At 36.4% G+C, this 142142-nt stretch overlaps 14 protein-coding genes across 34 annotated transcripts in view; 8 read left to right on the top strand and 6 right to left on the bottom strand.

The window, feature by feature from the left end:
- Nucleotides 1-2359: 2359 nt before the first annotated feature.
- On the top strand, nucleotides 2360-7203 carry LOC108984851 (glutathione reductase, chloroplastic-like). 2 transcript variants are annotated; one of them, XM_018956926.2, is made up of 11 exons: nucleotides 2360-2835; nucleotides 3547-3772; nucleotides 3922-4200; nucleotides 4301-4477; nucleotides 4768-4821; nucleotides 4949-5097; nucleotides 5398-5461; nucleotides 5552-5722; nucleotides 5847-5978; nucleotides 6335-6381; nucleotides 6899-7203. In XM_018956926.2, the coding sequence occupies exons 1-10, from the start codon at nucleotides 2435-2437 to the stop codon at nucleotides 6374-6376; spliced, it is 1695 nt and encodes a 564-aa protein (XP_018812471.2). In that variant the 5' UTR covers nucleotides 2360-2434; the 3' UTR covers nucleotides 6377-6381; nucleotides 6899-7203. The 2 variants fall into 2 exon arrangements, 1 of the variants encoding a protein (XP_018812471.2); XR_001995087.2 differs by having other exon boundaries at nucleotides 2407-2835; nucleotides 6335-6435.
- Nucleotides 7204-14181: 6978 nt separating this feature from the next.
- On the bottom strand, nucleotides 14182-16353 carry LOC108984852 (phospholipase A1-Igamma2, chloroplastic-like). The gene is made up of 2 exons (XM_035694387.1): nucleotides 14947-16353; nucleotides 14182-14591 (listed from the first exon to the last, which is right to left on the bottom strand). Exons 1-2 carry the CDS (start codon nucleotides 16302-16304, stop codon nucleotides 14342-14344), a joined length of 1608 nt encoding a protein of 535 aa, XP_035550280.1. The 5' UTR covers nucleotides 16305-16353; the 3' UTR covers nucleotides 14182-14341.
- Nucleotides 16354-31585: 15232 nt separating this feature from the next.
- Nucleotides 31586-33070, top strand: LOC108984849 (uncharacterized mitochondrial protein AtMg00810-like). Its single transcript, XM_018956925.1, has 2 exons — nucleotides 31586-31864; nucleotides 32051-33070. Exons 1-2 carry the CDS (start codon nucleotides 31586-31588, stop codon nucleotides 33068-33070), a joined length of 1299 nt encoding a protein of 432 aa, XP_018812470.1.
- An 11155-nt stretch (nucleotides 33071-44225) lies between these two features.
- LOC108984847 (F-box/LRR-repeat protein 17-like) lies at nucleotides 44226-49058 on the top strand. The gene is made up of 11 exons (XM_018956922.2): nucleotides 44226-44961; nucleotides 45331-45432; nucleotides 45900-46044; nucleotides 46169-46353; nucleotides 46439-46543; nucleotides 46944-47041; nucleotides 47165-47385; nucleotides 47468-47534; nucleotides 47651-47736; nucleotides 48319-48417; nucleotides 48697-49058. The coding sequence occupies exons 1-11, from the start codon at nucleotides 44354-44356 to the stop codon at nucleotides 48757-48759; spliced, it is 1779 nt and encodes a 592-aa protein (XP_018812467.1). The 5' UTR covers nucleotides 44226-44353; the 3' UTR covers nucleotides 48760-49058.
- A 10908-nt stretch (nucleotides 49059-59966) lies between these two features.
- LOC108984853 (auxin-induced protein AUX28-like) lies at nucleotides 59967-62735 on the bottom strand. Of its 2 annotated transcripts, none has more exons than XM_018956930.2 (5): nucleotides 62316-62735; nucleotides 61003-61235; nucleotides 60736-60853; nucleotides 60514-60575; nucleotides 59967-60420 (listed from the first exon to the last, which is right to left on the bottom strand). In XM_018956930.2, exons 1-5 carry the CDS (start codon nucleotides 62564-62566, stop codon nucleotides 60380-60382), a joined length of 705 nt encoding a protein of 234 aa, XP_018812475.1. In that variant the 5' UTR covers nucleotides 62567-62735; the 3' UTR covers nucleotides 59967-60379. The 2 variants fall into 2 exon arrangements, with proteins under 2 accessions (XP_018812475.1, XP_018812473.1); XM_018956928.2 differs by having other exon boundaries at nucleotides 60009-60420; nucleotides 60736-60910; nucleotides 62316-62713.
- A 15622-nt stretch (nucleotides 62736-78357) lies between these two features.
- On the top strand, nucleotides 78358-79758 carry LOC108984763 (auxin-induced protein 22D-like). The gene is made up of 4 exons (XM_018956816.2): nucleotides 78358-78691; nucleotides 78869-79080; nucleotides 79219-79318; nucleotides 79438-79758. Exons 1-4 carry the CDS (start codon nucleotides 78447-78449, stop codon nucleotides 79508-79510), a joined length of 630 nt encoding a protein of 209 aa, XP_018812361.1. The 5' UTR covers nucleotides 78358-78446; the 3' UTR covers nucleotides 79511-79758.
- Nucleotides 79759-81315: 1557 nt separating this feature from the next.
- On the top strand, nucleotides 81316-83799 carry LOC108984762 (probable carbohydrate esterase At4g34215). Its single transcript, XM_018956815.2, has 2 exons — nucleotides 81316-82018; nucleotides 83184-83799. The coding sequence occupies exons 1-2, from the start codon at nucleotides 81329-81331 to the stop codon at nucleotides 83493-83495; spliced, it is 1002 nt and encodes a 333-aa protein (XP_018812360.1). The 5' UTR covers nucleotides 81316-81328; the 3' UTR covers nucleotides 83496-83799.
- A 901-nt stretch (nucleotides 83800-84700) lies between these two features.
- Nucleotides 84701-87429, bottom strand: LOC108984765 (protein OSB2, chloroplastic-like). Its single transcript, XM_018956818.2, has 5 exons — nucleotides 86853-87429; nucleotides 86038-86176; nucleotides 85856-85940; nucleotides 85671-85777; nucleotides 84701-85157 (listed from the first exon to the last, which is right to left on the bottom strand). The coding sequence occupies exons 1-5, from the start codon at nucleotides 87242-87244 to the stop codon at nucleotides 84969-84971; spliced, it is 912 nt and encodes a 303-aa protein (XP_018812363.1). The 5' UTR covers nucleotides 87245-87429; the 3' UTR covers nucleotides 84701-84968.
- A 4469-nt stretch (nucleotides 87430-91898) lies between these two features.
- Nucleotides 91899-97281, bottom strand: LOC108984764 (transcription factor UNE12-like). Its single transcript, XM_018956817.2, has 6 exons — nucleotides 96737-97281; nucleotides 95711-95830; nucleotides 95488-95553; nucleotides 93772-93837; nucleotides 92817-92894; nucleotides 91899-92724 (listed from the first exon to the last, which is right to left on the bottom strand). The coding sequence occupies exons 1-6, from the start codon at nucleotides 97058-97060 to the stop codon at nucleotides 92494-92496; spliced, it is 885 nt and encodes a 294-aa protein (XP_018812362.1). The 5' UTR covers nucleotides 97061-97281; the 3' UTR covers nucleotides 91899-92493.
- A 5302-nt stretch (nucleotides 97282-102583) lies between these two features.
- Nucleotides 102584-110715, top strand: LOC109008784 (tryptophan synthase alpha chain-like). Its single transcript, XM_018989005.2, has 9 exons — nucleotides 102584-102969; nucleotides 104332-104478; nucleotides 104549-104614; nucleotides 105316-105424; nucleotides 106496-106572; nucleotides 107701-107778; nucleotides 109913-109990; nucleotides 110298-110357; nucleotides 110454-110715. Exons 1-9 carry the CDS (start codon nucleotides 102649-102651, stop codon nucleotides 110586-110588), a joined length of 1071 nt encoding a protein of 356 aa, XP_018844550.2. The 5' UTR covers nucleotides 102584-102648; the 3' UTR covers nucleotides 110589-110715.
- Nucleotides 110716-112569: 1854 nt separating this feature from the next.
- Nucleotides 112570-116826, bottom strand: LOC109008785 (V-type proton ATPase subunit F-like). Of its 15 annotated transcripts, none has more exons than XM_035694534.1 (7): nucleotides 116502-116777; nucleotides 116265-116333; nucleotides 115945-116140; nucleotides 115633-115733; nucleotides 114732-114813; nucleotides 113767-113849; nucleotides 112570-113018 (listed from the first exon to the last, which is right to left on the bottom strand). In XM_035694534.1, exons 4-7 carry the CDS (start codon nucleotides 115693-115695, stop codon nucleotides 112914-112916), a joined length of 333 nt encoding a protein of 110 aa, XP_035550427.1. In that variant the 5' UTR covers nucleotides 115696-115733; nucleotides 115945-116140; nucleotides 116265-116333; nucleotides 116502-116777; the 3' UTR covers nucleotides 112570-112913. The 15 variants fall into 15 exon arrangements, 13 of the variants coding, with proteins under 13 accessions (XP_035550427.1, XP_018844554.1, XP_018844551.1 ...); XM_018989009.2 differs by having other exon boundaries at nucleotides 115945-116122; nucleotides 116502-116725; XM_018989006.2 differs by having other exon boundaries at nucleotides 115823-116122; nucleotides 116502-116548.
- Nucleotides 116827-117476: 650 nt separating this feature from the next.
- On the top strand, nucleotides 117477-121516 carry LOC109008786 (light-inducible protein CPRF2-like). 2 transcript variants are annotated; one of them, XM_035694946.1, is made up of 6 exons: nucleotides 117477-117995; nucleotides 118094-118193; nucleotides 118497-118707; nucleotides 119662-119737; nucleotides 119843-119968; nucleotides 120936-121516. In XM_035694946.1, exons 1-6 carry the CDS (start codon nucleotides 117501-117503, stop codon nucleotides 121350-121352), a joined length of 1425 nt encoding a protein of 474 aa, XP_035550839.1. In that variant the 5' UTR covers nucleotides 117477-117500; the 3' UTR covers nucleotides 121353-121516. The 2 variants fall into 2 exon arrangements, with proteins under 2 accessions (XP_035550839.1, XP_035550840.1); XM_035694947.1 differs by having other exon boundaries at nucleotides 118506-118707; nucleotides 120936-121493.
- Nucleotides 121517-122063: 547 nt separating this feature from the next.
- Nucleotides 122064-138428, bottom strand: LOC109008788 (histone acetyltransferase GCN5). 4 transcript variants are annotated; one of them, XM_035695074.1, is made up of 14 exons: nucleotides 137708-138428; nucleotides 137509-137573; nucleotides 137333-137413; nucleotides 136849-136920; nucleotides 136011-136179; nucleotides 135052-135095; nucleotides 134697-134796; nucleotides 133823-133891; nucleotides 132031-132085; nucleotides 125099-125217; nucleotides 124129-124222; nucleotides 122776-122922; nucleotides 122598-122698; nucleotides 122064-122524 (listed from the first exon to the last, which is right to left on the bottom strand). In XM_035695074.1, exons 1-13 carry the CDS (start codon nucleotides 138299-138301, stop codon nucleotides 122628-122630), a joined length of 1680 nt encoding a protein of 559 aa, XP_035550967.1. In that variant the 5' UTR covers nucleotides 138302-138428; the 3' UTR covers nucleotides 122064-122524; nucleotides 122598-122627. The 4 variants fall into 4 exon arrangements, with proteins under 4 accessions (XP_035550967.1, XP_035550966.1, XP_018844564.1 ...); XM_035695073.1 differs by having other exon boundaries at nucleotides 122064-122503; XM_018989019.2 differs by having other exon boundaries at nucleotides 122781-122922; nucleotides 137708-138427.
- Nucleotides 138429-140040: 1612 nt separating this feature from the next.
- Nucleotides 140041-142142, top strand: part of LOC109008789 (histone H2A variant 1-like) — a 21649-nt gene continuing 19547 nt past the window's right edge. The window contains exons 1-3 of the mRNA XM_035695077.1: nucleotides 140041-140160; nucleotides 140677-140803; nucleotides 140946-141249. Of these exons, the coding sequence (XP_035550970.1) occupies nucleotides 140684-140803; nucleotides 140946-141242 (417 nt within the window). The 5' untranslated portion in view covers nucleotides 140041-140160; nucleotides 140677-140683 and the 3' untranslated portion in view covers nucleotides 141243-141249. The remainder of the gene's footprint in view (nucleotides 140161-140676; nucleotides 140804-140945; nucleotides 141250-142142) is intronic.

Raw genomic sequence — 142142 nt, 5'->3', positions numbered from 1 at the left:
CTCTTCTTGATTCTCTGTATAATTTGCCTCTGTTTCTTTGCTTGGACATTCCCATGCAAAATGTCCTAGCTTGTGACAATTATAGCATTCCATTGTGGCCTTATCAAAAGACCTCCTGTTTCGATCTTTTCCTCTTCCTCTATAGTTGGCACGACCACGACCTCTTCCTCCTGAGTGATCACAATGAGTAATCTTCAAGGCATGTTCTTCCTCAACATGGGAGCTCATGCGTTGTTCATGCACAATTAGGCTACTTTGCAGTTCCAACGGTTAGAGTATCAATATCTTTAGATTCCTCAATGGAACACACAACATAATCAAACTTAGAAGTCATGGATCTTAAAATTTTCTCAACAACAACAATATTACCCTTATCCTCACCATTTGCTTTCATTTTGTTGGCAATGGTAAGAGTGCGAGAAAAATACTCATTCACAGATTCTCCTATCTTCATATGAAGAACTTCGAACTCCTTTCGAAGAGCTTGCAAATTTCCACGCCTTACTCGTGACTTACCTTGATATTTATGCTTCATAGAGTCCCAAATATCATTCGAAGTCTTCTTGTTAAGGATTGTCTCTAGGATGGAATGATCTAATGCTTGAAATAGATAGTTCTTTGCTTTTAAATCTTTCAATTGCTGGTCTTCAATATGCTTCCTCTACGCATCAGTGAGAATAGCACCTTCTGCTACTGCTGGAGCTCCATTTTCCACCAGCCCCCAATACTCCTTTGATCGCAAAAAGTTCTCTATGAGCATTGCCCAATGATCATAATACCCATCAAACTTTGGAACGGCTGGCTGTACAAACGAACTCTCTATCGCCATTTGTAGATCACTCGTAGAAGACTGCTGCTTCTATTTAATCAGGCCCTTGGTATGGGGCTCTGATACCAATTGTTAAGAAATATAGATTGAAGAGATAAAACAGAGGAGATGGAGGAAATCGCACACACTATTGCATTGAATAACTGACTTTGGCTATTAAATAGCCTCACAAAGGAAAATGAAATAAACATAAACATAGCCCACGTTTTACAACTGTTATATCGTGGTAGTAAGACTAAATCAATAATTAACAAATACCAAAATAAAAGGACATCACAGACGTGGTGATAACTAACCATTTGACCACTAAGTTAAACATAAAAACTAACAAAATCAGCAAGTTTAATTGGAATTGATAAATTCTAAAATGAAGAATAGTATTAAGATTATTTAGTTCATATTTATTTAAATTTGTCTATAGTTGACATAAATATGAGCTAAGTTCTAACGATTCCTTATGTAGTGGTGAGAGAGCCATAATACCATAACAATAATAGCATATTAAGATTGATAGAATTAGGCCCAAATATAGAAACAGTTTTATCTCATCTCATCTCATCATTATAATTTTTTTAAATTTCTACACAAAATATAATAAATAATTTAATTTTTTTAAATATCAAAACAATAATAATATTTTATTCAACTCTTAAATTTTATATAAAATCATTTTATCTCATTTTATCTTATTTCATATCACTATACAAATGGAGCCTTAATCAATTGTGAACTATATAGAAGGAAGAAAGAGGTGCTTGCTTTTCATATCCATTGTTTTCAAGTATGACAAAGTTTTCAACATTAAAGAATATAAAGTTAATTGGTTCAAACGAAAACCATGTTTGACCCGGCTCCCGAATCTTATCTCCATTTTTGGCTTATATGATATTTGATTGACTGCCCAATTACTTCAAACAATTTAAATTCGGTCCATTTTGTTAACATGTATGTGAGCCTCATAGTTGAAGTTGAAACAACTAGGAAGGAAACGTACGCCCATTTGAGTTCGTCTACAACCCACTGCATAAATAGTATTGATAAAGATAAATAAATTGAGAAATATTATCCATCATTATTTGAATTATCATTTATTTATTATTCTTTAATGTAATATCAAATAATTGATATCAAAATAACAAATAGTTTTGATAAAAAATAAGAGTAAATTTACGAGCAGACGCAATTTTACGTGATACGTTAGATTTATTTTATAATAAAAATAATTTTATAATTTAATATTTCACATAAAATTATGTCAATTTATAAATTTATTTTAAAATATTTCTCAATTTTTAATAAAGTTATTCTTCATCGTAAATTAATTATTCTTGATTTCGTACCAATTAATTTGAACCATTTGAATAAATTTTTAAATCAACTATTTAAATAATAAACAAGGAGTAATTTAGAACGTGCGACAGAAATTGAGAAAAACTCAGGGAAAACTTGTTACGGTTGGCTTGCTGCCATTCAAAAGGAATCACGCACGTTAAAAGTAGTTGGGACCCACAGCCAATTGTCGGCCTAAAATTCATCTCTACGCAAAGGAAAAGGTATAAGTCCTGGAAACGAAAGGAGCAGAGGGAAAAAACGATACAGAACCCAATGGCCACCTCTCTCAGAGTCGTCGTCTCCGCTCCAAATCTCACAAACACCTTCTCTTCCCCAATCCTCCACGCACTTTATAGAAAGTTCCCATTCTCGATCTCCCTCTCTTCTTCCCACTCTCTCTTTGATCCCAAAACCTTAACTTCTCTTTCTCTCCAACACCGCCGCTCCCTCTCTCCCTACCACTCCCGCCGCCGAGGCTTCGCGGTGGCTTGCGGAGATTCTGAGAATGGAGCCGAGCCTATTCGTCACTACGACTTCGACCTCTTCACCATCGGCGCCGGCAGCGCTGGCGTCCGGGCCTCTCGCTTCGCCGCTAATTTCGGGGCCTCCGTCGCTATCTGTGAGCTCCCTTTCTCCACCATTTCCTCCGAAACCACCGGAGGTGTCGGCGGAACGTAAGTTTTAGAATATGTAGGTTCGCTAAAGGTTCTGGGTATACGGGTTTATGTTCTTAGTGGACTTTAGTTTTGTTTGTGGTAGCAATATTGGGATATGGAAATGTAGTTCAAGGTTCGAAATTTTTGGGATTCGAGTCTTGGGATGGGATTGAATGTTATTAGGCCCTTTTTTCTGTTCTTTTCCGGGTACGTGATATATGAATGAAGTGTTTTGTTTTTTTGTTTTTCCTGATAAATAATCAAGGATTGAAGGAAGTTCATTTGCTATGTGGGGGTTTATAGGGGCTTCAGGTTGCTTATGATAGCAAAAGGAGTGGAGACTTATCATTGGAAATGATTGGAGGAATATGAGGTTGCATTGGTGATTTTGAAAAGTTAAGGAACCAATTATCAAAAAACAGAGTGAGGAATTACCGGACCTTTGACGGGGGTGAAATGTTCTACCCTGGACGTAAAAGCTTATCAAAATTAACCATTTGACCATTCAGCCTGTGCGGAGCAAGTAGTGGCAACGTCAATCTTTCCTTTGCACTTTAGATGCTTGGCTGGCCAAGTCCACTTCATCTTCTCTTTTGGGTTCAGTGTTGCCTTGGATAAATTATCATTTTGTCCTGCCTTTTGACTGAGTGGTTCTCTCTTGCTTAAGAAGATTTACTTACATAAAGAAATGAGCATGTAAATAGTTCTTCACATAATTTTCTAATGTAGATGCGTGCTTCGTGGATGTGTGCCAAAGAAACTTCTAGTGTATGCATCTAAATATTCTCATGAATTTGAAGAGAGTCATGGTTTTGGATGGAAATACGAGGCCGAACCCAAGCATGACTGGAGCACCTTGATTGCTAATAAGAATGCCGAGTTGCAGCGACTAACTGGTATCTATAAGAACACTCTTAAAAGTGCTGGTGTTACATTAATTGAAGGTCGTGGAAAGGTGGGATGACGCTTTCAGTTCATATAGACATTAACATAGTTTTCTTTCTTTCTTGGTTCTTAGTTTTCATTTCTTATTAGTTTGTGGAATATGGATATATACTTTGGTTTTTTGCGAGTGATGCATTAATCACAATGAAATGGCCACAGATTGTGGACCCGCACACAGTTGATGTGGATGGGAAGCTATATTCAGCAAGACACATACTAGTTTCAGTAGGTGGTCGCCCCTTCATCCCTGAAATTCCTGGAAGTGAATATGCAATAGATTCGGATGCTGCCCTTGATTTGCCCTCAAAGCCTACAAAAATAGCAATAATTGGTGGCGGGTATATTGCCGTGGAGTTTGCTGGCATCTTCAATGGCTTAACATCTGAGGTCCACATATTTATACGGCAGAAAAAAGTTTTAAGGGGTTTTGATGAAGAGGTGAGAAACAGTGAATGATTGTGGTATCAGAAATTTAATAACATCTTACCTAGTCAAGATGAAGTTTTCACATCCAAATTTGTGCCTTCTATTCCTGCAGATCAGAGATTTTGTTGGAGAACAAATGTCTCTAAGAGGAATCGAGTTCCACACAGAGGAGTCACCCCAAGCTATCAATAAATCTTCTGATGGGTCGTTATCTTTGAAGACGAACAAAGGAACAGTTGAAGGTTTTTCGCATGTTATGTTTGCAACCGGACGTAGGCCTAATACAAAGGTTCTTAATTTCTTTTTTCTCTACTTTGCTTCTACCTGGTACAGGATTCTTTATGCCCAGTGGATTACCATTAATGGTGTCTCATCAAGGCATACATTTGAGTCTCTGATTTTCATGAACTGTTTTGAAGTGTGTAACTGGGCTTCCTGCCTTGATGTGGTTCTGGGGAAGCAGTAACTTCGTGAACATGAAGATGCCCCACTTCTCACTCTATCAGTTTGAAAGCAACTGTAAATTTCGGATGGGATGAGAAAGGAAAATCACTTATTAAGAGTGTAATTTGATTGCAGGACTTAGGATTGGAGACAGTTGGGGTGAAAATGTCCAAGAATGGAGCAATAGAGGTAGTCTTTGCTGATACTTTTGAGATTTGTTTTTTGGAAATTTTTTTTTTTCGTTTTGTCTAATCTTCTATCTATATTTATTGTGGTGTTTCTTCAAATATAATGTCTCTATTTCTTTTTTCATCAGGTTGATGAATACTCACGGACATCAGTTCCTTCCATTTGGGCAGCTGGAGATGTTACAGATAGATTGAATCTCACACCAGTTGCTTTAATGGAGGGAATGGCACTAGCAAACACTCTGTTTCAGAATGAGCCAACAAAACCTGATCATAGGTTGCTTTCTATATTTTGATGATCAATTAATATGTTGTATGATTTTATAGTTTAGGCAAAGCATTTTGAACAAGAATTACCAAATATTTGTTGCATAGGATCCTACGCTCTGAATTTCATGCCAAGGACTGTGAACTTTAGTTACTTGGTTCTGTTTGCTCAAATTTATGATGCCGTTTTAATAAACGTTAGTGTATAGAAAGCTTCTCCGATTCTTGCTCGTCTCTGACTAAAATGTTTGGATAGGTTTATGATACGGTGATAGTCTGAGCTAACATTTTGCTTTTTTTTTTTGAGCAGAACTGTGCCTTCTGCTGTGTTTTCCCAGCCACCGATTGGACTAGTTGGCCTTACTGAAGAACAGGTGACATGTCTTTGGTAGATCAGAAACTTATAAAATGATCCTTCAGTGCTTGATGTTTATGGATATATATATATATATATATATATGCAGGCAATACAAGAATATGGTGACGTTGATATATTTACAGCAAATTTCAAGCCCTTAAAGGCTACTCTCTCAGGGCTGCCAGACAGGATCTTCATGAAACTTATAGTCTGTGCAAAAACAAGCAAAGTTCTGGGGTTGCACTTGTGTGGAGAAGATTCACCAGAAATTGTGCAGGTTTCTGCTGTTGCCCCAGATAGTATCCCCCTTCCCCCTTTTTTTCTTTTTCTTTTTTAAATTAGATTCAGTTATTTCTATCATCGGTTATTAATGTTGCTGCACAATGCATTAAACTCCCAAGGGATTTGCCGTTGCTTTGAAAGCTGGCTTGACCAAGGTAGACTTCGATGCCACGGTGGGTATTCACCCAACAGCAGCTGAGGAGCTTGTAACAATGAGAACTCCTACTAGGAAGATTCGGAAGACACCTGAGGTTTGTTGAAGACAGATCTTTCTTGATTTTCATTTTATAGTTGATATTGTAATGTATCCCCATCAGACGAGACATTGATTTTATCATCCTTGAGAGGTTAAAATAGGCATGTTGTTGCTACTGTTGGCTAAGAGGATTTTTTGTTTAAATCTAATTAATTCTTAGGTCTTATCTGATCTGGTTGTGTATTGTTGATCCTGAGGTTTTCATCAGTGTCAAATTGGTGAGGAGGCCAAAATTTAGTTCAGTGCTTTGATTATGTATCTTTGGACTTCAGTCTGCTACAGTCTTGTACCATTCTTCAATGCTCATGAATTGTGTTGGTTAGTCACCACTGTTTCTTAAATTTGCTCCAGGGAAAGACAGATCTTGATGCCAAAGCTGCAGCAGGTGTTTAGCAAAGGTCTGGATCAATCTTTTGCGCAGCACAGCTGGATTTGTTTTTGGGTGTGAGCAGGCATGTATAGCAATAACTTAGACAGGAGACTCAGGAATTAATTTGACTTTTCATGTTCCTTTTTCTTTTCAGGCATGTATCACGTTAACGTGTACAAAAGATTTTAACTTACATTTTCATATAGAGGAACTTTTTTCGCAATTAGATATGAGATTTATATAAGATTACCCTGACGATGTATTTGTACACCAACATCCTTTTGTCAACATGGCAATAAGCACAACTTATCAGTATTTTTTAAGGAAAAAATTAAGATAAAGAAAAACAATAAGACAATTTTTTATCTATGTTCTTAATTTACCTGTATAACTAGAATTGTTTATTGTCGATTGGTTTTACTTCCTTAAATGAGAACTTTTCATATGCTGGATGTTTGATTTTGTCAGCTGATATAACCTTTAATTGGTCACCATATTATACTACTGTGCTAAGCCGTTGCTGATTTAGCTTAGCTATTGGGCAGATTGTCATCTGGGAGATTGCAGCTGAAAATCTTATTCTGGAATGGATTGATAGTTTGAAGACTAAGAAGTTGATTCGTGATGGCGATTAGCCTTCTTGGGGAAGCATCATCAGTTTTGTAAGTTTCCCATCAGGAGCCCCAATGAACTGATCGAAGCAAAAGAAGGGAGAAGTTCTCTACAGATGTTTCTATCATTCTGTCCTAAATTTTTGCTCTGTTTCTGCTTGGCGATGATTGGGACTACAAATAAGGGATTATGAATTTCGGGTTATGCCCCTTCAATAATATTTTTCTATTTTCCCTTAGAAGAAGGCCAAATTTCTTGTTTCTCATTCTCTCTTTTTGTGGTTTCCTTCCATCTCATGTTAGTCAATGATGTTTATTTATTTTGTAAGTTCAGGTTTAACATGTTCGTCAAGGATCGATGATTATGTAAAGCTTTAGTTAATGCCTCTCTCTCTGTCTCTCTCTCCAAGTTTATGAAGATTGACAATTTAACAACTAAGGATTAAGGGCTTGGATGTCCAGATTTGCTTGAATCTGAACACTGGTAAGAGAAATGGGATTAATTGCAGATTATTCTGTAAAAAGAAGCCCCGGTTGGGGGGCAAATTCAAGTATGTTAGCCATTTCGAATCAAGCAATCCGAAAACTACACGTCATTCAGCGAGTGTGGCTAGTGATCAGTTGGATTTCAACTTTGATGTACGAGTAATTTTACATATAATTATAAAGTACGTAAATGTCATGTAATCGTTTTGAAAAAGAGTGGAGTCTACTATTAAAAAATTAATTATTTTTCATATGGATCTTATGTTTTATTAATTTTTTTCAAAGCGATTACGCAGTAGTTTCATAATTCACGATTGTAAATATATTTTCTCTTTGATGTATAAGAATGCAGGGTGCAACGTCAAGACGAAAACATGAAGCCATCACATGGCAAAACTACTGCCGAAACCTTTGATCTGCAACCAATACTAGGAGCTAGAATTACAGCAATATCTATCAAGCTGGGATCCAAATATTATTTAACCAAATCTCACCAACGTTGGTTAAAGCATGAGACAACTCATGCTTTAACCAATCAATACGATCAGATCATATAAGGGTGTGGAATATGCATGAGAGAACTCATACAACGCAACACACACTATGCATGGCTCCACCCGCACATGGGAAATGCATTAATTTTCTTTAAATTTTTACAGCTTTTTTGAGTTCTATTAATTTAATGCTTTTTAATTTTAATCTTTCACGTACGTTTCAAAATGTTGTTTTTAAACGATTTAGATTTTTTTTTATCTTTACCTTTTTATATATTTTTTGTAGTTTTTAGGTTTATTTTATAAGTTTATGTATTTTAGTTTAATTTTTTAAAAATACCTTTTATTATTGATTTTACATTGTTCTGAAAAATATGTAACTTTTTGTAATTAGTTTTTTCAAGTTTTTTCTTAGAGCACGTGCCAAGAGACGTGGTAGTTAATTTGTTAAGCTGACTATCGAACTTAGTATATTTGGATTAAAAAAATAACTTTAGAAAAGTGACGACTATTTTTTAACAAAAGTGATGACTAGCTCTACAAAAAGGCAACAGAAAAGAATCCTAACTAATAAGTAGGGGTGGTAAACGGTCCGGTCAGATCGAACGGACTAACTGGACCGGTCTAGACTGAGATTTAGACTGGTCTGATTCACATTTTAAAGGATCGAAAAGTTTCGGTCCGGTCTAAGGTCCAGGATTTTTTCGGATCGGATCGGACCGAACCGAATGAAAAAAAAAATTATATATAATAATTGTACAATTAACAATATAAATTTTTAAATATATTATTAATAATTGTTAATATTCTATAAATTAACAATATTTTATATATATCTTCATCTAACCTATCACTATTAACAATATAAAATTTTAAATATGTTATTAACACTTGTTAATATTCTATGAATTAACTAATATATATATTAGTTAATTATTTTATTATCATTGACCATATAAAATATTTTTTTATTGAGTTTGTTACATAATCCACATTAATAAGTCACTTAATTTAATTTAGTATTTTAAATAATTTTTTTATTAATTATTTAAAAAAATTAAAAAAAATTAGGTTGGACCGATTGGATCGGACAGGACCGGACCGGACCGGACCAGACCGATACGGTCTGGTCCAGTCCGGAAAAATGATGGACCGGACCGGACTGGACCATTTGCAGCCCTACTAATAAGGCTGAGCCGGAAGGAGCAAATTTCCACTCCCTTTGCTGCTTGCATGGTGTGAGATCTCGATGTTGCTTGCCTTTTCTGTATGTAGCCTTGGCCTCTTGCTGATCACATTGATTTGGATTTTGAGACTCCCTCTCAAGATGAGCATATATGTTCAGAATGCCTATCTTGGACAATAAGAAATAAAAGCTTACAGTTGGCAGTGCCTTTGTAAAAATATCTGCTACTTGAAACCTTGACCCCACATGCACTAGAACAACTACACCAGCAACTTCTCTTTCTTGAACAAAATGGCAATCCAACTTTATGTGCTTCGTCCTTTTATGGAAAATGAGATTCTTGGTGAGATAGATTGTAGCTTGGTTGTCACTGTACAGTAGTGCTGGTTGTTTGTGCTATAAATTGAAGTCCTTTAAAAGTGTGATCAATTAAACAACCTCACAACAAGTGTATGAAAATGCTTGATACTCTACCTTAGCAGAAGATCGAGACATTGTAGCTTATTTCTTGAATTTCCAACTCACTAATGAGTTTTCAAGAAAGATGCAAAAACCAGTAATTGACCTTCGAGTCTCAGGGCATGTTGCCCAATCTAAATCACTATAAGCCTTAAAATGCAAAGAAGAGCCAACTAAAAAAAAATCCCTTGAACCCTTCAAGTATCTCAAAATTTTGTGAGCATAATGTAAATGAATCTAAACTGGTTTATCCATGAATTGACTAAGAACACTCACAGCATAGGTAATGTCTAGTCTGCTGGTTGTTAAGTAAATAAGCCTCCCAATTAACCTCCGATAGCTTGTAACATCTGTCAGCACATTAGTAGAAGAGTGAGACAACTTATGGTTTGTTTCAATTGGGGTATTAACAGGTTTACAACCAAGCAGGCCAACATCTTCTAAGATCTCAAGGGTGTACTTCCTCTGGCAAATGTGAATACCAACTATAGTTCTAGCCAGTTCTATACCTAAGAAGAACTTCAAGGGACTGAGATCCTTTATCTTGAATTGGCTGTGTTGGAAGGTTTTGACAATTTCAATGGCAACTAAGTTGTTGCTCTCCAAAATTATATTATCAACATAAACCAAGAGTGTTGTAAAACCATTCACATCAGTCTTAGTAAACAAAGAATAATCATTTTTGAATTGATGAAAACCAATAGAAGTCAGAGCAACAGTACTGGATTTTGAGTTCCATTGCCTAGAGGCTTGCCTCAAGGTATAAAGCGACTTATGTAATCTGCAGACCATATTCTTTTTCTGAGAAGACTCCCCCTGAACCACATAACTCGGTGGTAAATCTATATATATCTCCTCATCGAGATCTCCATTAAGAAATGAATTATGCACATCCAGTTGAGCTAAGTGCCAACCATGAATTGCTGCCAAAGCAAGGAAAAGATGAACTGTAGTCAATTTGGCCATGGGGCTGAAAGTTTTATGTAGTCAAAGCCTTCTCGTTGAGTATAGCCTTTGGCTACCATGCAAGCTTTATGCTTATCTATGATCCCATTCGATTTCAACTTGACCTTGTAAACATATTTACCGCCCACAGTTTATTTTCCAAGAGGTAGGGTGGTGATAGACCAGGTACGATTAGCCTCAAGAGCCTCAATTTCAGACTTCATAGCATCTATCCAATGAGTAGAGTTCACACCCTCATCATATGATTTAGGTTCATGGGTAAGTGAGAGAGATAAGATATATGCTCGGTGAGAGGGAGATAAATGAACATATGTTATGTGATTGGTAAGGGGGTAAGGGGTAGAAGAATGAAGGAAGACAGGATTTGAAAGTTGTGAAGCAAGAGGACAATGATAATCTTGCAAGTAAGAAGGAACATGCCTTACCCGATCTGATCTTCTAGGAACAATAGTAGAATTTGGTTCCAAATTTGGAACAAAAGGAGCATGTTCTGGTTCTGGTTATATAGGGACAAAATCAATTGAAGAAGAAGAACCAGTTGATTGAGAAGGTAGAGGTGAAGAGAAAATATGTGTGGATTGTTCTGAACAGTTAGAGGAGTGTCAGCTGAGGGGGGAGAATCAGTTGTGCTAATAGGAGTTTGTAAATCTGACAATGCTGGTGGAAGAACAAGATCTGAATGAGGAGAAGATTGACTTGAGGATGAGTTTTGAAAGGGAAAAATAATTTCAATGAAAGTGACATCTCGGGAAATGCAAGTGGTATGATTTTTCAAATTATAGACATTGTATCCTTTCACACCAACATGATATCCAATGGAAATGCATTTTGCAGCCCTAGGGTCAAGTTTGGTCCTATTATGCTTAAGGGTTGAGACAGAACACAAACAACCGAAAACCTTCAAATGAGCATAAGAAGGTGGAGAAGAAAACAGAACCTCATAAGGGACTTGTTGTTTAGAAGAGGAGTAGGGGTTCTATTGATCAGGTAAGTACTGGTAGTTAGAATGGCATCTCCCCAAAATTTAGTTGAGAGAGAAGTTTGGAAAAGGAGAGCCCGAGCCACATTGAGAAGATGCTGATGTTTTATCTCCACAACTCCATTTTGTTATGGAGTGTAAATATAAGATTTTTGATGTTGAATTCCATTTGAGTTATAGAAGTCCTGCATATGGAATTCCATTCCATTATCTGTTTGAATTTGTTTTATTTTGGTGTTGAACTGAGTTTACACTATGTGAATCAAATTTTGTAAAAGTTGTTTGGTTCCATATGGTCTGTAGCACCCGTCTCAATAATCCAAGGAATGATGGAAATGTTAGAATGACTTTTAGGCATGATGGACAGACACTCATGTTGGTGAAAAGTAGAAAAAATAGGTGAAGTATGAGTATGAGGCATTTCAGAAGCAAAAAGAATTATAACAGCTATATTGGAGTATGCAGCAGGGGAAGAGGCACTATACACGTGATATAATTTAATTTGTAAGATTTATATTTTAGAATTTATTTTTCAAATCAACGTACGTTACATACTGAATAATGTGTAATGTAAAGACTTTCAAATAAAATTATTCTTAATGTTAATGTTATATACGTCAACATCACATAGATTTTTACCTTCCATTTTATGTACCATTATAGGTACTACTGTGCCCGTGTGTTACGGTGTGTTTATCAATTCTCATTTTTAAATACAGGCTTAAACCTACTGATCATTTATTAATTCCCCCTTCTTTAAAATATAATGAATGCTTTCTTCTTTACTACTATTTTGCTTTTCTCCTTTCTCAATTTTGGTAAAATTAAGAAACTTTTTTATGCATGCATGGTTCTTTACTTAAAAACTAATTTGAAGAAATTTTGTTTACTTGATTTTATGTAACTTCTTATCCGTTCTATATATATATATATATATATATATATATATATTGACATTATATTAAAAAATATAGAAAATATTTATCTACCTTATATTATAAAATGTTTTGTACTTAAAACGATGTAATAACTAATAATACACATATATATAGTTTCTATCATAAAATTATATAAACCTTTATTGTTCGAAGAGGATTTTATCAAAATATGGCTTTCAACAAGTAGCAAGTAGTACTATTTCATGTAATGTCAGATAATTCGTTCGATATTTATTGTCTCGACAAGGGGCTTAATACACGTTGATAAAATAATGGAGATCTATATAATTAGTACAGAAAAGCTACTTACAACCGGCATTGTATAATCTTATGCAACCGGCGCTCCTTTTGAGGAGAAAAGCTACTTACAAACGAGAAGAGCTATCTTCTATCTTTCCTCATTCGTCTTCCTCAAGCATGATTCCCCCCATTTAGCCCCACCTTCCCACTCGAAATCAACACATGAAACCAATGACCCAATTCCTTCGAAGCTGAAAGCTCTTTCTCTCCCTTCGATCCTCTGCCCCTCCTTTCAATTTTCAAAGAATAAGCCCCAAAGTAAAATTCAATATCTGGCGTGCTAACTTTCGATACGCTGCCTTGATTTCCTTGCCAGTAGCAGATTTTGGAACCCCAAGAGTGGCATAGTAGTTTCCGGAAGCATTAACTACCGATCTAAAGCGCCCCGCAGAGACCCTTGTATTGTATTTCGTACAAGAAGAAGAATAAAAAAGAGAGATGAAGTTATTGTGGACCTGGAATTGGGTCCCATTGAAAAAATAAGACGAAGAAGAAGAAGAAAAAAACAGAAGGGAAGCAGAAGAATATGGTTAGAAGAGAGATGGTTGGAGAAGTGAGAGAGACGTGATGGCCATTGAAGTGAGAGAGACGTGATGACCCTTGTATTGTATTTCGTACAAGAAAAAGAATAAAAAAGAGAGATGAAGTTATTGTGGACCTGGAATTGGGTCCCATTGAAAAAATAAGACGAAGAAGAAGAAAAAAATAGAAGGGAAGCAGAAGAATATGGTTAGAAAAGAGATGGTTGGAGAAGTGAGAGAGACGTGATGGCCATTGAAGTGTGGGTGTGTTGTGAGAAGGAGAGAAAGTGTTTGATAAAAGTCTTAAGGGAAACAGAAAAAGAATAAGCGGTATTTTTTTTTCTCCGATTGACGTGGCAGTCGATTCCCCCAAGGTTTCGCAGCTCGGTTGTCTATAGCAGAACTGTAATTAGTATATATGTGATTGAATTTCTTTGGCTATGACTCATTATAATTTCCTAACGAGTTATATATGTTAGATATAGTCATGGTGTGCATAAGCACTGTGCAATCTTTTTCGAAAAGAGTGGGCTTGGCCAGTACTATTAAAAAATTAATTTTTATTCATGTGGGTCTCGTATACGTTCTTTTAAAAGGATTGCACTATGCTTGAGCAACTACAAATATCATTTCTTTTTCCTGATTAGCAACCTTGGTTCTTTTCTTTGCATCATTGCATGCCGCGCGCGTACCTCTGAAATTTTCATCTCCTCTTAAATATTAATTGGACGGTGGAATTGAAAGAGGTTAATTAGTTTTAATTTGGTTTTATAAGTTGATTTCTTTGACATGCAATTAAAGCTGGTTCCTAGTTCAATACTGAAATAGGCTTTCCCGAATTAAAAGGAAAAATAAAATGAAACACAGAAGGCCGTATTTACACCCCATGCACGTCTAAGTTATAATTAATTAAATTTTGTATTAATTTTCATATAAACAAATTAAGTACTAGCTAGTAAGAGGAGCCTAATACTATATATATATATATTATATATATATATATATATATGTAGTACTCTAAGCAGCAGCACGATCATCCCCATGTTGATCATCCGAAGCCGGCCAGGTCTAAATATTGCACATGATCATCATCCAGAGTTCCGTGACAATAGAGATCATGTACTCGGCGTTCGGGCTGCACCCAGTGCCCATCCTTGTTCCTCACCATTCCCTTATTTTCTTCCTGCCACCAGTTAGGTGGGACCAAAAATTCATCTTCCAGGAAATCAGAGGCTTTGTTCACCAATGCAATATCTCTTCCACTTGCTAGCTCAAATTTATGGTTTTTTCCATGGTATCTGCATCACATTAATGTTAACCAAATTAATCATGACATTAACCCCACATGCAAGAATAATGCCATGCCATGCATGCATCTGCATGCATGTACGATATTGAAGAAGAAAAATTCTAAGTATAAGCCTCACACTCTACACATTTATTTAAAAATATGTCATTTTATTTTTTTACCCACGTAATAAAAATGATTCCAGACATGTTTGTAAGTAAAATAAGATAAAAAAAATAAAATGACATATTTTTAAGTGGGTGTATAAAATGAGACTTATGGATAATACTGATATATTGAAAAATATATAGCGACGTTTTTCATGCCGAAAATAGGAGCAAATAATATATTGAGATTCTAGTTACCCATCAAGCAAATGCAGGTGAGCCTCCAGATTATGTGCACGAATCGGATCATCATGAACTGCCTGCTTTAAGAACGGCGAGTTCCTGTGATCCAATGCAAGCTCAACCCCAACGTGCGAGTAACTCCACGGCAACCACTTTGTATACTTCATCATCATCGGCGGCGATCGCTCGTTGAAAAAAAACCCCGGCACCTTCGGCACCACGTCGTGAGCATTCACCACCCTCAACACCTTCAAACCCAACGTCGACTCCAGCCTCTCCCTGAACATCACATTCCCTACTCTCGGACCCGCAAACGAGAACACGCACACCGGCACGGCCGGCCTATCCGCGGCTAAATCTTTCAAGCTCCTTCCAACTATATCGTACGCGCTTAGAATGGCCAACGCAGCCCCGAGACTATGCCCCGTGATGGTAATGCTTACTTCTTCGTCTGCGTACATATCGAGTAACCTTCTGACCTCGGAAAGTATCTGCTCTCTCGCTGAAAGCCTGCAATACTTGCAGTCCTCTTCCTTGTCTGTATAGAGGTCTAAAAACCCTGTTTGGACTTTCACAGTTGGATCCGGGCATGGGATTTTCGAAGAAATTGGCACGAGGAAATCCTTGATATCCTGTATCCACTCCAGCCGTGTCACTGTGCCTCTCCATGCAATAGTTATGTCACGGCGGCCTAAGCGCCGGGAGGTTTCGTCGTTTGAAATGGCGACGTATCCGATCCAATTAGCGTGCTTGCTCCACACTTTAGGCGAAGCTGAATTCCTGAAAAAATTTGGTAGATTGGTGTTTGAGGTCGAAAACAGGTAGCGAGAGACATCGTAGCCGAGCTGTGACATTCCTAGGGAGTCGAAGAATTCACTTGGCATGTACTTACAGGTGCCGCAGTACTTGGAAAAGAGGTTATAATCGAAGGCGTCGTAACATGCTTGTGCCATTTCGCCATACCGGATCAGCTCCGATCGAAGACGCCGGTCCATGGGATTGAGTAGGTCAACCCAGTCGTTTTGGCCGTGGATTTCACGCCAGAAATCAGCTAGTTGGCGCTCAGCTGCCGATAATTGGATGGTTATTTCATGTTCTTCTTCATCTTGTTCTACTTGCTGTATTGATCTCTTTTTCTCGAGCTCGGTGGGAATGGTTGATAAGGATGCGTAGTCGCTAGTTTTGGGGAGTACCTTGAATTGTTTTGGTTTTTTTGTGGCAAAGTTCGAAACTCCATGATGGGATTTTTGTCCTACAAATGGTAGTACTGGAAAATGAGTTATAGATTGGAGGGGGTTCTTGGTACTATTCATGATAATGGTTCTGAAGGCCACCGGAATTAGGACAGTACTAGAGAGAGAAATGGCTAACATTGATTGACTTCGGGTCTATGAAATTATTGTTATCAAGAAAATGGGTCGATCGAGGAGATGCCTAAGGCTGTGTTTGGATAAGAGATACCTCAACACTTTTCAAATATTCTCGTACTTTTGAAAATATTTCATATGCCAAATAACTTAAAATATTCTCAATAGGACCTACAAACCCACTTCAATCTCTACTCATAACTATTCACAAACATTCTATAATACTTATCACTATTATATATACATAAAAAATAAAATCACTATAATATATAAATAAACAATAAAATCACTATAATATATAAATAAAAAATATTTATCACTATTATATATAAATAAAAAATAAAATCAATATAATATATAAATAAAAAATAAAATCACTATAATATATAAATAAAAAATATTTATCACTATTATATATAAATAAAAAATAAAATCACTATAATATATAAATAAAAACTAAAATCATTATAATATATAAATAAAAAATATTTATAACTATTATATATAAATAAAAAATAAAATCGCTATAATATATAAATAAAAAATAAAATCACTATAATATATAAATAAAAAATAAAATCACTATAATATATAAATAAAAAATAAAATCACTATAATATATAAATAAAAAATAAAATCACTATAATATTTATCACTATTATATAAAAAAAAATATATATATAAATAAATAAAATCACTATAATATATAAATAAAAAATATTTATCACTATTATATATAAATAAAAAATAAAATCGCTATAATATATAAATAAAAAATAAAATCTCTATAATATATAAATAAAAAATAAAATCACTATAATATATAAATAAAAAATAACATTACTATAATATTTATAACTATTATATATATAAATAAAATCATTATAATATTTATCACAATTATATATAAATTAAAAATAAAATCATTATACTATTTATCATTATTATATATAAAAGTAAAATAAAATCACTACAACATTTATTAATATTAAAAAATCACTATAATAAAATCATTATAATATTTATTACTAAAAATAAAATCACTATAATATTTATGGGACCCACACATTTTTCAACTACCTATTCAAAAGTTAACAACTCAACATACTTCACACATCCAAACAACTCAAAATACTCTCAATGGGACCCACAAACTCACTCCAATCTCTACTCATAACTATTCATAAATATTCTCAACATTTCTCAACACTTTTTAAAACGTACCCTTAATTCTCTCTTGTAGATGGAGATATTTATAAACGTCTGGTCCCGGAGAGATCATGTACATGTTACTTTCTCACAGTCTAGTTCACATGCATATTAATACAATATTTGAACGTTATTTTATTTTTGTCCAATCGTTGAATTTTCGAACCTAGAAGAAGTCAAATGCAGACTGCATGGCCACGTAGCAGGTTGCAATATTATTGTTTTGGATAATGCTGGAGCTCCCGCTGGGCTCCCGTTGGAGCTCTAGTGTATTTTATCATATGTATTTTTAATTTTTTTTTATATAGATATTTTTAATAATTTTAAATATTTTTAAAAAATAAAAAATTTTATAATATTATTAAATAATACTTGCTTAATCACGAAGTAAAATATAAAATATTTTTTTATGATTTTTTATTTTACTTCGTGATTAAGGAAGTATTTTTTAATAAATTTTTTTTACTTCTTAATTAAGAAAGTGTTTTTAATGATGTTCTAAATTTATTTTAATTTTTAAAAAATATTAAAAAATATTATATAAAAAATAACTTAAAAAAAAACACATACAATATATACTTACAGCCCCCAGGGGGAGCCCCCAGCGGGGGCTGTAGCACAATCCGTTTGTTTTCTTGTACCTACGTAAAAGCGACTGAGAGAGCAAGTCCGACCGCCCGAACCCCGAACAACCCCAACATCGACATTTTTTTGAATAGTCAATGTATTTAGGTGACTATTTTTATCTTAATTTTTATTTTTTATTTAAATTTGATAGAATTCAAGTGAGAAGTTTAGATAGATAATTTTAATAATTTAATTTGTTCCTAAATAACAATTTTATATAGTTAATATTAAATATTAGTGACATATTTTATTATCTTAAATATTTGTTACTGTTTACCTCTATATACGACACACTTTACTAATCACCTCTCACGCACCAAATTCTAGACGTACTGCCCCTGTCTAGAGTCAAATTAGGAAGGCATCATATAAGGGTATATGTAATCAAAGATTATATGCATCAAATCGACATCACAAAAGACGTTTCAATTACATTACCTTTTTGGATCGATTTAACGTAAGCCGGTTTGCGGATAGATCATATTATCAAATGCCAGCAATTAATTTTGGTGAGTGCTTTTTCTTTTAATATATAATTAAAAGTTATATTAAAATAACAGTAAGACTAGTTATTCTATACTTTATTTTTCTAATTATCATCTTTTCATCATCATGTGCATCAAATTACTGGACAATTATTAATTTGTTACTTTTTATGACATAAGCTGTACGTACGTCTTTCGAATCTATGACGATAATTATATATGTAACATTGAAATTTGAAAGACTTGAATGACTGATCATCTGGTACTATTATTGACGTCGTTATTAGTAATTAGGGTTGTAAATGGTCCGGTCTGAGTGATGGATCGAATATTTTTGGTCCATCATTTTTTGGACCGGACCGGACCGATATCGGTCAAGCCTAATTTTTTTTTTATTTTTTTAAATAATTAATAATTTTTTATTTAAAATACGAAATTAAATTAAGTAACTTATTAATGTAGATTATGTAACAAAATCAACAAAAAAATATTTTATATGGTCAATGATAATAAATTAGATAAAAATTATATTATTAATTTATATAATTACTATATAATTAACTAATGGATATTATATATTAGTTAATTCATAGAATATTAACAAGTGTTAATAACATATTTAAAATTTTATATTGTTAATAGTTATAGGTTAGATGAAGATATATATATATATATAAAATATTGTTAATTTATAGAATATTAACAAGTATTAATAATATATTTAAAAATTTATATTGTTAATTGTACAATTATTATATATAAAATATATATTTTTTTAATTTTCATATGGTCCAAAAAAATCCTAGACTGTGGACCGGACCAAAACTTTTCAATCCTCTAAAATGTGGACCGGACCAGACCGGTCTAAGTCTCAATCCGGACCGAAATGGTTGGTTCGATCAGTCCGTTCGGTCCGACCGGACCGTTTATCACCCCTATTAGTAATGGTCGAGTTTCGTCCCTTTTTTTATCATTCAAGACTATATATAGGACCAATATTACATTTTGGATATTGGAACTCGTCTTTTGTACTAGTATTATTTTGCTCTTTCTTTGCCTTCTAATATTAAACCGGCCATTCTTCAATTTGTGATATACTTGTTGGATATGTTGGTCTCATTCTTGGGAGGGGGGACTGGGGCCCTAAATTCAGAAACCCTAGGTTTGAAATCTCAAAACCTGAAAGTGATAATGGCGAGAACGTACGAGACATTTTTTGATAACTCTAGAAAAATATTCTTAGGATTTTGTATAAAAACGTTAATCTTGTGGAAGGGGTTTTTTTATACCCACCTTGTAACACCTCGATCTCGAAGATTCGGAGAGTTAGCTCTTAATACTTAAAATTAACTTAAATAACACAACTATAAAATCCAGAAAATCTCATAAAATATTAATCCATTTAATCAATCCAAAAATTTAAGTTCCTCCATAGCGACAATAAATAAATTCCCAATAAAATAAATTAGAAATTCTCCAAAAACTTGAAAACATATTTAACTCATCAAATCAAATACCCGAAAAATAAATCAGTTTACTAACTACGACTCTCAAATAAGCATTTGTACCCTCAGGCACTTATTCCACTACTATCATCACATCTTGCTAAACTTTTTACTTTTGTTCTCCAGCTGAACTATCAAAATTATCTGAAAAATAATTGGAGATAAGGGGTGAGTTATCAACAACTCAGTAAACAGAGGATATATACTAGTATGTAAACATGAGCATTTACAGAGTTCAGAATGCAGAACAAAAATATTTTATTTCAGAATGCAGAATCAGAATAATGTTTTCAAAATGCAGCGTAGAACATGTTATCAAAAATATCAGAGCGAAAGTTCAAAAATATTCATAATCAAAATCCCTTTGTCATAGCATAAACTGAAACATCACATCTTATCTTATCATATCAGAACAAATACCATATTTAACCCCCGTGGTAGGGTTGTGCAAATCCCGGTAGCTAACCGAGCAGAAATAGAATATTATACCAGATGTTTTCAGAAATCACATCAGATCATATCAGAGTACATAAAATCTTTAGAACAGAACAAAATCATATCACAACATAATTTATGCACAAAATTTCATATTCACTCTCTTTTTAAAATTCAGAAACAGAATGTCAAAAATAAGTTCATATCTACATCAGTCATGACAGAAAATAATTTATTCTTAAACAGAATCTCATGAGTAATGCAGAACAAATAACTGAGGTATTTCAAATTTCTTTTCATAATCAAATATGTATATTTTCCAAAAATAACCTCCGCTCATTTTATTTTAATGCAAAGTCTAGCATAGAAACCCCGCTTACCTGGACTTCTTAGTTTTTTCAGAATTTTCTTAAAAAATGTCGAACAATAATTAATCGTCACCTATAAAATAATCACATAATTCTCGTAAATTTCTAATTAATCTCATATTTCGATATTCAATCGTACGCTTATAAAATAACCTATTAAATTCCTCAAAACCTAAAATTTACAAATCATCACTTTCTAAAATCATCACTATTGATTTAATAACTTGACTAAAACATTTAAAAGTCTGACCTATTTATTAATGAAAACAAACTATAAAGTTTAATAGTAGATAATATAATTATCTCAAAATATTTTAAAATAAACCATAACTATTTTTAAATAGATTAAATCATATCTAAAATGTAAAAATGACATTACACCAATATTGTTTACTCTAAAAATAAAACTTTACTTAATAACATGTTACAATACTTAAGTGATTTTCTATAATCATAATTAAAATGTTCAAAATAAAATTTCACACTTACTATAAAAATAATATGCTACTATCAATACAATTTGAAAACCATATTTATTTTCTGTAAAATTTCTTATACTTCCCACATAAATCATGTACAAACAGATTTAATATAAAAAAATTTCAAATTGGAACCATCTAATAATAAGGGCAAAATCGTAATTCCATATCTAAATAATACGTAGTAAAGGGTATTAATGTAATTTTTCCATTAGTTGAAAACCAACAAAACGGAAAACCTACATAAAACACAAAATGTGCATGGCAGGGCTTACCCAAGGAGAAAACACGCAGCAACGGGGCGATGCAGCGAGGGCTAGGCAGATGACGATGATCACGGTGAAGCACAAGAAGCGAGAGAGGAGATGAGCGAGAGACCTCATGTAGAAAGAGAGAGGGACGGAGAGAGAGCTCGGCATGAAAGAGAAAGGAAAATCACTGTGGGGCAACGAGGCTTGCGACGGTCTAGGGGCTGGGCGTCGACCTGGGCAGTGTCCGAAGGTGGAGGCTTGTCCTCCGGCATCTTTTGATGGCAGTGGCGTCGAAGTTGAGGGGGCTGACGACGTGGCTCACGGTGGGGATGTTTCCCTTGTTTCGGCGTGTAAAAACAGAGTCCTTCACGTCGCAAAGCGTATCAGTGGCTTGGTAGGCAGGTGCAGGGCAGAGCAGTGGCAATCGCGGTGGTTTTCATGTTTGCCATGGCTGTGGGCAGTTTCCTACTGCAGCGTTGCTTTCGGTGGATGTTTGCAGTGGCGCGGGTCATGCATGATGGTTTAAGGAGCTACGTAGTGGTTGAGCAAGGGGAAGCTACGGTTTCACGTAGGTGGTGCACTGGCAATGGCGTACGGCGGAACAAAGTTTGCTCATGGTGGGACTACTCCAGAGTTGGGTAAGGTTATTGAACGAATTTGGGATGGTTCCTGAAAATTACAATTTTCAGTTGAGAATTCAATTAAATTAAGATTTCCAATTGAAGCAGGTAGATTACCAGAGAAGTTTGTATTGCCAAGTTGTAAATCTTCGAGAGGAGAGTTTGTGTGAAATTCGGGCAAATGACCTGTGAGATCTTCATTGGATCAAACAAGTAGGCTCAATAGGTGTGGTAACTGAAATATTCTGGTTGGGAATTGCCCATACAGTCCGCAGTTATCCAGAGCTAGAAGCTGTAAAGAAGATAAATTTGCCAAGCTTTCCGATACAGTGGAGGATATGTTGATACCAACAAACACAAGCATTGAAGGTTGGTTAAATTTTGCACTAAACTTGTCAGACTTTCAGTATATAAATCATAACCGTCAAAAGAAAACAGCCTAAGAAAAGACAACTTGGATAGGTATTGAATTTCAGAGGGAATTTGTCCTGAAAACTGGGAGTAGGAGAGGTCGAGATGTGTTGGGCTTGAAAGATTACCAATCTCATATGGGATTTGGGAGTAATTGAAGAAGCAAGAGTAAGCTCTTGAAGATGAAGAAGGCGGAAGAGACTACTATTGGAGGGATAGAACCATAGAGACAACTGTTTTCAAGGTTGAGGATGATGACATGACCCGTGTCTTGGTCGCATTCAACCCCATGCACAACAATTGGTATTGTCTCCATCTATTCTCCATGATGCAACCTTAGGAGGGTTCTGAACTGCATATACACAAACATAGTTATTTTTTTTTTTTTTTATAAAACTATCCTTGAGTTGCATCAGAGCTACCCTCTCTTCTTGATGGCAAAGCAGAGACAGATTATAAGACAAAAAGTGAGGGAGTAAGAGAAGGAGGTTTGCGATCAAAGGGAAAAGCAGGTGCATGAATATGAACTGATGATACAAATAGATGTCCATAACTTTTTAAAATGTCTTGCGCTATGTTTAGATAGAGGAAAGAGTGAGGGGCTTAACTTTATAGACCCAATACATGAAGAAGAAGAAGAAGAAGATCAAGAATCCTCTTTAATTTGCCCAAGACGTAAGTGAATGACGAATACCATGATCCTTTCAATTATTGTAGGGAAAAAAAAAACCTTTTAACACAATGCATTAATATATAATGTGGAAATTAAATATATATCTATGGTGACAATTAATTGCGATGTTTGATCAGATTGCAATCCTTGTTGTAAATTGTAAAATAAAAAAAATATGAAAAAGCGAGATAGTGTATGGCTCTAATTTTTATTTTGTTCTTTATTGAAATTCTTGGCATTTCATGTGATCGATGGATGTTTAAGTGACAATGGCCACCAAAATAATGATAGAAGAAGACTGGCTTCTCCCCCTCACCTCCTTTTTGTCCAGTCTTTCACTCAGTTAAAAGCACTTCGATCTTTTCCTCTCTTTTGTCAAGTCTGTGTTTGGTTTTGTTTTGTTGTGTTTTTTTTTTAGGTCTAATAATGGAGGAACTTGGGATTCGGATCCCTGTCTAGTTGGAAACCAGTTGCTGGAGAACACCTATCTGGATCCAACCTACGACATTTCTTTTTGGCCCGAGCAGATTGGAGAAGTGGCATGGGCCGCCTGCGCGTCCTTTGTTTTGGCCTGAGCAGATCGTAGCCGCCCGGAAAGGGTGGGCATGGATAGGGGGTGGGCGAGTGAGGAGTGGTGGAAGGGCAACTCAAAGCTGTGCTCGTGCTCGTGTGAGTGAGACGGTGGTCGTGGTGGAAGCGAGCGAGCCAAATGGTGGAGGGGCAACTCGAAGCCGATGGAGGAAACAAGTGGCGGCTGAGGCGTTAGGGGAAGGGGCCACGGGCGAAAGCAATGCAGGAGAAAGCAGCATATGAAAGAAGGAAAAAAAAAAGTAAGAAGAAGGGGGGCGGCGGGAGAGGAATGGGATGTAGCCCTAAAGGCAGTGCTTTTTCTTTAGTGTTTTATTTTCGGTGTATTTTTAGTTTTGGTGTTTGTTTTCTTAATAATAAAAAGAAATAGGCTATTGGAAATGGTGTCCATAGCAAGAGAGTCACATTCCTCCTTTGGGAGGAGTCGGAGAGATAGTAATCCTTCTCTTGGGGAGGATGAAGATAGTACTTCTTTCTTTTGGAAGAGGAGGCATTTAGTTCTGTTTTACAAAGCGTTCATCTCTGTTAGGAGAGAGTTTTTAGAAGTTAAGATAATGTCCGTCACAAAAAAATTTTTGTGTGTGGGTGCCTCAGAGCAGATGCATTAGTTTGACTTGTATTGATAAGTCACAACTAACTTCGATTAATTGAATGAAATGAAGTCTATTTCCATAAAAAAAAAATGACAGAAGAAGACAACTAGACTTGCAAGCTACATAAGGAATGATCATTCACTAATTGTGTAGAGGGAATAAAACTTGCAATAACTAATTAATTATAATGATGTTTGCGACCACACTTTCTTATATATATATATATATATATATATATATATGTATCATATTTACATCACATTTTTATAAGTTTGACACTTTCTTATATTATCCTCGGATTATCTTCTTCTTCTTTTTTTTTTTTTTTTAAATTGATGAAAATACTACCTTATCATAATAAGATAAAAGTGAAAAATGACGATGTATTTTTTAGAATCTGATGGAGGAGGATCCGAATCAGCGAGTCAGATGATGTTAAGCTGTCAGATTACACGTTGATGGTTCTGAACTATCTTGAGAGGGCAAATCAACTCAAGTACAGCAAGAAACTATTAGATTTCCTTGATTTAGGGAATTAAGTTTTGAGCACGTGTCGATATTTTGATCATAACTTTGGTTACAGGTATCCGAATCGCGCATATGACCCAAATTCATAAAGCTCTTTTTGGCGCACACGTCGTGGTCACCCAACTAAGTTTGGTGTGCATTATTTTCAAGGCCAAAATCAGTTGATTTCCCCTTCGAATCACCATTTTTAGATATTTTTGCCTTTTATGATAATTTACTGTTTATGAAGTGATTTTGAACTCATTTTTGGTCAGATTTTTGGTAGATTGCTTATTTATTTCCGTATTTATTTTTGGTGTGTTTATTGGGATTTTACTATTTTTGGTAAAATTCTAATATTTTCGAATTACAACTATTACAGTCCAGCTTGTGGGTTGATTTCGACATTCTTGAGTTTTGATAATTTTGAATAGAACATCAGAGTCATTTTCTCTGTGTTTATTAGAAAACCTTCCTTGAACTGCATCAAAACTACCCTCTCGTCTTGATGGCAAAGTGGGTATTGCAGATTATAAGACTGAGCGAGCAAGAGAAGAAGCCATGCGATCATAGGGAAAAGCAAGCGCTTGAATATGAACATCAGAGTCATTTTCTCTGTGTTTATTAGAAAACCTTCCTTGAACTGCATCAAAGCTACCCTCTCGTCTTGATGGCAAAGTGGGTATTGCAGATTATAAGACTGAGCGAGCAAGAGAAGAAGCCATGCGATCATAGGGAAAAGCAAGCGCTTGAATATGAACTCATGATACGAATAGGTGTCCATAACTTTTTAAATTGTCTTGCACCATGTTTAGACAGATGAAAGAGTGAAGGGCTTAACTTTATAGACCCAATGCAAGAAGAAGAAGATCAAGAATCCTCCTTCACCTGAGATCTATGTACATGATGAGCACCATGATCCTTTCAATTATTGTGGAAAATAAAGGAAAATTGCTTCACTAACTAGTTATCCCACATGCTACTAAAGGGGTAGGCCAAATTGTCAAAGATGCAATAATATAATGAAATACAATTTGCCGATCAAATGGTTGTCCTTCCTCCTTTGATTGTGAAAATCATTAGGAAAGAAGAGGAAACTACTTGGAAATTTCTTGATAGCATCTGTGGTAGAAATGTGCCACTCACGATGATGAGGAAGATCACTTTGAAATCCAACAAATTAATGGCATAGGACTCAAAAATTCGGCTTTGACACATTAGTGGGGAATTAGTTTTTTAGGTTATGTTCTATAGTATTTATAAAAGAACGGTTTAAATTACATTTATATATAATAAAAAGAAAGTGCAAAGCTAGCAGGGATCGCCCAACGAATGGAGAAGCTCTAATAAGGAGAGATATTTTGGAGATAAGAGGGAGGTGAGAACCATATATAGCCTTCATACCCACAAAGGACCACATCATGTACATAATACATTCGGAGGCAGTCTGAAAATCAATGTGTACATATATAGCCTTCATACCCACACAGGACCACATCATGTACATAATACATTCAGAGGCAGTCTGAAAATCAATGTGTACAGCAAATTGGCTACCCCACGTTTTTCCCTTTCTTTCTTGAGAAAAGATATTTGCAACTGTGAAGTGTATAACTACTGCGTAATCGTTTTGAAAAAAGTGAATAAAACATGTGACATACATGAAAATAATTAATTTTTTAATAATGGATCCCACTATTTTTTAAAACAATTATGCGGCATTTATGCACTTCACAATTGTATATAAAATTATTTCACAGTTATATATAAAATTACTCTTATTAAAAAAATCATATTCAAACCAATATCATACGTTCAAACTATCGCTTTAATTTTTTTCTTACGTGGATGACTCTATTATGGTTTACTTAAATATATATTTATATATATATATATATCACGACTATTCTTGATTGAGTGTGATATATAGAAGACTTGAAAATTTAATTAGGTATGTGAATTTATAATTGGTGGGCTCTACCCTATAATATCAATTTATTGCTAGACTTTCTTGATAGCATCTGTGGTAGAAAATTGCCACTCACGATGAGGAAAAAGACTTTGAAAGCCAACAAATAGGCAAGAACCATCAATCTTCATACCCCACATCATGCACATTTAGGAGTGACAATTTGAAAATCAACATGTAAAACAACTAGGCTACCCTACGTCTTCCCCTTTCTTTCTTTCATTTTGAAAATTGAATGCAAACACGTTGTATTCAATTTTGGTATACTGTGTACTAAAATGATATTCAAACTCATATCATACGTTCAAATCAGCGCTCTTCTTTTCTTACATGTATGACTCTATTATAGTAGACTTAAGGGGAGGTTTTGATAGTGAATTGAGATGAGATGAGTTAATAATAAAGTTAAAAGTTGAATAAAATATTGTTAGAATATTAATACCAAGACTATTAATTCTTGATTAATTATGATATATATAGAAGACTTGGAAGATTTATATAGGTAGGTGGTCACTACCATGGATATATATATATATATATATATTAACTTGTTGCTAGACTTCTCTTCCTTAATAAACATCTCTGATCTTTCTCTTTGATGTTTATTCTTGTTTAATATATATGTGTATATATATATATATATATATATATATATAGCTTGTCTTATAGCAAAGAAGAACGGGTATATAAACTTGTGTTCATGTCATCTTCATGAAAGTCATGAACGTTCATTTACTTCATTTCATAAAAATGGGAATAAAAATCCAATCTTTATCTAGGCAAGTAATATTCCTAATTAATGAGAGTAGAGAGAGATCAGTGAGATCGTTCCAAACAAATCGCTATTGGATTTAAAGCTGGGATGAATATTGGTGCTTCTAATTTTTCTTAATTAGCAAGTTTAGCTAATTAAAGGCTCTCTAATAGTTGTTGAATGTTTTGCCAAGACAATAAAGAAAAATGATATTTTCATTTTTGGTTTTTTGAGTACGTACCAATCACTGTCTCTCTAATGGAGACTGACATGCATGTATATCTTTCTTTCAACAAATGAAATTTGGGTAGGCCAGCCGCCTCCTCGCCCTATCACTTGCAATTAGTTTTCATAGATAATGAAAGGACCATGCTACAGTTACCGAGCTACCCTTTGTTATTGGATTTTTTGTTTTTTCGTACATGTATTTTTAACACTTTTAAATATTTTTTAAAAAAAATAAAAAAATTACAATATTATTAAAAAACACTTCCATAATCACTAAGTAAAAAAAATTAAAAATCAAAGCGGTAAAATAGAGTGATAAGAATAGTATTATATGAAAATACAACACTGAGATTAATTAATGAAGATATATAATTTTGGCAAACTCATAGTTTCCCATTAGAGTTGAGAATCTTGTTTGACTTTATAAGTAACTCAAATTAATTTATAATTAGTTCCTTTATTTTTCAAAAATCCCAAAATCAAAGATCAAAATCAGCTAGCTAAAACATTGAGAAAGACTATACAAGTATATATCCAATCCTAAGTAAAATTAATCAAGATAATAAAAGCCATAAAAAATAAAATAAAACCAATGTAATCATGGAATGGCTAGACAAATCAATCACAAAATTTGCATGACGAAAAACCAAATTGGTGCATATATGGTGCATGGCGTGGATAACCGGCAGGTTACTCATCACATATTTCATGGGGGAGCACACATTTCAGCAACGTTGAATAAATAGCTAGGCACACATCTTTTAGTTAATTTGAACTAATATTACCAGAAGCTAGCAATTAGATTTGCTTAGGATCGATGAGGATAAGATCGAGTTGGAGATTTAGTCTGTATGAATATTCAAAAGAAAACCGAAAACGACATGATAATGATCACCTCAAATTGAAAAGATTCGACCCCATACCATACGTTCGTTCGTTCAAACCGTCGCTCTTTTCTCTTGCGTGAATGACTTTATTAATAATGTTATACTAATTCCACATCAAGACTTTAATTTCTTGATTGAGTGTGATTGAAGACCGTATCGTATTAAGAAAGAGAAATGATGTAACACCCAGGCTCGACACCGAGCTTGGGCCAAGTCCGCGTATTATAATTATTATTTTTTTTTTTTAGGGAGCCCAAATTAGATTGGTCAGATCATCCCGGACCCATAAATTATTATGATATTATAAGAGTTTTATTAGGCTTAATATTTGAACAAAAACCCATTTAATATTTAGGAACTAACTGAGCCCTAAACAATTAACAATTGATCAAAGAAATTCTTCTATAAACTTGGAGATATTATTGGACGATGGATTTATTTTGGACATAAGGATTAAGATCCGGTTTATTTGTGAAATCCAAGCTCATGATTGTATCCAATTTCAACTACTAGGCTTACAATTTTTGAGTCCCCTTTACGTTAAAATACCTTAACCAGCTACCTTCTATATATTTTAAACCCATGCAAGTATTTCCTTTTCTCATCAAATTTAGAGTTTTTAGTTTCACAGCAACCACATGTCGCACGTCCTCCCCCACGGGCAGACCATGTTGTATTGTAATGCAACCTCCCCTCCACGCCAACCCAAGCCACTACACACACACACACACACATACATATATATATATATATATATATAGAGAGAGAGAGAGAGAGAGAGAGAGAGAGAGACCCATGCACTGTGTGTCCATCCTATTAGCCTCCGTTAATCCACACCAGCAACAACCACCATCATCAAAGCCCTGAACAGCTATGTTGAACCTCACCAACAAGCCTTCCAAGAGACCCCACCATGCACGACAGTTCCTCCCAAGCTGTTCAGCCTTCACAATTTCTTTCCCCTGCACCACCCACACAATCACAAACCACTAAACCCACGTTCAGTCCATGCACACAACCAGCCATCCTCCCCTTATTTTATACGTTCACTGAACCAAAACAGTGGCCAACCTCCATGAATGCGCAATCAGAAGATGCCGTCACGACAACTGCTTCTCACAGAGGTGAAGACCCACTCCATTACCACCTATTTGTGAACTACCAAGCATCGAGGTGCCGCTTTCCTCAACCATAAAGCCACTGTAGGCCAGCCCCCCTTATTCCGAAAACCACCCAATCCGTGTACGTCCACCGCACGTGAATTCCTTCAAGCACAACAACTCCAACCACCTCGCAAGGCGCTACCACACGTCGGAAACACCATGAAAACAACCCAGCGATCGCGTCCCAATCGCCCAGCAAACCTCCACGTAGCCATTAGCCCTCTATCTTATAATGCCAATATAGAGCAATTTTTGTGCTCTCAGCCCTAGATACTTTCTTGCACGACAGCCCACCACACTCACGCACCTTCATAGGCAACATAAGACGTTGAAGATAAAGACTCCACCGTCGGACCTGCAACTCCCACCGCTTGGTCATCATGCTCCCCCTCTCCTCCCACGGATGTGAAACACGAAGTGGACAACACCCACATCTCATGGTTTCAACCCAACCCTCACGGCAATCACCACTCCCGAGACTAACGCCGCCCAAATCCACTGCTTTACGCCTCCATGTAGACATCCAGCACCATTGTCTACAGCCTTCACGTCGCATGGAGCATAAAATTCCTCTCCCCACCTCTCGAGCTCTCTCCCTCTTTCCATGTTATCTCTCTGTCTCTCTCTCTAATTTTCATCCTCTATCGCCCAATTTAACCACCACCGCTCACCTACGCCGGAGGTTCACGGTCGAACTCACGGCTCACGCCACATGAGATTGTGCATACTGAAGTTTGGGGTATGGGTCTTGTTATTTCTCATGGTCAGTATCGTTCTTTTCAAACTTTTCTTCAACAAAAGGGGATCATTTCCCAACGTTTTTGTCCTTATACTCAACAAAATGGAGCCGCTGAGCGTAAAAATTGTCATCTCTTAGATGTCGTATATACTTTGTTGATTGATTCTTCTGTACCTTGTAAATTCTGGGTAGAAGCTTTATCTACTGTTGTCTATTTGATCAATCATTTGCCTACTACTACTCTAGATTATAATTCTCCATATTTTTTATTATTTGGCATATCTCTTGGGTATCAATCCTTTCATACCTTTGGGAGTGTGTGTTTTGTTCATCAGCCACCTGTGAGCGTCATAAGCTTGCTCCACAGTCTGTCACGTGTGCCTTTATGGGATATAGTCCTACTTAGAAATGATTTGTTTATTATGATGCTCATGCAAATAAATCCTGAATCTCACGGAATGTGATTTTCTTCGAAAATCAATATTTCTTTCAGTCTCAAGTTATTTTTTATCCTCCTATTACTTTTCTTCCCGCTTTTGATGATGTGTCTTCTTCTATTAAGCGATTTCAACTAGGTATGGTGTATCATCGACTTCTTCCCCCTTCTTTAACGCCCCTTCTAGACACTGATCCGTCATCTGATTATGCGGTTCCTATACCTCTATACTCCACCCGGGTTACACATCCACCAGATAGGTATGGTTTTCCTCACATCTCGCTTACTGCCACTCTCCACACTATTTCTGTTCCTCACTCTTATTCCCAGGCATCCATCTAAGCGTGTTGGCAGCAGGCCATGCAAGAGGAAATCCAAGCTCTTCAAGACAATCACACTTGGGACCTCATAATTTGTCCCTTTGATGTCAAACATATTGGTTTTAAATGGGTGTACTCAGTCAAGTTTCGACCTGATGGCTCACTGGAGAAATATAAGGCCCGTCTCGTGGTTCTTGGGAATCGACAGGAGTGTGGTATTGATTATGAAGAAACATTTGAATCTGTTGCCGAAATGACTGCTGTGCGGACTATCTTGGCACTTGCTGCGTCGCAAGGGTGGTCTCTCCAGCAGATGGATGTGAAGAATGCTTTTTTACATGTAGATTTGAAGGAAGAAATCTATATGTCCCCACCTCTCGACATGTTTGCTACACCTTCCTCAGAGGTTTGTTGGCTACACCGATCCTTGTATGGATTGAAACAGGCTCTGCGTGCATGGTTTAACAAATTTCGATCTAACCAGCTTGCTTTTCATTTTACTCAGATTCAGTTTGATTCATTTCTTTTTCTTCGCAAGACTTCTGCAGGAATCATATTACTTCTTGTATATGTCGATGACATTGTGATTACTGGCTCCAATACTAAGTTAATTAAGCAATTACAACAGCATCTTAAGGCCTCCTTTCACATGAAAGATCTTGGTCCCCTGCAGTACTTTCTTGGCCTTGAGGTACAGCTTACTCCAACTGGTACATTGTTACACCAGCACAAATACACGCAGGACGTTATTTCATTGGGTGGTCTCCAATCGGGTAACTCTGTTTTTACACCATTGGTGGTAAATCTTAAGCTTCGTCAGGAAGAAAGGGAGCTTCTATCAGATCCATCATTGTATTGGCAGCTTGTTTGGAGTTTGAACTACTTGACGATTACTCATCCTGACATTTCTTTTATTGTACAACAAGTTAGTCCATTTATACAGGTTGCCCGACATCTTCATTTAGCTGTTGTCCATCGCATTATCCGATATCTGAAGGGCACCTCTACACAAGAGTTGTTCTTTCCTAAAAGATCTTCCTTACAGTTGGTAGTGCATAGTGATGCTGATTGGGCCAGATGTACAGATACTCGTCGCTCTGTTACTAGCTGGTGCATGTTCTTAGGCAATGCACTCATTTCTTGGAAGAGTAAGAAGCAAGACAGAGTTTCTAAGTCCTCTACAGAGTCTGAGTATCGTGCTATGTCTTCCACATGCTCTGAGATCACATGGCTTCTTGGGTTATTGGGTGAACTTGGTTTTCCTCAATTACATCCCACTCCTCTTCATGCTGATAATACCAGTACTATTCATATCGCCGCTAATCATGTCTTCTATGAGCGTACGAAACATATCGAAGTCGATTATCATTCTATACGTGAATCCTTTGACAAACATGAGATTACTTTCCCTATAATTTCCACTAAACTTCAAACTGCAGACATATTTACTAAAGCTCTTTCTCGGCACTGGCATCAGTTCTTGGTTGATAAATTGATAGTTCTTGATCCACCAATATCAATTTGAGGGGGGATGTTACAGAGATGCTTTCTATATCTAAATAGCTTGGCTGTAAATTGACTTAACGTGTAAATCGATAACGTGTACCAGCAGCAATAGATAACGTGTATAGTAAAGTAAATAGATAACGTGTACAGTAAAACCAACAGCAATTAAGCACTGGAATCATGTTGAACAAACAGTGCTCGGTTGTAACCATTTTCTATATAAATGAAGGAAAACAATGGAAAGAGGTATTCAAACCAATTGACAAAATGATCTGAATCTGTTTCCGTACTCTATTTTGATATGATGTGGCATCTGAAAATCTTGTCATGAATTTCTGATTCTGTATGTAATTATTATCTAGTTTCGATGTTGCCTCTTTTCTGTTTTCAGTAAGGCCCTGTCATTGATATAATAGTGGTATACGGCCCCGCCAAGGTATAATGGTGATTTATAACCCTACCACATGGGTTAAACATGATATACAGCTCTGCAATGGGTATAATAGTGGTATACGGTCCCGCCATGGGTATCATAGTGGCATATGACCTCGCCGCGAGTATAATGGTGGTTTATAACCCTACCACGAGGGTTAAACATGATATATATCCCAATGTGATACTCTGATATGATATGAAGATGATGTCTCAGTTTATGATATGCCAAAGGATTTTTGAATAATAATATTTTTGAAAGTTTTGCTCCGATATTTTGATAACATGTTCCGATTCTGCATTCTGAAAATAAATATTTTGATTCTGTATTTTGAAAGTAAATATTTTGTTTTGCATTCTGAACTCTATAAATGTTCATATTTATATACTAATATATGTTCTCTACTTACTGAGTTGTTGATAACTCATCTCTTATCTCCACAATTTTTTTTCTTCAGATAATTTGAATATTTCAACTGAGGATCAAGATTATGGAGCATGAATGAGATGATTTAAGTATAGTAGATTAAATATAGAAGGTTTCTATAAGTATTGGTGAATTCTATTAAGTAATTTTGTTGTGTTCTGATGACTCAGTATTTTGGGAGGTTGATTATATTGAAATAGTTGGTTTGAAATAATAATCTTTATATGGTATTGAGAATCTGTAGTCTATAAATATATTGTTGGAATGTGAGTTTAAGTGATAGGAAGTAACTCTCTGACCCCATCTAGGACCGTGGTGTTACAAATGATGTTGCCACATATGAAGTAACATTTTATTTAAGTGCTTCACTTACAAATTAATTACCTAATATTATATATATGCCACTTCAATTAATATGATTAGAGATAATAAAATCTAAGAAATTCTATGTATCTCTTTTCATTTCTTTTGTCAGAATGCGTGGGTTATATATAATTCTTGTTTTATTATTGTGCAGTCGGAAGAGGGAAGTGAGAAAAGACCCATATATATATATATATATAGAGAGAGAGAGAGAGAGAGAGAGAACCTTAGAAACGGTCGGGCTTTTAATAGTCCAAGAGTAGCCCACCATTAAATAACTGACACCTAGGCTTTCCAACATAGCTATTATGTGGTTGCACTACATCTAATTATTGTGTGTTTCAGAAACATGTAAGCGGCTCTCGCACCCTTCGCACCTCTCTATCCCTTTGCACCTCTCTGGAGCTCGCAACCCCCATGGCACCCACCTCTCGCATAGTTGGAGTTCACATGGCTTCGTCTCCTATCGCGACATAGAGGCTCTTGCATGGCACCCCCCCTCTCGCATGACTTTTTCTATGTCTATCTCCAAGCCGAGGACGAAGGATTGGTACTAGCCACTACTGAAGAAGCCGTAGCTACCGCCAAACAGTGGTAACCCTCGAACTCCCTCTCTGGTATAGTTTCACCATTTAAATAGAAAACCTTAAAACCATCTTTTGTTTGTTATCAATGGTGATATATCTTGTGTTAGAGACCTTGCCTTCTTAATTGCCACAGTCTACTTGGAATGTAAACCGGTGAAGAAGAAAGAAATTACAATGTATGTCGGCCACAGTTCGAGTTAGCATAGAAAGTGTTTGATAAAAACTCTAAGTGGGATAGTGAATTATGATCCAAAGATGTGCCTTCCTTGACGAAGACGGGGCATTGACGAAGACTAATAGAGGGGCAGAGAGCTGAAAGCATATTTCTGTGTGGGTGCTTAGAATAGTCTGTGTAGTGAAGCCTATTTCTCTTATTGTATTTTTCTTTACATGACAACCACTGAATGAAAGGCTGCTTTGGGGCGTTTATTAGCCCGACCGATACAAAGTATTTCATATATATATATATAGATTATATATATGTCTTTCTTTTATCTAATGAAATTTGGGCCTCCTCCTTGCCAATCTACAACGTCCCTGGCCTATTAAAAATACAAAACTCAAATGACAAATTAATAAATTAATAGACACATTATTATTTATTTATTTTGATCTAATATTTCCGGAACCAGTTAATTTACTTAAAATTATTATGGAAAATAACAGTACTACTGCACATATATGAGCCAAACTAAAGTACCTTTCTTTCTATGTTAATTAGATGACATTTTAACTCTTATATTTTCTTTTTTTTTTTAGTCAACATAATTCTACTTCTACGCATGGAATATTGCTTTCGTCGCAATGCATGAATATCCGCGTGTACGTTAAAATGCTTGACCAGTACCGCTTAATTGAAAAGTTCAGAAAAATAATAGGATTACTATCTTTTTATTATTTATTTATTATTAATTCATTATTTAATTTTTTAAAAAACTTTTTATTTTATTTAATGATTAATTAGGAAGTGATCACTATAAGTAAAATTATATATATTTTTTAATTTTTTTTATTAAAGATGTTAAAAAAATACTTAAAAAGAAAATAATGAAAAAATTTTAAATACATAGATAAATAGATAATAATAAGGTAATAATCTTATCGCCACCCCCAAAGTAATTAAATGCATGCCGTCGATCGAGTGTAGCCACGTACGCATGCAGTCCGAGCCGTGACAATTAATTCACATATAAATTATTAGAGACTGGTATGCACATGCAGGACTCGATCATCAAGATGAATATATATATCTCTATTTCTGATCCTACAATTCGGCTGAATAGTTGGGATTTGTCTCAATATCCTCTCTTTATCTCCTGCTTATGAATTCTCATTAATTATTATTGAGGGAAAAATATGTTAATTGGCATATTCTTATGAAAACCTATGTAAAGTTGAGTTATAACAAGTGTTGATGCATTGGTACATGAAAAATATTGAAGTGTGCTCAACATGGCTCGACTGGCGCTCGACTGGCGCTCGAGCGGAACCTTCCAGAGAGGTTCGCTCGATGGGCGCTCGACATGGCGCTCGAGCGGAACCCAGACAGAGCGGTTCGCTCGAGGTGAGCTTGACGTGGCGCTCGAGCAGAACTCATCCAGAGTGGTTCGCTCGATGTGCGCTCGACTCAGCGCTCGAGCGGAACCCAGACAGAGTGGTTCGCTCGAGTTGAGCTTGACGTGGCGCTCGAGCAGAACTCATCCAGAGTGGTTCGCTCGATGTGCGCTCGACGTGGTGCTCGAGCGGAACCCATCCAGAGACATCCAGAGACGCTCGCTCGACATCTCGCTCGAGCGGTTTCAGAAGATAACGTGCGCTCGACCTTCGCTCGACACCTCGCTTGAGCCAATGTTCAAAGACAACCTAAAATTCATGTTTTGGGCGCCATGACTTGCTGGGACTATAAATAGAACAGATCATTTCTGTTCTGTGGTGTGGAAAAACAGAGCAAAACCTTAAGTGTTTCAAGAGCCAAAGAGAGAAACCTATTCCTCACCTTGTGAATCTCTTTTGGACAAACACAAATCCACCACACCACTCTCAAGATCAAATCTCATTCAAAGTCCATTGAAGTGGACGTTTTGTTGGCCGGAAGGTTTCCGGAGCTGCTGTTGATGCAGAGATCGAGAGGTTCTCGTGGAAAGCTATAGAAGGTCGGAGTTTCGACACTACATGCATGTAGAGATCGAGTGGGTCACTCGTGATGTTGCAAGCCAAGTTTAGGAACTACAAAGGTTTTGTGAGTGTCTCTAAATTGGTTGTAATGAACTTTTTCTATAGTGGATTTTAGGTGGTGGCTTACACCCTGAGTGGTTTTAGAATTTGAAGACGTTCTTCAAATGAGTTTCCACTTCGTGACCAAATCCTTGTGTTGATTATTTGTATGATTTGTGTCATCTTTTATTTGCTTCTTGCCATTAAATTTTATTAGTCCACATAATTTGAACTGCACCTATTCACCCCCCCTCTAGGTGTTGTTTGGGATAAAACCACTGCTTTTTCAATTATTACCAGCTTGATGCAATATTGCTAGATCTGTTTCAAGTTCCCGCGGTCTGAACAACACTAGAAGCTTAGGATGATCAGGACAATTAGATCGAGTTCAAAATTTAGTTTGTCTGACTCAAAAGAAAACCAAAAAAGATATGATCATTAGTAGTACTATATGCAGAACTCGCCAAACTGACTTGCCACCATTTCACCCTCTCGCTGATCAGCTCATCCTCAACACATGTCAATCAAGCTGGTGTTTCATGAGTACTACTTATAATTAACAACATTAATGCATCAACAGCCAACTAAGTTCTTCATGCATGGGTTGTTACGACACCACATTTATGTACTGTTGTGTCTTGTACTCTTTACTGGTGCTGATCTATATATGTACGTCGTCTTTTAGTATTCCTCCAGCACTGTAAGTAGTGGCCATGGAACAAGCTGCCTTACTCTTCAAACTCCGGTCAGCAATTTCTGAGAACTATTAATTGACCCAACAAAAAAAATCCAGATAAAATGAATTTCAAAACTTGTATATTCTTCGGCTTTCTCCTTGCAGTTGTTCTTCTCATCTCTTCGGCTGTAGTAGCAGAGACATCCAACGACGAGAACAAACGCTAGTATACCCATTGCCATCTTGTTTATTTTCTTAGAATCTAAATTGATCGGTTTCTTGGAAATCTAAACATACATGCCGGAGTTGAGCAATATGCAGCTATAATATTATTTACTTCCATCAAAGGTAGTCTAAGCATAATAACAATTCTATAATGCACAATTAAACACTTAAAAGAAATCGAAAATTGAAATACCCAAAAAACCGTACCTAAGACTGAAGGGGATTGAGAGAGCGAGCTTGAGGACCAAACTGGAGTATTTATAGCCAAGCTTCCATCAAGCTTTCAGTGGCTACGTGTCAAGTGTTTCATACGCTGCAATTGATCATGCATGGGGAACATTCCAACTGCTCTATAAACATGGTGGGGACTTAGAGGGAAGTTGTGGACCACTTCAAGAGCTCCCAAGCCAAATGGGAGCGGGTCACCGTGAGAAACAGTCGTGGCCTGTTCGACCAGAGAGTTAACAGGTAGGTCATGTAAACCTTCCAGATGCATTTCATATGCTTTGATCAGAATTGCAAGAAACATTCTTATTATGTCGACATATCTAATATATATATATATATATTGTTAAATATAACACATGCATGGTACGTGCATGTATATAATGTTGGATTAGTCATCGGGGAAAATTCACATAATTTCTTGAAATTTGCAGTGGAGGCGTGTAAAATAATAGAGTTGAAATGTATTCTTTTCATATATTAAAGCGTTTGTACAGGTCTTTATTTATAGAGTATTGTGCCGAAATCATTATGGCATTCTTACAAGCACGTGTTGTGCCAATGGCCTTGTGTTAGCTGTAAGAATCTGTTATAACAGAAAAATATGCCTTTGTACAAACAGAATCACAGAGGAATAATTCCAAAATACAATTGAAGAATTTTAGAAGAATCTATTGTTGAGATGGCTTTGTATCCTCATGTGCTGCTGACTTGGAGGACGAAGTGGCATTGTTGTTAGCACCCTCCCGCGAGTCCAACAAGTGAACCATGGTGAGACTCTATCGAAGTGTAAGGAACAAAGTGGATAGTAATGGTTTGGTAAACACATATGCTACTTGATCTCGTGAAGAAATGAAGGCAACATTCAATGTCTTGGATGCAACACGGTCACGTACAAAATGAAAGTCAATCTCTATATGCTTTGTGCGTGAGTGAATAACTGGATTTGTTGAGAGATATGTAGCTCCCAAATTGTCACACCATAGAGTTGGGGGTTTGGGAAGGACACCTAGTTCCTTGAGAAGTGACTGGAGCCAAAGTAATTTTACAATGGCATTTGCAAAGACCTTGTACTCAGCCTCTGTACTAGACCTTGCAACTGTGTATTGCTTCTTGGAGCCCCATGAAAGCAGATTATGTCCAAGAAAAACACAAAAGCCCCCCGTAGATCGCCGATCATCTGGACATCCTACCCAGTCGGCATCCAAGTATGCATGAAGGTTGTAAGATCAAGATGGCCTAATGTGAAGACCATAATGGGCTGTGTGTTTGAGGTACCTTAGTATCCTCTTCACAACTTGCCAGTGAAGAAGTTTGGGAGCATGCATAAATTGGCAAATTTTGTTTATAGCAAATGCTACATTAGGTCAAGTGAGGGACAAATACTGTAGGCTGCCAACAGTGCTACGGTATAGAGTAGGATCACTGAAAACAGGTCCATCAATGAGGGAGAGATGCGTGGAAGTGGCCATGGGTGATTTCACTGGCTTGGCTAAGTCCATATTAATTTTTTTGAGAAGATCACAGATATACTTTGTCTGAGATAAGTGAAGAGCATTTGAGAAATTTTGGATTTCAAGACCAAGAAAAAATCGTAATTGCCCTAAATCTTTCATAGGAAAAGATAAACTTAGAGAGTGAAGAACAAAGGAAATAACATTCGGACAAGACTCAGTGAGTATAATATCATCAACGTAGACTAGAAAAAAGAAGGTAATAGACGAATGCTTATACAAGAAAAGAGAGGGATTAGCAAAGGATTGAGTGAAGCAAAGTTCAAGAAGCCATGTACTCAGTTTTGAGAACCAAGCTCTTGGTGCTTGCTTGAGGCCATAAATGGCCTTATTCAAGCGACAAACGTGAGTGGGATAATATGGATTGATGAATCCAATTGGTTGTGTTATGTAAACTTGTTCTTGAAGATCCTCATTCAGAAAGGCATTGTTAATGTCTAACTGTTTAAGGGACCATCCTTCATTGACAGAAATAGAGAGAATAGTCCTAATGGTGGTGGGTTTCACCACAAGACTAAAGGTTTCAGAAAAATCAATACCTTCTTGTTGATGAAATCCCTTTGCCACAAAGCGAGCCTTGTAGCGTTCCACAACCTACTAAGGGCAGGTTTGGGACATCAAATAAAACACAAAATTCTCATCTCATCTCATCTCATCATTACACCTTTTTCAAATTCTCATACAAAATATAATAAACAATTCAACTTTTTAAAATCCCAATACACCTTTTTCAAATCCCAAAATAATAATGATATTAAAACTTAATATTTTAAACTTCAAAACAAAACACAAAATTCTCATCTCACCCCCCAAACCTACCCTAAGTTGTTGATTCCAGACGAGGATACCAAGGGCCAAGTGTTGGTCTGCATGAGGGCCTAAAATTCATTTGCCATGGCTGACTACCATTGATGGTGCTTGGATGCTTCTTTGAAGGAGCTGGGTTCATCGGGAAAGGAGGTAGAGGTAGTGGTGAGACAACTTCGTGGTGGCGGCCAAAGCACTGTCCCATCGGTGAGCTGTTTAGGATGAAGAGAATTAGTTTTGGAACGGGTGATGATTTTGTTTGAAGAAGAGGAATGTACTAGAGACAGAATGGGTGAGGAAGAGAGTGAGGGACTGGAACTCTCGAGAGTCTGATGTAGTGTATCTGAGTTGGGGGAATGAGTGGCCTTGGATTGGAAATAGGGAGGATTACAGGATCGGTGTGGGCAGTGGGACTAAGACAAAGAGATGGCCTTGGTGGGTCATTGGGGCGAGTGTGTGGAGATGGTAACATAGTAGAAAAAGGCGATGGTGATGAGTGTGGAAATGAGCCTAAAATGGAAGGAAGTTGCACAGGACTGGGTTGAGGGGAAATAACAGTTGGTTTGGCAAAATGAAAGAGATATTCATCAAAGATGACATCTCGAGAAATATAAAGACGGTTGGTGGGGATGTGTAGACATTTGTAACCTTTATGTGAGTCACTATATCCTATGAAAAGACATTGAGTGGAGCGAAGATAAAGTTTGTGATGGTTGTAGGGTTGCAAATGAGGCCAACAAGCTGTTCCAAAAACTTTGAGCATGTTGTAATCAGGTGATTTTGACCAAAAGTTTTTCAAAAGGGGATTAATAATGAAGGAGAGGGGTTGGAAGGCGATTTATTAAGTGAACTGCAGTATGAAAAGAGTCAGCCCAAAATTTTGGAGGTAATGATGCGTGAGCCATGAGAGCATGAAAACTTCATTATTAAATGAGGCCAACAAGTTGTTCCAAAAACTTTGAGCATGTTGTAATCAGGTTATTTTGACCAAAGTTTTTCAAAAGGGGATTAATAACCAAGGAGAGGGGTTGGAAGGTGATTTATTAAGTGAACTGCAGTATGAAAAGAGTCAGACCAAATTTTTTGAGGTAATGACACGTGAGCTATGAGAGCTAACCCAGTTTCAACGATGTGCCGGTGCTTCCTTTCCATGGCTTCATTTTGTTGATGGGTGTGGAGGCATGAGATGCATTCCTTGATTTTTAAGAAATGTGTGGAGAGCATGATACTCACCACCCCAATCACTTTTGAATAGATTGAATTTGGGAATTACGTAATAATTCAACTTGTTTTTGGAATTAGATAAAAACTGAAAGAACATCAGACTTTTGTATTAATAGAAACCACAAGGTAAATTGAGTAAAATCATCTAAAAAAATAACATAGTAACGGAAACCATGACAGGGCATCACAGGGACAGGGCCCCATACATCTGAGTAAATGAGTTGAAGCGGTTTGGTGGAGTGCTTATGAAAGGCGCGGAAAGGTAATTGTGAGCTTTTGGTTTGACAACATGCGGAACAAATTGAATGAGGATCCCGAATTGAAATTGGAAGTAAATTTTGAGAGATGAAACGTTGAACACGAAATTTAACAAGTTAAGGGACTTGTGTCCGATTGGCCACTTAGGCAGTGCTCGGGATGCTCTAGCCTGACCACTTCTTCGTGGCGAGTCAAGGGACTTAGTTTATTGTTCACAAATTTCGGCAAGTCGAGAGACTTGTGTTTGACTGGTCACTTGGGTAGAGCTCGGAATGCTTTGGCCCAACCACTTCTTCATGGTGAGTCTAAGGTCTCGGCTTATCGGTCACGAAGGTCGTCGAGTCGAGGGACTTGGATCCAACTGGCCATTTGGGCAAAGCTTGAGATGCTATGGCCTGCCACTTCTTCATTGGGGGTCTAGGGGCTCGGCTTCCTTACTTCCAATTCTAACAAGGACGAGTCAAAGTGAACGTTCATACTTATTCATTTACAAAACAAGTTTGATATATTCATAGGTAAGATTATGCTTTCTAGGTGAAATACTTCTTAAAGTGCTCAACATTCCACGAGTGGGGGAGTTCACAACCCCTATCGTCCTTGAGGCGGTAAAAGCCAAGCCTACCACTGGATGTTACCACATACGACCCCTCCCACCATGGCTCTAACTTTCCCTTTCACTGGGTCGTCACCCCAGTCTGCTTCAACACTTGGTCCTCTATTTTAAAGGAGCGTGGCTTGACCCGTTTGTTGAAGTATTGCACTGCCTTTCTCTTGTTGTTTGTCGTTTGCACCGCTACTTCTTGTATCTCTCTTCTAGAAGGTCTAGGTTTTCCTCTAATCTCCCTTTGTTGAGGTCTGGGTCGAAATGTTGGACTCAATAAGTGGGCATTCATATTTCCATTGGGATCACCGCCTTACTTCCATAGGTAAGGGCGAAAGGTGTCTCTCTTGTGGGAGTCTTGACAGTCGTTATTATTAAATCTTATTGATTAATTATTGTACAAATTATAAAATATAATTATGAAGTATATTCAATATATAGACATAAGTAATTAGGTTACATATTATATATTTAATTATAAAAGTGTTATGATTATATTATTAGCTAATGCATATATATATATATATGAATGTATATATATTATATTTTTCAATATATAAATGAGTTTTAATCGAGTTGAACTAACGATTTGACTCGGACATAAATAAGTGGGCCTTAACAAGTTATGGCCGAGTCGAGTCGAGTCGAGTCAAGTTTTATCAAGTATGTCTTATTTAACTAATCAAGTGGGTATATGCTTTTAGGGCGGGCTTTTTTTTTCACAAATTGAATTCAATTCAAGTTTAATCGAAGGAATATCAAACATGCTATCAATCAGACTAATTACACCTCTAATGCCAAGTAGATTACCAAATCATAAATTTATTTTCTGTCAGGAACAACATTGCCAACGATTTCATCGGCCCATTGATTACATTTTCAACGCCAACCAGCGAACAACTTTCAATTCATACAAACACATTAAATTACCTTTTCATAATTCGCAAACCCTATTAATGACAGAGTTATTACATGATTTATCATATAGATTTTATAAACTGATGCACGTATATTATATGTAACCAATCACATAAAGTGCCAACCCATTTCATAAGAATTTTATAGTTACGATGCGTTTGAATGTTGAACTAGTTAAGTTAAGTTGAGATAATAAAATATTGTTAGAATATTATTATTTATTATTATTTTAGAATTTAAAAAAGTTAAATTTTTTATTATATTTTATGTTAAAATTTAAAAAAGTTATAATGATGAATTAAAATGATTTTAGATTTCAAAGATAAGTTTAACATTTTCCCGAATCCCAATAAGCAATTATTTACCAGCCATATATATTTATCCATCTCTGTATTAAATCCTACAATATTTATAATAAGTTTAGATAATTAGATTTTAAAAACCTAAGTCTAAATATCATATTTAAATCATACATTAAAATTCAAATCTAGATATAGATTTGCATCAAATTCAAAACAAATTTATTTATTTAGAATCTCAAATCCAAATCAAAAAGGATATTTGAGGAGAAATTCTAAATAATATAAAATAAATTAGAAGGTCAGATTAATTGGCTCCTCCGGTCCACCCTCGCCCTTTTTGTACTTACTACTTTAGACTCCTTTTAATAATTTAAAACCTAGCGCGCGAAATCTACGTTGTTCTCCCGCGCCTTTCCCGACCAGTCCTTCTGGGCCTCTCTCTCTCTCTCTCTCTCAGAGTCGCCGCGCCCAATTATATCTTAGCCATCTCGCACTCGCACACACTCCCTCTCTATCTCGCGCGGTCGCTATGCAGCATCACAACCACCACCGTAACCAATCACCATTATCCCCTGGGAGTCCGACCACTCCATGCTGCGACGCCACCATAGCCGCCGAGCCCAAGCGGCTGAAGAAGCGTGGAAGTTATAACTGTGGCCGCTGTGGCCTCCCTAAGAAGGGTCACTCCTGCCATGTCGGCAGCCCCACCGTCTCCATCGACAGCACCCCAATGCACACCGATTCATCCGCCGCGTATTCCATATCCCCCACGCGGCCCCCGCCGCCGCGTCAGCCCTACTCGCACCTACGCCGCGCGCTCTCATTCGACGATGACGTACGCGGCGGATTCCCGGAGCCCGAGACGGAAGAGGACGAGGAGGACTTGGACCTCCGACATAGATTGCCGGATCCGGAGTCGGACGGTTTCCCGGCGGGTTGTTTGTGGGAGATACTGAAGAGGTTGCCGCCGGCGGGGCTATTGGCTGCGGCGAGGGTGTGCAAGGGGTGGAGGGAGACGGCGAGGAGGTTATGGAGGGCGGCGGAGGAGCTCAAGCTTAGGGTTCCGGCCAGGTCTCAGGTCGGATCTGTGTTACAGAAATGCCCAGGGCTCGTGAGACTCTCTCTAAGAATGGAAAGGTTAGGGTTCTCCGGTACAAGAAACCATATGATCTATGGTTTTATCGGATGGATCAGATTATTCTAAATGGACATTAAGCATATACAAGGCGAGAATTTGCTTACTTTAATCGATCAGTTAAGAAAAATGAGCTAAAATGAAATGTACTTTGATCTATAAAGCTGGACGCAAGAAACGATTTCGTAGTGTTTGGTCTATAAAAATCAACTCGAACAACGACATTATACAGTTTGATCTATAAGCATTTATATTATGATTTCAAAGTGATCATTGCAGTTTTCAAAAATTGAAGTATTTGAAAGAGAACGAAATTGGAGAAATGGTTTTTTTTTTGGTTTAACTAAAAGTTATATTTTTTGGTTTTGCAGTGATGTAGATGCAACAATGCTAGCGTGCATTGCATTCTCTTGCCCTAATCTCGAGTTTATGGAGATCTTGAAATCTGAAGCTGCGATAAATCGGATCTCTGGGTATGATTCATATTCTTCTGTTTCCTTATTCTATTTTTATTTTTTCTAAGCTGATAAAATGCTTCCGTGAGATAGAAACAATGTGATTGGTTGAGAGTCCTTGAGATAAATGTTTTGCGCAACAAATGCAAAACTTATCATGATGGAAAAATCAAACAGCGGTCTGTAGTTCTTTAAGATTTGATGTTTGTATAATTTATGTAGATCTGTTATTGTACCAAGATATTTGGTACAAGAAGGGTGCTTATTGAAGCATTTAAGTGGATGCTCTGAATCTTAATGCATTGGTTTGTTTTGTTTGTTTTTCCTTGGGATGCCAACTGAGTTTTACGACATGATCTGTTTCACCCTTTCTTTTAGACAGTTATATCGTGTTCTGTAATGCGAGTAAACAGAACTCTTTCTTTTAGCTGAAAAAAATTTCTTTGAATTGGCTGATTAATTGGTCTATGAACTTTTAACTGCAGCGATGAATTGGGGAGATTTGTTGCGGATAAGCGATGCCTCAAAAGTCTTAAGATGGAAGGATGTTCTAATCTTGGGGGTTTTGTTCTTTGTTCGTCCAGTCTTTCAACTCTTTGGCTTTCAGATCTATTCTCCCTCTCTAAGATGGTGATTCTTTATCCTTTCCTTTTACTACATTAGGTGTGATTTTCTCTACAATTGAAATTCAAGGTCTTTCTTTCTCTCCTGTGTTTAAATTATTTCTTTTGTATGTTCTCAAACATTCTATCAGGTTTTTAACTGCCCAAATCTGAAAGAGATTTCCCTTGAATTTTCTTGCCAACAAAATGATAGTACCGATCTTATTACGATGGTTGATGGTGTGGGAAGGAATTGCCCAAGGCTGCAAAACATACACATTGCATCAGTTCGGCTTTCTCATTCTGTTGTGCTTGCTCTTACAGCTGCAGAGCTCAGGTTTGGCCTTTTCTTATTAGTTTCTTTTGACCACTTGACAATAATAATAAAAATTTCAGTGAAGGTTCAATTGCTTATTCTTCAGGTGGTTGCGAATGCTTTCACTTGTTCTTGGATCTGAAATCACTGATGCATCTGTTGCTGCCATTGCTTCAAGCTATCCAGACTTAGAATTGCTTGACCTGAGCGGGTACATTTTTGCTCCCATGTACAGTAGCATTCAACTGCTTATAAGATAAGCTAACTATTGTCTTAGTATTAGAGAAATCCTTGTACTGGAAGCAACGTATAAGCAAAAAAACCAACTGAAGTAAAACTGAGTTATGCAGCATCCCATGCTTGAGGTTGTGATTCTAGGTTTTAAAGTAACCATCCTATTATGGAATTAGATTTTATGAGGGTAATATCTGAACTTTCAAGTCCTTGCATTGTAGATTGTCTATTGAGTTCTGATTCAAGTTGGCTTCAAATATTTAGTTGTAGGTTTTGAGCGAAAGATGGTTAAATATCTATAAACTTAAAGATAATAGCTTCTCCACTTCTCATGATGTGTGAGATTTTATTTTTGACGCTATGTTTCCTAATTTCAGATCAAGCATCAGTGATAGTGGCATTGGAATGATCTGCAATGTGTTCCCTGAAACACTTTCAAGGCTTCTACTTGCTCTTTGTCCTAATGTTACTTCAAGTAATTATCCATTTAAGGCTCCCCATCCATCTAATGCACTATTATTATTTTTTTAGTTATCTGTTAAGTAATATTTGTTTTCACATTGGCTTCTGCTCATAAACCAATTAACTGTAATTTCAGGTGGCATTCAGTTTGCCACAGCTCAGTTGCCTCTTCTTGAACTCATGGATTGTGGCATGACCATTTGTGATCCTAATTCTGAAATTCCAGTCCCTGATGAAAGCAATGATTGGGAAATAAAGAACACTACAAACACCCAACTACACCTTATTCACCAGAAGCTAATTATCAAGCACAACCGGCTGAAAAAACTCAGTTTGTGGGGTTGTTCTGGCTTAGATGTAAGGCTTTTCAATCCGAAAATCAAATTATATCTTCTTGTGTAGTCCTCTCTTTGGTTCTTAGCTTGAGATTTAAATGCAGGCTCTATATTTAAACTGCCCAGAACTGAATGATCTGAATCTGAACTCTTGCAAGAATTTACATCCAGGTATGCCATTGGAAGCATATTCTTTGATAATGATTTCTGTGCACACTTGCAATTTATTAGTCCTTTTCTGAGTCAGTAAACTACATATAATTGATTATTGTCGTTCATATGCCCAGAGAGATTGTTACTTCAGTGCCCTAATTTAGAAAGTGTGCATGCATCGGGTTGTCAAGAGTTGTTAATTGGAGCCGTTGAAAGTCAGGTAAGAGTTTTTTACTACATCTTGTCTCTAAGTTCTGTTTTATATTCCAGAAAACTGAGTCAGGGAAATAGAACTAGTGGATTTGCATAATCATCTTAATTGCAGCACTATCATGCTTTTTTAGTTTTATATTCTCAGATATCCAACACCAGGAATTATAGTTTTGCTTTCAAGCCAATTCAGTAGACCACTCTACTAAAAACAAACTGATGACAGACTTTCCATTAACTTACATAATTGACACTCATAACACAAAATTGTGATTTCTTGTTGACGCAAGTTCAGTTATTCCACAGAATGAATGGCGTTTATTAATTTAGAAGATGTTCTCATTTTTGTGCTGCACTCATCTTAAGTGAGGTATAAGTTATTTATCAAGGCAGAGTTCCATCACATCATGAAGAACCTCTGCAGTGAAAATCTCCTAAACTATTTTACGTTATCTTTGAGAGTGGACAACTGTAGGTTAGAAGATAGGTTGAGTGGATAGATTAGGAGTAGAACTTGTAATTCTTGTTTTAAATTATATGGTTACGGTACATATTGTTCTTACACTTGCATTTTTGCCAAATCTGTCCGCAGGTCAAGAATAACTTCTCTGCCATGGAAAATGTATTACCATGTAAACGTTTAGCTGACGGGTCCAAAAGGGTTCGAGTTCCTCATTTTCTCAGTGCACAGGTAAAGCTGAAAAAACTTGTTTATCTGCAACAGGGCTTGGATATGAGAAAACTGGCAGGAGATTAGCTATAGGAAGTTCCCACATCATGCTTGCCTATATAGTTGAATGTTTTGGTTACCCGATCCCCTATTTAGTTTCAAATCCCAGTAAATTTATTTCTCTACTTTTCTCAGATATGATGCTTATTTAGGTTATAAACTAATGCACTTTTGATAATTTGAAGACTGTTTTGCTTTATTTCAAAAACTTTACTGAAGGTTTTGTTGTCATTTTTGCAGTCATACGACGATGACAAGAAGCCGAGGTTCGAGAGACAACATTGCAATGTTCTTGTGAGCTGACCACATGTATTCCCCTGACCTTTATATTAGTGTAGACATGGTGCGATCTCGCCTATATTGTTATGTAAATTTCCCGAGGCTGTGGCCCTCGTGTATTCAAAACAGTTTATTATTGTTCAAAATCATGCTAGGGATTGGTTCCTTGTAGAATTGCCTTTCCCTCCAAGAAAAGGGGAAAACAAGAGGAAAAACTAATTGTAGTAGTCTCAATCTCCAATCATTATTGGAAAGAAACATTGGCTGACCATTGGACTTGTCAGTTCCTCATCTCTCAAATAAAGATCTTAATAATTTTTACACTTTTTATTTGTCACTACTACTGATGTCTGTCTTTCATGCTTGTTTGGGCTTTCAAGATTCTTTTGGTATTCTGTCTGTATATTTGTCCCCTGGAGCAAATTTCAAGTCTGGTCCTTCTTAGTTGTCCACCTCATCTGGCCTTTCTTCTATATGGTCCTCCCGATTGCTCGGGCCATCTTCTTTAGGGCATGTTGAGCTGACCTTGATTGGATTTCCATATACCCAAGGCCGGGAGCTTGTCAGTGGACCGAACCTTTTTATGGGCCCAGGCTCGGGTACTGCCTACAAACCCTAATACTTTGGTTTATATTGATCTAGATCTTTTAGGATATGTTTGGGAATACAATTATTTTAATAGTTTACTATCATTTACAAATTATTTATTATTATTTTTTTATTATTTATAAATTATTTTACTATTATTCATAGATGATTTGAAATACTCCTAACATCTAAACGGAATCTTAATTTCATAATGGTCTCAACTTTTTTTAGACTGGGTGATGCTTAGGAAGTATTTCTTTATTTTCGGCCTAGTAAACAAGCTGACCTGGCCTCATTGACTAATCTTGGTGGAAGGGAGGCTTTGTGCCAATCGAGACAAGCTCGGTCCACTTCATCAAAACATAAGGCCATTGACTTGACGGGCCAGGAAATAAGGAAGGAGCCTAGCCCGATCTAGGATGGGAGGAGAACATGATATGCTCTCAGATGCATCGCATTAAAGCGGAAAAGGTCGGTCGGGATCTTGCTCCGACAAGATTGGTCGCATTAAATGCAACATCGATTGGCCGGTACAGAAGGTCAATTCCTTATCGATGACAAAAGCAGCCACATTAAATACGACGTCACGCTACCCAAAATAGAAGCAAATCATTATAGTGATAGGAGGGTCAGAGACCTGTAGGAGGAGCATAAGTTTAAATAAGGGGGAGCCAGCAAAAGAGAAGGATGATCATTCAGTACGCAGCCTGAGCTCTTTATCTTTTTTCTCTAGTTCTCCTACTGAAACTGACGAATGACTTTGACATCGGAGGTGCCTCGAACACACTCGACCACCTCATTTGATTCCTTTTGCAGGTTTAGGGCACGATTCAAAATTGGTGGTTATGAAACATACCTTAATACTTGGGTATCCTTATTAAGACATGGGTTTGGTCTAAGAATTATATTTTGGTACATGGAAACTCATTATTTACTGTGAGACCCATAATGATTATAAAGACATGAATTCTTTAATAACAAATTAAAAAACCAAACTTGTTACACATTATATAAAAAAATTTTAATTAATGAAATATGTATATAAGTGGAAGATAAAAACTATGAAAAACTCTATTCATAAACCTATGTAGAGCATACATAATAAAGTTCTTATATGACATAAATTAATTTGAAAGATAAATTTTAAAACTTAGATCTTACAAATCAAATCTTATCATTTAAGTGACGTTGATGATGTACTATATACGAGAATAGAATAACTCAAAAGCTATATATCGTAGAAATTCAACACAGTTTTTTTATACTAGCTGATGTGGTAGGTTTCTATATCAGTAATGTGTTTGATACGTGTTGACACTTGTACATATGAGTCAACAAAGTTAGTTAGTAGGTTTGGTTATTTTTATAATACATGTAGGTGAGTATAATTTTTTATATATAAAAGGCTTCACCCTGTACAAATTACTTCTTACTGAAATAATAGAAATGTTTCTTCCAACCTTCTTGCTTTCTTTATTTCCTTTTTACTTTCTTGCTTGATAGCTTGGTAGTATCATCTTTGGGTGATTTCACCATTTGTTCTTCACTTTCTCCATAATGCGTAATAAGAGAGTTTGCAAAGTTTTTTTTTTTTTTTGAATGTAAGGACCTTATTATCCTGGTCTTTTGAGGGTGTTGAATCTCATTTTCTAGTAGCATCATTTAAGAAAAGAACCTGTGAAAATTATTATATATCCTTATGAGTTTGAGGGAATTATTCATACAAATGAATCTCATAGGTTAAGTAATGCACGAGAATTAGAGATTCTCAAGTTCATGCCCTTGATTATGTATCTTATTTATATAATATTTTAACTTATTCAAATTAGAGAAGTTAGCTAGGAAGCATAACATGAGTTACACAAAGTAGTTGATGTATGGCATTATCGCCTAGGACATCCATCACTTGCTAGACAATGTCTATTGAATAAACAAGTTTCTATTATCAATTCTCCTTTTCAGAATATCTGTGATATATGCCATTATGCAAAGCATACTCATTTATCTTTTCCTCTAAATAACTCTGTTACTAATGAACCTTTTGGAATCATTCATTGTGACATATGGTGTCCTCTCTGTAATGCCCTCGACCCCCGCCTATAATTTGGTAGAAGTAGTGACGTTGGGATATCAACCTCAAGGGTCACACATCCCAGTGCATAGTGGCATTAAATGAGTGCATACATGCAATAAATAGTGTGCAGTTAATTTGCAGCGAAAAAAATATAAGGACAGTCATTGAATCTAACGGTACCAAAATTTAAAGCTACATCACCAAACAAATATCCATAAGCCACATGTCTTCCAACTCCGGCATATAAATATTACATTCATCCAAATTAAATTAACCCAAATAACAACACAACAAAAGGGAGAAAAGGCCCTAAATCTTCACTACTCGGGCAGAGTCGAACCTCTATGCTCGTGACCGTCCTCTGCATCAAAGTTTACAATTTCGCTCGATGGGAACACTACAATGAGATTTTGCAAAATCTCCATAAGTGAAACCAAATCTAACATTCAAAATACATGTAGGTGGAAAAATATGAAAATATGCAAATAAGAAATAACAAAGAAGTATGACATTAGCAATTTACCAAACTCAAGTATATACTCATTTCTCGCACATGACACCTCTGACCCGAAAATCATATTTTTCTTATTTTGAAAACTCCATTTGATTAAGGTATGCACCATGATCTCCCCTATGGACCATTGCACACTCTGGCTCCTTTTGCACACCACTAATAACGACCGTGCATGAGATATCGCAACGAGCGATGCTCAACTTTGCATAAAGTGCGTACGTGACCAGGTATCCTCTAGCCTTTACCAGTGGAGAGGCAACAAAGAAGATACGAGAGCACTACCATCTCGCCCGAGACTATTTTTGCCCAGCAACAACCCAGGAGATGTCACTCAGTTTTACACCCTCCTGAGTGACTAGAGGAGCTCTACCGGGATAATGCCTCATCTCTGCTTGGGGTCGTGATCAGCATAAAATTCATACAATCATTTTATTAATATATGTATCATGGTCTCCCCGATGAATCATCTGCACACTATGGCTCCCTGTGCAACCATGAGTAACGATCGTGCGTGTGACTTCGTAATAAGCAATGCCAAGCTCCACACTCGGTGCGTATGTGACCAAGCATCCTCTAGCCTCCGCTAGCAAAGAAACAATGAAGTCGTCCCAAGAGCGTTACTGTCTCACCTGAGTCCGTTGTCGCCAGCGAAGACCCAGGAGATATCACTCAGTTTTGCGCGCACCCAAGTGGCCAGAGGAGCTCTACTGAGATAATACATCATCTCGACTTGACTTCGTTATACGCACGTGTCCACAAAATAATCCTTTGACACCAAGATTTTTTACATATTTTAGTATACACAAAAATTAGAGCTCAATTACAGAAATATTAATAACAAGTCACAAATATAATGCAGACAATGTGCAACAGTTAATTAGTGAATGACAATGCAACAACATTAATCATGAATTAAAACAAAAAACACAATTTCACAGCAACTCAATTTCAACATCACAACAGCTACAAATTTTTTTCCCAACGCTCCACAAGGCCTTTGGCCACGACTTCACATCCAACTACATTCATTCCCAACGCTCCATAGGGCCCTCGGTGACTACACAGATTCACAGTCATCGCTACAGATCAAACCCAACATTTCACATAAATAATCCATTCACATTACACAAAACATAGTTTCGTAACTTTTCCAACAATAGTTATTTTAATAGAGTCTGAGAACCACTTACAGCGCATAGGCAAACTTCTAGATGATCAACTATGAGGCAGTGGTCCTTCAAGGCGTCGTGTGGGAAAAAATAGTGGTCCTTGAATTGATTGACATTTGGTCATAGAGAAAATTCAGTCTGGAATTCTGCGTACTCTCAATGTTAGCTCTCAATATCAATTAGCAGATTTCTTTACAAATGCATTATCCTCACCACAATTTACATCACTTCTTTTCAAGATGGGTGTGTTCAATATACACACTCCATCTTGAGGGGAAGTATTGACACTAGTACATATGAGTCAGCAAAATTTAGTTATTTTTACAACACGTGTATATGAGTATAATTCTTTGCATATAAAAGGCCTCACTCTATATAGATTACTTCTTATCGAAATAATAGAAACGTTTCTTCCAACCTTCTTGGTTTCTTGATTTCCTTTTAGTTTCTTGCTTGATAGCTTAGTGCTATCATCTTTGGGTGGTTTGATCATATGTTCTTCACTTTCTCCATAATGCATAATAAGAGAGTTTGCAGTTAGTTTTTTTTTTTAATGTAAAGACCTTATTATCCTGGTCCCTTGAAGGCGTTGAATCTCGTTTTCTAGGGGCATCATTTTAGTAGTAAGAAAAAGAACTTGGGATTCCAATTATTATATATCCTTATGAGTTGGTGGGAATTATTCATACAAATGAATCTCATAAACTAAGTAATGCACGAGAATTAGAGATTCCCAAGTTCATGTCCTTGATTTTGTATCTTATTTCAACTTATTCAAATTAGAGGTTAGCTAGGAAGCATAACATGAGTTAAGCAAAGTAGACCAGACCAACTAAATGGCCTCCATTATATTCTGGGTTCTGTCATCTTCATGAGAGATAGAGGATCATGACAACTAATAAGGCTACTGCACCACCAAATGAGCACGCCAGTGGTGCAGCACCTAAAGGACAGTATATGGCCTCTACTGTAACTAAATGATACAGAATCATCTAGAAGATTATTTTCATAACAGAATTTATGAGCTGTAAAGTGAAGATTCCATTTATATATTGTAGTTTGTTAGGACCTTTGTATTATACACACGCACACGAGAACAATGCATTGTATTGAGGAAAGAGTCTGTAAATCCTTTATAGAAGTTATGAAATTCAGTCTTTTATGAGTCATTCTGTCGAGCACTTTTTGTGCATCATTTTCCTATTTTATCATCTTCTTCATTTATTATTTATGGTACCAGAGCCCAAATAGGACTCACGTCCATTTCGGTTCCTACAATTCGCCATGGCAGCAAAATAATCTCCCTCCCCTCTTCCTTCCTCCATCACAAGTTTAGCTACCCAATCCATTACTGTCAAGCTCAATATTGACAATTACCTTCTATGGAAGGCTCAGATACTTCCTTTCCTCCAAGGCCATCGTGTGTTTGGCTATATTGACGGGTCAATACCCAGGCCTCCATCTACTGTCAATGATGCACCTAACCTAGATTACATGAACACTGGGTTCTTCAAGACCAGCTCATTTTATCTACCATAAACACATCCCTCATTGATATTCGCCCAGGTCCTCGAATGCACAACCTCTAGCCCAGCTTGGTCCATTCTTCTCACCCTTTTCTCCGCCCAGTCCTCTGCACCTATTATGCAGACAACGTATCAGTTAGCAACCTTAAAGAAAGGTGTAGAAAATATTTTGGCCTATTTTCATAAAGCTTAGGCTCTTGCATCCTCTCTCAGTGTTGCTGGGCACCTTCTTGCTCCCTCTGAGTTCATCATTTATCTCCTAGTTGGATTAGGATCAGACTACGAATCAATCGTCATCTCTATAACCACACATCCCAAACCCTTATACTTTTCCCAGGTCTTTAGTTATCTATTAAATCATGAGTCAATGCTTGCCCATGAAACCCATTTGTTGCTTTCTGCCAGTCCTATTGCTACTAAATCTACTATCACTCAGCCAGCAAACACCTCCACCCCATCTAATCGGGGTCGTGGTCACTCTTTTCACCGTAGTCGTGGCAGAGGCAGGGGTCTAAATTCTTTTTTCCCGAATCCAAATTTCTTCTCTAACTCTATTTCTCCTCGACCCACTTGTCAAATCTGCCATGAATCTGGCCACACGGCCATCTCCTGCCACTACAGATTTGATCATGCCTATCATTCGTCCCCTCCTTCTCTCACAGCAAATTACACAGCTCTTTACCCCTCCTCTTCGTCCCTCAATCACTGGTTCGCTGATGCAACTGCAACAAATCACTTTATAGCTGACTTCTTCAATCTTAATCTAGATTCCAGTCCCTACCAGGGTCCTAACCAAGTTCACATTGGCGATGGATCATCTATTCCCATTCAAAGCACTAGCATGGCACAACTCCTTACTTCCTCTCGAAAAAATTTTCTTCGCAATCTCTTGCATGTTCCATTAATCACTCAAAATTTATTATCAGTTCATCAATTTTGCCTTGACAATTATGTGGTTTTTGAATTTAACTCTTCTTTTTTTGTGAAGGACCAACATACTCGAGAGGTGCTTCTTCAAGGCTACGTTAAATATGGGCTTTATGTTCTTCAACCGGATGCTTTGGCCAGTTTCAATTCCAGCAAGTCTTCCACACCTCATACAGAAACTTCACCACTAGTTTTGATTGGAGAACGAACCACACCACAAATTTGGCATTCTCATTTAGGACACCCTTCCCCTAGAATAACTTCTCTTACCCATTAAACTGTTTAATCTTCCTATCACAAATTCATCATCATCCTTTTTTTGTTCTGCATGTCTACAAGTTAAGTCACTTGTCCTTCCCCACCCACCCACCTCTTCCCGTTCTACTTGTCCTTTTCAATTATCGTTTATTGATGTATGGGGACCAGCACCTGTGCTGTCTCCAAGAATTGTCATTATTATCTATCTATTGTAGACAACTTTACCAAATATATTTGTTTTTTTCCTTTAAATGCAAAATCTGATGTTGTTCCTATTTTTTTAGTTTTTCTTCGCTATGTTAGCAATACATTTTCTTCAAATGTAATTTCAATTCAAACTGATTGAGGATGTGAGTTTAGACCACTTAATTCATTGCTTAAAACCTTTGGCATTACGCACCGAATTACGTGTCCCTATTCTCACCCCCAAAACGGTTCGGTTGAAATACGTCATCGCCACATTGTGGAAACCGGTCTCTCCCTCTTGGCTCATGCCTCCATGCCTAAAAAATATTGGGTTGAGGCTTTCCAAATGGCTACTTATCTCATAAATTGTATGCCCACTTCCATTCTAAAAAATCTCTTACCATTTCAAGCTTTATTTCATCGTCCTCCCGATTATTCTTTTTTTTGTGTTTTTAGGTCCGCATGTTGGCCCAATCTACGGCCATTTAATCATCATAAGATTGATCTTCATTCTCAATTATGTGTTTTTGTAGATTATAGTCTAGACCATATGGGTTATTCTTGTCTCCACCTCCCATCAAACCGTTTCTACCTTTCTTAGAATGTTCGTTTCAATGAGAGCATGTTTCCTTTTGCACCAAGTTCACAAACGTCTAGCCCAATACCCATATCTGCTCACTCTATCCAGACCCCTCTTCCGCTACCTTAACTACATTCAATCTCCTCTAGCCCATCTCTTCAATCCAACCAACATTCCCCACAACCTCAACTTTCACCAACTCATTTAACATCAGACCGGCCCACAAACACTCGGCCCATACCAAACCTACCCGTTTCTTCAAATGCCCACACCCCTCACTTATCTTCTTCCCCTGCATTGTCCTCCTATGCCTCTCCTCTTCCCCGAACCCTAGTTCCTCAGATATTGACCCCGCTACACTCCCTTCATCTTAGCCGTCTCTCTCTATTGCGCCCTCTGCACCTTCATCTACCTCTATTCATCATATGCTAACTCGCTCTAAAGCTCAGACTCAAAAACCCTTACACCAATTGGATGGAACCATTCCCTGGCCTCCCTTAAAACCATCTATTTCCCTTACTGTCACCGAAACCTCTCGTATTCCAAAGAAACCCACTTCGTATTCTGAAGCTGCAAAATACTCAGAGTAGCGTGAGGCTATGGCCTCTGAGTTTCACACCCTAATTCAAAACCAAACTTGGGATTTAGTTCCCCCTTCTTCCAATCTCAACATGTTTTGCTCCAAATGGGTGCTCAAGACCAAGAGGCATGCTGATGGCACCCTTGAGCGTCGTAAGGCTCGTCTTTGTGGCCAAAGGGTTTCATCAGCAAGCAGGTCTTGATTACACTAAGACCTTCAGTCCTGTGGTCAAACCAGTGACCATTGGGCTTCTTATCTCCATTGCTATGTCACAGAACTAGCCCCTGTATCAGCTTGATATACAAAACACCTTCTTGCACAGAGACTTGGAGGAGGATGTGTTTATGCATCAACAAGTCGAGTTTGTTAATCCTGACTTTCCCCAGCATATCTGTAAATTACGCAAGTCAATTTATGGTTTGAAACAAGCCCCTAGGGCTTGGTTCTCTAATTTAACATCAAAATTACTTTCATTAGGATTTCATAGCTCAATCTTAGATTCTTCATTGTTTATATTATCCATTGTGTTTGCGTCTATCTATTTGCTTATTTATGTTGACAATATAATTGTTACAACTTCTAATCTTGCACTCATCACTGATTTTATTTCATCCCTACGGTCTGATTTTCTAGTAAAAGATCTTGGCATGTGACACTACTTCTTAGGGATAGAAATTAATCGCACTGCTGCTGGTTTGTTCATGTCACAATCTCGGTACATATCTGGTTTGCTTGTCCGAACCAATATGCATAAGTCTAAGTCAGTTTCAACCCCAATGTCAGTTTCAGCCAAACTCTCAGCTCATGAGGGATCCTCTTTTGAGGACCCTCAACTTTATATGAATGTTGTTGGGAGCCTACAGTACATTTCCTTTACTCAACCAGAGTTGTTATTTTCTATTAACAAAGTCTATCAATTTATGTATTGCCCACATGTGTCTCATTGGCAAGCTGTCAAACGTATCTTACGCTACCTTACGTTGACCTCTCATTTTGGCCTCTATATCTCTCCATTTTCCTCTTTCAAACTTACTGCCTTTTCTTATGCGGATTGAGCAGAGTGCCCAAATGACCGAAAATTTACTAGTGGTTTTTGCATCTACTTGGGCTCTCATTTAATTTCGTGGGGCTCCAAAAAGAAATCCACTATAGCAAGGTCCTCTACGGAGGCTGATTATAAAGTTGTGGCTAACTCTACATGTGAAATACTGTGGATTCAATCTTTGTTGAAAGAATTATCCATTTTCTTACCTAATCCACCAACTTTGTGGTGTGATAACCTTGGTGCCACTTATTTATCTGTAAATCCAGTTTTACATTCTAGAACTAAGCATATTGAACTTGATTTTCATTTTGTTAGGGATCAGGTGGCAGCCAAGACTTTACAAGTTTCGTTTGTTTCAAGCAAAGACTAACTTGCTGATATTTTAACAAAGCCACTCTCAACTGTTCGATTCAATCTTCTCCGCTCAAGTCTCATTATTGTTCCAGTGCCAATTGAATCGAGGGGGGCTATTAAGGTTACTACACCACTAGATGAGCACGTCAGTGATGCAACACCTAATGGACAATACATGGCCTCTGTTGTAACCGAATGTTATAGAATCATCTAGAAGAATATTTTCATAACAGAATTGCTGAAAATATTGTAGTTTCTTAGGACCTCTGTATTATATTGTAGTTTGTTTGAACCTCTGTATTATACACACACACACACACACGAGATCAACAGTGCATTGTATTGAGGCTAGAAAGAGTACTACGTAAATCCTTTATAGAAGTTATGAAATTCAGTCTTTTATGAGTCATTCTATCAAGCACTTTCTGTGCATCATTTTCCTGTTTTATCATCCTCTTCATTTATTCTTTAAAAACAAAGTAATTAACACACCAAACCATGCATATACGTAATATCTCGATCAGACTCTTCCTTGAAGCACATAATGTTAATAATTCTGTAATTGTTTGTATAAATATATATATATATATATATGCATATATACTATATCTTTCCATATCACATTCATCTGGTAATGGAAGATCCAGATCATTTCCTGATACGTACTCACATACTAATATTCTGAATAAGCAGCCAATCTCTCCTAATTTCTTTGTGGTATTTTCAGTCTTTACGTATATTCAAAATATTGACCAGTTACGTGTATATATATATAGTAATACCCTTATCATTTGGAACGCATAGTACTTCAACAAAATCAGATCCAAGATTAATAGATCAGAGAGAGAGAGAGAGAGAGAGAGAGACTAATTATTTAATTAAGTTGATCATATATATATATATAAACATGATATATATATAATATATAGACACGTACACCCAAAAATAATAAACGAAAAGAAATATGATATTGCAAGGGCCGGCAAATTAACGATTGAGCTAGCTTGACCCATCACACACAGTTGCAAGCATTAATAATGCATCAAACATAGGGGACCATGCTCAGTGGTCAAAACGTACAAATTATTCATTACGTGACTCTGTGGTATGCCGCCTATTTACAAATTAATACAGTACCAAAGCAGCATGCAGCAGCAATCCCTTCCATATATATGGATCCAGACCAATAAATTTAGCCAACCAAAACAAATGGCCATTGCATAAATGCTCCATCAACATGCACATGATCTTGCTCCCTTTTTAAGCTTGGCCATGAAACATCTCCCATTAAGACGTGGTCTCCACCCATAAACGAACAGCTAGCCATACAAGTTGTACGTTTCTTAACAACACCAAACAAATAGCATGATTCAAAGAATAATTATCATAAATTATAAATTATTATAAGAAGGATCAAAATTTTTCAGGAATTAATCAAAGAGCAGACTGCATATTATATAAAAATATAACTATTTCAAGCATGCCCGCGTACATTAATATTACACTTGCACTGCTATAAATCAAACAAGCAAGCCACGCACAACGTACATTTGATACCAAACAAGCAAGACAAGGTCAAGTCTCTTAATTGGAACATATATAAGAGCTAGCTGTTATGGTTTTTGTCCACGACATATACTCAAATATATGAATAAATATAGATCATGATCATGATATCTCACAATAATACTTAATTATATATCAAACCATACAGAAAACATCACTCCCCATGCATCCTGCTCAATCCATCTGCGCGCTTTTGGGTACCGTTGATTTGGTTTTAATTTGCACTCATAATCATTGCGACCAGATCAAAGGAGCAGGCGTTGTGGAGCTTACTAGTCTAGCTTCTGTTCCTCATGCATTTCCCCATGGCTCTTGGCGCTGAAATCCAAGAATTAACATGAGTTTCGTCGACAAATCAGATTTGGAAAGATAAAACCAATATTATTATTCTTAGTTTTTGAAGATTCTAACCGAGTCCAATTGCCTCCTTTCCCTTCATGATGCGCAAACGGTTGCATGAATCAACAAACATCCTGCATATATATACGGTAATTTGAGGTAAAAATTAAGAAAGTAAAAATATATAAGCTAGCCAGACGCATGATGTTTTGAATATATATATATATATATATATATTTGTCGGATATAATTATATTATTTAGTAGTGTTTGTGAGGGATCACGAAGAACCTACTCCCATGGGACATCACCAACGAGCATCCAGTCACCGACCTTGTCCTCATACGTTGGAACGTAATCAGAGCTGTTCAGAACATCCATCAACTTGCTCTCATTCATGAAATCCTTCATTCCTTGGGATCCACAATTACCAGTTTCAATATTGAAGAAGCATATTAAAATATTGGGCACTTTAATAACAAAGAAAACGAAAGAATTAATATACATGCATACATACATACATACATATATATATATATATATATATACACCAAGCTTTTACCTATAGTGAAGGAACTGAACATTTTTCCCAAGGCAACCGAGAGCTCTTTGTAACTTTGGTAGGTCTTTAAGTCTACCTTACGAAGATAAGGTGCACCATCCATGCTAACCTTCACAAAGGCAGCAATATTGCCACTCGCCTTGTTCATGTCACTCTCTTCTGAGCTGCCCTTTTGGACAGCTAGCATATTCTTTCTGAATGATCGGACTGGTGGCCAGCCCACCACTTGTGCCCTAAATTTCCATTTCGTTAAATCATTTATACTTACTTTCTATAATTTACAGCTTCAGCTAAAAAAACTACAGTTCTCTGGAGTGCCAAAAAAAGAAGAAGAAGATCATCAAGAACAGAGAGAAAAGTAAGATCTTTCTTTTTAATGCAGGAAATAGGAAGCAGATAGTCTATAATTAGAATTTGATGAAAAAAGGAAGCAAAAATATTACGAAATCAACAAACTGATCCAGAATGTAGAAATTAAACATATATATATGTGCGTGCTAATAATTATTAGCTGATCAGGAATAATATTTATTGAGAAATATATCAGAAATTCCAGGATATATTTCAACGCACATTTATTTCTTTCTTTTTCCCATCTGTATGTCTGTGATGATATAATGATTACTCCGAACATCATGCAGATTATTAGATAAGTTTCAAAAGAAGCTTTTTACAACGTATAATTAATTGTAAATTTATTAGCTCATTATTCTCATCTGAAAGGATTATATACTCAAAAATCATTACTTTATGATGACTTTCTCTCGATTTGATGAACACAAACTAGCTACATATACAGAGAACCTTGGGAGTTTCCAGGAAGCCACGATAACTTTTGAACGCCATAAAAATATTTTATTTTCCACTTTAATTTTTAGAACTTCCTTCCTCATGATCCAGGCCATCTCTCCCTCTCTCTCTCTCTCTGATGTGAACTTGTTCACCTCTTTCTCAATTCCTGATCTGCTGGTAAATTGCGATTTGCCTAACCCTAATCACTACTACTGTTGAGGATTCTCCGCAATCCTCTGATTCCCTTGATTGTAGTAGTTGACCCATGATTGTAGAGATGCTGTATTTATTTTACGATTGTTTCATTCTCTGTTGTATAGCTGTACATGTCTGTATATCTCTATAAATAGAAAACCATCTCCACCTTTTACAGTGTGGTGGATTCACAAACACTCTCAACTACCACAGCTATGCACTAACATGCTCCCAAGAATAACAAGAAAAAGCAACTAACAAGCTTAGTTAATATATAGTAGCACGATTAAAGAAAGTTCGCATGTTAATATATATATGTAGCTTACTTAGCATGATGCTTGGCTGTATCAGCGGTGAGAAGGTTCTTCTCCTTCTTTAGGGTCTTCGCCTTCTCATTCAGATCCATCCCCGCGTCCTTGGAAGAAAGTTTAAGCTTCAAATCCATAGTTGTAGCCTTAGTCTCAGAGAAACCTCTCTTCCTCGCCACCTCTCCTTCACTTCCTCCATTTCCTGGCAACCCTAGCCTCAGCTCAGTTTCCTCGAATCCCATCTTCTCCTTCTCTGACCCAATTTCCATGAATTCCACTCTCTAAAAATCCTTGTCTTTATCTGTCTAGAACTCTCTCTCTCTCTCACAGCATTCAGTGCTTTGTTTCTTTGTGATAATAATAATAGTGTGGGGTGTGGGGGGACGTTAGCTAGCTAGGGAGGGAAGGATGTTGCGTTTGGGCTTTGCGGGTATTAATAGAATAATGGATGGGTTGAACAGTCCTTTTAGGGGTTTGGAGGGAACTGCGATTGTGACACGTGGCAGGGTGTGTGAGCTGGATTTTTCCAACCTTGCTGGCATAGATGACGACACGTACGGTAATATTGTTAGCTTCCTATGAATATTATTGTTGTGTGGGAGATCGCGAGGAGGAAACAATTACGTCCTGTTGGCAACTATATATATATATATATTAACCTTAATTTCTAATTAATACAACGTACGAAGGGCTTGGCCTTCCAATTTTTCCTCTTTTTATGCATGCATGAGAACCCAGCAAATAAAGTTTCAATTTAATTATTTTCTTTTTAATTAAATTGATAGGTTCTAGTACTTCACTGACATTGATCAGCCTTTGATCCATTTTTCTCCTCAATTAACTATATATTAAAGTGACAATCCTTGAATTAAAAAGAGAATCAATCTTGTACAACCTACAGTACTATATGCAACACTTTTATTAATAAAATGTAAAGATCATATATATATATATATATATATAATATGAATAACTAGGTTCTTAATTCTCAAACTTCTAGACATGGTATGGTATCAAGCTAGCATCAAGCTAGTACTAAGGATGAAATCGCATGTCTTGATCTTCCTCCTCAATCCTGATCTCTTAGATTGATCATGACTACGTACGTACGTACCTGGTGACTCAATATGTAGTACTCATAAAACTTAATTCTTTCTGATCTTCGTCTCACACATTCCAATTTGGAAAACCCAAATGCATTCTGCATGCTTATAGATATACATCTTGGAGAACTATGGCTTCCAAGCTTTCATCAATGGGGCTAGCTCCTCCTCATGAGTTCCTTGACGAGATCAGGGTACTCTATGTACGTAGCTTTTATATATTAACTGCATGAAACTGGCCTGCCAGCTTGTTAAAGGCCAGTTGGCTCAGTACCGCCAATACTCTCTCTCTCTCTCTCTCTCTCTCTCTACACTCCCGCTATGTGATTTTTGCCATTATGATCATTACTGCAAATTAAGTTTTCCATTATTGTTTACAGTAGCGCGCAGTACACCACCGTCAATTTATTTTCCTGGCCCTGACTTATGGTATTAATGTTGCTCAGATCCAATATTATTTTGGATATTATCAAACGTTTATATAAATATATATATATATATATTAAATCAGTTGAAAAGCGACAATTAAATATTCTTGATGTTAGACATATGAGAATTTTTTATGTAGCTTAGTTTAGCTGCATGCACTGTACCAATATCCCTAATAATATTATTCAACATTAAATATATAGCTAGATATATAAAGTAGTACTATTAATTAATCGTGACTTGCTAGATATATATATACCAACCATAATTATCGCATGAATTTAAGTAGATCTGACACGTCACCTATCAAGAACCACTGATTTCAAATTGAGTTATGGCAGAGTACCTATCAACATATTGATGGCCGTGAGCATGCCTAGAAGTTTGAACTGAATACGCGCGCGTACGTGGTCCTTTTATATATATATATATATATATGACTACTATTAATAGTACTCATTTTATATTTATACTTTTCATCATAAAATATAAAATATTTTTTATAAAATTTGAGATATAGAATAATAAATAATATGTGCGGAATTTTTCATTTAAAAAATGTTACTTTATCTATTTTATTTATTCTCTCATTTTAACACTTTATATATTTTAATTTTGGTCATGCTACAGTCCTGTTGGGCCTCCCGTTGATGTGTAGTGTTATTTTATATATTTTTTGTTTAAGTTATTTTTTATATAGATCTTTAAATATTTTTAAATACTTAAAAAAAATAAAATAAATTTAAAACATCATTAAGAAAATATTTTTTTAATCAGAAAGTAAAAAAAAATATTAAAAAATACTACGAAGTAAAATAAAAAATTTATTTTATGATTAAGAAAATATTTTTTAATAATATTATAATTTTTTTATTTTTTTTTAAATATTTAAAATTATTAAAAAAACTTATATAAAAAAAACTTTAAAAAATACATAAAAATAAAATACTAGATCTCCCAGCGGGAGCATCCTGCGTGAGATCTAACATTTTCCATCTTCAATTAAGTATCGTCATTAATTTCCATGAATTTCTGGCCCATACACCATATATGATTCCATCAACCAATCATCATCAGATACTTAATTGGTCTATACATGCATGGCTATCTGCCTTCAAACAGCTAGCTAATTATAATGCCCGACGTACTGGCCAGCCAAAAAGACGAACAAAAACGTTTTTTTTTTACTTTTTCTTTTTTTTTAAGGGAACAAACTTGAGAAAAAATATTTTCTTTCCTTTTTTTTGTTTTTTCCTAGCTAGAAAAGCTGTTCTTGGTCAATTATAGCTAGTTAGGTTCCCAGCGTTGTATATAATAATATTAAAAAAAAATATTTATAATCATGAATTATATAATTATTATTTAATTATTTTTTAAAAAATTAATAAAATATGAGATTAAAAAATTAATTTTTTTATAATAAATTTTATTTTTTTAAAATAATTATACAATATTTACTTATTTCATAATTATATATAAAATTACTCTATATATATATCCAATGTTTCAACATGAATAAATATTCGTGCACGTTGCCAATCTTGCAAAAGCTGTACTACTACTAATTCTAAAGGAGACTAATTTGCTTAATATATATTTATATATATAGAACCCAATTAAGATGAGTGTCATAAAAAAAAAGTAAAAATAAAAATAAAAAAAGGTATTTTTATTAATTAGCGTAGCATTGATATAGAGCAGCTTCAAAATCTACCACATTCCGGAGCCATTTGGCTCAATATATCTTGATCTTTATTTATTTCTCTCTGCCCCCTCCGGCCACAGACACATCGAGAAGAAGTAATATTATATATATATATATATATATATATATATATATATGTTTATACACATACTAGTAATAGAGCAGCGTTCAAGGGACATTTCTCTAATTTAGATTTTTTACAAAAATTATATGATATTTTATGAAAGAAAAATGATTAATAAGTTATCTAACAAATTTTTAGCATTGGTTTAATGTGCAAAGCACATTTGTCACATTTATCTAATTAAAAGAGAAAATAAAATTCTTGAAAATAATGTGTCCAAACAGCAAATAAAGTGTGACTCCTTACATGCAGTACAAAATCTTGAATAATTGAATTAGTTGTTAGTTTACAATCATCAAGATTCAAAGAGTACATAAAATTGATTTGTAAATAGTCTAATACATAGGAGCATAAAATCTAATATAAGCAAGTATCCATGAATTTTCATCTTTTTCTACTTTAATAAAAAGAGTTTGTTTCAATCGCAATATCTCCAAACATTTCCTTTGGGTTGATTATTTGTACGTGAAAAATCAATCACAATCATGTGTTAAAACTCTGCATGGACGTTTCAGCTTTACAAATTAACTATATTTGACAGTAGAGATTAATGCATGCATGTCATGCTACATCCAACCGTGCAGAAGATATAGTGAGCTCGTATGAAGCAAACTCACCCTCCATATTTCAGCTCTTATATTTTTGAAGCCCCAAAAATATTTTAATTGCAGAAAATTATTTTATCTAAATATTTTAGTTAATTAAGAATATTTTGAGATTTAAATTATGTTAAAAACTTTAATTATTTATATGGTTTTACTTTCTTAAAAATATTTAGCAAAATTTCATCATTTATTTAATGATGAAAGATTAAATTAAATTTGATAGTTTATATATGATATAATATTTATATTTTAATTATCTATTTTAAGTTAGTTTAAATCAGTGTTTCAACTTCTACCGTTGGATCAAATATGGGACTTAAGATGAAGGATTAGGATTTAAATCCCAAAACTTGCATTTTTCCCTCACTTTCCCTTTCTCCCTCTCCCCTTCCCCTTCCCCTTCAGCAGCCACATTTTCTCTCTCTCTCTCTCTCACCCGATCTCCTCCCTCAAGCAGCCCAGCGCCATTGTGCGCCACCGTGCGCCATCACCGACCACCTAACCAGCTTCCCCTCACTCTGGTGACTGAACCCCTCCGTCGAAGCCCCTTGGCAGCTCCTCCCTTAGCCGCACGCAAGCAACCCGAAATGGGTCTCAACGCACGAGTTATCCACCCTTGCGCCACCACGACTCAGCCCCAGCTCCACCAAGCACCACCATCGAGTTCCCCTTACGCTGTGGACCACTTCCATGGAACCCACCACCCGTAGCTACTCCCAAGCCCCACCCACGTAGCCCCTCTACACGCACAAGTTTCTCCCCGTAGCGCCGCCGTTAGCCAACTCCACGCCACTGCACCATCACGACGGTATAGATCAGCCGCCTACAACCCACGATGCCACCACCAGCCTTCCACGGCACCTCCCCTGCTCCTCCATGCCCAGCCTAGCCTTTAACTCTCCCTTGCTCTGATTTTGTGATTTTGTGATTTTGTGAATTTGTCAATTAGTATGATTTTGTACAATTAGGATGATTTATGGTGATTTTGTGATCGTTTATGGAGAGGTTGGTTTGTGCTTGCTGTGATTGTTGTGAGGTTGTATAGAGCAAGGACATAAGTGGAAGAATTAGGAAGTGTACAATGTTCATTCATGTTCATCAACGTACCGATAGGTTCTTTTAAATATAAGGAGATATATACACACACGCACACGCTAGGTGTGCATTAATGGCGGACTTCATGGCCATTTAAGGTTGATCAGATACGAATTGATCAGCTACAAGGGCAAGGGGCTCGAACTCTCCGGTGCCTCGATCTATACCTATCATTCATGCATGCATGCTTGAATAATAGAATATTCAAGTTACAGACTGGTAACCTGCATGGCTTATAATTAATATATCGCATGGCTTATAAATATATATATCTACCGGCCTAGAGGAGAGATAGTAGTTCGAGTGCATGAATGTACGTAAGTCATGTGTAGACATGTCTGGAATTTATCTTCTCATAATTAATTAGCACGATACACAGCATTTAATGGTCATCGGCCACCTGCATGCAGTCATGTAAATGTTTCAAAAAAAATAGTGAATAATATATATATACTGTACATGATCATATATGTCTGGAATTTATTAATTTGAGTATGCTGTACGTACATCATGATCAATATATATGTATATAATTAGAAGCATGACTTTTTCGAATACATGATGCATGCGGCCTGCCAAAGTGCTAGAGAGAATGGAAACACACTAAAAAGGCAAAAGCATATGTTGGCTTGTTTCCGATATGTTTTTTTCTGTGCTTGCTATGTATGCAGTCATGTGCTGCGGACTGCTCCCCAATGGGAATTGTTGGAACAAAATCAGAAACATTATCATGTACGCATGCATGCAATAACTTAATTTGACAGCCATATATGCACTCTAATTATTATAAGCTTAGCTAGATGTGCGCGCGTACGTTCGTGAATTATTAATGGTGCTGATCTGTGCAGGTGAGATGTTGTCACGTTGTTCAATTTTTGCAAAAATATTAATACCTCACACAATATATAGCTAGTGTTTGGGGGCAACCAAATGCTAATTAGCTAATTGTAAATATTAATGAACAATTGATCATCATGCTTCCAAGGCTTGCTCCCTACCTAGATATATAATATAATATATATATATTTATATATATATACACACACTATAAGAAAAATGAGCAATTGTGACGGATTATTTGCGACCATAATGACTATTTACGACGAAAATAAACTCATTTTAATAAGAAATAGTAATCATTTTAGCATAAAATAATCATTTCTACAGGAAATAAATTACCACAAATAAACAATTATCTTGTAGTGTTGATATAATATTTGATCTCTTGGATATGGCCGATTTAAGTGGCCTATATATACCAAAAAAGAAAATGATATATAATGACATACCCATTTGATCAAATTAAGAATGAGTCCTGTAAATCAGATTCAATTTTGAGATTTGTTGTTAAGCGAGGTCATGATGATATGAATAAAATCCAAGATGGTTGATGCAATATGCATGGTAGCTAAAGGAATTAATATGTTAATTTTGGTAGTTTAAAATGTCAAGTATAAAATTGATTGGAGGGTGAAAAGTGTGATCTCTTTTAAAAAGATCAAGTAATAATGCACACATATTGAGGTAGTTTTGGGATATATAGTACGTAGATGATGACCAGATCCGGTCATGCCGGCCCACTCTCGATCGGTGTACGTGATTTGTTCTCTATGTATGAACATAAAATTAAATGATCAGTCGATTCATGTAATGCTCAAGTACTATACACTATTTAAACAGTGAACTATAAAGAATTAGGGTCAGATATTCTCTGTTAATTAAAATTATATTGACAAAGAAATGTAACCAATATCGATCAAAACTCGCTCAAATTAATGGGGACGTTCTTTAATTAATAATTCTGTTCTCTTCAGTAGTACTAGTACGCACTTTTCTAGCTAGCTAGTTGCATGTATGGTTGGTTGAGAGAGAAGAGGGTACTGAAGGTGGTGGGACCTAAGTACTGAAAGATCGAAGCTGGCATGTGCTGAGATTCATCGATCGGCAGATCATCGGGCATGGAAGTGGCCATGTGAACTTGTTGGGCGTGTCACCCTCTCTTGGTGTCAAAACCCTATTCCATGTGCGTCGCTGCAGGCATGCAGCTTCCCACTGTCTTTCCCGGCCCTTTGTTTCTGCAGCATATATACATCGATTAATGCCATATAAATCTTCCAAAAAAAAAACCAGAGGGAAAAGACTTCCATCGACAAAACCTCCCACTGATCTATCATGTATTGATCTTTACTAGCTAGCTAGCTAGCTATAGCATGCTCAGTCAGAGGCTTATAAGGGATCTTCTCCAATGAAGATCTATAACTTTCAGTAGTCGTAAGATTGCTTTTGTAAAGTTTTGAAGCAGATCATGAGGTTGGTCTTAATTGGCATCATGCCCATCTCACTCTCCTGATCCCCAAAAATATAAAATAATATTAATATTAATGCACCCAAATTAATGTCAGAGATTATTATTATCCGACGATATAAGTCTTTTTTCCCTATATATTTTCTGTTTTCTCTTATCATTATATATTCTCAATCAGAGATACTGATAACTAGCAGCTTTCTGTATGTATTACTGGTCGGCGGTCATGCAGCCGATTAAATAAATAAAACTATGGATATATAAGATGGTCTCAAGGTGTAGTTAGTCCTAGGAGAACTCAGAGGAAAGTGGTCAAAAAAATGTTAAACAAATTACTTACAGATTATACTGGTTGTGATCATGACAAGGTGCAAAAAAGTTCCCCTCGAACCTGAAAGGAAGAAAAACTGGCGGTAACATTAACTTTATCAGGCAGCTTTAATTTCGCCATGGTTGCAGTGCATGTCTCTAAAAACAAAAACCAGACCGTACCGTCTTTCTCTAAAAACTCCCTCGTCCGAATCCAGCTGAAGGAATGGGAGCTTTGACTCTTCTTCCTCTTCTCGTTGGCCTTTCATTTCCGATGAATTTGTTTAGTTTTTTAAATTTCGGCTAAATAAGGGATTGTTGCTGGTTCGAGCTTTTCTGGTGACCATCGTCTGACATGCACACCACCAAGAATAGCCTCACCCACCGATCTTGCCGTCGACCGGATTGGACTCCATTCGGAGCGGCTCATTGCGCCCCAACGCATTGTTTAAAGGAAACGCGTGAGACACTCAACCACCACGTTTTATCTTCCGTCGAAGCTATGTGCGGCAGCTCAGGGTCTAGTGACTCCAACAATGTCTTGACTGACCGATCGGCTCCTTCCCAGTGTGGCACGTGTCATGCACGTGCCACCGTGGTCTGCCCTCTTGTTTTCCCGATTCTATTTTGTTGGTGTTGTTTGTTGGTTTCCGTTTTCTGTATTTCTGACTCTATGTCGGTATGTTTTTGTTAGTATTTGTTTGTTGGTTTTATTTGTAGGAAAAATAAAGTGAAATAAGTTATTGGACTTATACCCATAGCAATGTTAGTTCCTCCCTCCTCCAGTTAGGAGGATGGATGTAGTGTTTACCTCTCCTCCTTGGGAGGATGGAGTTTGGATGGGAGTTGGTTCTACTTCTGTTTTATATAGAGATTGGTATTCTCTCTTTTGAGAGTTTTTGAAGTTCAGGCAATGCCGTCACAAAGATATTTGTGTACGGAGAGCTTACAATAAGAATTTAGTTTGATTTGTAATTTTGAGTCACAAATATAACTTCTTTATAGAATGAAATGATGTCTATTTCCTATTAAAAAAAATTGTCATGTCTATCAAACACCATTTATATATATATATGGATAGAAATTTGCAAAAAAAAAAAAAAAACACACACACACACACACACACACATATATATATATATGTGAGTTAGTCTACATACTTGGGGATTGCTCATTCAAACCCATATACTTATGTTTAAAAAAAATTTTAAATTATAATAATATACTTTTTAAAATGATGATTTTTCTATTTTTGTCTTCATTCATCAATGGTACTATACACGAAATCTCTCACTTATGACTGCAAATAAAATTTCTAAATATATATACATATATATTATAGTTATACAAAGAAAAAGAAGACTTGAGATTAATAGAAAAAAAAAACAAACAAACAAAGTGTTGCCATCTTTTATTTATAATATTTCTCCTTGAAAGAATGTTTTTTTTTCAAGGCAAATATTCTTGATCTTATGATCAAACACAATTGATCAATTGGGCTCACGATTTTTTGAAGAATACTAGAACTGCTTGTCGGCCTCCAAAATAACAAAAGAGGTGAACATTTTATCTTTGAGTAGCATTATATGTATCTACAATTTTACTTACACTTTTACTTACAAAACTCATTTTGTTAGTTTTCTTTTGAATTTCAAATTTCATAATTTTCAACGTATCAATAACTGACATATAGGACCGTTCAACACTCTTTCAAAGATATTCTCTACCTTTTATTCTTAGTGAGAGAACCTCCCCCTTCTCTCTAAGAACTTCCCCAAACCGAACCCAGTTAAAGGGGGGTGGGAGTTTCGGCCCCTCCCCCCTCTGTTCCCTCCTACCCAAGTTTTTCTTCTTGTATATTTGTTTTTGGTTTGTGTATTTTTTTCAAGTCAAATAAAGGAGAAATGCCAATCTGGGATTTTTCAGTTACCAAAGGCCTACTACATGCGCCCCACCATGGGTTTCCTCAGCAGCCGATCTTCCAAAACTACCGAATGTGGCGCCAAAAGGAGCAGCACGTAGCACGCACGTAGCACGCACACGCAGTTCATCATGCTCGCATGGCTTCCACGCTCCACCGCGAGAAGGATTCAGCCGACGCCACGCACAACGTGTTTGGGGCCAGAGACTCCAGGATCTTCAAGATCGACAGTCAGGCATACTCCTAGAGTGGCGTGTGTCCTTCATGCGCCACTACAGCCTCTTTGCCCATTGTTATGTTCAGTCATAATGTTTCTGTTTTGTTTGTAGATCTGTTTTTTAGTATTTCCTATGTATTTTCAGTTATGTTGTTTGTTTAGGTAAAAATAAAAAGAAATAGGCTACTGAACTTGGTGTCCATAGCAGAAGAGTCTCACTCCTCTTTTGAATGATGGTGGGTGATTATACCTCTCCTCCATTGGAGGAAGGGGGTCAATAGCTCTGTTTTTACAGAGTATTTTTCTCTCAGACAAACTGGAAGGTTTGTCCGGAGAGAATTTATAGAAGTTTAAACAATATCTGTTAGACTGTTACAAAGAGATTTGTGTACGAGGGAGTCCCAAATAGATGAGTAGTTTGGTTTGTAATCTAAATTTTTTCCTGTATTGATTAGTCACAGCTGTAACTTCGATTTCATTAAATAAAATGTAGTCTATTTCTATAAAAAAAATAAAAATAAAAAATAACTGACATGTAGAGAAGTAAATTTTTTATAAATTTTTCTTAATTATATTTTGCATTTTCCTTTATCTTTCAGTTAGGTTTGATTTTTGTCATTATATTTTTCTATAATATATATTCCCATTACCACATCAGTTTTGCCGATCATGAACATTTTTATACTCATGATCAGCTACGAAATCTTTGGTTGTTACGTACCTAATAGTAATTGTATTTGCAAGGGGTAGATCAAATATCGGTTCCAAACTTCTGAACATGCGTACGTACGATATGATCTCTCGTAGCTAGTCATGTGATATATAGCTACGAGATAGGCCACGTCGCATTTTGCAGAACCTCAAAAGCCTCAAATGGCTGATATTTTACGACGATCATGGGATTTTATTTTCCTATTCCCTTGGAGTTTTCCCCGATATCATATATGGTACTCAATGAATCATGCTACTGATCTTTAGCCTGCTGCAGCCCTATATCTATATAGATCATAGGATATGAATCAAAGTGACCATAAACCAGTTCAAGTTTGACTTAATGCCTCGATACCTGTGGCTGTGTGAACGCTTTTTTTTTTTTCCCGGCCCCTTGCTTCCATCTTCAGAATTATGTTGTCTGGCTGTTGGGACATTGTCCTTAAATTATGTCTGATGGAAGAACAAAGAGATTCATCAAAGATCATCATCTCAACTTTAACGGACTTTCAACTCCATGATGTTCCTAAAGTTATGTCTCATTAACATTAACATGCAGATCAATTCATCAAATGATCTTTATTATTTTCAATGATCATTTCGATCGTAGTACGTACTGTACAGATTGATGAACAATATCATGCGCAAGTCAAATATTTTTGGTTTGACCATTCTTATAAATTCTTGGGGTAAAAAAACATGAATATCCTCGGTACGTAGATACAAATTAACAAGTGTGGCATGCAGTTACCTGGCCACAATTATATAACTATTTATTTATTTGTATTGCTGCTGGCCGGGGACCTATAAAGCTACGTACGTACCTGCAGATCGATTGTTCCCATGTGAAGATAAAAACCTAGCTATATATATAGCTAATTAAATCTGATCATATATCATGATCAGAGCTGCAACTTCACGCGCGTACTACTGATCACATTAATTAATCGAGGAAATTCATGTCAAAACGTCTCAACTAGGTAGCTAGCTAGCCAGCCAGCCACCTAGTACTGATTAATGTTATATATATATATATATGAGTAGTGCTACATATACTTATAGTTTTACTTATATTTTTATTTATAAAATTCGTTTTGTTAATTTTTTTTTAAATTTTAAATTTCATGATTTTTAGCATATCAATAATTAATATATGGAGAAGTAAGTTTTTTGTATATGTTTTTTTTAAATACATTTAACATTATATATATATATATATATATAGCTGACCATCATGATCTAGCAGCTGGATCCTTAATTTTTACATATTTAAAAGCTTTTAATCATGTGTCGAGTGTTAACAATTTAAAACTACATTGATCATGAATTAATTCGTAAAACTGTAGCAAATTTGCTATATATACGAGCTAGCTAGCTAGGGACCCAAAATAAACTGTTTTTAGGGTGGAGGAATCAATAATTCAACCGGCCTAAAACCCACAGCTTTTTTGTTCCAAAGAAAATTTAAAAACGAAAAGTCGTCTCTAATTTATGATCAGGTCGTTCCAAAAAGTTTTCAGGATCGATCAAACGTTCAAAAAGAATAAAAATTATCATTCAAACGATCTATGGCGGCGAATTAAGGTGATCGAATGGCCTTCTTTTCGAATTAATGATAAATTCCAACAACAAACAAATATGTCATATATATATATATATATATATATATATATATATACCTGATGAATAGGAAGAGGAAAAAAAGCTCTCTCTCTCTCTCTCTGATCTCTCTCTCTCTAATTTATCCCTAGCTAATGAATTATATGTCACCATTATAAATTCAAATGATATATTATTGATCGATCAGTACTGTTAAATTAAATAAATCATTTGAATGATCACTGTTAAATTAATTAAATAAGGTTTTTGTTTTTCACAGTTCACAGCTGCATGCATGCGTATGCATTTTGAAGCTGAAGTTTAAAAAAGATCAAAGCCTTTTGGGGACAAAAGAATCCATTTCTAAAATTCAAATAACACATTTCCAATTACATTAATGGCCAAGTGGTGTGGAATATTATGCATGCCACTACAAGAGTTCAGAAACTCTCTAGCTAGTGCATGCCCCACTCATGAAACGGTCAATTAGGTGGTGTCCAATCAATATATTGAGTTTTAGTAGTTGATTTTAGATGTATCTAATTACTCACTTGAACCCACAATTTTCTCGAGAAAATTGATTAGAAAGTGTCATCAATGCCCTTAATTGGTTATTCCCTACAGCTTGCCTGCATATATATGATGCTAGCTATACATGATGATGCATGAATGGGCCGGGCAGCACGCCTCTTAATGGCATTGTATGTATGTATGTATGTATGCATGCATGTATGACAAGCTGTACCGGTAGCATGGCAATGGGCATGGGTGCCATAGCATGGTCCGAACTACCACACAAAGGCAAGTGATGCATCACTGATGCATGCACCAAGCACATAAAGGAAACAAGAAAGAAAGAGAATACAAAATAAAAAGGGTACGTAGGACCGGACTACCCTTCAGGCTTTTGGGCTTCTCGATTCATCCCGAAGAAATTCCAAAGTCCAAACTCTTGCATCCACGTGTGGTATTGGCCCACATTTCACCATCAACATTTAATTAACACTCACACGTGTGTACTTCATGCATGCATATATAGTTTTGTCTTCGATCGTTCCGCTTTCACCTCTCTAGCTTTTAATAGTCGATCTACTTGCAAATATTCTCCGCCCCGTTTTGGCGTTTTCATGATATTTAAGATTTAATTTGCATGATTTTTCCTTCTAAATAGCAAACGTTGTGCGCAAGCCTTATAATCAAGTGACTTCTTGATCTGGTGCAGTTTATTCTTCTTCCTTGCATGGTTTGAGAAGAAAAACACTCTTGGAAGTAGTACTACTTATGATAATACTCTTCGAAGAAAAGCACTCTGATGAGAACCAGCTTGTCATAATTCATCTTTGCTTCCAAAATGTACTGGTGTTTCTTCAAGGATATGCCCTAGCTCATGTATAGCAGAAGCTTTTTCAAACAAGGTAGGATCCACAATACTGTGGCATGGGGTCATGTGGAAGAAGGGTACTCGCATATATAGAAGTAGTGAAATTGGCAAAGACAGACAACGAAAACCATCAATGCTTTGATTCAATCTAGTTGGGGAGAAAAGTTGGTAGACCCTTGTGTTTCATGTGGTCCATCCAAAGATTAGTGAGCTGGGTTCACAAAAGAATGCCTGTGGTTTTATTACATGAATGGTGCCCTCAATTATGACACTTCTATTTGTCCTTTTGTTCCACTTTTTTTGCATGCTGATCGTCGGCTAGCTAGCTATGAGCTGTTTTTGGGTGTGCTCTATCATCTATGGTCTTTGTGGATATATATATGTTTTCAGATTCAAGAAACAGACATAAGTTGCGTTGAGTCTAGGTACAACGGCACGGGCAAACCAAGCTGCCCCCATTATCAAAAGGGAGAGCTGTCGTGTTAGGCTTGTTTAAGAGATCAGTGGATTGGGTGGCCGGAATCTTTGGATGAAAGATCGTTTATAAACACGTATTTCATAATAGGATATAAGAGACACGTGTCCCTCATCCTACATGTAAGGCCAATTTCAACTGGGATTGGACCCAAATGGAGTCTTTGTTTAAATCTTAATCCTTGGCATGCATAAACCCTAGTTTTGAGATGTGTTAGTGCGTGATCAGGACAAGTACGTACCAGGCCACCCTTCAATATCCTTTCCACAGATGTGTTGATACTTAGTTGATTAATTACAATAACTAGTATATATATACACATGAAATTCCCACATCGATCGATGGCGTACGCAAATCGAGTACTGATCATAATCGGTACTGCAGTCAATTAACAGATCAGGTGCACAGCCATTGCCTAAAGATTAATTCATGCCCAACCTGAAGCTCATTCATTTATTAGTTGATGTGCGAGCCAAACCAGGGTTTGTGGATGAAACTCTCTGAAGTGACAATCAAATTGAGATACCACAAAAGTTTGTACCAAGTCTCGTTATGGTTTTGTTGGCAATAAGTATACTCAATGCCTAGACCACAATTTTGTTAACCAGTACATTTCACTCTTTAATTGCTAGGCCCATGGACTAAAATGCAAACCTCAAGACATATTTTGCAATGAAAGTGTTGGTTATATATCTATGGATCAGCTTTTGATGCATTCAAGCAATCATGAATGCGCATGCGCCCCACCCAACTGATCCCCAAGAAGGAAACTAGAAAGGGAAACAAAAATGTGTTTATGAATATACATGATCGATGTATATATATACATGTGACGCATAGTTATACTAAATATATACTATACACACACGCGCGCGACCATATATATGTGTATATATATATATATATATATATATATATATCATGTGATGCATAGTTATAATATCTAATATTTGTAAGGAAAAGAGAAAGAAGAAAGAAAAACCTATGCAAGTTTCGCTGATATATATGCTAAAGCTAGCCGGTGTATGATCATGTCAGTCATGAAAGTGTACTGGGTTGTTATTAACGATTGTAATTGACTTGTTTTTCAAGTCAACTTTGTAAGTCCTCTCTTAATGAAGGGTTATGATCCGATTTATCAAAAAAAAAAAAAAATCAATCCCAAAAGATCCCTTCCTCATATACTCTCTCTCTCTCTCTCTCTATATATATATATATATATATATGTATGATTGCAGGTTTGAGAAATGATTTATTCCATTTCCCTTCGTCGTTGGATTAAGTTTAATTGTTGTGGAAAATCCAATATTATTAATATTGTTGAAATATTTACCCATTTCTAAACACTATTAATTGTTCATTTCAAGCATTTTTTTTCTAAATTCTTTAACAGTAAGAACTATTTAGAACCTTCAATATGATTCTTTATCTTTTAGTTTTCTTTTAATTAAAATTATAATCATTTTGCATATATAATATCTTATTTAAGTATTGTTATTATGGTCAACTACCATGCATACAAGAGACTTGTAATGGTTGGTAAGGTAAGTCATGATGATCAACCAAAGGCAGAGCAGAATCTCCTATGGAACAAAAAAATATGTTAAAATAAAATACACTTAATTATTCAGAGAATTTTAGGCTAAAAGGGGTATGGTGATGATGATGACAATAATGCTGATGGAGGATGATGAGCTGACCATGCCACATGAAATCCGACATGTCATGCAGCTCCAACCATTCATCTCAAACCACATGGCACATAGTGATATCTTTTGCCAATCAAAGAAATCCACGTGGGACCCTCCTTTCACATGGGGTGTCTTTTGATTTCCACCCTCGTGATTCAGCACTCCTCATCAAACCGTCCATCCTATCCTAGACCCCGCCCGCCAATCTCAACCGTCAATTCTTGGTCCACGGTCATCAATAGCGTTGGCTGTGCTTGTCCCTCCTTTGTCCCCCTCACATTGAGCACCACAGTCCAAGGTGCCCCTAAATAGGATAAAGTCACCTAGATATTGTCCCTCACCATTGACTCTATAAATTTATTTGTGCTTTCTCCAAAATCTGATCAACATTTCACTCATTCTTTCTTTGAGAAAAGTCTCAAGGTGTTGAAGTATTTTGGGTTTTATTAATTTGTTGAATTAGTACTTGTGCAGCAAAAATGGAAAGGTCAGTGAATTATGGGGTTACTGATGATCTAATTCTCGAGGCAACTGAGCTGAGATTAGGATTGCCCGGGAGTGATGGGCATGAGAAACAATCATCTGCTACTGCTTGTCATGTGATGAGGAATAACAAGAGAGCTTCACCACAAGGAATAAGCGAGGAGCCAAGGTTTAAGATTTGCATTTCCAACGAGTCTGATGTTGCTAGCAATGGTGACCCAGATTGTGAGCCTCCAGCCAAGTAAGTGATCTGTTAGCAAAAAATGCTCGGTCGGTACTGATTTATAATTTTATATCCTTAATTCTTAATCATGTCTGCCTTTAGATATATAATTATATATATATATATATATATATATATATACACACGTACGTATGTATGTATGTTGGCTAAATATGCATGCATGATGCATGGCAGGGCACAAGTAGTGGGGTGGCCACCAATTCGTTCTTACAGGAGAAACAGTTTCCAACAAATGAAGAGTACTGATCAGGATGATGCAGATGCTGGGATGTACGTGAAAGTAAGCATGGATGGAGCTCCATATCTAAGGAAGGTTGATCTCAAGTTTTACAGGAGCTACCCAGATCTCCTCAACGCTTTGGAAAACATGTTCAAGTTCGCCGTAGGTAAGATTTATACATTCCTGCAGCAGTACTCCAATGATGATTATGATGGTGATGGTGCTTATATTTGCATTAGTACTATATATATATATATAAACGATTACTTCTGATCAACATGTAATTGCTATATTTTTTTATCAGGTGAGTATTCAGAAAGGGAAGGGTACAATGGATCTGACTTTGCTCCGACTTATGAAGACAAAGATGGTGACTGGATGCTGGTTGGAGATGTTCCATGGGAGTAAGTTCTCTCCCTATTTAGCTAGATCACCTTGATCTCTTCATGATATATACGTACGTACGTGTGATCTCTATATATATCCTTCTCCAAAGTGATTAAGCCTTTATTTCATTATGCAGTATGTTCGTTTCCTCCTGTAAGAGGCTGAGAATCATGAGAGGATCAGAAGCTAGAGGCTTGGGTTGTCTGTGAAGACCGGCAAAAGAACAACCACACAGGAAACAAATGTCTTGGCTGCAACTTTGACATGGAATCTTTAAGCATGGGTTCAGCAACAAGACACATAATTTGTCAGATTCCATATAAATTTTCTTTGTTTTTTTTTTCAAATACTCGATGTTGATTTCAGCCTCTGGGTTTTAGCCCATTATTGTTAGTTCTTTGTAAACGGATACTTGCTAGCAGCAAAGCTAGGAAAAATGAAAAAAAAAAAAAAAAAAGGAAGACAAAATACAGCAATTAAGACCTGTACAGAGGATAAAATGTTTCGTTTTGTCCCAAGATCTGCTTAGGTTTTAGTGGGATTATAGAAGACTAAAATACAACAATTTTCTTTAAAGTACTTTACGTGTACGAGTGGACATTGAAAGCAATGAACTGCATGTTATTGACTGCTTCTTTTACATTAGAATTCAATTAGTAACCTCGACAAAATAATAATAATCATTTCAAACGAAACATCTTTCTGAGAACTACAGCTAATAGTTGTTCTTGCAGAGAGCTTCGACTTATTAATGTACACCACAAGTCCAGAAAGACTGAAAGAGAGAGATGATCTTGCCTGTAGATAAAGAAGATTGGAACGAGGTTTTTCCAGCGCGCGCATTGAGTCCATTGACATAATCTAATATTTGCTGGTTTAGACCTGAACAGTAGTATTATATATAGGTCGATGCCAGTTCCAAATATGCATAGAAAAACTACCGATGATCAGGGTTTACAGATAAATTTTTTTTTTTTTTTTTTTTAAGGGCCTAGCTAGCTGAACTAATCCTTTATGCAATAGCTAGATGCAAAAGAACCAAGATTGAAGCGGGAAAAAAAATGCATGTTTGGGTCAATACGTCCCTTTTGGAAAGCTAAGCTGCCTAATTGTCAAAGTTGAACTACCTTTGATTAAGATGCCAATTATACAGTGTTAAACTTACAAAAATATGAACTTTTTATTTCAGGAACTGCATTTTACAATGAAAGAATTGACAAATAAATGGATACATGAGGCTAAATTTTCTATGGTAACTTATAATAGATCAGTATATATGGAAAGAATTTACAGTGGCTAATTCCTAAAATCATGGTGTTGCCGACTTTGTATTTCATTGATCTTGCTGATTTTGTGCTAAGTGTGATCCTGATTAATTTTGGAAGGGCTTGCAGATTAGTTCATGAACATGATCTGCAAAAGGTAATTACCAAAGTTGCAGATGATAGTTAGAATATACCTAATCTCTCAAAAGAATGCGTACATAGACAGCAACACATACCTCCTTGTAAGTTACAAGCTGTAATCCTACTATGGTTACTTGTATTTTTTTAAAATAAAAATCATCAACTTGACGTCCCAATGAGACCATTTGATTAAAATCATGAGTCGTGGTACACCCACCACCGACAAGTTATAAATTTTTTTTATTTTTTTTTTCTGATTATTTTATTCATTTTAATTATATGATCTTTAAATTTTTTTTAAAAAAAAAATTACAACATTATTTAAAAAATACTTCTTTAATCACTAAATAAATCAATAAATTAAAAAAAAATCGTGGGATCCAATCGTCCAGATGGATCTTCAGAATTATTCAAATCATATATATATATGATCCATCGTATAGTGTGCTAGCTAGTGATGTCCATTATTCCTCGTACGCTGACGTGGATGTTCTTTACTGGTCCAAAGATTGAAAACTAAAACGAATATGACAGTCTGTATTTTACACCAATAAAGGCCGGTATTTGTTTTTTTTTTTTTTTTTTTATCCTTGGCAAAATGGCCGGGATTCAACTGTTACAATGAGAAGAGAAGCAAGCATAAATGTCTTGCTTTCAACGTGGCCAATGACCTTTCATCTTTGCCGCACAGCGCCGCAAAGGGATATGGTACCCTTGTTGTTCTTTTCAGTCCTTGTGGCTCAAGCTTGGTCGGTGAGGCCCCAACAACTCCCGGTACCCAAAAACATATTCATATTAGCCGGACAGAGCAACATGGCCGGACGTGGAGGTGTGGTTAACGATACAATCACCGGCGTCGCCACCTGGGACGGCATAATCCCTCCCCAGTGCCAACCCAACCCTTCCGTTCTCCGGCTCAGCGCAAACCTCACATGGGTTTTAGCCCACGAGCCTCTACACGCGGACATTGATTTCAACAAGACCAACGGGGTTGGACCCGGCATGGCTTTTGCTAACGCGGTCTTGGCCAAAGACCCGACCTTTGGTGCCATTGGTCTGGTCCCCTGTGCAATCGGAGGGACCAAGATAAGTGAGTGGGGCAGAGGAACATTCCTTTACAACCAGTTGGTGCAGAGGGCTCGGGCTTCGTTGCAAGATGGCGGTGGCAATACGATTCAAGCGCTTCTTTGGTATCAAGGGGAGAGCGACACAATTAGTAAAGAAGATGCAGAGTCATATAAGGGAAAGTTGGAGAGGTTTTTCATGGACCTCCGAGATGATTTGCAGTCTCCCATGCTCCCAATAATCCAGGTAATGCACGTATGATTTTGTCCTGATCATTGATCAAGCTCTTGATCAATGAATGTCTTTGTTTGTCAAATTTCTAGTTCTCGCTTTCTTCAATTGCCAATCTTTCTCCCAAACTTGGGTCATATAGGGCCAAGTCATGTGACATTGATCTTTTCTTCTTTTTATATACTCCACTTTTGGGAGAAATAATTGATAGTACTGCAGAATAGTCCCACTTCATATTCTGCAGCAATCTAGTGATTACAAGTTTCGACAACTTCTACGCCACAACCCAACAGTTGTCAATTACACAAAGCGCTGGGAGTCGGATTAGGCCGAAATAAGAGTTATACACCATCCAATCATACTTTGACACGTATGAATTTTAAAAAATATAAAATAAAATTAATTATATGAGATTTTTGGTGGACCCCCATTTTTAATATATTTTTATTATTTATACTACTTCTCCATCCTGTTTTTATAGTGTGTTTTTTATGTAATTAGAATCAAATTGAGATTCAGATTGCGTAGACTCGAGAGAACAAGAAAGAAGCATGATATATATGAATTTTTTTTTTTTTTTTTATCCTAAAGTAGCATGATATGAGTTCGGATTTAGATAAGTCTTACCACAAATTTTATAAAAATAAATTTATAAATTCATACGATTTCATATGATATATTAATTTATTTTATAATAAAAATAATTTTATAATTTAACGTATCATATATAAATATTTCCAATTTATAAATTTATTTTATAAAATTCTTTTGTGATTAAAATATTTATCTCTAAGTTATAATTTTATAATAATTATAATTGTTTGATTGAATTTAGCAAAATGGTATTAAAGGCTTAGGAAACGCTTGGATGATAAGTTGAATTGAGATAAATTGATATGAAGATTGAATAAAATATTATTAATATATATTATTTTTTAATATTATTATTGTTTTAAAATTTAAAAAAATTAAATTATTTATTATATTTTATATAAAAATTTAATAAAATTATAATAATTAAATAAGAAAATTGGGAGACTTTCGTATCCAACCGGGTCTCATTTACCAAGTCTTCTATCCCATCTTTTTAGATTTCTATTTCTTTATATAATAAAATAATACTCAATATATATATATATACACACACAACTGTGAAATAACATTGGAATCTTTTGGGTAGGTGGCTCTGGCGTCGGGAGGTGGACCTTTCGTAAAGATTGTTAGAGAAGAGCAGATGGGGATTGACCTCTTGAACCTGCGAACAGTAGACGCCAAGGGTCTGGCTCTTGAGCCGGATGGTCTGCACCTAACCACGCCATCCCAAGTTCGACTAGGCCAGATGTTGGCCGATACATTCCGTCAGTTCTTGCCCAGTGGCCCCATTGTCAGCCTCACTTACAGTGGCAGTTCTGCAAGGTGTTCTACTTTTATTGTTGACTTCTTCATAGCTCCATTGTTAAGATGTATCAACAGGATCATCCTGCTAAATTAATAAGCATGTCTAGCAAAAGAAATTGTACGAGTCATATGAGGGGTCGAGTTTTTCTGTCTTGTTAGTTTCATGCCCAAAAAATCAAACTTCAAACAGTTCTTACAAACGTTTTACATCAAAAAATTGTTTTGTTTCATGTCAAAACAAGAGGAGGGCAGATTTCTGGCTGTATTTGAACTATGTGCATGAACTAGTGTCTGCTTGTCAGGGTAATTAGCAGCAGGGTAGGCTCCATTAATATTGACAAAGGATGAATATAATGACATTCCAGCTGAAGTAATATGGTTGCATGTAATAATAAACCAATCAACAACTATCCAACTGCTCCAACAACTTTGATACAGGTGGAAAATTGCATGAACATAGAAATTGGCCATGTATAAATCAGCTTGCAAGTCCATACTGTAAGAACATCTCAATTATAGAATAATTTAAGATACAAAAATTTTTTATGCAAACTGATGTGGCAAGCCACCACAGCAGTTGTGTATAATAATAAAAGAAAAAGAAAATCTTGTTTGTCTCTAGGAAACTAGTAATGTTGCCTATGTGGAGCTGGTCAGGACTCATCTAAGCTCACATAAATATTACAATGCGTATACATATTTGGTCAGCCAATCTATTTTTTCAACTGTAATCAACTAAACTAAACATGCAGACTCTTAATGCTGCTTTTCAAACAGTTACAGTGACAATACTCAATCGAAGTTTCTTGGTTGAAATTATATTAAAATGGAAAAAGGAGAAAGAAAAGGCATGGGAGAACATATGGTATCCTGATTCATGCATTAACTAAATGCAAAACATGCGAGTGACCCAAATTTTAGTTTTTCCGATGCTTATTTTCCAGAAGGCCTGCTTGACATGCAATAGTCCAGTTAGGTCTCAGGCATTTTGAGCAATTAAAACACCAGGTGATAAGACTTCAGTTCAAGTATCCCAAACCCATCAGAGCAGATTTTAAAGTTCATAAAGTTTCTTGTTCTAAAGATAAACAAATGTCTCCAGATGCAGGATATAACCAAGGCCGCGGATACATCATGACTTCTAGTAAATATTTGGTCCACTGAAGCTAGGCATGAAAAATTCATCAATAGTACAAGCAACAGCATTAAGATATTGAAGTGGAAGGTAGAAACAAGTTTAAATTGGGTGGATCAGGGCCCAAAGTCCAATGGCCAGAACCATATCATAGGGCATTCTAGAGTAATTAATAAATCATAATCTTTATAAGAGATGTTTAGATCTCAAGACAAAATTTCCTCACATAGACAAGAAGGGTTCGAAGAGAAATACAGAGCTGCAGATTATCTGCACATCATGTAAGATGCATATTGTAGGCCACAAAATACCCCTACCACAAATACTCAACATATTCTTTGGAGATCTTCCAGAATATTAGGTGAAATGAGAAAAATAAATAGAGAAATTACACCATTGGCACCAATACCTAAAGATCAGCATCACAAGCACTTAGAAAGGCAAAAACTTATCACCAGCCATTAAATTTGCATCCATCCTGGCATCCTGATCATAAAGAGACCCCATTCGTGTATCCAGTATAGCCAGTTGGGACTTCACCCATGGTGGATTGTACCTGCCTTCGACCCACAAAGCTTCTCCAGTATCTTTGTGCTTAAAATCTGGATATTTTGGGTTTTTCTGTCAACAAAAGAAAATTTCAATAATATGCTGTGGAAGCAAACATGAACAAGAAATTAGTTCAATGATGCTAAAATTTCAGGTCCACAGAGAATACGTCCATGAATTTTCCAATATTGTTATTTAGTAGAACGAACTATGTCATTATAATATGGTTCAAAGAATTATATTTAACATAACATTTGAATCAAGTTTCATAATTGCTGAAGAATTATCAAGCCAGTACATAGCCGAAAAAATATATATCCACACTTTTCAAGCCAAGAAAAGCAACCTATTGTTTATGCTATTTATTGATCCATTATGCTTTCTATCTTATAATATTTACGCACTGTATTTTCTCATTAAAACAACACCTGTTGTAATTTTCATTTGGCCATGTAAATTTTGTGCAGATTACTCAAAGCATATGTATTATTCTCCTCATTACATCCTAGGGTATAACCACATGAACATGTATAAAATATCCAATCTCCTAAATGGAGAAAATTTAAATGGATTTAAATTTAGTACCTTGTTCTTCCTATTATCCCACCAATCCACTGGATTAGCAAAGAAGGCTTGCCATAATTCTTCAACAGAACCAACATTGCTTGCAGCATTATTTCCAAACTTTTTCCCTGCAAAAATAAAGGAAACATGTAACAGGAACATTCAAACACAAACAAAACTCTTCTCAAATTAAGAATATTTCTTGCCTGCCATCACAGAATTAGATTCACGATCATTCAAAGGGAAAGATGAGAGGCTCCTTTCAACAAAATTCAGTTGCTGAACAACTACCTGCAAAAGAGCTAAAACTATCATAATTGACTACGGGCAAACTGAATGTGAAGAGGGAATGACCTTTGGTTATGAATATAAAATAAATTGAAAAAACCTTGTAGTACGTCTGCTGTCTTCCATCCTCGCTTTCAACTGTATCTGACACCAGGCGACCCGATATGTATATTTGCTGGCCTTTCTCCACATGCTGAAAAGCAATATGCGCTAGCTCATCCCAAAACGTCAAGTTTATCCTGAATTACATCACTGTCATTCTCAAGAAAGCTATATGATTTGAACTTCAATTAGCACTGACCCACTGACGGTATTCATGCATAGATGAGTTAGTTTGTTACATCTTAAGTCTTAACGAGATCAACAAGGCATCAACTACCAAAAAATTGTAGTAAGCAAAACACGCACACGCACACGCACCCAAGCCAATAATGTGTAACAGAGTGACCTTGAGTTGCTGATCAGCATGCATTCTAGATAAGTAATCGACTCATTTCCTAGTTTCACCTATATTTCTCAATTGAAAATTTGGAAACTTCTCTCTTTCTCTTTGTTCTTGTGTCCCAAACCATTAAAGTTTGAAAATTGCCACACGAAACCCCTAAAGTGGAATTCCCAAAAACCAAAAAATACCAAGCAAATCATGGTTCATATATAACTCGCACCCATAAAACATATAATACACAAAACTCCCCAGCCGCCACCCATTTTGAGCACTCGACATTCAACTAATTTCCACTACTTAAGAACCAAACTGAATTATGAAACCAAAAAGTCACAATTTACAGTGCCAAATTTTAAACCCAGAAACCATATTACAATGAAAAATGGCGACAAAACAATTTTTTTTTTTTTTTTTGACAAAACAATTTAATGCTGTCCATAAAGAGAAGAGGATGGATGATAAGGTTTTACCAGGAGGTGAGGGAGGAGGACTTCTTGACGGCGAGGCGGGTCCAGGCGAGGGCTTTGCCAGAGGGTAAGTGCTTGATCTCGACTTGGGTGCCGACGATGCCTATGAGGTGCACCGTGTTACTGTGCTCCTTACTCCACGGGATCTCCGCCGGCCTCGGGAACGCCACCTGGGTGCTGTAATTGTACTGCTGCTGGTCGTGGTAATCCACCGAGCATCTCAAGCGCAAGCACCGGTTGGTGGATGAAGATGGGAGCAGAGAGGGTACAGTGAGGTTGGCGAATTGGGTTTTTGGTATTATGCAAACGAAGTTCCTTGTAGCCGCCGTTCTAGTGGTTGTGGATGAATATGACAATGGTGGTACTGGGGATAGTAGCGTTTGGTTCAACGCCATTTTTTGTAATCTGAAAGTCTATATCTATATCTATCTATCTTTGTGGAGGATTCTTGCTTTCTATCTCTTATCGCTATGGTCTTCTCCGTGAGACCGCGCGCCGAGGACGTGCGTGCAAGTGTGGTGACGACGGGGGGATTTTGTGCCCTCCTTTGCGCTGATGCAAATTTTATGTCCAGTCCGAAGATAATGATATCTCACGATTTAATAATAGTTAATAGAATAATCGTTTTTAATAATTGTGGATACGAAATTGGACCAACAGATCTCCACAAGCCCAGTTATACCAACAATGGATAAGCTTTCTTGGTTTAGCATTTGCAGCTAGGAATTGGGCTTCAATCCTAAATAATAATAATAATAATAATAATAATGTTACATACAATCATAAAATATATAAATAATATATAATTATTTTGAAAAAGAGTAATATCCACTATTAAAAAACTAATTTCTTTTTATGTAAGTCCTATATTTATTCATTTTTTTCAAAGCAACAGCACGACGCTTGCACACTCACAACTGCAAGTATCATTTCTCCAATAATAATCACATCGCTCCCAGCTCCACTGCTGGCATTTTTTTTTACTTTTTTTTTTGTTTTTTTTATTTCGTGATTAATAAAGTTTTTTTTTAATGATGTTGTGAATTTTTTAAAAAAATATATTTAAAAATGTTAAAAAAATACATGTAAAAAAAAGGCTAAAAAAAAACATACCAAAATAACTAGCGGGAACCAGTGGCTGCTGTAATGCCGCCCCAAAAATTAAGAAAAATGATATTCTCACCACTGGTTCTTACAGCTTGGTGTTACCGCTGGAATTTTTTATTTTAATTTTTAATTTATTTTTACTTAGTGATTAAAAAAGTATTTTTTTAATAATATTGTGATTTTTTATTTTTTTAAAAAATATTTAAAAGTATAAAAAAATACATGTAAAAAAATAACAAAAAATAAGAATATCAATTATGTCTAACGGTAGCTCCCAGCTCCCATTGGGAGCGATGGACATAGCACTGTCCTAATAATAATAATAATAATAATAATAATAACAATGTTGTCTGTTTCTAATAAGTTTGGATAGCAAAATTCTTCCAACTCATCTTATTTCATCACATCTCATCCAGTTTTATCTCAATATTCAAATACCACAAACACGAACAATTTTCAATTTCAAATTTTTAACTTTTTCATCTAATCATTGCCTAATCATTACAACTTTTCCAAACTTTCAAACAAAACATAAAAAATAATTCAACTTTTTCAAATTTCAAAAAATAAATAATATTAAAAAATAAATTTTAAAACAAAAATTATATTAAAAAATTATATTCTAATAATATTTTAATTTTATAATATTTTATTCAACTTTTTCTCTCTCATTTTTCAAAACTCCATAAAACATATTAACTCAAACTATTTCATTATTATTCACAAATTATTTCACTATTATTCATAAATAATTATACTACTATTCTTGATAATCTTATCTCATCTCACTATCCAAACAAGACCCTAGAAAGAACAAGTGAGTGGGTGTGAACAATACAAACAGAAGTAGAAACGGTGACATTGGCTTTCTTGTTTAATATCATTATTTCATAAGAATTCTTAATCTTAAACTCAAAATTTGGAGTTTGTCAAACAGCATGTTGAATAACTTGTTGCTTAGAAAGTACAAATAAAAACCTACTGAATAACATGTTGTTAAGACCCTCCATAATGAATAAAGATTGTAAGAATCGTGTCTAACATAAGTAGGGATATTCTGTTTGGTAAAAGACTTAGCTATCTCGTCCATTTGAGAACACGTACATGAGGGAAGGTTGTACCGGGTGAGCAAAGTCAAGGACCAGCAAAGGGTAGGCTAGCACAATGCTGGACAAGCAAGGACGAAGGCGAGCAAAGCACTAGGTGAGCCAAAAATAGGCGGGAATTGCATCAGGCAGGCAACGAGATAGGCGAGCAAGGTATTAGGCAAACCGACAACAAGCAAACAACATGCAAAGCGATACAAGTTCAATCAAGTGCTTAGAACACATTCCCCGCAGGGCGCTACTATGAGTCCGAGCTAAAGCTCAAAGTACATTCCCCGTGCTGTGATGGGAATCCGAGCAAGTACTAGAATTCTATTACCCCCATGTCTTGATAAAGGCTCGAGCAAGTGCTCAAAAATGACTTATTGAAATCAAACCATGTGCCCGAGATTGTATGAGGTGCTCTCACAATACACCATCGTTTGCAAGAAGGATCGTGAACTTCACACTCCACCACGATCATTTGTAGCTAGCTTCAAAAGCTTTATTAATACGTTTTTTACATTCATAAGCGGCAACTAAAAAGGGCCAACCCCATTGGAGGAACTCGTCCCTCCTTTGCCGAGCACCTGGTTCACGACAGAGCACATAATTGTCATCTCTGTCTCTTCCTCAATCTGACATACACTTGGACCAACGGATGCCTGTCGACCAACGAACTAAGCAGGCTAAAAGTGAACAGTGAAACTCGTGAAGATGTTTCATCCTTTTATCTCCTTGCCAGCCATTTCTTTTCTCGTCATCATCAATCTCAACTTGAAGATCCGCTAACCTACAACCAACCAAAAATCAATAAATATTCACTGCTCGAGGTAAGTGTATTCCGTAATGATGCTTTCAATGTGTGCTTGATGATCGTGGACTATGCTATTGTACGTTCAATCCAATTTGTAGCTTTTATATTGCTAAGAGTATGCAGGTGATGATCTTATTTTTCTTATATATCGCTATCTTACTAGTTGCTTGGCAAGTTATCTTACGGTTTTCCAAATCGCGTATGAAGGTCATTTACGCAATCTATGGTCTTACCTCACACTTTGCATTGGGTTTTTCCATATCTTGTAAGTTTATTTTGAGATTGATTTTAATGTTGAATTTCGCCTCTTGAGATGATATTTTTAAGAGATGATTGATGTTTTAACAAAGTGGTATGCATGTGTGTGGTTCATGACCCCAAGTCGAGATGAGGAATTATCTCAATGGAGCTTTCCTAGTCACTTAGGAGCATGTGAAAATGGAGTGAAATCTTTTATTAGTGTATTGGTGTTGCCCCGGTTTCTTATCTTCGTAAGTATACATTTTTTGCTTGGATATTTATATTTCATATTTGTATATTCACTGTCATTACATGCATTTTATGAATTGTTAAGATGTCTCGAAATCTTACCGCAGTAGTTCCACTACGATTTCGCTTTTCAAAAATATAGACTTTGATGTAAACGTGGGCAATGAGGGCGTGTATGATTCGGACAATCAAACACGGCATGAGGAGTGAGATAGGGCCCTGTCCCCATTTGGGTTATCCTTTTGCCGATGATTATTTTTGTTTTTGATTTAGATGAAGTTTTTGGACAAGTTATGGTTGTAATGACTTTATTACAACATTGTAATGTTAAGACAAATGTGACTTATGAATGACACGTGGTGCATAGTTTGGTGTTTTAATATTTTCTCTCATACTTGTGTCTATAGTTAAAATACATTCTTTTTTATTTTCCATTGCAATTTTTACCACACAAGTGTGCTAAGCATATGAGCACACAAACATCTATGATCATTGGCGGTGTGCCCGTGCAGTGCACAATATCCCGACGCCACGGTTCTTTAATTATTTGTTTGAATATATGTTATAAAATATAGTGTTAAGAAATCCATCAAAGTACAACACCTTTTCGTGCAAGTTTCAAGTACAGAAGGATTCTGCAACTAAGTACTATACGATGTTGCTAGCTTGAGAGAGAGAGAGATTATAAGAGTTACTGTTGGGATTACTCAAGACTATACAACCTTGGTGAAAAGTTATCCATAAATCAACACGCTCTTACCATATCAATACACACGCAGGGAGAATATGGGACATTAAAATCCTCAGTATATTTCCTTTACTTGGGGAGAATATGCCCCTCCAGCAGAACTAAAAGTTTTCTTTTTCCCTTTCCTGATAAGAATGAATAAGAATAGGCGTTCAAAGATTAATATTTTAGTAAGAAAAAAGATGTGCTGTGAATATCATCTTTCCCGCTTGGTAATTGTCAATACAGCAAAAGAATATTCTTTCTCAGAACACTCATGGCTAAGTTGTTAGAAGACTATGCTACATATAGTAGAACACAAGCGCCAGTTATTTTGAAAAAGAATAGATTTTATTATTAAAAATTTAATTTTTTTTTAATCTCGTATTTATTTATTTATTTTTAAATAACTTTAAAAACTTTTATTTTAAAAACTTTTATTTAAAATAACTACATGATACTTAGCCCTCACAATTCCAACTATTATTAAAAACATCATGCAGTAAAACCAATCTCTTTAAAATAAAATATACAGCCAAGAACGGTCTGTTATTTCATTCTTTGCTTTTGGTGTTGTGATTATTCTAATTTGTTGCCTTCAAAGGGGTTGGTTTTTAAAACTGTCATATCAAATGATCCATATATGTCTGAGGACCTACTTCTGCATCATCATTTACCTTTTAGATTTTATAAACATAACAAGAAAGACATTTTTTTTTAAATGTGATTGTGGGGGAAATAATTAATAACAAATAAATAGATACAACACAAAATAAAAACATGAAAATAATAAATAAAAATTAAAAAAAAAAAAAGATCCCAAATAATTTCAATACCATTCACAGGAAACCCTTATCAATGGCATTTTATGAGGTGCCCTTCTTCTCCACAAATAAAATTAAGGGGGGGGCAAATAGTAGAAAAAAGAAAAGTGAGTGCGCGTGAAACATGTCGACTCAATCCAGGGCTTTATACGATTATTTATACAAATGAAACATACTCTATCCTTCTTGGAAGGACCCACAAGCCACTACCCAAAAAAAATGAGAGCCCCCACTACAAAAGTGATACCATCATTTTCCACTATCACCCCCCACCACTGCTACAAAGAAAAAAAAGAGGAGCATATCAAGTAAGCTTTGACGATTCTTCACCTTTACTTGGAGCTAGGCACGACTTTAAGGGCCCGCTTGCATTTTTTAGGGCATTGACATCAAAACCTGTCTTGACAAAAGATAAAAAGAAAGGAAAATAAGCAAGAACCATGGCATCTGACTTTGATTGCAATTTGAACCGAGTGAGCAACTAAATCTTGTGGGGGTTGAAAGTGACATGTATAATAAGGTAGAGAGACCGAGGAGCATATAATGAGTTTCTGATAGGACCATGTGGGAAGTAGTTTATCCTCTCACGAGAGGTCTATGGAGGGGGATTGCTTTCTGGCTTGACAATGCTAGAGGTGTCTGATGGCTGTGTCTGGTAAATGGCTGATGCCAATGAGATTGGCATGATGCAAAGAGCCTTCGACTGAAGGAACTGCATCGCAGCCCCGACGTTTTCTTCCATAAGCTTAGCTACTTGTCGTTCGGTCCCATCATTAGACCACTTCTCCCACGCTGGTTGGTTTCTTCCACCATCACTGCCTTCCTCCTAAGATACAAAGAGAAGCAACACAGTGGCTAAAGGTACAAGAAAAATAATATAGAAATCTGCAAATGCTTCATAACATTCATATTTATAACCTCAACTGATGATAGTGGAATGTCTGTTACAAGTGGTGCCACTGCACCGGCTCCGCCCAGCCTACTCATGCTCAAAACCTGTAAAGGGAAAGGAATTAATAAAAGAATCAAACCTAATTATATGATCACGAATAGCCAATTGCTTGAACACCCCCTTTTTAATTACATTTTAAAACAAAAGAGACCAAATGCCAATACCAATCATGCAATGTTTACATCACAGACGTTTGGGGAAATGAACTCTTTAGCACCTTTGGTTTGCTCCATTTTCACTTTATCACCCCGACCCTATAATTTGGAAAATGTCTCTTCCCACTACCCAAACACCCAACCCCCACCCCCACCCCCCCCTCTTTTTTCTTTCCAAAACAAGATAGATGGAGCATTCATTTTTGCTGTCTGAGACACGCCTATCACATGCATATTCCATTTATTGTAACCCAACTTACTCAACAAGCCTTAAGGAAAGCAAATGACACATTCCAAACAGCAAGGTAGCAAGATCACGAATGAAATGGGTCAAAACATGTGGTACAAAAAGTAGCATCTCCTATTTGTCATTAGAGGAAGAAGCCACCATATGATGATAGTATAAACAAGATAAGCATTGTAAGATGAATAGCTTAAAATGAAAATATGCCCTCAAAATAAAGGGTGTTGGTCAGGCAACTAACAAATTTTAGCACCCCATAATTTCAATGATGATTGAATCAAAATCAGCACAAGACAACAGGTAAATTGTGCTAACAGAGTAAAAGAGTAACTAGAAGGAAGTCATAATATAATGTCTGAAGCTTGTTTTGTTTGTCTAGTTAGCAAGCTACATGCATATAGATATATGTTACCTTCTTGACACTTTTGATACATCACTATTCTAGGACCCTATATAATTAAGAGATCAGCTAGACAACTACACAAGAATAATAGAATTTGTAAGGAGCATAGATTACTTTACCTTGACTTGAAGCCTTAGGAACTTCACATAATCCACAATTTCATCAAGCATGGCAGCTCTATCCGTCTACAGAAACATGTCTAGATCAATAGTCAAACAAAGGAAAATCGAATCGTATGGTCGGTCAATGGAGAAATTTTTAAGTTGAAGATTGACTTGGGAAGATGTCATCATGCAACATTAATTAACCATGAAACCATGTTTTCATCCATAGATTCAACATCCATACAGTCAATTCAATGAAACAGGTCCCTAAATAAAAAGGGTGTAACATCATCTGGGGAAAGCCGAAGCCCATTCTTTCTTTCCCTTTTTTTTCTTTTTTTTTTTCTTTTATAGGTGAGTCACAAATGCAATGCAACTGGTGGGTCTTGAACCCACACCTTTTTTTCGCGGGGGGTGGGGGAGAGGACCCAATGTATTGACAATATCATTAATTAAAAACTTCCTGGTCAAACTAACTTAATATACTCACAGCACAAAGTATAGTGCACGAGAAGAATGAAACAAGCAATCAGGCAATACCGGGTTTTCAAGCCTAAGCAGATAATACTCTGCAGTTTCTGTTCCCGTGATATGTACTGCTTTTTTGTATTTTATGCATCCCCATTACCATCAAAGAATATTGTTTTTTGAGTTTCAGGTGATGCACATTGGAAATTTACAATAAACAATAGTATTTTTCAGACGTAAATAGAATAAGCATTAGTAAGACAGGATGGACTGTAATACCTTTGGGATTTCATGCTTCCTGCCATCTAGACAGATATATTGTACACTACCAATCTAGAATTAATTGTTTTATATGGTATATTGAACATATGCAAGAAATGTTTCAATCAAAATTAGAATCAATGTAATTGAATGCCTGAATGAAAGGGGAGACACTGCATACTTTCAAGGTTTAATCCATGTGGGATTTATTATGAATTCAATCTTGTGGAGCAACATATCATATAATCAGTAGGCCTAGTATTGTGCTGATAAGGAGAGCAATTTAGCACAAAACAACAACAAAAATTAATGTTTTTAAACCTCAAAATTTTCTAACCATAAAAAATAAAAATATATCCTCTTTCCCCTCTTTTCTGCTAGTTAACCTATTTTACAACTACATTCGTTTATCTTTGCGGGGGGGAAAGAATGTGAAACTCATCCCCAGTATCATCATCCATGCACAAACTGTACCGCAGTTTGCAAAATTTCTTCAGAGAAAAAAATGGGCATAATTTAAAGAAAAAGAACATATAAGTAGTGTTCTGTCCTCTGAAAGTATCTTATGAGTACAGTGCCCTTATTTGGATTCTCTACGCCAGACCACTGGTGAATTATTGCACTCCTTGTAATCAGTTGTCCCTTTCTTTTTTCAATTCAAAATGCAGGAATAAATCAAGGCTTCTTTCCCTTTTTTTTTTCTTTTTTTTTTTTTTGATAGCTAATCAAGAAGTTTTATTCATAATAATAAAAAGCATAGCCCAAGTACATAGGAAGTATACATGAGAAGTACCTGACTAGGGTTTACAACCGAAAGTAGAAAATCATGGACATTTAGTCCATTAAAATCACACTCCCCCTTATTCAATTTTAGGAACATGAGAGCAACTCTCCTTACTTTTCAAGAAGAATAGAACTTCAATAAGAAACAGGGAGTGATGACCATAAGAAACAGAATGCATCTTTCTATGAATTAAATTGACGCAAAAGAAAGTGACTGACCTTGTTGACGCTAGGAACCAGTTCCTGCAATGCTCTGACTCTTTCTGCTATTCTTTCTCTCCGCAACTATACCAAAAAGGTAAGGATTAATGTTAACTCGACCATTGTAACAGGGAAAAGTGGAAAGGCCTTTAAGAGCAAATCATTTAAAATGGTATGTTTTTTTCTAAATTTTCCAAAGGCTTGATGCTATATTCATGGCTGCTATGAATATCAAGCTTACCCGCTCAGCTATGCTGTGTGGATCTGTGGCCTGACCTCGTCTGGCCCGCACCCTTGGGCGCATTGTTGGTGGATGTGGTGCCGCAGCAACCGTCGTGGGCATTGGTTGGCCATGGAAAACCTGCAAAAGAATCATAATTCCATCAACACAGACAGCACTTGCATGTGAAACTAGGATGCTTTTCCACACACACACACACCCCCAAAAAAAAAAAAAAAAATTCTTCCACCAGAAGAAGAAGAAGAAATCATCTGCAGAATTTGGAGAGACTGCTAATTGTCCCAATACTAAAGCAAAATCAAATGCCACAAGTTTAACTACCTCACGAAAATGGATCCAAAAGACTGCGAAGCCCTTCAATTTTACTAAATTACAATAATGCTTAGGTCAACAGTTTTTCGCTCTCGGTTTGCTACTTCCAGTGGTTTCAATCGCTTTGCGAGTTGCTTCAATCCATAAAGCCGTCCATTAATCACTGAACCTTGCACTAAAACCACGCCCACTGCCGTTACTTTTCACTCGCTTCTGCATATGCTAACTTTTTCAATATTTTTAACTTCCCTTTTTCTTTTCGAAACAAAACTAACAGGTGCCCTCACATGGCCTCTTGTTTTTTACTTCTTGTCTGATATAATACCTTGAATCTCACACAGTTGTTCACAAACCCATCCCCGTATGAGTTTCCCAACGTCACTTTGCTTCCTGTTCTGTCCTTAGGTATTATACAAGAAGAACAACTCAAATGCATAAACCGCATATCCAGTAGTTATCCTCCTCTTCTCTGACTTAAAAATGATCACTACTACTAAGAAGCGAGCACACACCGAAATAAAGAGAGAAAATTTTGATCCTTCTAGTTGCCGAAAAAATTTCCTAAAGAAAAAGAATAAATTTTGTTAACCTGAGACTTTGTATAGAACCATTCAGCTGAGTTTGGTTTATCAAACTTTCCTGACTCAAAAAAACGCCACTTTCTGACCCAATATACAAGAAAAGCATAAAGAAAAAGAAAAGGTAGCATCTCACGTTTTTCATAGAAGAAGCTCTACCATCAACGAGGTCGTCGCGAAAGCGTTTGCCACTCCCAGAGGCCTCCTCGGGCTTCAGAAACCCTCCCTTTCCCTGGTCCAAGCTCAGCCCCAACGGAAAAACCTGCCCGTGGAACCCGCCGGATACGTCGCCAGAGTTGAGCTGCAGCATCATCGGTGGAGGCGCACCGCCGGCAGACAAGCCTCCATCGGGTGCATGCAAGCCTCCGGTGTCGGCCGAACCGAAGGTCTGTATGCCGAGAATTTGGTCGAGGAAGTCGTCGTTGGTGGTGGCCTCGGAGGAGGGATGGTTATTCGCCATGAGCTAGGTGGACGGGCTGACCGCTGACGGACTGGAGTCGGGACTCGGCCGAGTCGAGGTGAGTCAGGGATTCCAAAGAGCATCTACTACATATACCCACACAGAGTTGAGAGAGAGAGAGTTTAGTCTTTAGAGAGAGAGTTGATAGTTTCTTTGCTTTGCTTTGCTTTGCTTTGCTTTCTTCTCTGGGAGTAGACGCTAGAAGGAGAGAAGAAATACCCGAAAAAGAGGGTGGCTTTATCCTGCTTAAAAAGGCCGTACTTTAGCTGAAAGGGCCTCTTTTTCTGTAAAATTACAACTGTAAGGCCTTCCGAATTGGGCCCAAAATTTTAACCGAGTGTAAAAGGCCTCGCTGAATGGCATTCTACCTGCCCGCCTTAAAGCTGGTCGACTTAAAACAATGAGACCTCATATCTGTGTGAGGATTACAACTTGGAGTCAAATATCATCAGCTAAACAATTATTACATCTTCCATTTCATATGCTCAATTTCGTGGCTATCTTCATACATATTCTTTCCAGCCTCATTCCATTTTTCTAGAGAGCGAGAGAGAGAGATTGCATGGTGTATCCGATATCGGTTGGCTTCTATACTTAAAAATTAGGCTTCGTTCGGTTACAATATTCAATAGAGTTCAATCTAATTTTAAATTGAGTCTAATATTCAAATACTCAACTCTTAAATTATTAAACTTATACATCTCAAAATCTCTTTACACTTGAGACTCACAATTTTTTTCAACTTAACACATCTTTATACGCGAGACTCATAATCTTTTTCAACTTCCCATAAAAAGTATTAAACTCATCTTAACATTCAAATACACTTTAAACTCAATTTAAATGAGTCATACATAACTTCCTTTATTATTTAACTCATTATTATTCATAAAAAAATTAAACTCAGTTAAACTCAATTTAACATTCAAACGCAACCTTAGTCTCAATAGAAAATATGCTCTCTGAGTGTAAAATAAATAAGAACCCAAGAGTTTTTTATCTTATGTCTTGGGCTGTTCATAACCAAGGTCCAAGAGTTTCCCTCTTCTTAACTGGATATGGTTTCTTGGACTGCTTGTCGTATAGTCGGGCCTTAGACTTTCTGAACTCTAATAGCTTTATTAGCCGCAATGAAATATGACGGTGTTATTTATTTGATAAAAATTATAACTTTATCTTTCTTTCTCTATATTTTTTTCCCTATTTAGAGGGGCATACAAGATGTATACATGGTATAGTTGTAACCCTCCTAAGATGTTCCAAAGTGTAAGTGTTTAATGCCTCAATACACATTAATGGACAAACCTACATTGATTACAAACAATTTTAAATATCGTATTCACATGTTGTATTTATTTCTTATATGATTGCAAACAAATTTTGGAACGAATAATTGTACTATTAAGATCCACAGTGGACATGGCATGTAGTAATAGTTTGTACAAATGATTCATAGGAGATAAGTTTCATGTTCACTCTAGGTTAGGGTGCACTCTCATAAAAATAGAGGTGTAATCGATCTAGTTCAATCTGGTTTTGGATGAATTTATAACCGAATCGGTATACACCGGTTTTAATAATTGAATAATCAATACCGAATCAATTCATCTCCGAAATCGATACTTTCGATTTTACTTGTTACAGTCCGGTTTGGTCCAATTTTACCGATTTTTCTAATGAACTTACAAGGTTAAACGCTTAGGAAGTCCAGCTTGAAACAACTAATCGATAAATTAAAAAAAAAAATTTGTTTAAATATAAAAATGATATGTAACAAAAAATAAGAATTATAGTAAAACTATTATAATATATCTACATTATTAATTAAAATTAAAAGATTTTATGTTATATCAATTTTCTGTTATTAGATTATTATAATTTAAATTTTTAAAATTTCATGTTATATTAATTAGAAATTAAGCATATAATATATATAATATAAATAAATCATATAAAAAATTATTTATATATAATCAAAATAAAATTTATATATGAACGGATGAACCGGTCCGGTTCGGTGTAAAAAAATAAAAACCGAAACTAGACCGATTTGGAATCGATTTAAAAAAAAAAAAAAATTGATAACAGATCAAACCGGTTTTACAACGAACCGAATACACATGTCCAGGTCCAGTTTACCCATTCTTATTCTCAGCCCTAGATAGGATTACTCTTTTATTTTGGAGGGGGAGGGAACATTACCACATCAACGATCCAGATTCCAACCTCATGAGATTGCAGTTATTGATACACTACCTTATGTTGGTCTAGACTGACTAAATGAGAATTGCACTACATGTTTTCCACGATCCTTGGTTAGAAGAAGTGAAAACATAGGAAGATAGCAAGCGGAAAAATGGTCAAATTGTTGGCGAACGACTGCTAGAAACTGTGGAGGCGATTGAAGACCACACACCACACTAGGAGAGTGGAGGTTGGTCGGATCTAGGAGATCCAAGGTCATTGACCCCAAACATGCTGTGTGTGGCAGTGACAATCTCTCCCTGGTACGGCGGCATGTGGATCTCACACTTGGTTTGGGCCACGCGTGAGACGCACCACCCTGCTCTTTTCAACGATCTTCTTAATGCTTATGTCATCCGAAAGATCGGTGGATGAGGAGTCTTGTGGTACGGCGCATAGCGATTGTGGGTGGCTGGAAAGTAATAGATCGGTGCTTCTTCATGATATGGTCAGAAAACGAAGAAAAAACTGGAAAAAAACATGGTAGGACAGTGATGAGACTATACAGACAGGAGGAACTTCCATCCACCCTCTAGAAGGATAAGATGGGATTTTTGGACCTTAGGTAAAGAGCGTATTCTCCGGAGAGAGAAACGAAAAAAATCCTATGTATATTATATTGAATGTAGGTGTCAAGGGTTTTTCTTTTATTTCCTCCCTCCTAGTAATTATATAAATAAGTAATGCTAAAGACAAACTTTAAATACACAAATGTTTTGCAAGTCTTTTATAAAATAAATAATAATAATAATAAAAGTGGATTTGTCCAAGAAAATTGAGTTTTTCACATTTTTTCATAACATGATCCAATTTTTTTTATAAAAGGCCTGTGTGAGACTTGTTTATTAGAGACTTGTAGTTGTATATATCATTATTCTATATAGATAATTCCAATTCACACAATTACTTCTAATTATTCATAAGACGGTGCTACGTCCACCGCTACCATCTCCTACTGGAAGCTACCGTTAGACATAATGGGTATTTTATTTTTTTGTTTTTTTTACATGTATTTTTTAACATTTTTAAAGATTTAAAAAAAAATCACAATATTAATAATAAAAAAAAATGATACTTACAGTCTTGAGTGTGCAAGTGTCGTGCAATTGCTTTGAAAAAAGTAAATAAATATGAGACCCACATGAAAAGAAATTAATTTTTTATGAGTGAACCCCACTCTTTTTCAAACTACATCGTTTGCGCATTTCACGACTGTATGTAACATTACTCATAAAAAAATACTTACTTAATCATTAAATAAAAAATTCCAGCAGTAAGAACCAGTGGTGAGTTAATCGTTTTCCTTATTCATATTCCAAAAACTTAATTTTGGAGAGCAAAGTGAATATTCACATAATTTTCTTTCCTTATAAAAAAAATACCTCAAAAAAATTTATTTATTTATTTTAAATTCCTGGAATTTTTGGGAGCTACTCTAAGCTAGTTCCGCCTAGGGTTGCAAATAGTACGGTCCGATCAAGTTCGGCGATGGACCGAATATTTTCGGTCCATCATTTTACTTGACTGGACCGGACAGGATCGATAGCTACAAGTCGGTCCGACCTATTTTTTTTTTTAAATAATTAATAAAAAATTATTTAAAATACTAAATTAAATTAAGTGACTTATTAATGTGGATTATGTAACAAACTAAATAAAAAATATTTTATATGACCAATGATAATAAATTAGATGAAAATTATATTATCAATTTATATATTTACTATATAATTAACTAATTGATATTATATATTAGTTAATTCATAGAATATTAACAAGTGTTAATAATATATTTAAAATTTTATATTGTTAATAGTGATAGGTTAGATGAAGATATATATAAAATATTCTTAATTTATAGAATATTAACAAGTATTAATAATATATTTAAAAATTTATATTGTTAATTGTACAATTATTATATATAAAATATATATATATTTTTTTATTTTTCATTCGGTCCGGTCCGGTCCACGATCCAGGATTTTGTCTGGTCCGGTCTAAAAAAATCCTGGACCGTGGACCAGACCGAAACTTTTTAGTCATCTAAAATTTGGATAGAACCGGACCGGTCTAAGTTAGTTCCGCCCCTGGACATGGTGTCACTTGATTGGTCCTGTAAAATGCACACCCTACCGCTTTGGTGTGCACGTACAGCCCACGTGACTTGGATAAAACAAAAAATCTTTACAACCTCCTAATACTCCACACTCCACATTATTTTTAATTTTTATTATTTTTTTCTTTTATTAAATATTTATTATATGAATAATGAATAAAAAATTTGAAATAATTTAAAAAGAATAAACTAAAAAAAAAATTTTTAAAAAATATTAAAAATTTAAAAAATTTAAAAAAATATGAAGTGTGGAGTGTGGTGGAGGTTGTGTAGCAATGCTCATAAAAAAACACCTACCAATTTTCGGATACACAAGAAGTAGTTCATTATTCTTACCAGAATTATAATGTTTTTGGCAACTAATTATCTGTTGGGGAATCAAAAGCTACAAGCATATTGAGATGAGCAAAAAGAGACTCGAAGAAATTGTTGGAGTTCCCTAAAAGTGTTACTTTTGTAAGAGATCCACCGACAAAATGTTGAATGTTTGGTGGACCTAACCCATTTATTTATGAGTAATACTGTATATTGTTATAGAATGTGTAAATACTGTGTAATTATTTTAAAAAAGAGTAAAATTTATTATTAAAAAAATAATTTCATTTTATGTGAATTCTGTATTTATTCATATTTTTTAAAATGATTGTACGATGCTTACACACTCATAATTGTAATTATCATTTCTCTTTCTCTCTTTGACAAATATGATAATCGCTCCGTCAATAGAATTACTTTACAAAATTTTGAAATATTGATATAATAATTTACATCTATTTTATAATAAATTTTATAATTATTTGGTGTTTATTATTAAACTATATTAATTTATAAATTTTATATGGTTTTGTAACGTGTGACGTAGAATTTTCTCTCCTTAAGAGTAATATCATAGAATTTGTATATAAAGAAAAATTCTATTATACATTTTTAACCAAATAATAATAATAATAATTTTTTTATTTTTAAATTATTATTTTTATATGCTTCAAATAAGGGTAGGAGTGAGAGAAAGGTTAGGTGAGAGAAAAAATAGTAAAATAATATTTAAAGAGTGAATAATGAAATATTATTCATAGATATATAAAATTTTAAAAATGTATAATTCATTACAAATTAATTTAAAAAATATTATATAAATATAAAGATAAATATAAAGATGCATGAGTCATTGTAGAAACTTTGGAAATCCACAAATACTAAATAAAGGAAAAAATCATTATCATGCATGTTGTCGTCTTCCGAACAAGGTAACACAATTAATACAACGGGAAGAGGCGGATCCACTACTAATTTACCAGTATACGCCGCTTTCATCCCCATCCCGCAGACGAAGCGAAAACATTTTTCTCCAATGGATGTTGCTTTGAAGTCACCGGCAACCAGCTTCTTTCAATTGAACAAGAAACCTGATACCCGGTCTTTTATCCGCTTTCCCTGCCATAGATTAGCAGTCCCGATTACGAGATTCATTCCAATGGCTGCTGTCAGCACTACCCAAACCGTCGGGCTCTCGGAGACTTTCACAAGATTGAAAAAACAGGGCAAAGTAAGCAAGCGTTTCAATTTCTGATTTTTGTATTGTACTTGAATTTCATTCTCATTTGTTTTTCGCGGGTTGTTATATATTTCAATTGGGTTGCTGATATTTTGTTTTAGTTTATATCTGTTTTTCCCCGGGTTGGTGATTTGGGTGCTTTGACATTGGACTATCGGCACATGGTCTTGTTTCTGTGCATCATATTATTAAAGTTTGCTTGTCATCTTATCAGAAGTCATTGTTGATCTTGGTTGGGTATGGTAATGGAGCAGGAGTTAATGATTCCGAGATACCACGGGGGGAAAGGGGGGCGTTGGAGTTAACTACTTTATGTACTTGAACGGTTCTCGGAGGTAATGATTCCGTCCAGGAGTTAATGTTTCATTGTTGAGTGAGGCCAGTCTCGGAGATAAAGGTTGCGCTTGAACGGTTCTAAGTGGTTTAAATTTTTCAAAGGCTCAGACCTTGGTGGATTTAGTTGATGGTGTATTTCGAATGTGGTAGGAGGCGATGTTATAGAAGAGCCCGTTGCTTTACATTCTAGCTTTCTGCAAGCTGGAAAATTGAAGTTATAGGTGATTTAACTCGCTTAACTTAAAGGACTTTAAAAAATGTTTCGTGATTCCCTTATGACTTTGATGTGTTTTTATAGTAGAATCTTCAGTTGTATGGGCTTTTAGTTGTCCAAGATTAGGCATAGAGCACATTGCAAATGTCTGTTACAGTTATCGACTCGACAATCTTTATCAATAAGTAAATTTATTACTTCTTTCCACTAGCTGAGGTCTTGTAAAAGGCCTCTGGCAGTTTCTGGTGGAGAATTTGCTGTTTAGGTCACAAGTTGCCATCTTGCTACTGGCCAATCAGTTATTGCTCAAATAAGACCTCCCCCATAAAAATGGGGTGGAGACTTTGTCATTGTTTTTAGACCCACTGGTGTGTGTAACTACCAATAAATTAAAAATGAAAAGTTGCAGGTTTGCAACCATAGTTCATTTTAGTGTTGGCATAATTTGGTCTATTTCTGGCCAACTTCGTAAAGAAGATGCAATTGTCAGGGCTTACACTCCTAATTTGAACTAGGCAAAAATATTCTCATTCAAGCTCCATGCCATTTTCTAAAGCTTATAACTCCTATTTCCTGGCAGTGAACTATTTGACCTTTCGAAATCATCCTACAACCTCTCACAATTACTAAGTGTGTACTGAAGTTTTGGCATATACCCAAGTCATGACATCAGAGGCAATCATTTCATTGATTCCTGAATACTAATATTTCCACTTCAATACATTTTGGGATAAGCTATTATCAGGTGTTCAATACAGGACTCGATCAATTAATGTTTCTCTAATGAACATGCTGATGTGAAGGTGGCATTTATTCCATACATCACAGCTGGTGATCCCGACCTTTCTACCACAGCAGAAGCATTGAAGGTGCTTGACTCCTGTGGATCAGACATAATTGAGCTGGGTGCACCGTACTCTGATCCTTTGGCAGATGGTCCAGTTATCCAGGTCCTATAGTTGTATCTTCTTCTTTTGTTAAGTTTGCACTTCCACTTCTCTTACTAAATCATTTCTTTAGGCTGCGTCTACACGTTCCTTGGCAAGAGGGACCAATTTCAATGCAATTATTTCAATGCTGAAGGAGGTACGACCATTATGCAACATCATACCATCTTCTCTCTCATCATCTTATCTTAATAAAATGACGGGCTCTATTTCTCTCTTGTATTCTTTATTTGTGGGGGTGTATTATATTAGGCAAATGATCTAAGGTTTTGACAAGTGTTTGTTAAGCATGGTAATTTGACTGAGGATGTGCCAACTCTTTTTTAATAAACCCTCAATATAGAGAAATGAATTTGAATTTTTTTTCCTGCACAATGAGATTGATGCATTGCTGATGTCTCATTACATATAATTTAGTCTCACTTATCAAAAACAAAAAATATATAATTTAGTCTAGTAAATATATTTTATACTACAATAAAATATCAAGAACTTGAATAATTGTTGTTAGTATTACTATTATTGTTGTTTTACAACTAGTCCTTTTAGATGCTGAGTTTTAGCAAGTACATTGGCTACGTACCTTCACCCATCTGAATGCATATGTTGCTACGAAATATACCACATCTCAAATCTAAATTACATGTTTTTACTGACATCTCCTGTACAATCAAGCTCGTTTTTTATTTTCTTTATAACATACTCCTGCATGTGATGTGAGTAGTGGACAATCATTTGAAGGGCAAGTGAAAAACATTCTTAGTTATTGCTGCTTTGCCTGTTTATATCATATTATGAGTTAAAGTGTTCTCATCATGTTTATCATCATTGATTTGACAGGTGGTTCCGCAATTATCTTGTCCACTTGCATTATTTTCATATTACAATCCAATTCTCAAGCGTGGTGTCAAAAAGTTCATGTACACTGTAAAAGAGGTTGGAGTACATGGTAACTTACTGATAGCTGAAACTTTTAGTTTTTCCATAGAGCCATTTCATTTGCCCAAATACTAGGTGCACGCTGCACATTTCTGAAGATCTAGACGAACTCAATAGAGTCCATCCTGATGATTTGGGCTTTGCTTAACCAAACTTCGTTTTTGCTATAACTTTTGAGGAAGCTGGCTTGATAGCCTAGGATTAAAATAATGCTAGCAACTTATGAACACCTTTTCTGATATGTTTGAATGGGTTCGGTCACAATCTTCCCCACCTGTTGATCTTTGGATTTTAGCTGATAAGCTATGAATGATTTGAAATATGAACCCTAAGGGGCGGTTGTGGGATACTTCAGTTTACCCTTTGATTGCTAGTAGACATCATAGAAATACTAAGTGTAATTTATTACTCTTTAAGGAAAATAACTATGTATATCCACGGCTGGAACTCGTCTCAACAGTGAAATTTAGTTATTGGACTAATGAGTTATTCTCCACATGGTACAGAACTATATGCTTTGCATTTTTATGTTGCAGTCCACTTCCAGCTACTCAATTGGTGGATTTCTTTGTTTTTTCATTCAGATTACATGAACTCGTGGTTAATAATGAATTAAGTACTTCAAATTGCAAGCATTCCTTCATTTTGTGTAAGAACAGCCATCTGTGTTGGAACAATCATAGTATATCTATACGTTGGCGCCAGTTTTTTAATCTTAATGGTATCCTCTGTTGATACTTAGGGGCTTTGTACGTACTTTGTAAGAATTACTGAAAGCATTCTAACACTCTAATATTTGCAGAAGAGGATGCAACGGTTTGTCCAAAACTTGGGTTGTTAACCAATGCTTGTGAATAAATGATATTCCTTTATTGTAAAAATATATATATCACGGGCCCTTTTTTCCCTCTTGCCCAAGTCTTGTTTCCTTTGCAAATTCTGGTTAAATTCTGGTTTGTTGTATAATATTATTATTCTGGCATTGTGCAATATACTTCCTGTGTACTTAGGCTATGCCTAATTACGTGGTTTTAATAAATTTAAAAAAAAAAAAAAATCTGGCATTGTGCATTTGTTCCAGGGCTTGTGGTTCCAGATGTTCCTCTAGAGGAGACTGAACTTCTGAGGAAGGAAGCGGCAGAGAATGGAATTGAATTGGTCTGCCTACCTCTCAGTCCCTTATGTTCTTCCCCTCGTTTTTGGATTCTAGTTGTCTTTCCTATTTCAAGTTTTCCTAGGATTTCTGTGTATCTTATGGCATCATAAACCCACTTGTTGTTTACTGTATGAAATATGAATCTGTGGAGTGCAGCATTAAAGTGGCAGTATTCATGGTGATGGTAGTATTCATATAGTTTTTGTGCATTCTAACTTTATTTTTTCTTATGTGAAGTGTAATGATGGATTAAATTACTAAAATCAATCACTTGAGATGGTAAACTTTTTGGATAGGTAATCAAGAAGTTTTATTCATAGAAGTAGGCAAAGCCCAAGGACACACGGAGTATACATGAGAATAACCTAAACTTAAGATGGTAAACTTAATTCATGGTGCAGATTGTTTTTTATGAAAATTTCTTGTTTGTAGATAGTTGATCTTAAATATTGTGATCTTGGAAAATTATGACAATCAAGTTTGAGATGCTTGATGCTCTCCTCTTTATTTATTCTTGGTTTTGTTCACTGAGTGGATTTCTTGAGGCAAGGTAGGTTGAATAAACTCTTTGCTTTAGGATGCCAAAGTCATTAGCTTTTGCTGACCTCATTTTATAATTTCTTTTCTTTTTAGAAAAAATTATACCTTACCATCTCAAATTCTCACTTGCAATATGACCTCGAAACTACTAAATAAAAATTTGCCTTGTTTTTTAAGATTTAGTTGTTAGGTGGACAAAAATATGTGACATGGCACGATCTCCAAGGTTGGACCTTAAAGGAGGAGAAAATTGGAGATTATATTTCAAATAGGGGATTAAACGACAACTTTGTGTGTTTGGAGGCCATATTTCAAAAGGAGCAGTAGTTGGAGTTAAAGTATTATTTTTCCCTCTTTTGTTTTTATTAAAATGCGTGTGCACTTGGTAGGTTTTGAAGCTATGACCTTATCCTCTACCCTGATCTTGCAAGAAGCAATAGTGTTTTTGAGTTGACCACTTGACCTCATTTACTTTATGCTTACAAATTTTGCTTCAGATGAGTCATGCAATGCCTTCATAAGAATGCTTATGTAGTTGATAGTAGTTTAATAGATCTTGTTGGTCTGATGTGTCTAATGGTGTGGTTAAGGTACTGCTCACTACACCCACTACTCCAACAGCTCGAATGAAAGCCATTGTTGAAGCTGCAGAGGGATTTGTGTACCTTGTAAGATCCTTTTTCTATGGTTGACTCTTCACCATGTTCTTCTGTTTTTTTTTTTCATTTATTAATCCGCAACTTGTATTGTATGTGCCAGCCAAAAAACCTCTACATTTTACATGTTTTGGTTTTTTACTGGCCAATTTCTGTTATCACTATAGAAAATGTTATTATAAATGTTTGTGATAGTTTATAACATGTTTATATATTCCAGAATTTCATGTTTGTCTCAATATCTATTGTTCTTCTAGAATTATTTTTCTCAATGAAGTTCTTGACATACTCGCTACTTGTGCTGTGGGAAAGTAGATTCAAAATGATGTTTGAGAATTCTCTCTCTGCAGTGTCTGTTTATGGGCAGAGAGATGTAGAATTTGTTCACAATAAATTCTCGTTTTAAAAAATAAAAGTGGACACCTATATTCTTGGCGGGATATTGCTTTCAATTTCTTGAATCTGTCTCTGATTTTACAGTGATCCTATCTTATCATATTAGACACCCCTTTTCTTGATTTTGGTATCCATTGATTTTTTTTTTTTTTTAATCGATAAAAGATAGATATTATATATATGATTGAAATAGGCATAGCCTTTGTACACAGGAAGTATACCTAAGAACTCCTAATTACATTCTAAGAACGATAAATTAAAGACAATAAATCCTGAACACTATCCCCATGTAAAACAATAGTGGAAAACCACCACATTAGAGTGTGGAGAAAAAAAATTCTTCAGCTCGGGCAATGTACGTTCCTTATCTTCGAAGCAACGCGCATTCCTTTCTGTCCAAGTGCACCAATACACAACATAATCATCTTCCACACTGCTGTCACTTGATGGCAGCTTTGCATCTTTGACCAACAACCCAACAAATCCACCACCCTCATAGGTATAACCCAAGCAACATCAACCCTTAGAAAGATCTCATCCCACAACACCCTTGTTATCTTACAGTGTAATAAGAGATGGTCCACAGATTCTCCATTCTTCTTGCACATGTAGTACCAATTCAACAGTACACATCCTCTCTTTCTCAAGTTGTCCGTGGTCAATATCTTCCCTAGAGCGGCACTCCAAACAAAAAAAAACTACTTTAGAAGGCACACGAGACCTCCAAATAATCTTCCAGGGGAACGGCGTAAAATCAAGTTGTGTTGTCAAGATGCCATAATACGCCTTAACTGTACATATCTTATAGTTATTAAACCTCCACTTCAAACTATCTCCCTGTGCCATAGGAAACTCCGTGGAATATAGTACTCTGTAAAATTCTGAAACAATAGGTAATTCCCAATCATGCAAATTCCTATTAAAAAGAATATTCCACTGGTACACACCATGAGAAAATAAATTCACGTCCGCCAATGAAGCCTCCCCTATTCACCGCAATACGGTATAAGGCCAGAAAAGCTCTTTCCAAAGTGTGGTCTCCACACCACACGTCCCTCTAAAATCTGATACGAATGCCCTCGCCAACTACAAAGCGAATTTGATTTGCAAAACATGGCCATCCCTTCCTTATATACTTCCATAAACCCACATCATACCCCCCTCTCACTTCTTTAGAGCACCAACCACCCCGATCGACACCATATCTAGCATCAATAATATCCTTCCACAATGAACCCCCCTCCAAATGATATCTCCAAAGCCATTTTCCTAATAATGCTTTATTAAAAATTCTCAAGTTACACACTCCCAACCCCCCGTTCACAACTGAGGCACAAACAGTTTCTCCATTGAAATATCAAGCAGGCTTTTTTAGAATTCTCATAGGTCTGTTTTAATTACTATCGAGTAGCTCTTAACAGTGATAGTATAATTTTCTTTATGTCTGAAGATAGTGGGTACATGCATCCTTAGAAAATCTAAGAGTTGATGTAGTTTGACTTTGCATTGTTATTGTGAAATTTTATAAATGTTAATGTATATTTCCAAACCAAGAACTTAATTTCACCTTATTTTTCATGAAAGTACTCTTTACCTTTCTTATATTTGAAGAGAACACTTCTTGCAGTTTTCTGTTTGGGACAATAGAAGGAAAATAAAATGAAAAATAACTTTTTTTGCTTCCTTATTTCATTTTGAGGTGAAAATTTACACAACATATGAGTTAACTGCTGATTATTTTGAATCATAGGTAAGCTCAGTTGGGGTTACTGGTGCCCGCACATCTGTGAGTGATCGGGTTAAAACCCTTCTCCAAGATATTAAAAAGGTTTGTCTGCTTAAATCTAGTTTCAACAGCCAATACATTGCAGTTGAGTCTAAATACTTGCATAGCATATAATCATTGTGCTTCAGAATATAGATATCGTCTGAGTATGATTGTTGTCATCTGTTGGCATGCTTTTACTTGTTCAGAAAACTAATCTGTTAAAAATGCTTTAGTTAGCTTGTACGCTTCCCTAATATAATATGAAGCATGTCTAAACTGCTTTTTCCACGAATGGCCATAGAAACTATCTACAGTTAGCATGATAAATGGCCCTTTAACCAATAGCCTTGGGTTGATGATATGACAGGCATCAACCAAACCTGTAGCAGTTGGCTTTGGCATATCCACACCTGAGCATGTGAAACAGGTTTCTTTTCCAACCTCTACCTTAAATGCTTGTATATAGAATGTCATGCTTCCTGCCATGCATGCACATAGCACTCTATCATAACTTCTGTTACAGGTTGCAGGATGGGGAGCTGATGGTGTGATCGTTGGGAGTGCCATGGTGAAGCTGTTGGCTGAAGCAAAATCCCCGGAGGAAGGTTTGAAGGAATTAGAAAGTTTCACAAAATCCCTAAAAGCCGCACTTGAATGAGAGCAATTTTTATGGGATAAACTGAACTTGACTAGTCTTTATGTTAATTTTGATATGCATCATAAATAAGAATACATTGTTGAGCATTTTGAGATGATTATAACTAAAAAAATTTCCATTTTCGTTCCTTTTTTTTTTTTTTTTTTAAATTTTCCGAGCTTCCATCATCTCATTTAATGAATAGATTTCCTTGCTATCAAATCCCTTCCACCTCTCTCTCCATCTTTCTTCTTCATGGATGCAAAACTACATTACTTGTGCCCCGTATCAGAATGTTCTTCTTGAAGAACAATCAGAAATCCATTCCTTAGTTTTGAGGGTTGTGTTGTAGACCTCGAACTATGCAAGTGTCCTGCATGGGCAGAAAGCACGTCGAGACAACTTCTGTGTGACATCTACTGAAACAGTTGCGGAGCTTCCTGGGAAATTGCCTCACTGTTTGAAATGGTTTCTTGATGTTCCCACAATTAAAGTTCATGTGCTCCAACTTCCCATCTAGATTCACGTCATTCTCACGAAAATGGTATCAAATACAAGAACCAGAACCAAGACCTCCAATTTTGGTGGATGAAAATAGAGTGAATAACATGGTCGCTGTATTTGGTTACACGCCCGCAATGCAAACTCCAGGAACATCGCTAATCTCTGTCCACTCGCCAACCTGAGCTTCTGATCTCTCACGATATTCTTATCCTATGAGAATTATTTGATACAACGTATTAGGATAACATGCGGTTTTAGGTGTATGCTCGATGCAAGGGTAACAGTTTTTCCCCCCATCCATCATCAGTATTCAAGCTATAGCATACCATTGGCAGATGGCTAAACAAAACCATTGATTAAGTATGTCTGTCTTTGACATAATTTCGAGAGGTCAACCGTGGGTCATTCTCTTGTAAAGGTACGACAGCTGAACTGATTGGTTGAAAAAAAGAAAGTGCATGAAACTTACACTACAGGTTAAATCAAGTGTTAAATTTGAGAGTATCATATTAAGCCTCCTCACAAGTGGGAAAGGATTCTCCGATATGGGGTGAAACCTATCTGTCTAAAAAGGATTCTATGACTCAATTCAGTTCAACACCTTATTCCAATGAATGCCTTGATGGTAAGACTCTGATAAGGGGTTTCAAATGTACTCTAAAAATTGGATCTTGAAGAGTATGACCATATTAGTTGAGGCTTCTTGTTGTATTTATTACGGAGATGCGGTTTTGGGAAAAAAGGGTTATGCATATGGATAGTTCGTTTTATTCTTATGGATTAACATTTTCTACAATATGTGAACTACACTGTATTAAATGTTGTTGTGGGCAATGAGAATCATATCATTTAATGTGGTGGAATTTACATATTATGTCTATCTCTCTACGAATTGAAAAAGTGTTTGAGATCATACAATTGTAAGAAATCTCAATCCGGGTGACTTTATATCCTTCATTTTTTATGGAGGATTGAGAAGGATGTTGGCTGTTAGATTTGATTGCATCACTCTTTAATTGGGAGGAGGGTTGTAGATAGAAGTTTGAAAAGGCGAATCCTAGTGATTGATTTGTGCTGTTCGTACAGGAGGGAGGAATCATTGATCATCTTCTATTGTAATGCGAGGTGGATAGAGCTTTGTGGGCCTCAATTTTCCATCTTTCTAGGGTGAAATTGGCTCATTTGTGCTTAATTTGGAAGGGACGCAATGCTCAAAACTTTTGTAATTGCAAGAAGACAGCGATAGTGCTAAGAACCAGAACGCTAAAAACTGTATGATATAATCATATAAGCTCATAAGAAAAATTCTATTCATCATCTCTACATACTATCACTTTTTTTTTTTTTCTCTTACCAAATATGTGATATATAGATATATAGATGATGAGTAGAAGAATTCAATTAGTTTAAGATGAATAAAACCAAATTTAAAAAAAAAAAAAAAAGTGGTGTGGTGATGATGAGTAGCAAAGCTCATCAAGCTCATAATAGTTCTAGCTTTGTCAAATATCTAGAATTTGTCATTTGTTTTGAGTAATAATACCCACACATCACATTTCACAACACGTTGTAAAATAAGGGTATCTTTGTAAAATTGTCTTACTTGTAAAACTCATTTACTAGAATAATCATTAGAACATGCATCCAAATTATTACAATAGATTACATAGATAGGAAGAAGGATGGTCAACCTCTTACTGCATAATCTTCTTAATATGCAATGGAGAAACAGATCAAACGTAGTCTGGCAGGAATGCATCAAGAAAACTGAAACATCTGTAACTAGCGCCTCCCAGATGCTACTGATTCTGTCGAAAAGAGGTACTTTACTCGTGAAAGAACTTAATCATGTGTAGGGTCATAAGGATGGTCCTTAGAAGGAATCTCTAAAATAGCGGGAACTGGTCTGTTGTAGCTATCAACCAAAAACCTTATCATATTTGCAACCTGAGGATCAAAAAGATTGAGAGCCTAATGTAACCAAGCATACCAAATTATAACTGAAACAACATGGTGAAATGGACATCATACACTCATCTCTAAGTCATTACCATTACTGCAGCAAAGTTGGCCCAGCCGCCCAAGCACATTTTCAGTGACTACTAAACTAGATGAAGATAGTAATAACTATTAAAGAAGAAAATACACCATTTAAAAAGGGAGACGAGTAACCAACAGTATAAACATTCAATATTCTAGTTATAAGCAGGTACTTCTAGCAGAGAGTTAGATGTATCTAGGAAAATGATTTGTATAGTTTTAGTGTTTGCAAGCCCTGCGCAGTCCTTTGAAAAAATGTGAAGCACATCTAAGACCAACATGGAAAAGCCCACTTTTTTATGGTGGGCCCCACTTATTTTCAAAAGGGCTGCACGAGACTTGCACACCCTATGGCTGTATCTAACATTACTCGGCCTAGAGTGGCCTCCATGAAGCATAATTGGATAAGCACAGCCTTCCCAGGAGTTTCTCCAAACGAAAGCTATTTCTCCTTTTTTCCCTTTATTGTTTTTGGCATAATCTACATTTTCCTTTAGGTGATCTGTTTAACCATGTAATGTTGGGATTTTTGCTTCACAGCATCAGGAATGGGCAGTTCCAAGTAAATATTCAAACACCTTTAGAATAATAAGTTGTACAAGATCACGGAGAATTATAAAATAAAATGCAAGACAGAGTACAAGAACCAGCTTACATATTGGCTAATCAGCATTACAGCAATGTCCTCCCTGGTGGTGAACTCTTTAAATGCATCTTCAATTTGTTTAATGGTTGTTTCTAAGAGAAAAATGTAAAAAAATCCATAAGGAAAAGATAAAGTGTAAAAAAATTCAATTTAACATTTTAATATATAATATAGAAAAATGATGGATACAATCATAGAGTGCAAGCGCAGCGCACTCCCATTGAAAAAAGTAGATAAATATGGGACCCAAATTAAAAATTATTTTTTTCAAATGGAGTGTGTGGCGCTTGCACACTCTATTATTACTCATAATAATATGCTTGTTCAATAATTAGGGAAACAGGGACGGACTGATTTTTATCAGAAAACATTTGTTGCTAAGCCTTATGGTTGCAAAGCTTCAAATATTCCATTATTTACCTTCCTTTCATGGCAAAGAATGAACCATGGGGAAAATACAAATAAACTCTAAGCAATGAGTCCCGTCACAATCCTCGAGTTACTTTCTTTCATTCCTTGAGTTGACGAAAGTCAGCGGTGATAAAATCAACAAGTTATACCATAACTTTCATTCTCCTGATATTTCTGTTTCTTTTCTTTGCAAATTGGTACATTAAATTCAGGTTCCAGTCTTTGGTCAAGCACTTACAAGAAACATATATTTGTCCTAAAATTTTTTAACCATATACATCACAAATTATTCAAAGAGTAAATAAAAAAAGAGCCACCAGAAAGGTATTGCAATAATAAACAAGTGTACAATCTTTGAATGGATGTAAGGAAAATGAATTGTACAAGCCTAGAGTGTGCAAGCCCCACACAGGCCCTTTGAAAAAAAGTAGGATCCACCATGAAAAAGTGGGTTTTTTCATATAGATCTCACTTTTTTCAAAGGCCTACACGGGACTTGCACACCCTAAGCTTGTATCATTACACCATCATAATGGAACTAAGCATTCAAATCAAGAGCATACTTGAGTCCACGATAAGGTAATTTGCCTTTCTTCGTAAGTCAACATTACCCACTCCAGCCAGGAGAAATCCAACTACAGTGTCCTGGATGAAATAAGTCATTGATCAGGTAGGCTCAAAGAAACTGAACACCATACTCGATCAAATTTACTGCCAGGTACAACATTAAAAAGAATCCCCTCAATGCCAAATCAAGTATTAAGAGCCAAAAGATGCTAAGAAACATACAAGACACATCTTGCATTGTCTTGGTCAATCTACTAGAGTGCACAATTGATCTCATATTTACGATTTGCAAAGGTTCATTAGCAAACGCCAAAGGAGAAGGTACAATATGCTTGCTGCATATTCCTTGACTGGATACTCAATTTACACAACAATTCTGAATGAATATGTAACTGTAGGGAAAATCATGATCAGCACACTGTATTGTGAAGAGTGAACTTCCTATAAAACATGAAATATAACTGATTTTCTGGAAAAAGCGAAATAATACCAAAAAGTGGAGCATTAGGGTAGTTCATCTAAACAATATTATGTCAGCCTCTCAGGATTCCTGTAAGATATATACTAACAGCCAAGTTAGGGTAGTTCCTCAGGCTTACCACAAACTCCAGTCAAACTTCACCCGACTGAAACTCATTCACAATGGAAGAAAAAGTTGAGTTGAGAAAAAGATGATAAATCGAGTACCATGGGGTAGAACAGAAGTATAGTTGTCCACATCCTTGCAAATGAAAATGACTGCTATAGCAGAATGGCCATGGAGGTGGAGAGTATGATGAAGATTCTAAATCTTTATCACCCGTATGCAGCACAGATGAACAGAATAAAAAGTGAAAGAAACCATCCCCTAATATTACCATATGCTACCAAAGCATTCAGTAATTGTAACATCCTTACCTCATCTGCAATCATGGCAATGAGTGCTGAGTTGCTAGTATGGATTTGAGCTCTGCTGGCCATTAAAGATGAAGGATGCAACCACAAGCGAGAAAAAATGTCTGCAAATTTCAGATAATGAAGTAAACCCATATCAAACTCAAGTAAATAGCTATGCGTGTTTGAGAACATATGGTCATACTCTACCTACTAGGAGACATGCACAACGGAAAAAAAACTGCACTAAACAGCATGGTTCCCTCCCCTGCCCAGAGAAACATCATACAAAAGACGAAAGCACAAGCGATGACAATAGAGAGATGTTGATCGTACACAATACGCTGCTCAAGCATCTGATCAAATTCCTTCCCCAAATGTAGCAAGTGATATTATGAAGGTCTTTTTATTTGAGAATCATAAGATCCAATATTATTGCTTATCAGCATTGCAAATCTTTGCCAGCTTACTTGTCTGTCACTCACGACCAAAGTATAAACAAAAAGTTGGCGACCTGTTTTAAGAAAATGCTCTAAAATTGTGAGCAGCAAATATTAGATTAAAAACCTGGGAAAAATTCTTTCTTAATCATGGATCAACTCATTAGATCAGAGCCCTAAAAGACCAAAAACATCAATAAATAACCTTTTCCCCACCTGCCAAAAAATTAATAAAATATAATCCAACAAATGAGGTTCTGTCAAGTCCCAACACTCTTTTTTCTCCTGTCTCAGCAACCAAACAGATCATTAGTAGCGAAAAACCGTCAGTTTCGGTCCAAAAAAAAAAAAAAAAAACATAAAATATTGATCTTTACAAATATCCCACGACATATCACAGCTAGGAAGTCTTGTGATGGACGAACTAAATAATACTACGAGAAAAATGTGTACCTGCGACTCCCTCAGCTCGAAGCCTCGATCGGCTAAATGGATCGACGATGTGGTGAGACAGATGTAAGAAGACTGGAAAGTACGAGCGTAGAAATATTGCAATGCAAATTGCAACCAATGCTGTCGAAGCGTAATCGCTTTCTTTCTTTGTATGATAATTGTAAATATATCGAAAAAATCTGTTGGGTAAGTAGGCAAACGGATGAGATGAGATCCACGACGTCCGTTTTGTTGCTTGCAGAGATTTCCTTTTATCACCGGATATTTGTAAAAGGAGCCATTTGCAGCCGTTTTTTGGTTCGTTAAACTGAAACCTTATCCTGGCCAAAATTATTTTTCCATCAAATACTTTTTCGTTATGACGAGTCTTAACGCGTGTGAAATGATATTTGAAATTTTTGAGTGTGTATTTTTTTAAAAAAATAAAATAAAAAATTATCTTTTAATAATATATCTTATTTTTTATATGAAATATACGAATAGAAAAATAATAGTATTACGGTCGTGAGTGTATAAGTACTGTATAATTATTTAAAAAAATAAATAAATATAAGATCTATATAAAAAAAATAAACTTTTTAATAATAAATTTTATTCTTTTTTAAAATGATTGCACGATATTTATGCACTCTATAACTATATGTAATGATTTTTATAATCTATAATTTATAAAACTTACAAGAATCCTAAACATTACTAAATTTTGTAGTGAATGTTGGTCTTTGCTTAAATTTAATAAAATTTAATATGCCCTAAAAAAATTAATAAAATATAAAATCAATTTGTAAAAGAAATAAAATCAAAACAAATCCATCAAGAAGGGTTATAGAAAAAAACTGATAATTTGAATAACAAAATTATTAATTTTGATAGTTTTATGTACAAAGATGAAATAAAAAATGCTATAAATAAAGATCTTAAAATACATCGGATAGATGAGATGGCATTATCTTGACCGTTAATTGTATATAGAAAGGAACTTGGGAACGAAATAGGAAAATGCAGCACGAGACAAAAAGCAAGCGAATCAATTCACGGTACAAACGGACAACGAAAATGCGAGAAAACTTGGTGAGAGCGATGGATACTGTGTTCCCCGTCGATGAACTGCCCGATCCGTTCTGGCCTTCGGCAGCGGGTTCGTCCACAGCGATGAATCGGAGCGAGTCGGAGTGGGCCCTGGAGCGATTTATGGAGGAGCTCTCCTCCTCATCATCACCGGCTGCCTTGGCTACGGTCTCGGCGGCTGCGGCGGCGGCAGCGGCATCTCTGCCCCTTCCCAAGATCGTCGCTTCCCCAGCAACCACCGTGTCTCCCGTGGGATCTTCATCTTCCACGTCTAGAAGAGACGAAGCCGACGACCAGGTCATCGACAATCCTAATCATCCGCAGCCGTTGGATCGTCCGTATCTGACGGCTCCGGTTGATCCCGATGAGTACCGCGCGCTTCTTCAAAGTAAGCTCCATATGGCATGTGCCGTCGCTGCTCAACGGGTTTCTCTCTTTCCCTCTCATCTCTGTATATATACAAAACGATAAATTATGGTTTCTTTAATTAACTTGTGTTTGGGTTTCGGAAATTGGTGTTGTAGGGGTCGGCTTCAAAGCCTGAGGAATGCGGTAATGTTGTGGAGAGTCAATTGCAGGGGTTAAAGCCGTCTCAACCTGGATCTCAAGCGCACGATGATAAAGGTTTTTGCTTAACGACTTACGGAAAACTTTTTAGAAACTATTTTTATAGGAAAAATATCATTTGGTTTTGATGTATAAACTGACTGGAATGTTCAGTAGGCTAAATTATTAACTTTCATATTAATGTAAAAAATTATTACTTCAAAAATCTTGACAGTGCTAGGGTTGAGAAAATTTGTATATCAAGGCCTTTTTTTATTGGGTTGGTTTTATAGGATCTTGTGTGATTTTATCACGTTAAATTTGTATAAATCGGCAAATTTACAAGTTACAACCGGAAATTGTGTCATATTTGATCTTTAGTTACTGTAGCTGCGGAACATAATTTCCCTACGGCACAAAGCGAGGCTGATGGTGGACCACTTGGCATTCCGGAATCACCTTTGCAGAGAAAATCTGGAGTACAGATCAGACAAACAACCAGTGGATCATCGAGAGAGGATTCGGATGATGATGAACTCGAGGGAGATATGGAAACCCCTGGGAATAATACTGATGTGAAACGTGCTAGGAGGTAATTACTAATTGTTTATTTTTGTTGATTATATTCCTTTCTGGTTCGCATGGTTCTTTGAAGGTCTAGGCACATCTCCCTTTTTTGTGGTAGATAATTTTAGTATAAAAGATCACTGCTCAAGAAACTTGTATTTACACTTCCCATTCTACTTTATCCCAATTGATTGGGGTTGGCTCATTTATATGCTTTTTCCAAACAAAAATCAATAATTTCCATAAAAAAATCCAATCCCAAGCACCTGTCAGGGAAACCAGAGTAACTTTAGACAAAATGCTCTGATTGAATGAAGGAAAGTGTGAAACTGACTTTCTTTAGCAAAAGTATTTATTTGAGAATAGAGTTGTTGGAATAAGTTCTGTTCATCGCTAGCTATGCCCTCTTGGTTCATTCGGAAGGTCTTTTGAAGGTATGCACAAGTCAGTTGATTTTTTGTCAAGCCATGAGAATTTTGGAAAAAATTATTTACTTTAGAAAAACACTTATCAGTTATACATTTTCTTAGGAGATGAATAATTTACACAAACTATAGATGAAGTAACACTATTCCTTCTCGTGTGCATACTTTTTTCCTTTTCATGATTATGCTCCCATTGCACTTGGCTACATGATTATCATCAATTTGAACTGCCATCAGATGTATTATTCTGTTTTGGGTGGTTGTCTTTATCTGATTATGTTTCCTTTTTCTTTCTGGTGGTCTTTGTATTCTTCTTATCTTTTTCTTTCTGATCACCTTTATCTGATTTAATCACATCGTGTGGAGTCCTCGCTTATCAATAAAGAGTTACTACTCATCAAAAAAAGAACTCTCTTTCTCATTGAGGGTGACCCCTTTTTCTATACTACCCGTGTACTTCAGTTTTATCCTGTTTGTTGCTTTCTAATTGAATTCTATCATTTATTAAAAGAATATTTGGCCATTTTTAATTGACATTTTGACTGTTGGACCAGAATGCTTTCTAATCGAGAATCAGCAAGACGCTCTAGAAGTAGAAAACAAGCGCATATGAACGAACTTGAGACACAGGTAATGCATCATGATTGTTCTTAACATTATAACACGCTCCTCATCTCTTTCTTTTCTCTTCTTTTTTAATTTTTTAGTTCTTTAAGAATATGTTGTTTCATACAGGTCAGTCAGCTTAGGGCTGAAAACTCTACATTGTTAGAGCGTCTTTCTGACATGAATCAGAAGTACGAGCAATCTGGTGTTGACAACAGAATTTTAAAAGCTGATATTGAGGCTTTGAGAGCAAATGTAAGCCGATCGTTCAATCTGTGCAATTATTTTGCTACACGTACATTTTATAGTCAATTTATATTTGGTTATTGAAAGATGATAATTGTTTTGAATTTCAAATAAATCTAACTTATATATATAAAAAAAAAAGAATTTCAAATAAATATAGAGCAGATAGCATTCTCGTCTCACCATGAGATTTATCAAAATTGCTTTCGTGTTATTTCTCTGTAGTGTTAAGGAAAACATATATTAGACGACCCGACCAAGTTGGAGCAACATCATTGTTTGGTTTTGAGATTGATCCTAGATGTGCACTGAGACCATCCTAAATCCCCAGGAAATGATGAAATGGACTCTCATAAGCTATGTAATGGTGATTAAATTTCATGGAATAGGAGGTCAAAAGTAAATTACCTTAGGCGAAAAACAAGAAACTATATCCAATTTCAGCACAAAAGAAGCTGAATACAATGCCATGTCATCTATTAGTTATGAATCTTTGCTTTTCTTTTTATTTTGATAAATAAGATAATTTTATTTATAAGCAGAGAGGTGCAATTTAAGTGCACAAAGTGTATACAACAGATAGAGCTAGTTAGAAAATGCAAAAATATTTTTTATCTCAAGGATGTTTGCTCTTTTTCTTCGTCTTGTTATTTGGGTGCATCCTCTGTATTTCTCTCACAATTCTAGAAGCTTCGATCATTCTTGTCCCTCCATATACACTACATTAGGAGATTGGAATAGTTTTTAATAAAGTTTCACTTTGTTGATTGTCAAGCTGAGCTTTCCAACACGAAGAGTTCTGTTACCCATTGTTGAATTACTCAGTTCAATTTAAAGAGGCTCAAGACAGCTTGCTATAACTCACCAGCAAAAGCACGATATAGTAGCAAATGGTCCACAATTTCCCACGTTTCTATAATTTTTGCATTCACGAAAATGATATATGCTTAACAATCATTTGATTTTTTATTCCCAGGTGAAGATGGCTGAAGAAACAGTTAAACGACTGACAAATCTCCCCCAGATGAATCTAGCCATGGCCAATATGCCTAGTGCAGGAATGCCATTTGCATGCAACCCGATGAACGATAATGCTGCTTTACCAATTTTGCCGAACCCAAACCAATACTTTCACCAGCCAGTTCCATCTGTTGCCAATGCTACTCCACATCACCAGAGACTGGACAGCAGTTTCCCCAGCAACCCTCCAATTCCTCTTGTTGGAAACCCACAAAAAACTATTGGTGGAAACAGAGTAGCTGAAATGTCTTCGATGCAACACACAGCTAGCGTGCCACAAGCGCAAAAGCACATTTCTGCAGATGCTAGCTCGCTCGGGGCCATGCCTAGTTGGGATCCCGAACTTTCTCATACGGTTGCAAACAATAATTAGCAGAATTGAGCAGAGCGCCTTCCTCGCTGCATTCTATTTTCAAATTGAGGCTTGGAAGGTTGCCTGCAGAATAAATGTTGCCTATATCGATTCATGGATGATATTTCAGCTGCATCTCTGTAATCACCAAGATTTAGTTAATTTACTCAAATGGCTTTTCTATACGGGTTTCATCGGCTGAACGTTACAGCAACTCTACCCCAAACGCCACTGAGAAATGGCTAGAGGATAAAATTTAAAGAAAATGAAGGTAGGTGAGGTTAAAAGGCCTTTGGGATGGGATTTTTGGCTTCCCCTGGCTGAAAATTGGTTCACTTGCCCAAATAATAATAAAAAAAGGTTGAATCGATCATTCAATGATTGGACTTGCAAGGGTGACAAATGGCCACTGAAGTAATCTGATACCTCTTTTACGTAAGAAATATAAGGTTTAAAGATGTCGCATTTTCTTCATAATATTGTTTTTCTCCTTTTAAGGATGCACTTCTTTCATTTTCTTTTCTGTCCATTTTCATTGACGGATGGTAGGTGCAGGATCACCTCTCCATCACTGGGATTGCCACGAGACTCGGATTATTTTTTACCAGAAGTTGTAGCTCGATATTTTTTAAAGAAAAACTTCATATCATTCTTTTATTTTAATTTCCCCCTTCATCCTTCCGCTGGTCATGAACGGAAAAAAATAACAGATAGATCTTTTACAGCGAGTCAGTACGCATAGCAAAAGGGCTAATTCTTAAAAAAAAAAAAAAACAAGAAAAAGAGGGATTAATCCACAAGGTGGCAAATTACATGGAGTTGGGTCATAATAATAAGGTTAATGTTGATGCTAATAATAATAACTATAATGAGTTATTCTGTTGAGTAAAAGAACTCTTATTTTTTCCTCTAAGCAGGTATAGTGGAAGGCTGTCGAGTATAATTATTTTTTTTTTGTATAATAATGGGGGCTGAATACAGGCGGAAGATCACCCACTTTTCCCGAAACTTTTATCCGTTCAATATGAGGGGAAAATGACCTCAGGCTTACATTCAGGGTGGTTCGAAATCTAGATCACTCCACATTACCGAAGAAAAGGTCAAGAATAGAAATGCCTTCTTCCAATAAGGTTGGAGGCGGCAGCGGCCCAACCGGCTCACATGGACAGCACCTGAATGTAGTAGAGGTATGCCTAAATCTCATCAAATTAAGACAATTCAATCTAGTAATCTTATTTCTGTCACTCAGAACAAATCAGCCCTTACCCATGGCATGATCCATATTCAGTCATCGAATTAGTTACTGCTGAATTTTTGCTCCAGAATGGAGACCTGAGTGAACCTTGCTTTGAAAATGGGATTCCAACCTGCACAAAATTTATCATATAAGAATAACAAATGGCCGAAAGAGAGAAAGGCAAAGACAATAATAAAGATAGATCACCATGCCTGGTTGCACATTTATAATAAATGGTCTCGGGAGAGTTGTAGGTGCGTGCATTGGCAAACATCCTTTTAACATCCGCCACAAACATCTCAAAGGTAACATAATATTGATCTGACTCTACCCTTTTCGACATCGTCTTCAAATCTACAGTACGTCAAACTCCATTAAAGCATCACATATTTGACAAAATACAAGACTAGTTCTTCTATAGAGGTTTCAATAAATATACTTACGCATGTATAACCATAACTTTTGGTACTAGTGTACCTTGCTATATTTTGAGAAACAAGGGATTTGGAACAAATAAAACCAACACCAGGTGGAAACAAAGGGGCTGGAATGAAGCAAGGAGAATGCAAGTGGAAACAAAGGAGGGGGATTATATGCACATCATCAACGAAAAAGCTTTACGGTAATGGACTTTTCTATTATCGGTCTGTTGATTAATTCAATATTATAGGTTTGCACTTCCATTACTACATCAAACTGGTCGTACACAGCGCAATGCATGGGAATAGTTTACAATATTTTGTTAACAAAATATACATATTTGTTTAAAATGCTTTTGATTTTAAATGTGTTTAAAAACATAAACAAAGTATAAATTCAATAATGGCAATGAAAATGGGTGATGCAATTCATATGTAATGAGATCTTTAAAGTTTGAGTTGAGAGGGGATGATGTGGTTTTACAATTGATATGTGGTGCAACCTTCAAGTTTCAAAAACTGGTGACTTGGGTGGGGATGTGTGGTTTCTTAAGAGCAAAGCTCTACATTTTCAAAATGACAAATAGTAAAAGACTTTACCCTTCTAAATTTTATTAAAAAAATTGATTCACCCTTCTATATGTCAAAAGGATAATTTTAAAAGACTGTTCACAGAATTACGAGTTCAAAGCCATTTTAACTTATCCATTATTTTAAATGATAAATAGTAAAAGACTTTACCCTTCTAAATTTTATTAAAAAAATTGATTCACCCTTCTATATGTCATAAGGATAATTTTAAAAGACTGTTCACAGAATTACGAGTTCAAAGCCATTTTAACTAATCCATTATTTTTTTTTTATAAGTAAATTAACTTATCCATTATTAGCACTCTAAACAGCTCTGTAAGTGGTTCTTATAGTATAACCTCTGGTGAAATTATCAACTCTAATGACCTGTTGGGCCGTTGGCATAGCAGCATGGAAAAGAAAAACTCGATTCTCGTACTGATAGCACTATAAGTGCCCATTGTTTCAAAGAGGCAATGAGGAAAATGTAACACATCTCCTAAAGACATATAGTGCAGATGACACATCAGATAGTTTGCTAGGTTTAAATATATAAAGTGATAGTTGTTACCCATCGGATCTTTGATGATTTCATAATAATCAGGTACATCCCGTGCATCAACTGGATCCTTGAATGGCCAAGCATCGACATGGTCATGCATTGACTGCTTGAATGAATACCAATTTTGTTAAGGGAATAGTCACATAACGAGACATTAAAAGAGATGGCAATGTGCAAGCGTACTTCAAGTTCTGAATTCTATGGTAAGTTCACTAGTTTTCAAGTCATACTAAAAGCACAAATGACAACTCCCTACATTTCAGCCTGGGATCTAGTGGGTCCAACATATCATAGAGAAAACTCCATATACAATTTGTACGCAACAAAGGCATTTAGATATTGTCAGGAATCGGAATCAATAAAGTGGATGACCATCAAAGAAAGGCCTTTACTTAATAGTAGCAGGCATGGTAACATGAATATGTAGATCTTCTCTTCCAGAGAGGTTGTCCCCACAATATTCAATATTCAAGATAAAATTAACTAGTCGTTTCTTTTGGAGCAAGAAATAGACAGTGAAGGGAGTGAAGAAATCATTGATGCCAGAGATCTTGAACAAAACACTCCGTCTCTTTCTAAAACCCTCTCACTTACAAGTTACAAGCATGCCTTGAATCTAAGTGGCTGAAGCACAATTGACTATATAAGGGGAATACATGACAGAAAATCCCGTCAACATCCTTAAAGCAAGGAAGTTAACTTGAAACTCATGGCAACTTCCCATTTATCTACCAGTGGAAAACAAAAGCAATTTCTTTGCAACCATGTCAGAACGTGTTTTTCTGGGTGTTTTTTTTTTTTTTTTTTGGCCAACAAGGATTAGCATGATCATTTCTAATGATTTCTTTAGATTACCAGTCCATCAATACCATTTAAAGATGAAAAACCCGTTGAAGTCAATCTCCAGATGATACATGAATATATTCTTGTCGGGAAATAAAAAGTACTATAAAAGGTGAGGAAAGATGTAGAAACCTGCCTTTAAAAGTGAGCGCATGAATGCAGTCAAATGTTTTTGATTTGTGGCACTGTCTGTAGACGCACTTAAAGTTCGAAACCGTGAATGGCCCCATTGATCAGGAGTCCACCCAGCCTCCCCTATTATAAAAAATAGACCACAAAATTCCAATTAACAAACCAAAACTTGATGAGAAAAAATTTTTTTTGATAAGTAATCAAGGATATTATATTCATAGAAATAGGCAAAGCCCGAGTACACAGGAAGTATACATGAAGAAATGCCTAATTAGAAGTTACAAAAGAAAGAAGAAGATCATGGATACTAAATCCGTTACAAACTGTGGCCCCCGCCCATGAGAACAATAATTTAAAAAAGACAACTTTTAGCTCTTCTAGTGTTCTCTCCTGGTCTTCGAAACATCTTGCGTTTCTTTCCCTCCAAATACACCAACACAAACATATTGGTACCAACCTCCAAATTGCTGCTATCTGGGAATTGCCGTATAGTCCTCTCCAACTTGAGAGAAAATCCACCAATCTACACGACATAACCCAAGACAATCCAACTCTTGTGAAAAAATCATCCCACATGCCCTTGGCCATCTCACAGTGTAAAAGTAGATGATCAACTGACTCCCCATGCTTCTTGCACATATAACACCAATCTAAGACAATAACCCGTCGTTTCCTCAAGTTATCTGTGGTAAGAATCTTGTCCAACGATGCTGTCCAAACAAAAAAGGCTGCTTTTGTTGGGGCTTTCGTTTGCCAAATGCTTTTCCATGGATACATTGGCTTTCCGGGATTCGTAATTTTTTGGTAAAAAGATCTGACAGAGAAAATACCTTTCTTATTATTCCAAACCATCTTATCTCCGGTGCCCCCTGATATGCTTGCAGAATATAATGCCGCAAAGAACTCTATAATAGGTTCCAACTCCCAATCTTGGGCTGCCCTAGTGAAGTCAATATTCCATTGCGGGGAGCCATTTGAGAAGACCAAAAGATCGGTGATTGATGCCTCCTTTTCTCGAGCGAGCGCAAAGATAGTAGGGAAGGTATCTTGTAGGCAATAAGGACCACACCAGTTATCAATCCAAAAGCGGACCCGCGAACCCTCACCCACAACATGTTCATGTCCACGAAAGGTCTCCCAAAGACTCTGAATGTTTTTCCACAACCCCACTCCATGAGTGCCTCGAGCCTCATTCGAGCACCATCCTCCCCAAGCTTCCCCGAACTGTAAATCTATAACGGATTTCCATAAGACCTCTCGTTCAGTTTGATACCTCCACAACCACTTACCCAGCAGTGCTTGGTTGAATTTCAACAAGTGGCGAATCCCCAAGCCTCCCCCAGACATTGGGGTACAAACTGTTGACCAATTAACCAAGTGGAATTTGAACTCTTCCCCCAATCCCCTCCATAAGAAGTCCCTTTGTAGCTTCTCAATGCGGTTAGCCACCTTTGTAGGAAGTGGAAATAGAGACAAAAAGTAAGTGAGTAAGTTTGAAAGAGTGCTTTTGATCAAGGTTAACCTACCACCTTTTGACAAATATAGCCTCTTCCAGGCGGCCAATCTGCTCTCCACCCTTTCAATCACATCATTTCAAATCCTCACCGATTTAAAAGACGCACCCAAAGGTAAGCCAAGATACTTCATAGGAAGCGAAGTTATCTTGCATCCCAAAATAGTAGCTAAACTCTCCACATCGGGGACAATCTCCACTGGCACTAATTCTGACTTTGCAAGGTTGATGCTCAAACAGGATACAGCAGCAAAACAAAGGAGTACCGCTCTCAAGGCTTGAACCTGACCATGGTGTGCACCACAAAAGATGAGCGTGTCGTCAGCAAAGAGCAAATGGGAAATGTTGAGGTCACCATTCCCCACCGCAAAGCCATGGAGTAACCCCCCGTCCACCAGACCCTCAATCATCTTACTGAGTGCTTCCATGACAAATAAGAAAAGTAGAGGAGAAAGCAGATCTCCCTGTCTCAAGCCACGAGATGAATTGAAGAAACCCACCGGTGTGCCATTTACCAAGATAGAGAAACGAATTGAAGATATGCAAAATTCTACCCATTTTTGCCATTTCCCCCCAAAACCACATCTATCAAGTAAGTAAAGTAAGAACTTCCAGTTGACATGATCATATGCTTTTTCCATATCTAACTTGCAAAGTAGCCCGAGTACTCTAGACTTCAATCGACCATCCAAAATTTCATTTGCGATAAGTACCGAATCAAGAAGTTGTCTACCTTTGACAAATGTATTTTGTGGTTTTGAGATTAGTTTTTCCACCACCGAGCTCAATCTATTTGCTAACACTTTTGGAAAGAATCTTATACACCCCATTTACAAGACTTATGGGGCGATAATCACTCACTTCCCTTGACCCCACCTTTTTAGGGATAAGGGCTACGAAGGTAGCATTGAGACTCTTTTCAAAGCAAGCATTAGCATGGAATTCATGAAAAGCTTTCATTATATCTTCCTTGACCACCTCCCAACAAGTTTGAAAAAATCCCATAGTAAAACCGTCAGGACCAAGAGCCTTATCGCTTGCCATACCTCTGATAACCTTGCATACTTCCTCATCTGTAAAAGGCCTCTCTAACCACCCTGCACTCTACTGGTCTAATGTGGAAAAAGACAGACCATCCACTTTCGGTCTCCAGTTGTGTTCTTCAGATAATAGGTGTTGATAGTAATGTTCAATGTGATTATTTATTATCAACTTATCCGAAGAAATTGCCCCATCCACCATCAATAAATCAATAGCGTTGTTTCGCCTGTGAGAGTTGGCCATCCTATGAAAGAATTTCGTGCATTTATCCCCCTCTTTCAGCCAGAGCACCCTTGATTTCTGTCTCCATGAAATCTCCTCCATCAACGTTAATCTTTCAAGATCAGCCACTACCTGATTCTTTCGAGTTTTTTCAAGTTCAGAAAGAGTTCTGACCTCCTCCTCACCTTCCAAACCTTGTAACTCCTCCACAAGAGATCGCCACTGTTGAGACACATTACCAAAAACTTGCTCATTCCATTGCTTCAGATCCTGTTTCAATGCTTTCAACTTTTTTGCCAAAATGAAGCTTGGAGAACCTTGGAAAGTGTAAGAAATCCACCATTGTCTGACCCTGTCCACAAAACCATCAGTTTTAAGCCACATATGCTCAAATTTAAAATACCTTCTACCCCCTTGGATGCCTCCACAGTCTAAAATGATGGGGAAGTGATCAGAGCATAAACGGGATAATCTTCTTTAGACTACATCGGGGAAGTAAGACTCCCAATCAGGAGTTAACAAGAATCTATCGATTCTCGACCAAGATGGGCAATCACGGTTGTTGGACCAGGTAAACGTGCCTCCTGATAGTGGAAGGTCCATGAGCTCTTGTTCTGATATGAAATCAAAGAAGTTTCTCATGGCTGAAGAAATATGAGAAACACCCGACCTTTCGCTTGGGAAGCGAGATATATTGAAATACCCCCCGATGCAACTTGGTAACTCCCACCAACTTAGGACTCCCGCAAGTTCTTCCTACAAAAATCTTCTCTCTGAGTCAATATTTGAGCCATACACACCAACAAAAGCCCATTTAAATCCGTCTTCTATATTAATAAAAGAACATGCAACCAAAAAATCACCCACACATTCCTCCACCCTTTCCACTACCCTTGTGTCAAACATAATTAGAACTCCCCCTGAAGCTCCTTTGGATGGTAGGAAGGACCACCCGACATGTTGTCCTCTCCATAGGCTACGAACTATTTGTATTGTAATCTCTTCCAACTTCGTCTCTTGTAAGCATATGATATCCCCCTTCCATTGACGAAGAAGATTTCTGACTTGGAGCCGCTTGTTAGGATCATGCAGCCCCCTCACATTCCATGATACTATTTTTGGCTTCATGGGACAACCATTTTACCCCTCCCCTTACACCGCTCTCAATGAGAGCTCTTCTCTCCCTCATCCTCTTTCATTTCCCATGATAGTCTTTTGAGTTCTCTTTCCCTCTTTTTGGCCGAAGCCAAGGAACGATCAGATTTGGGTTGAGTATTCATAGCCTCAACGGCTGTGAGAAGGGCCAAAAATTCAGCTTCAAAGTCCCCGTAAGAAATTCCTACCATATGCTTAATGTCCATCGCCATTTGTATAACCCAATCTGAAACGTTGGGATGAAAAGAGTAGAGAGGAGTAGGTTCATCCTCCCCTTCCTTGTTTGCCGCAAACAGCACCAAAGAACCAGCTTGCTCAGAAACAACAACCTCTGCCTTCTCCAACAAACGACAATCCACTTGTTCCAACGTCTGGGCAGCAACCTTCGCTGCCATGGAGAGGGGAACCAGCTCAGAAGGAGCTGAAGGCGACGACAGAGCCACCGTCAGAGGACCTGGCTTCTTCGCATGGTCCTGAGCCACCGCCGGAGGACCTGACTTCACCCCCAAAGACTCGGGACGTAGGCCAGACCCTGCCGGCGACCAAGTCTGTACCGCCTCCATAGATGACGGCCCACCCGTGAGCTCCCCATGCGCCATTGAGCGATCTGACATGGAGAGGGGAACCAGCCTTGGCTTCTTCGCATGGTCCTGAGCCACCGCCGGAGGACCTGACTTCACCCCCAAAGACTCGGGAGGTAGGCCAGACCCTGCCGGCGACCAAGTCTGTACCACCTCCATGGATGGCGGCCCACCCGTGAGCTCCCCATGCGCCATCGAGCCAATCTGCGAAAGCGGATCTTCCTTTTCATTAGTTGCCATCGCAGGGGACTCCGTCGCAGAGGCTACCTTCGGGAGGAGAACCGACGCCGGAGTCTCTGTCGCACGGGTTACCATCGTGGGCCCAGTCGAGTGCACCGGTCCACCCGCCAGGGCTGAGCCCTCAACAGGCTCAGCAATTTCGACCGGGCGATGGGCCTCAGATACGGGCCTAGAGGTCGAGCCCTTCTCAAGAAAAGGCCCAGGTTGTTTTCTCTTCCATCCCATACGGTTTGGGCTTCTCCAGCCCAGTCCCACCTTACTCTTACCACTAACGGGCCTGAGAGACTTCCGCCCAATAGCTGCCTGTCCTTGGCCCAGACCCAAGCCTAGCCCCCACCCTTTATCAAAAAGGGAGGTCAGGAATTTTAGTTCCTTCTTAACTGATTTTACTTCCTCCTTTACCCCCGTAACCTCTTCTTTCAAATAAAACAGAGCCTTCTGCAATTGGCTTTCCTCTGAGCAGTCGTTTGACAGTGACCCACTCACTATTTCGGGTACAAACTTGTCAACTTTCTCTGCATGTACGCATGATTGGACCCCTGCAATGTTATTTCCATACACCACCATACTTCTCCCCACCCCTCCCAATACAGCCTCTGCATAGGACAGCCCCACCTTCTCCTTCCCCTTACCCTTGACAATTTCTCTGTCGAGCCTTGGCACAGCAGGGACCTGCTTGATCGAAGCAATCCTAGGCAAAGCTTTCTTCAACTCTAACGAAAACATCTTCCACCCTTTACCTTCCACCCTTTACCTTCCACCCCTTCCGGGATCGCCAAGAGACCTCGGCCACCTGTGCCACCACCATAATCTGTGACTTCCAAAAAACGCCCATATGCATTAAAGCGCCTGTGGATGAACAAGGCTTTAGCACCATCTCGATAGTTCTTATAAAACACCTTCCTATCCCCTGAGAGAAAACATTCCTCTACTGTGTTTGCCAACCAACGAGCACTGGCCAGGTTGAGGATTATCTCTTTGGTGACCTTCCTACCCCTCTCTGTGATACGACATTGGTTCCCTCCTTCCATGGACAGAATAAAGACCTTAGTCTCTATTAAAAGATGCTTAAGGAACCCCATTCCAAACTCTAACAACAGAAAGAATAGAAGAAAAGCAACAAGGACCTGATTCCGGTGAGAAGAAACCGAAAACAGACTACACAACCCAAAATGTACGGAGAGAAAACATTTTTGTAAGAGAATAACTTTTACCCACATTCAAAATTAAGGCTTGCAAACTAGACTCAGAAATTGCAAAGTTCAAATTAAAAGGTCAAATTAGCAAAACCACTACTTGCACATTTAAGTTACTAACTACAGCAAATCTGCTACAGTAAAATTTGGTTTCAATCCAACCAGAGATTATGTTTCAAAGTGAGTAAAATTACACGTGGCATGCTTGACAATAGTTTGGTTACACAAAACCAAACTATCTCATCTCATCTCATATAATCATTACAACTTTCTCAAACTCCTACACAAAATATAATAAACAATTCAACTTTTTCAAATTCCAAAACAAAAATCATATTAAAAAATTATATTATAACAATATTTTATTCAACTTTCAATAAAACATCTCATCTCATCTCATCTGAACTGCGTAACCAAACGAGGGATGTAACTAGAGAGAAAATCTATTTAATCTCTATTAGCAAGGTTGTATTCAACTACTATAAATCTATCCTTTTGTGATTGCTTAGCTTGGAATGTTTCCATTAACGGAATATGGGATAAGAGAGATTCATAGAATTGCGTATGCCAGTAAAAATGGGAAGGAAAACAGTTACCTCTGAATAGACATTCAATAAAAAAACTGAGCAGTAGAGAATTCATCTAGCCAAAAGATATAAAAGAAAATGGAAAGCAGGATGTTGGTTGTTAAAACTTGCAAAGGATATACAGTTAAGGCTATAAAAAAATTATCAGAACCATACATGTTATCCAATGCACTGAATTATCCATGAGTAACAATATATTTTTTTTTATAGGTACCATGAGTAACAATATTAAAGAGAAAATGCTAAGCAAATGAACTGATAACAAGGGGAAGCTTTTTAAAATATCTGGAACAATACACGTTATCCAATGCACTGAATTATCCATGAGTAATGAGATTAAAGAGAAATGCCAAGCAAATGAACTGATAACGATGGGAAGCTTTTCTAAAACAAAGACTTACTCAATCCAGGGATATCGTCAACTTTAACGGTTTTTTTGGGAATACCAGCTTCCTTCTGAACACAAGAGTTCTCCATCAGAACTTGACACATGCATTCATAATTTAATGGAATAATTTTGGAATAAAGTGGAGAACCTACAGCACTTGAGAAAAAAACTAAAATAAAAATGTATTAGGTGTCAATACTGTCCAGGGTTCAGAATTTACTAGCATCATGCATCTAAATGATATAGAGGATCTCCTTTGGTGATTAATTTATGATAAATCATAGAAATAGGAGCCTTTTTATATAAGTCAATTTTTATTAATTGCCAAAATAGGGGCACTACTCAAGTACATGGTGTAGACAAGAAAAGCACCTGACTAAGGGTAAAGAAAAACAAAACGACAAAAAAACTAAAAAAGAAGAAAAATTACTATTATTTTGATAAGTGAATAACTAGAACAATTATGAGCCTCGCCATGCATGCCTTCCTCACACACAACATTACACATAACAGAATCATCCTCCAAACTTCCACACTACATTGTCCTACATCTTGACTTCTCCAACAAGCCAATAACTCCTCTACTCTACACGGTGTCTCTCTTAGGTGCCTCTCTTAGTATATTTCCTCTACTAGAATGTAATTAGGTGCCTCTCTTAGTATATTTCCTGTGTACTTGGGCATTGCCTAATTTCATTCACATCAATAAAGATTATTACTTATAAAAAAAAAAAAAAAAAACTGAGTCCCATATTTTCTATTTTGCATAATTGGACTTTACATAATAGATTGGTGCTACATGTGCAAACGCAACAGCGAATCAGCGGATCACCTTCTTCTTCATTGCGAAGCAGTTAAGGTATTGTGGGATATAATCTTCTTGAGGCTCGGTATCGCATGGGTCATGCCTAAGAGGGTGATAGATCTTTTGTCTTGTTGGCGAGGGATTAGGAGCAATCGCCAAATTGCTGTTGTATGGAAGATGGTACCCTTATGTTTAATGTGGTGTGCGTGGAACGAAAGAAATGGTCGCTGCTTTGAGGATAAGGAACGCTCTCTGGACAGTTTTAGGGATTTCTTCTTCCATACTTTGTTGCTTTGGGCCTCTTCTATTGTATGGGATGAAACAAGCCTTAATGTTTTGTATGCTACTATCAGTAGCACGTAGTTTGTAATTAGGCACTTTCCTGTTTACTTCCTGTATACTCAGGCTTTGTCTCTTTACGTGGTTCAATAAAACTTCTTTTTACCTATCAAAAAAAAAAAAAATTCTATTTTGCAAAGCAGCAAAACGCAATCTGTTGTTTCCAGCTCTTCTTGCACATACAACACCACTTCAAACTCATATTCTCCTCCACCTTTGTCGACGTAAAACATAAAAAAAATCCCCTCCTTCTCAGGTTATCTACAGGAATGATCTTCCCTAATGCAGTTGTCCATACATAAAATGCACCCATGAAGGTACTTAAAAAATCATTTTAATGTTTAGAACCAAAATTTACATTTTTCTACTTAATAATTTTCTGCAAAACAGCTCTATAACAATGCACATTTAGAAAAATGCTTAAAACTTTTATATATGAATACAAAGTAATCATGAAGTTCCAAATTGACCTTGATGTGGTACTGACTTCATGAAGGTGCTCTAAACATGTAAAGCTCTAATCTACCTTGACAACTGCATGCAATCTAGTTCCAGTCACAACTACTAGCAATACAAGCTCTCTACTGTATCATAAATCCAATGAAACCGAAACCATCACAAGAACATAGCATGACTAAAGGCTACAAAAATGATATTATACCTTCTGAAAGTCAATTCCAGTATAAACAATGTGGCAGTTTGAGAGCTCTCTTATTTTTTCATCGATCGCCTACCATAACCAAAGCAGAAATTTTTTATAAGTTTACCAAAACAATCGTAATGCAGATCATACTAAAAGTGAATGAGAAGAGATCATAAAGTACACATAAGGTGAGGGAAAAAAAGGTAACTCAGAAGCAATGCTTTGAACAGAAACAAAGACAAAAATAACAGTTCTAACTTTTCAGTGATAAATTATTGCTTAAAAAAATGAAAGTCAGGGGATAAAAGATAAACATGTTAAGGCTTCCATCCAATGTGCTTGAAGTTTGAAAATATAATTAGGTAACTTGAGAACAAATTATTTAAAAATTTTGAAGTCTTTGAATAGGGTAACATTGTTTTTTTTTTTTATCGGTAAATAGGGTAACATTGTTATAATAACCACATTTTTTAATGTGCTGATTTTTTTTTATGAGTCAAGGCACTAATTTATTTACTATCAATTCCATGCCTACACAATTGTTTTTATTAGTAACTGTTAGTAATTCTTATTTCTTGCAGTTGTACTCGGCTATGCCTATTTGCCAATTGGTACTAATAAATTTTTACTTACAAAAAAAAAAATTCTTATTTCTTGCAGTTCAATTGAAAAGAGAGAATCACACAGAGAACTTAAAGGAAGTATGAGAGAAAGCAGTACTAGCATGTCTCTAATGATAAAAGAAGTGATATTATTTTAAAGCAGTTCAGAAATCTTGATTTCCTTTGACAGGTAGTTCAACAATTTACAATGCATATCTAGCCAAAACTACAAAAGAATAAAATTAACACAATTTGTCAGGGACCAAAAACGAGAAAGCTTTGGATCTCACCTGCCTCTGACGGCGAATCATAGTTGATAAATCGGTGTAAGGAAGTTTTGGATCAATTTTACATTCCATAAGAATTCCTCCATCATAGTCTTTTATATACCTGGGATACTAATGAAATTGTTATAAATAGACTAGAAACATATAGCACAGAATGTCTTAATCACTGAAATAAATCTTAATATTGGCTTAAATAAAGAAGAAAAAGAAAGAAATACAGCTGAAAAGTTTCTCAAAGTAGGTAAGACATAGGGACTTGGAAAGAAAATTATAGTTTTTCTGGGTACAATGCCCCCCACTCTAATCCTAGACATGAAACGTTTGACAGTCTTAAGCCTGGAGATATCTTTAAACATACCCTTGCCATCTATCTTTCTCCAAGTGGATCTCTTTGGTAAAACCCTGCAAGTGAAAGATAGTATTCAATGCTGCATGTAGAACCAAATCCTCTCAAATCAAGATAACGAATAAAAACCAAAGGTAAATTATACTTTACCAACTCAAACCATATGTATATCTCCTCCAAACTTTCAATCAAGACAATTAACTCCTTATTTTGGAAGAAATATGGCAATGTAACCCTAGCCATCAAAATTAGTACCAAAAACAAGAAAAGTGACTTAAATAGCCCTCAAAACAAATGATAGGGAATTTTTTCAATAGACAGATTTGAAAATTGGGCCCCTATTTTTTTTTTTTTTTATAAGTAAATTGGGCCCCTATTTTACAGGCCAAATTTTCTGACTTAAACAGTTTGGTTCGGACATTACAAGTTGACCGGTATTATGAGGAGCTAAAGTTTTAACATGCCCTGGCAAGAAATATGAAAGGATACACCCAAGTAAAAATTTCACAAAACATTAACACGAAGATGAACGTGGAATTTCAAAGGATCCACTTATGGTGATAACAATTAGGGATGCATAGTAGTATTTTTTTTTTGATAAGTAGGGATGCATAGTAGTATTAAACTGTCTAAAGAGTTTTTGTAGTCAGATAAAGGACTGATCCATCTAGCACTAACTAGGAAAGAGACAGACTTAATAAAGGACAGTATTTAATCTTATCAAACATGCAGCAACGGTTCAAATTTCACCTGTCCAACCATCTCAGTAAATATTTTTATCCAAAAGACAACCATGAAATATGCTTTCTACATCTTTGACTTCCCTGACTTTTATTTTGCCCAAACAACGAAACTCTATGTACAGATCATCAAACCAAGCTGTCTCTTAAGAAGTCCAGACTTTTCTCATTAACGCAACAAGGTTGTGCCATTTTTAGTTTAGATAACCAAACAAAAAGAGATAACAAGACCTGTTTGATAAAATAGCCGACGGCATTATTGTCAGCATATGTCAGAAAATGAGTTAGCCCATCCACATCGCGTGCATGCTGTTTTAAGTGATTCATCAGCCTGGTGCCATAACCTTTTACTTGTTCATCAGCTGTGATTGCACAGAAAGCTATCTCCCCAAACCTTTGGCTGAGATTTTCCAGGAAAAATGAATCCCAATTAAGAGAGTCGAGAATGTTTCATGTAAACAAGCCACTACACCAACAAATAGTCATTTCAAATAAATGCAGAGTTTTTACTAGTTCCTATGCACTAAATTAAATATATCCAAAGGGAAAATTAAAAAGATATGTATTCTGGATCCATTGACCAAAAGTTGAAACTTAAGATTGCTTTCATGGCAAAACGGGCCATTCCAGACAATCTAAGATTGTTTATCATAATTTTTTTTTTGATAAGTAATCAAAGATATATTAATAAAGATAGGCAAAGCCCAAGTACACAAGATGGTATATCTAAGATTGTTTATCATAATACCAAGCCCAAATTGTTTATCATAATACCAAGCCCAAACATTCACTTGTCACACGACAAGCATGGAAAGGTTTGCTTGCACTCCGGCAAGACAAAGGAAGACAACCTAATTAATATAAATACTTCAGCGAGTGAATAGAAGTAGAAAAGATGAATAAAGCAGATAAACTTAGGAAAAGAATCAAATAGAAAGTGGTCCATAGACAACAGGTCATTCAGTGATACTTCAAATAACCGGCCATATTGATACAAATATGGAAAGAGTGACCCAACCAAGCTCACATACAACCTTAGGATGAGTCATGACACTAATAAGAGCTTCACCTGGCATATGGGCGATAAGTAATCCCACCAACAACCTGATTACGTCTGATTACCATCACAGATTTATGGCTTCTGTAGAAATCAAATATGAAAAGCACATAAATAGTCTAAAAAATAAAAATAAAAAAGAGTTAACATTAATCATCACAGAGAGGTAAAAATTTGAAAAAGAAAAGAACAGAAAAGAAGGCCACATTCCTTCGTAGAAGAAAAGTACAATGTGTGGATATTTGAAGTAAAAACAAAATTGATGAGTTTAAAGGTTATACCAACTATAATGGCATTCTAAAAGCATTGGAAAATACTCACAACATGGAAAATACAAATGATCAGGCCCACAAAACAAGCAAATCATAAGCACATAAATTTGTCTATCTCACAGAACATTCCACAAGCATGGTGGCAGGCACACCAACCGTGCCCATCGTAGATATAAGATTTTATCACATTTTACTTATAAAAAAAAAAGATTTTATCATATTACCTGTCCATGACAAGACGAACAATGTACTCTTTAGGCATGTTAGGTAATTGCCTTGCAAAAATATTCTTCAATCCTATCAACCTGGAGAAACCAAAAGAAAAAAAAAATCATTCATACGAGTCACAAAAACCAAAGAGCTTAACATGAACGCAGAGGGAGCGAGAAGACTAGAATACCAAACCATATGCTCATCAATTCCATCATTTGATAGGCACACAAACTTGAGCCTTCCCGCCTCTTCCTGCAACATTTCAACATATCAAACCGCAAAATCACTTCGAAGCGGTTAAAGTCCCCAATTTGGTTTTGATATTATCACTGGCTTTTATTTTTTTCTGAAACAAGGAATTTTAAAAAGAAAGTCTGATCCCTTACCTCTCTCTTCAAACTCTCTTCCCTAGCACTATAAGCTCCACTGGTCTGTATATTCTCTGTAAATATCTTCGAGGCGTCCTCTTTCACCACGATCCCGGGAACCGAGCTTCCCGCCGCAGAAGCGGTGGGCCCCGCAGCACCAGCGCCCTGGGTCCCACCGTCCTTGCCGCACTCCGAGCTCTCGATCTTCACTGTCGCAGAGTTCAGGTTCTCCGTCTTGAGCTTCGTGCTGCGCACCGAGCCGCCGGCAGTGGCGGAAGCGTTCTCGAGACGGGAGGCTGTGAAGGTGCGCATGGCGGAGGAGTCGTCGTCGGAGTCATCTGCGGCGGCGGCTGCAGCCTCGGAATCATCGTCGGAGTCAGAGTCATCGGCGCCGCCTCCGCGTGCGGAGATGCTCTCGAGGTCGTCGTTGGAGGTCAATGCGCCGTCGCGGGTGTCGGCGGAGAACGAGGAGGGAGGGAATGGTGGCGCGTGGTCGTCAGGCGGGAGCTTGCGCTTGTGGATGGAGGATGTGGCAGAAGAGTGGGACGGAGAAGGGGACTGCGAACTACGGGAACGGTTCGGTGCTGTGAGGTGCGAGGAGTGCGTGTCCATTTTCTTTTACTCACTTGACAGTTGACACCGAACGGTTCGGTGAGTTAGGGTTTTGCAGGTAATATTTTAGTACCCTATTGGGGATTTCGATTCGCAGAAAGGTCGGAAGGGGGAGAGAGAGGTTGTGATTTCGGAACCTCAACGATGTCGTTTAACGAATACAGTAGCAGTGGGCCGGCCCCTACCTTGCGTTCTCATATGTGGACCAGGACTTTTTCTGAACAAACATCTTTGGATTAGAAAGCCCATAGTTTTTTTCATTTTGACATATAGTTTTTTTTTAAAGAAATTCTATTTGTAATCTTTGAAGATTACATATTTCATTAAATGAAAATTATTATAATTTAAGAAGAATATTATTATAATTTTAAAAATATTTTAAAGATAAAATTATTCAGACTTATATGAGCAGTTCCTAAAATGGAAACTATACATAATATTTTTTTTTTTTTTGTCATTCGAACTGGATGTCAAGTTTCATTGAAATTTAGACTAAGGAATATTCTATTATTATTTCTTATTTTTTATTACTATTTAATATTTTATTATTATTATTTTATTATTATTTATAGAATATCTGAAATCACCTCACTACTCAAACGTAAGATAAGGCACAAACTCTCGATAAGAAATTTCTTATAAATGAATTTCAAATAATTCAATGGTAAACTCTCATTTTCCAATGGTCTGTTTAAATTATTTAATCCTAAGATTCGAATCTTAAAGGAACTTACCGCTAAAACCAATATTCTTTCCACATAAGTCAATTCCTAAGCGTTCAATCTAACCCAACACATATTTTATTTTATTTTTCAACACATTATCTTTGTTATTACATACACACGATTGACGAAACCCACCACGATTAGATTTACAATCCATTATTTCTTGGGGTAAAGACGAAGCACGTACAATTTGACAAGAACGCAACGGATCTTTCTAGAGGTAAAAGTAGTAGTTATGTGGTCTATGAATGTTTATACCATTAGAGATCTGAGATTGTACGATATCGGTGCCATCATCATTGATGTCTACAACTTCCTCTTCATCATCTTTAGGGAAAAAACATGTGTAAAGTTCCAAGATTTATGGTGGATCGATATCAGTTGGGTAACGTTATGTCTAAAAAATTATACTTTTATATAAATATTAACGTCGATGCAAATCTCAGCGGTGTTTGCGACGTTTTCAATGACACCTACATGTGTCAATCAGAGAGACAATCTTGGGTGATTATAATGGGAGATGCTTCTGATGGTTAAGTTAGAGTGAATTCATATTATCTCAACCAATCTAAAGATTCTTGCAATTCGTACTTATGGATGTATTTATAAGGATCAAGGTGTCTCTCGTGGAGAAATTTTCCTCAATGATCGATTATGGAGTTGACACTGTCTCGCCAATGAAAATATCTAAGTGCACATTGAGCATATGGTATGCACATGCTTTATTAAAAACCCGAGTTAGAAATTTCAGTGTATCTATTCATCATAAATGACCGACTCACCGTGTGTTTTAGAAAGGATCCAATTTGTGCAAGTCTGTCCGTCTCCAACCCAGGCCATGGTGAGTGGTGTGTAGAGAGAGACTTGTCCAGGACCATGTCCACGAATTGAGTTACGACAGTTGGCATTAATTAATTAGTTTCAGAAAGAGCAACGACAGGAGGGTAAATTATAGGTGGGCCCGAGGGGGAAATTTTGAACTCCGAGAACTAGGGAGGGTTTTGGTTTCCCACCCAAAACGAAACCGCGCCTCCGCACTCTCACTCACCTCATTCAAAAGTTCAAACCCAAACGCAAACTCAAAAAATCACTACCAGTTGCTCCCCCCCTCTTCCCTCTCCAACACTCTCTCAGGTCTCTCTCTACCGCTTTTCGATTTTTGGTTTTGGACCTTTTATTTTTTGTTTGTGGGCTTTTGTGAGCAAAGTTTCTGGTGTTAGATACTTGCCATATATATATATATATATATATATATATATATATTATAACTTTTGCTTTCAATTTCATGGTCGAGGCTTTCCCAGAATTCAGTTCGGTCACTTTGTGTAAAAACTTTCCTCGATTTCTGAATATATCCGTCCTTTTTTTTTTTTTTGAAGTTTTTGACTTTGTTTCGTTGGGTTGAATGGCCCAGATCTGGTATAATACAAATCCAACCAGATCTGTGTCTTCTTTTACTCCGTCTTATCTATATTTTTCTTCCTGGCCGTAATTTTCCATCCATTTATGCTGATAAGCTTTTTTATCTCTTTGTTTTGGTCATAAAATTTTGATTATATTTTGCTCGTATACTGATGTTCTTGTTATTATATTCATGGGGATTTTTTGTAATCATTGCTTGTTAACTTGGAATATGAATTGAAATAATAGGTAAGAAATGGCGGGGAAAGGAGGGAAGGGCCTCTTGGCGGCCAAGACCACCGCGGCCAACAAGGACAAGGACAAAGACAAGGACAAGAAAAGACCCGTTTCCAAGTCTTCCCGTGCCGGAATTCAGGTAAACTTTCTTCTTTTCTGCACGTAATTTTTCATATGAGAATCTCGTAACGTGAATAAAATGAATTAGTACTGGGATATTCGTGACTCTTACTTTTTTATGGTATATGTTCCGTTTTTGCGTTGGGATTATGCGTTCATAGTTCCCTGTGGGTCGCATTCATCGGCACCTAAAAACGAGGATCTCTGCGAATGGCCGTGTTGGGGCCACTGCTGCTGTTTACTTGGCTTCAATACTGGAGTACCTGACTGCAGAGGTGCTAGAGCTTGCTGGGAATGCAAGCAAAGATTTGAAGGTGAAGAGAATCACGCCCAGGCATTTGCAACTGGCTATCAGGGGAGACGAGGAGCTCGACACGCTGATCAAAGGAACCATTGCTGGAGGTGGCGTCATCCCCCACATTCACAAGTCCCTCATCAACAAAACCTCTAAAGACTAAAGATTAGGCTCTTTTGTAGCAAATTCAGTAAAACAAAAGATGTTAACTGTAGGCTAATGTGTTTGGTTTGCGAGTCATTTCGGTATTTGGCAGTGTAGACTTTTCAATTTTAATGTAGAAGTATGTTCAGATCAGCTAGCTAGCTAGGATAGGATATATGGGCTAATCTTTTATTTCTGTTTTGTATCTGTGTTTAAGGCAGGAGTGCTGTTTGTTGAATGGTATTTGATCGTGGTTCAACTATGGTGTTCTGAAATGTGGTTTCTGCATCTAATAGGAATGATTATTTGATGTTTAGATATGTTTTCTGCTGCTTAATTCTCACCCATTGTTGTATTGTACTTGCATGGATTGTGTTCAGTTTTGTTTATCCTTTTTGCATGTTATTTTTTGCTGAAGAAAAGTTTTAATCATGAACGGATTTTACAAAAGTAAATTTACAATATGATATAATTTGATATGATAAATTAAATTGTAAAGCTCATTTCATTATAAAGTAAATTTAATATATTATATAAAGTTATATCAGTTAATAGATTTATTTTTGTGGGATTTTTTTATAGTTATAGCAATTGTTTGTTCGTTTGTCTTTGTTAGAAGGACTATGCCTCATTTGGTTTTATAGATGGTCTCAACTCATTTTATTTTAATATTTAAACACAATTTAAATATAAACACTTTTTAATTTTAAATTGTTAACTTTCTCACCTAATTATTATAAACTTTCCAAATTTCTAAATAAAATATAAAAAATAATTCAATTTTTTTAAATCTCAAAACAAAAATAATATTTTTATTCAATTTTTTTTCTTTTCTCAAAATTTCATAAAATATTTGAATTTAAATTATTTTAATATTATTTACAGATTTTTTATATCATCTTATTTGTATAATTGAGAC

The sequence above is a fragment of the Juglans regia genome, chromosome 10, assembly GCF_001411555.2.
Source record: "Juglans regia cultivar Chandler chromosome 10, Walnut 2.0, whole genome shotgun sequence".
Lineage (NCBI taxonomy): Eukaryota > Viridiplantae > Streptophyta > Magnoliopsida > Fagales > Juglandaceae > Juglans > Juglans regia.
This window is presented reverse-complemented; position numbering and strand designations above follow the sequence as displayed.

What these genes read in the sequence shown, in the direction of transcription:
- LOC108984851 (XM_018956926.2), top strand. Translation starts at nt 2,435, where the DNA reads ATGGCCACCTCTCTCAGAGTCGTCGTCTCCGCTCCAAATCTCACAAAC. An exon ending in CCAAGAATGGAGCAATAGAG is followed by an intron (nt 4,822 to 4,948) that starts GTAGTCTTTGCT and finishes TTTTTTCATCAG; the next exon opens with GTTGATGAATACTCACGGAC. An exon ending in CCAACAAAACCTGATCATAG is followed by an intron (nt 5,098 to 5,397) that starts GTTGCTTTCTAT and finishes TTTTTTGAGCAG; the next exon opens with AACTGTGCCTTCTGCTGTGT.
- LOC109008785 (XM_018989006.2), bottom strand. Translation starts at nt 115,964, where the DNA reads ATGCTTGAGCAGCGTATTGTGTACGATCAACATCTCTCTATTGTCATC. An exon ending in TCCGTTGTGCATGTCTCCTA is followed by an intron (nt 115,734 to 115,822) that starts GTAGGTAGAGTA and finishes TGAAATTTGCAG; the next exon opens with ACATTTTTTCTCGCTTGTGG. An exon ending in TTGCCATGATTGCAGATGAG is followed by an intron (nt 114,814 to 115,632) that starts GTAAGGATGTTA and finishes TATTTCATCCAG; the next exon opens with GACACTGTAGTTGGATTTCT.
- LOC108984849 (XM_018956925.1), top strand. Translation starts at nt 31,586, where the DNA reads ATGCAAGAGGAAATCCAAGCTCTTCAAGACAATCACACTTGGGACCTC. An exon ending in GGTCTCTCCAGCAGATGGAT is followed by an intron (nt 31,865 to 32,050) that starts GTGAAGAATGCT and finishes CATTTTACTCAG; the next exon opens with ATTCAGTTTGATTCATTTCT.
- LOC108984762 (XM_018956815.2), top strand. Translation starts at nt 81,329, where the DNA reads ATGAGAAGAGAAGCAAGCATAAATGTCTTGCTTTCAACGTGGCCAATG. An exon ending in CCATGCTCCCAATAATCCAG is followed by an intron (nt 82,019 to 83,183) that starts GTAATGCACGTA and finishes TCTTTTGGGTAG; the next exon opens with GTGGCTCTGGCGTCGGGAGG.
- LOC109008784 (XM_018989005.2), top strand. Translation starts at nt 102,649, where the DNA reads ATGTTGTCGTCTTCCGAACAAGGTAACACAATTAATACAACGGGAAGA. An exon ending in CAGATGGTCCAGTTATCCAG is followed by an intron (nt 104,479 to 104,548) that starts GTCCTATAGTTG and finishes TCATTTCTTTAG; the next exon opens with GCTGCGTCTACACGTTCCTT. An exon ending in AAAAGAGGTTGGAGTACATG is followed by an intron (nt 105,425 to 106,495) that starts GTAACTTACTGA and finishes CATTTGTTCCAG; the next exon opens with GGCTTGTGGTTCCAGATGTT.
- LOC108984763 (XM_018956816.2), top strand. Translation starts at nt 78,447, where the DNA reads ATGGAAAGGTCAGTGAATTATGGGGTTACTGATGATCTAATTCTCGAG. An exon ending in GATTGTGAGCCTCCAGCCAA is followed by an intron (nt 78,692 to 78,868) that starts GTAAGTGATCTG and finishes GATGCATGGCAG; the next exon opens with GGCACAAGTAGTGGGGTGGC. An exon ending in GTTGGAGATGTTCCATGGGA is followed by an intron (nt 79,319 to 79,437) that starts GTAAGTTCTCTC and finishes TTCATTATGCAG; the next exon opens with TATGTTCGTTTCCTCCTGTA.
- LOC108984847 (XM_018956922.2), top strand. Translation starts at nt 44,354, where the DNA reads ATGCAGCATCACAACCACCACCGTAACCAATCACCATTATCCCCTGGG. An exon ending in CTTACAGCTGCAGAGCTCAG is followed by an intron (nt 46,354 to 46,438) that starts GTTTGGCCTTTT and finishes CTTATTCTTCAG; the next exon opens with GTGGTTGCGAATGCTTTCAC. An exon ending in TTGGAGCCGTTGAAAGTCAG is followed by an intron (nt 47,737 to 48,318) that starts GTAAGAGTTTTT and finishes ATCTGTCCGCAG; the next exon opens with GTCAAGAATAACTTCTCTGC.
- LOC108984764 (XM_018956817.2), bottom strand. Translation starts at nt 97,060, where the DNA reads ATGGCGAATAACCATCCCTCCTCCGAGGCCACCACCAACGACGACTTC. An exon ending in GAGCTTCTTCTATGAAAAAC is followed by an intron (nt 95,831 to 96,736) that starts GTGAGATGCTAC and finishes ATTCTTTTGCAG; the next exon opens with GTTTTCCATGGCCAACCAAT. An exon ending in TCCTAAGGCTTCAAGTCAAG is followed by an intron (nt 92,895 to 93,771) that starts GTAAAGTAATCT and finishes TTCCCTTTACAG; the next exon opens with GTTTTGAGCATGAGTAGGCT.
- LOC108984852 (XM_035694387.1), bottom strand. Translation starts at nt 16,304, where the DNA reads ATGTTAGCCATTTCTCTCTCTAGTACTGTCCTAATTCCGGTGGCCTTC. An exon ending in CACCTGCATTTGCTTGATGG is followed by an intron (nt 14,592 to 14,946) that starts GTAACTAGAATC and finishes AATGTGATGCAG; the next exon opens with ATACCATGGAAAAAACCATA.
- LOC109008788 (XM_035695074.1), bottom strand. Translation starts at nt 138,301, where the DNA reads ATGGACACGCACTCCTCGCACCTCACAGCACCGAACCGTTCCCGTAGT. An exon ending in ACTTATCGCCCATATGCCAG is followed by an intron (nt 136,180 to 136,848) that starts GTGAAGCTCTTA and finishes GGAAAATCTCAG; the next exon opens with CCAAAGGTTTGGGGAGATAG. An exon ending in TGACGATATCCCTGGATTGA is followed by an intron (nt 125,218 to 132,030) that starts GTAAGTCTTTGT and finishes TTTTTATAATAG; the next exon opens with GGGAGGCTGGGTGGACTCCT.
- LOC109008786 (XM_035694946.1), top strand. Translation starts at nt 117,501, where the DNA reads ATGCAGCACGAGACAAAAAGCAAGCGAATCAATTCACGGTACAAACGG. An exon ending in GATGTGAAACGTGCTAGGAG is followed by an intron (nt 118,708 to 119,661) that starts GTAATTACTAAT and finishes CTGTTGGACCAG; the next exon opens with AATGCTTTCTAATCGAGAAT. An exon ending in TTGAGGCTTTGAGAGCAAAT is followed by an intron (nt 119,969 to 120,935) that starts GTAAGCCGATCG and finishes TTTTATTCCCAG; the next exon opens with GTGAAGATGGCTGAAGAAAC.
- LOC108984765 (XM_018956818.2), bottom strand. Translation starts at nt 87,244, where the DNA reads ATGGCGTTGAACCAAACGCTACTATCCCCAGTACCACCATTGTCATAT. An exon ending in TCCTCCTCCCTCACCTCCTG is followed by an intron (nt 86,177 to 86,852) that starts GTAAAACCTTAT and finishes GATGTAATTCAG; the next exon opens with GATAAACTTGACGTTTTGGG. An exon ending in GGGATAATAGGAAGAACAAG is followed by an intron (nt 85,158 to 85,670) that starts GTACTAAATTTA and finishes TTTTGTTGACAG; the next exon opens with AAAAACCCAAAATATCCAGA.
- LOC108984853 (XM_018956928.2), bottom strand. Translation starts at nt 62,566, where the DNA reads ATGGAAATTGGGTCAGAGAAGGAGAAGATGGGATTCGAGGAAACTGAG. An exon ending in ACAGCCAAGCATCATGCTAA is followed by an intron (nt 61,236 to 62,315) that starts GTAAGCTACATA and finishes ATGGAAATTTAG; the next exon opens with GGCACAAGTGGTGGGCTGGC. An exon ending in GTTGGTGATGTCCCATGGGA is followed by an intron (nt 60,576 to 60,735) that starts GTAGGTTCTTCG and finishes ATATATATGCAG; the next exon opens with GATGTTTGTTGATTCATGCA.